The sequence below is a fragment of the Dermacentor variabilis genome, chromosome 8, assembly GCF_050947875.1.
Source record: "Dermacentor variabilis isolate Ectoservices chromosome 8, ASM5094787v1, whole genome shotgun sequence".
Lineage (NCBI taxonomy): Eukaryota > Metazoa > Arthropoda > Arachnida > Ixodida > Ixodidae > Dermacentor > Dermacentor variabilis.
The window spans coordinates 120,806,629-120,924,607 of NC_134575.1; the positions used below are offsets into that span (position 1 = coordinate 120,806,629).

The window sequence follows — 117,979 nt, forward strand, 5'->3', positions numbered from 1 at the left end:
AGGAGCTCAATCGACGCAGCTTCCACGTCCGGCAGTCTCGCATTTGCCCATACGCGGAAGGCAAAAGCCGCAAAATAGGCAATTCTTTCTTTAGTGCAATACATTCTTTAGTGCGTTTTCCCACTGCGTGTTCCCCTCTGACACGCTACTGGGAAAAGCCAGATGGGTTGCTTGCGCACTCGCTACGCGGATGTCTGAGGAAACGTTAGCTAACCATTCTGTTCACAAAAACATGATGGAATCGTCGAAAGTGAGATTAATATCACCAGCGAGATTTTTGAGAACGCTACAGAAAAAAAAAGTTATTCCGGAAGTCCCCGTCGAGAACATTAAAACCGGAAGGAATGTGTTGTAAAATGTGGTATCAAACCGCCGCATCATGTGCGCGCTGTCAATGCGCAGGCGCCACGTTATTTTTCTATGTTCACTCCTCATTTCTCCTTTCCCCTTTTTGCTTTATATATACGTGCATTAAACTCTTGTGCGTTGTTCTCGGCTAACCACTGGGTCGTCAACGTCTCCCTTCTTACATGACGGCAGCAACGCTACCGCTGCTATGTTACAGAATGTCAGAGATTAGACTGTAGAAACAATAAATGAGGAGGTCCTCAGCGACGGGAGGGAAACCGGCAGAGAGCGTTAAGAGCGTTGGACGAATAGGCTGTACGCAGTTCATAAGTCAGCCCAACGTTGGCTCGAGCCTGGTTCACAAAGCAACCGCGAAGCCTCACAGCAGGCCGCTTCGAACTTGCTCCGCTGCCCGCTGTCGGCGTCAAAACTTTCTGGAAGGACAAAAAGAGCAGCGAGCAAATGTGTGGACTACTTTTCTTTCTGTAAGTTGTCCTTCGCCCATTATGTGGCTCTCGCTGTATCATAGTAACACGTCAGCTTATGGTGACAGGCAGAATAGATTTTAAATGACCATTTTAATGGTTCGATACGCCTGAATGAAGATGAACGAGTGAAAAAATCGACATTACCTGAACTGTAGCAACTATAGCGCGAAACAATAACAAGACGCTCACGCAGCATTCCCACAAATACACATTCAACGCTGAAGTAAAATTTGCCCTTCTGCGAAGATCGAGCACAACACCAACGCCTTCAAGCTCTGTCGCTTGGCAAGCAGCAAACCAACATATCAGGAAACCGGGAGCCTAGCATATTTCAAGGAGATGCTGAATTGATGGGCAACCCGAAGGCTCAAGACACCGAATACGGCGAATCAACCCTGCGAAAGCGCGCAAGGGAAAGGAAGCTTTAGAAAAGGGAACGAATCACCGAAGCAAAAATCTGGTTTCCTATTTAATCCGTGTTACAGTAAACGTGGTCGTCAATTTTGCTCGTTCCCCGAAAATTGCAGCACCCGCTTATGGTTCGTAATATGCGTAGCTTGTGGATAAGTATGGGTATCTACCAGTACAGTCTAACCACGTCGAGAGTTTCCGGAAAATATAATAAGAAAGTTTTCTTGAAAACTAGCGAAAAAATATTTTCTGGAACACTTCTCAGTAAGGTTCATGAATACAAGGGAAGAAAAGTAATCGTGAGCACAAATAGTGATGTTTTACCTTTATGGGTGGGGAGTGTTTCAGTTCATATAACTGGAACCTTACCGTAGTGGTAGTTATCAGTGACCGACATCGGTTTTAAATTTATAAAAAAGAAAAAGGGCTCAGTAATGAACGTAACCGTAATCAGACCCGGCTGATTGGCTTCTCGCAGAGTGGTAGATGGTCACGCCAACAGCGTATCACGAGGTGGACGGTTGAGTAAGGGTACTTTGATGTATTCGAGCCTCAGGTCTCGCATCACGACTAACACGCAATCCTCCTTCCGGCTGTCCAATTGCAGACGGAAATCCTCGCGAGAGTGGCAGACGACGCGGGGCGTAACGACGTCGGCCATTTGCATGAAGGCGTCCATGTCTCGAAAGCTCCTGACAGCGTTTCGAATCATGGCGGCTGCCTCGGCCGCACTGACCGACGACTGTCGGGCAACCTGCTACTGGAGTCTGCTGTGACGCTGAACAAGTTCCAGTGCTTGAACCGAGGACCAGCAGCAAGGCGGCCATGGTTCGTGAAATCAATATCGGCATATATATTCGACATCAGTTGTGCTATATTGAAACGTTGGGCTTTCCTTGCGCGAGACTACCCGACCGGTTCCTACATGTCGCTAGTCTACTCGATGGAAGTTGTTTCGGCGCTCTTGTCCTCAGCGTTGCCGATTGAGGAGGCAGAGTGAGTGCGCCATTGAAAAATACTTTAACATTAACCATCGCAGCTGATTGTGGACATCAAGCGACAAAATCCCGGTATACCTGCAGAGAGACAGAGATAACCACGTTTAATAGTTAGCATTATATGTTAAGAGGAAGCTTTAGCTCAAGTGCTCCTATCTAAATACATGTAAAAGGAGAATTTGTTTTTCTCGGCAACCACTGCACCAAATTTGACGAGGTTTGTTGCATTTAAAAGACAAACTTAAAATCTAGTGACTGTTGGTTTCGGATTTTTGAGCTAGATTGTCAATTTTTTATTAAAAATTGGCAAAAATCGAAAATTTTCAAAAAACGAAACTATCAAGTTTACAACTCTGTAACTTTAACACATAAATGATAATAGAATTATGTGAATTGCATCTAATAGTACATCTAAAGCGGACAAAATTGATATGTTACACATGAATATAAAAAAAATTAATAATAGAGAAATACAACTTTTGCAAAACTGTTGTAACCAACGTAACAAATTCACGTAAGATGTAAAATGACATATTGAATTTGTCCGCTTTGAATGGTCTAATGGATGCCGTTTATAGAACCGCGATATCGGTTCTTGATGCAGAGCTATGAATTTATAAACTTCGTGCTTCTATATTTTTCAAACGGTCAAATGTTTGAAAATCGTTTTAAGAAAATTCAAACCCTAAATCGAAATTCCGCTTCCAACAGTCACTAGAATTTAACTTTCTCTTTCAAATGCGACAAATTTCATCAAAATTGGTCCGGGGGTTATCTCATAAAAACGTTTTTGCGTTTTACATGTATTTGAATAGGCCGCGTCGGAGTTGGGCCCGAGCTAAAGCTTCCTCTTAAGAGGAAGCTTTAGCTCGGGCCCAACTCCGACGCGGCCTATTCAAATACATGTAAAACGCAAAAACGTTTTTGTGAGATAACCCCTGGACCGATTTTGATGAAATTTGTTGCATTTGAAAGAGAAAGTTAAATTCTAGTGACTGTTGGAAGCGGAATTTCGATTTAGGGCTTGAATTTTCTTAAAACGATTTTCAAATATTTGACCGTTTGAAAAAAATAGAAGCACAAAGTTTATAAATTCATAGCTCTGCATCAAGAACCGATATCGCGGTTCTATAAACGGCATCCATTAGACCATTCAAAGCGGACAAATTCAATATGTCATTTTACATCTTACGTGAATTTGTTACGTTGGTTACAACAGTTTTGCAAAAGTTGTATTTCTCTATTATTAATTTTTTTTATATTCATGTGTAACATATCAATTTTGTCCGCTATGGATGTACTTTTAGATGCAATTCACAGAATTGTATTATCATTCTTAGTGGTTGAGTTACAGAGTTGTAAACGTGATAGTTTCGTTTTTTGAAAATTTTTGATTTTCGCCAATTTTTAATAAAAGATTGACGACCTAACTCAAAAATTTGAAACCAACAGTCACTAGATTTTAAGTTTTTCTTTTAAATGCAACGAACCTCGTCAAATTTGGTGCAGTGGTTGCCGAGAAAAACGAATTCTCCTTTTACATGTATTTAGATAGGAGCACTCGAGCTAAAGCTTCCTCTTAAGTCGTGTGGTTGCTGTGACGTTTCAGTGAATCCATGATTTGGCGCGATGCAAATTACGTTAATTCCTTTACAGTGCATAAGGATCGGTTCACCTAGTCACAATCTATGACTGCAGTGTTTCCGAACTGAACCTACTTTACTCAGCCAGATTACTGAGCTGAGGTAAAGTTGGGAGACCCGCCGTAGTTGCTCAGTGGCTATGGTGTTAGGCTGCTGAGCATGAGGTCGCGGGATCGAATCCCGGCCACGGCGGCCACATTTCGATGGGGGCGAAATGCGAAAACACCCGTGCGCTTAGATTTAGGTGCACGTTAAAGAACCGCATGTGGTCGAAATTTCCGGAGTCCTCCACTACGGCGTGCCTCCTAATCAGAAAGTGGTTTTGGCACGTCAAACTCCACAATTTAATGTTAAAGTTGGGAGAAAGCAAAGAGCAAAAAAAGAAGGTTCGCTTACGATATAGGCCTTCAGACTCGCATAATCCAGCCTTGTGGAGATGCCTGTCACTGGGCCGAATGCACCTCTGCTATTCGATTTCAATTCAGTGAGAAGAGCCTCCGTAGGCGGGACATGAAACGAGGTGTCCTTCCATCAAACGCAAGAGGTCATTCACCTCAGTTTAGCTCGCGCGTAATTCCGATTACGCCAATTCTAATTACTTCTAAAGCTCAGAAATGCTTTTCTGAGAAAACCCCTTGGCTGATTTTAACTACTTTCGGTGTTTTTCCGAGTGAACATTACGTTATAGCGACTGTCGAAGCGGGTGCATTACTTAGAGCCTCATTTTTTTAAATGCGGGAAATTGTTAATTAAAAAAAAAATTTCTTTACCAGAACAACCAGAACAGATATCGCTGTTGGGTAAAATGCTTCCGATACAACAACCAAAGCGCACATATCTAATGCATTATTCTATATGTTACGTAATTTGCTACGCAGTTTGCAAAGTTTTTGCAATATTCCTACTAACTTAATAGCGGTGCATGTAAGAGCCATGAAGAATGCATGAAATTTGTCCGTTTTATATGTACTGTTAGTGGCAGTTTACAGAATTCTGATGTTATTTTTCTTGCTGAGGTAACGTTGTAAAGTTAATGATTTCAGTTTATGAAAATTTACGATTTTCAACAATCTCCAATAAAAGAATTGACACCCTAACTTAAAAATTCGCTACTAACAGTCACTAGATGTTTGCTTTTTGTTTTAATTGAAACAAACCTCATCAAATATGGTGCCGTGGCTACCAAAAAAAAAACCATTTCTCCTTTGCCATGTATTTAGATAGGAACCCCCGAGCTAAAGCCTCCTTTTAAGGAGCGCAGAGTTCTACACAGACGCATCGAAGTCGCATGCCGGGATGTCCTCTGCAGCCATCGGCCCATCCTTGTCAGAATCTGATGTACTGCGTCCGGAAACAAGTGTCGTTACGGCTGAGGCCTCTGCCCTATTGTCGGCTCTGAAGCAAATAAGGAAATCAAAGCTGCAAAAAGCAATTATACATACAGGCTCCCTAAGCGCTGCTGAAGCCTTGACATCAGTCTGTAAGCACAAGAATCCCGTCTTAATGAGCTGTATTCCGTTCTTGTGTAAAGCGCACATATCTAACCAGCATGTAATTTCATGCTGGGTGCCTGGCCATAGGGGCATCGAGGGTAATGTTCTAGCGCACCAGATGGCCAGGCCAATTGCATCGCAAGCAGTTAATCCTACTGCTGCTGTCCTTGTCACAGGTCTGAGACCTTTCTTACGAAGGAAACTGCGAAACCATTGGTAACCCTTGTGGGACGCGGAAACAAATGATAAGCTGCAACAAAATCCGCAACAAAATCACGCCGTACAGATGTCATATTCTGTCGTTTCAGAATAGGGCACGCATTCGGCACCCATCATTTTCTGCTTGCTTGAAATGAAGCTCGGACCTAAGGCAGATGTGGTTAGAGGCTGACCTTCCTCCACGTTCTGCTGGAGTGCCGGGAAGCTGAAACTGAAGAAATAATCATTTTCCTCTTGCCTAGCGCTATTACGTCCCTCTTCGCTCGGCTATCTTAGCAAAGAACCGCTTTTTAACCCCAAAGCTGTCCTCGGTTTCTTGAATGATATTGTACTACATGTTATTAGTCCCACACATTCGTAGCGCTTCCTCTCTCGATAGATGCCACTGCGATAGCAATAATTATAGCAGATGCCTCCAGGCCGTTGTATTTTAAGAGGTCTGGCGAGGTATCAGTGCTATAGCCAATCATTGCATCTTACAGGTTTTGTAATTAAGAGGCACGTACGAAATCGGGCTTCAGTAAGGAAAGCGCGACAAACTGATGTGTTCTATCGACTGAGAATAGGACACGCATACCGTCCTCATTCTTACCTGCTGACTGGTAGTGAACCTTCAGTCTGTTGTAGGTGGGGGGAGAGGCTGACCATTCTCCATGTCTTGGTGGAGTGTTGGGAAGCAGAACCTGAACGAAAGAACGTACTTTCCTATAAGCATACCGACGCCACATTTCTCTTTATCCAGTAATGTTTCTTCGAGGGGAACTAATCTTTGATACTAAATCTGTTTTAAATTTTTTTACGAGAGGTGAACTTATTGCTTGTTATAAGCCCACGATATTTGTAGAACATCCACTCGCGAAGGGCCGATGCTGCTATAGTAGCGACGTATATGGCGCATGCCTCCGGGCTCTTGTGCTTAAAGGCATTGGTGAGGCAGTACTGCTACTTGTGCGACGTACTTTAGTATATCACTTAGCACAGCACTTCTGCATAGCACATGTCATGTATCATTGTCTAGTTTTATTAAGAATATACTTACACACTTAACAAAACTATTTTAGGCCTCTCTGCCGCCGTATTTCCTTTACTTCTCGATGATCTTTATTCAGCAATGACAGTTTCTTATAATAGCCTTGGCACACTTTGGCCCCTTGTGGCCCCTGCGACAATAAATGCCACTAACATAAAGATCCAGATCATACTGCAAATGGGCCTGAACATAAGTAGCACCTCTTCATTACGACAAGATTAACTACCTTCCGAATTACTCTGGCATAAAGACAGTTTGGTACAAAGTATTTTTAGGACGAAAGAATGTTTAGGGAGCGATATGAACTGCCGTGAAACACATTGTACTCGACCGAGACCTTGTAATCTAATGCACTCACAACAACGGCATAAAAAAAGGAAATGATCAGATAAGTATCAATGCTGAGGACGGTAACGACGACGTGTCTGGCTCCCCAAGTGATTCCATGAAAAATGATCGCGGACAAGTTCTCTTGGCCTTGAAGTGAAAGCCACGGAGGCAAAGCGCACTCAAGTTAGAGTGCTTCTGAAGAGAGCCCGCTTTTAATCCACGTTAGCTCAGGCTGGAGAAAAGAAAACATAATCTCGTTATTAGCAACAGTTAAATAAGGCAGAACACACAAAAGAGGTTAAACGCTTGCTTATTTTGTCACGTCCGGCAAACGCGAAACCGGCGCACGTGGAATCTGCGTCGATTCAGCTTCTCTTCCAAGCAACCAAAAGCACGGTCGACGCTGCCGGACTATTTGGTGCGGTAACACATGTGCAGGAGCTCCGCCCCCGTAGCTTACCCTTAATTGCCACAGAAAGTTGTGCGCGTGTATGTTTGGTCAGAAATTTTCGCTTTGTGCTCGCTGAAAGCGGAATGGCAGCTTGAAAAGGGCTTATTATTGCGATAGCAATTATGCAGATACTCCAGGCGAATTTCTGCCGCCGCCGTCGCCGTGAGGTTCCATATGAGTGAAAGCGTGTAAGGATAAGGTGGCGAAGCCAAACCAATCTCGCTTGCTCGAGCGAGAAACGGGGCCCGGATGCGTGCCCTCTCCTCTGGCACGCAAAGTGGGCAGTGAGGCGAGGGAGGAGGGGCGCTCTTCTCTGGCAGCTGCTACGGTGCCTCGATTAAAGCCTCGATGTGCTCGTCGGCCACCGCTCCGTACAGAGTGGAGACGACCACGGCATCTACTAAAGCGTTGGCCACGCGAATCGCGGACGCCGTGATAGACAGACGCCTTTGGCGGAAGCCGTAGGAACACCGTTGCCGGCGCTGCTGTTTCTTGAAAGCGGTCGGCGACGTGGCTGTGCTGCGCGCCCGCGCACGCCTCCTCGTCAAAGCTATCTGCAATATTTGCAGAGTGCGCGTAGTGTTGGTAGCTACGCATGCGCTGTGCTTTTTACGTTTCGTACGCGTTGAAGCGATATGTGCACGGACGTCGATTGCGCGGTTCCTGACTCCAGCGTTTTAACAGGCAGTTTCCGTTGTCATCGAGCGACGAGTGTTCATGCTTACCTGTGTGCGCATGACACCATGCTGGTTAATTTACTTAAAACACGTTGATGGGCTAGTTAGTTTGAATCGATGACAAAATGTGCAAGCGCCACTGAACAAGGACGTAGAAAGAAGCAGACAAACAAAGACAGTGCTGTCTCCGTGTGACTGTTTCTTTCCATGACCTCGTTGAGTCACGCTTACGCATCATATTATTGTTGATTTAGTTAGTAAGCGAATATTTACATGTTTATAGGCCTGATAACACTAATATCCTTAGTTTGTACAGCTATCTACTAATTCGCAATCGCAATCAGTGCTTCGCCCTTCCAGCGTAAATGCGCATTTTTTCCCCTCAACGGTACATCCAAACACGAACATCGAGTTTTGCCCTTTCATTAATGGGGCCGAGCTTTACTACCAGTCTCTTATTTACATCACCATTAGGAAGCTTCGAAATTACTCTGGCGATAAAGGCAGTTCTTTACCAAATATTTCAAGAATAGAACAATGTTACGGGAGTCGTACAAACGGTCATGAAATGCTTTATATTCGTCAAATTTTTCTTAATCGAATGTGCTTTACAACCTGGACCGAAAAAGTATCGAGGCTATGATGGGAGATGCCGACGTTCATGGTTGCTCAAATGATTAGATGAATAAATGCTGATTGCGCGTCTCTATTCTGTCCCTTTTCGAAGTTTATAATTAACCTAATTCACGTTTTAATCGTATCTGATTCCCAGCGCAGCTCCCGTGCACCCCATCGAGTTGCGGCGGCCGTCGGTCAAGGTAGGACATGTCCATTCTATTGTTGAGAAGTGTCGACAGCCACGCATCCGCGTTGGCCAACTGTCTTTCATTATCAACGACAAGCGTTGCTGGACGTCTTGTTGCTCCTTGTAGGCACGATACGAAACACACATATGGACCAGACGGCCAACAATTTTACTTAACAGCTCCTTGTGAGACAGGCTTCGCGAACTTCTGCCGTCTTCTTGTCGTGGCTGGCGCGTGCTTCTTGGATTAACACGAGTCGGCACCTTCATGATGATAGTGATCTAAAGAAAGGAATGACGCTTGCCCCGAGAAAGCACACAGCCTCGGCGCGCTTGCGTTTCCTGTCTTCACCGTCGACATCTGTTCACCGACGCGGTCGCATGTTGCCGTTACGAATCCCCACCCACCGAGAGGCCGCTCTGTTCTAGTGTTTGCCCGAGGCCGGTGCGCCGATTTTGTCACGAGAGCTTGTTTCTCGCGTTTTCCCGACAGGGAAACGTCCCCACAGATAAATGTGGGGACCTTCTGGTGGGGAATTTAATGCCTGTGGGCACTTCATATTGGTGATAATACCCTCTCTTACCCTAGAAATCTTGGCTTTGCATAGGTACTAAGGAGGGACGGTGTGCTTTGCTTCGCCGGCCACATTTATTAGTCTTGCTTAGACACGTTTTCATGCAAGCAGTGCTTGTACAAACGAGGCAAAGGATCCGAGAAACTTTGCAGAGAATTCTATAAAGTCTCGTGGTCATGAGCGCATGAGGAAACACTTGACCCAAATGCAAGCTGATAAACCGTTTAGAAAGAAACCCCAGAGAAGCCAAATGACAAAACAAACAAAGTTCAAAGGCTACTCAAATGATATTTGCTATTGAGAGATATTGCAATTACGTAAACTTGCGCCCCACTTGTTCATTTCTCAGCGCTCCAAACAAATTCCGCCTTCTTTCTATATTTAAGTGTTTCCCTCGGCGCTTTGCCGAAGAGAATTTCACGAAGCCCCAAACACGCTGTAGAAGCAACAGCAGTTACTGCATGCACACTGCCAACTCCAAAACGCAAACGATGCACCGCTGGACCTAAACACAATGAAAGACCTGAACACAAGCAGTATCTTTCACGACGGCACATAATCAGCGACGATCGGTCTGTATCACTGCGTGCAGACAATGGACACTGTAAAAGTAAGACAACCTTGCGCACACTTGAGCGAGCCCGGGAGATTAATGTGGTGAGCCACGTGACCCCTCTCAAGGTAATTACGCCGCGCGCTTCGCTCAAGTTGCCGACAGACCGGGATATAGGTGGCAGCGCGTTCGTCCCTAGAGTGTGGATGCACTGTCGGCTGCACACATTGAAATGTACATGGCCGCGCTTCGCTGTGGCTAATTTCAGCAGATTTGTTTTTTTTTATGAAACACATGTAGTCCAATGCTACATTTTTGCACTAAACACATGGGAAACTGCTACTATACGTGAACGGAGCGCAAAACGCAGCTTGTTTGGTACATCCATGGTATACTTTATTTTCGTGATCGGCTTGCATTCTGACCATACTCTTCTCAACGCACTGGTTATAAAAATGCCTGCATTTCTCTAAAATGGCTGACGAATGAGCAATTTTTTGCGACTCTACTTCCCCACATGTAGGCATACAAAATTGCCTTTTGCACTCGTCGTGGTTGCTTAGTGGCTATGGTGTTAGGCTGCTAAGAACGTGGCCGCAAGATCGAAGCCAAGCCACGGCGACCGCATTTTTATGGTGGTGAAATGCGAAAACACCCGTCTACGTAGATTGAGGTACTCCTAACATAAGGGTCTCCCGACTACGGTATCCCTCGTAATCAGACGGTGGTTTTGCCACGTAAAATCCAACTTTACTTTACTTTTACTTGTTCTTTTCTCTGCCAAGCACAAAGTATTAAGTTAGTGCTACACTGTGCAAAATTATCAGGCTGATTGTGATGTGGCACGATCACCATGAGGCTATACAAACATTTTTATTTATTTATTTTTTACGCGGTAGCATTAGATACGGTGTGTTTTATCATCAAGGATGTTTTTGAATAATCATTACGTACATGAGAATGATGCGAGAACTTTTTTATTATTTCAGGTGGCGACTATAATGCGTTGTTTGATTTGTTTGCTAAAAAAATATCCCTGACCTTCGGTGAAGCTAACAACACCGCGCGGAAGTGTTCATTATATTAGCCTCATGTAATTCAATTTTACGACGTCCTCTATCTCGTGACTGCAACATAATGCATAATGATCTTTGTAAAGCTCCATTTACGTTTGTCTTTGGTAGTATATAAAGTACCAACCCTTGAAAATTCACTTCTAAAGCATTATTATTTCTGCGTCACGGAATATAGAGATCGTAAAAGGACATCGTGCGGAACAGTTAAGTTTCGTACCGTAACCACTTAGCGAAGGTCATGCGATCATGTGCCTCCCAGCAATACGATCCTGCAAGATCATATCAGCGCTTAACATTTTATTTCCTACTGCTTTGTGATCTGACGTCTCCGTGTTCATGTTTCATGATATCACAAAGATTGTGGCATCAGCACGTTGCGGCAAGGAATCTCTAAATCAGTATGTTTAGTTATTACAGCAACTTGATTTATTTAAAACGACGTTAAGCATTTTTTTCTCAGAAGTCCTTAAATAACGATGTGGCTGTAAAATTTTAATGATTGTGGCGAATAGAGGGCGCAGCGACAAACCGGATTGCTGGAACGTGCTGCGGTTGTACTTATTTTCCTCGATGAAGATACATGAAACTGTTTGGTATTCGGCGCCCGGTTTGTCTATAATTCCTATTCTGCTGTCAAAGGAAGAGAACTTGCCCATTGAAGTTATGGTGTGCATGGAGCCAAATCTACTACCGCCAGCTCTTCATCCCGACACAATTAACAACCTTCGAAATTACTCTGGCGGGAGAAGCATTTCTTTGGGATAGTTTTGAAGACAGAAACAGTGTTCCGGCACTAGCACTAAAAATCATGAAAACGTTTTCACTTAGCACAGTTCTTTTATTCTAACGTATTTTACCACGACCGGAAAAAAAAATGTGTAAACCAAGAGTCATCGCTGAGGACGATAAAATCGACTTGCATGGTTGGTTAAATGATTCTAAACAAACAGCGCTGTGTTTGTGTGTAGGCGTATTTCCACGTCCTTGTTCGGTCGCGCCTACAGATTCTATCATATATCGAAACCAACTAGGCCACCAACTTGTTTTAACTAAATTACCCAGCACAGTGTCAAGCGCGCACAGGTAAACACGAACACATTTCGATCGAGATTCGATGTCAATATTCTGGAGTGAGGAATAGTGGCCTCAGCAGCGAATTCACCTTGACCTATCTCTCGCTTCTACGCGACTAAAACGTCGAAAGCACAGCGCATACGAAGCTGCCGACACTACGCGCACTCTGCAAACATCGCAGATCGCTGTGATGATGGGGCCCGCGCGGGCGCTCTTTGGGCACGTCGCTGATCGCTTTCAAGACACACGAGTGCCGGCAACGCGTCCCTACGGCGCAAAGGCGTCTACTACGGCGTCCGCGATTCGCGTAGCCAAGGCCGTAGTAAACGCCGCGGTGGTCTCCACTGTGTACGGAGCGGCTTGCGAGGAGGACATCAAGGCACCCTGGCAGCCCCTTCCTCGCACCCGACAGGAGAGAGAGCGCATTCGGGCCGCGTTCCTCGCTCGCGCACGCGAGATTGAATCGCGTTTGCCGGCTTACTCACACCCCTTCATGTTCATGGCGCCCTTCTATGGACGCCGTGACCTGCACAGCGACCACCGCAGTGGCCACGCACGAACAGCGAAGGCGCTCGCTAACGCTACATTGATCTGGACAGCGGGACGCTTTGTTTTGGTGGTGGTGCTAGTGTGACGTCAGCAATAACTTCGCTGTACATCCAGTTTCACACGGTGGAATGGAAGATGAATTTCTTCATGCTTATTCTTCACTTCATTCGTATTTTTACTCATATCGTATTCCACACGGAATTACGATGGCCCCCTTTTGCAGGACGACCCCCGCGGCCGTCCTGCAACGTAGGACACGCTCGTTCTATTCACGAGTAGATTCGGTGGCCACGGATCCGCGTTGGGCCACCCTCTTTTGTCATGAACCCCCAACGTTTGTCGAGGTACTTCGGCTTTTGTTGGCTCGCACGACGCGAATCGCGCAGTAGGACGAGACGGCAAGGAATTTTATTTTAAGCCTCCTCGCGAGACTAACCTCGCGAGCTGCGGCCGTGATCTTGTCATGGCTGGAGCGTAATTGTTGGATTAACGCGCGACTCTACTCTCATTTGCCAGAAGAAAGCACGCAGCCGTAGGAGCACTTGCGTTTTTCTCTCTTCAGTTTCGACAGGTATCTTCCGAAGGGGCGGCATCTTGGCTTTGCAAATTCCCGCACACTGCAATACATACCGAGCCAGGGGTTCGTCGAGGGCAGCGAATAGGTAAAAAAATCCGAGAGGCCGGCTCAGCGCTTTCGCCACGAGAGCTTCTTCCTCGCGTTAGTCCCTTCGAAAAAAAAAAAAAATTCCCAGAGCGAAATGTGGAACTTTCTGTGTTGCAATTTTACGTCTGCGGGGACTTTTTCTTGGGGATTGTTACCTCCGTTAACCTTCAAAATGTGGCTTTGGCTAGATGCTGGTGATGGCAGTGCGGTTTGTTTCCTACGCTGGTTTTATGGCTATTGCTTAGACAACTTTTTGCAAGCATTTCTCGTTCAAATGAGCCAAACGATCTTAACAATTGTGCGGAGAAATCTGTAATATCTTGTCGTTACGAGCGCAGGTGGAAATACTTGACCCACATGCAGTCTGCTAAATTGTTTGACAGGAGACCTCAGAGAAACCGTCCGACATAAGAAAGCAGATGGAAAGGCCACGCAACTGGTATTAGCTATACAGAGATATTGCAGTTACAAAAAACATGCGACCCGATTATTGATTTACGAGCACAGCAAAAGAAATTCTGCCATCCATCTATATTTATTTGTCGATGTCTGCGCTTTGTCGAAGAGAATTTCACGAAGCCCCAGTCACGCTGCAGAAGCAACAGCCGTTACTGGATGCACAATATCAATTCCAAAACGCAACCAGTGCACCGCTGGGCCTGAACGCAATGAATGAACTCAGCACGAGCTGCATCTCTGACGACGTCACACCATCGCCGACGATCTGTCTGTATCAGTGCGCGCTGCCTATACACACAGTGTAGAAGTAAGGCAACCGTGCCTGCAGTAGAGTGAGCGCGAGAGATTACTGTGGTGAGCCACGTGAGCGTTCTTTTTTTTTCTTTATTGCCCGATTTTCAGTACACAACTATTTACAAGAGGAAACAATCACCGAAACAAAAAACAAAATACAACATACATTTGCTGTTGGGCACGTATTCAACCAGTATCGTACTGGCTGAGTCTAATCAAAATTCGCGCAAATTAACCAACGGCTCTACTCTTGGGAGCCACTCAGGTGGTTCCTCTGTCGCCTTATGGAGAGCGACAAACCAGTGCATCTGTTCCCTGAAATACATTCGTGCAGGCCGCGCATCTTTATCAACATGGTATCCCGCCATTCTCGCGCGCCAAATACAGTGGAGGCCCAAGAGCATAATTAGGTCAAAAGGCACCCCGTCCTCGTTATCTATGCTTAAGTAACGAATGCCATACGCGTCTAGTGGAAATTCTTTCTTTAGTGCCCTCTGCAATACATCCCAGAGGAACACGCCTCCCCAACAGTTTAAAAAAACATGATCTATTGTCTCTGGCTGCTTGCAAATTAAACAGTGTGTTCCCCACGGTAAATACACTCCCTTTGCCTCCAAAAACTTCTTAACTGGTAATGTTCCCGTGTGTAATTTAAAGAAGAAGGTCTTTGTTCCTGGCGGGACCTGCATTTTCTTTACTCTTTTTAAAACATCGCTGCTTGGGCCTCCACCGTACAAGGACCTGTACAGTGGCACTGGGAAAAGGACGTCGCACAAAGCACAATACAGTTTCTTTTTGTTCACAACGGAAAGGAAATCATTCGAGAAGCGCACTGAAAGAAATCAAACACTCGATACAACTTCTCTGTAAAAACCTCGAATCCCTCCCGAAAACTCTGCGGTTGAAACCACATACTCTGGTATTTGTCTACTCAGCCTTATTTGACATACCGTGCGCAAGAAAGGGTCGGTTGAGTCCCTAAAGAACAAGAACCGGTTTACCAGCTGCCGCACAAAGAGGTGGCCCAATCCCAGCCCCCCGTCTTTTACCCTCCGGAACAAGTTGGTCCGGCTACAGCGCTCCCATCCCGACGCCCAGACAAAGACGGCAAAAATCCTGTGTAGCTTCTGAACGTTGGACCGTGAACAGTGCAATACCTGCATTACGTACCAAAGCTTGCTGATAAAGAAAAGGTTACAAACGGTGGCTTTGGCAAAAATAGAAAGGTTAGTGCCTTTCCACTTCTCAGCTCTCTCCCGTGTGTCTTTGACCTGCCCTTTCCAGTACTGCTCGCTATCACGATAGGCATCGAGCGGGACGCCCAAGTACTTGCCTGGGGTCGTCACCCAATGCACGTTGGCAAAATGATCTGGCTTCGTTGGCCATGATCCATGCCAGAGCCCAAGGCACTTCGACCAGTTAACTCCACTACCAGTGACATGGCTAAATTTACGGACACATTTGACAGCCTCAATTATGCTCCCCTGATCCTCCGCAAAAACAGCGACATCATCTGCATAAGCCAGCAGCTTCACTTCAACTGCTTGAAGCTTAAATCCCGTAATTCTATTGTTTTCAATCAATCTCATACACAGGGTTTCAATGTAGATCGAAAACAACAGAGGGCTGAGGGGGCAGCCCTGACGCACAGAACGTTGCAGGCTGATGGGAGCCCCTAAACTCTTATTCACGATCAATCTGGTCGTGCAGTTACGGTACGCCAGGGCGACCCCCTCGCAGATTACAGATCCGAGATTGGCATAGTCTAAAACGGCAAACAGGATTTAATGAGCCACGCAATCAAAAGCCTTCTCGAGGTCAATCTGTAAAATGGCAATCCGACTATTACAATCATCACAGCACTCAAGTACACTGCCCGCTTTGTGAATATTGGTAACAATAGTCCGGCCTTTAATCCCACATGTCTGGTGAGGCCCGACGATGTCCTGTATCACTGTCTGCAATCTTCGCGCCAATATCTTCATAAAGATTTTATACTCGATATTGGTGAGTGCTATGGGACGATACGCCGTAACATATCTTAATTTCGCTGCATCATCAGTTTTAGGAATGAGTACTGTGTGTGACGACCCATAAGACGGAGGCAATGTGTTCCATTTGTAAGCTTCGTTAAAGATTACATTCAATACAGGGCCAATTACGCTGCGCGTTTCGCTGAAGTGGCCGCCAGATTATAGGTGGCAGCACCATCGCAGCGTTAGCGTGGATGGACCGTCGGCTGCATGCATTGAAATGTAAATGGCGGTTCTTGGCTGTGGGCGATTCGGCCATGGTTCTTTTTTTCGTATCAAACGCTCTGACATCAATCTAATGATGACGTATTGCAGTCCTATGCCACATTTTTTGCAGGAAACGCACCGAAAATTCCTGCTATCTGTAAACTGAGCTCAAAGCGCAGGCGGTTCTGGTAAATCCATGGTACTCTTTGTTCGAGTTCGGCTTGCGTTCTGCTAAATCGTTTCGCGCTTTCGTAATGAAAATTTTTGCTCTTCTCGGAATGATTATAAAAATGCGTGTTTATCTGTACGATGGAGTTAAATTTGAAAATTATGTGACTCTGCATCACCCCTTTATCGCTTGCATAAAACTGCCTTCTACTTTTTATTTTGGTCTGTTAAATACAAGACATTAACTAAGTTTAGCTCTACAAGGTTCGTCATTATGGCGCTGATTGTGTTGGGCAGAATCAACATGTGGCTTCAAAAGTTTTTTTTTCGCGATATTACATGAAAACACAACACATTAGCATGGATGGTGTTTTTGAATCATTACGTAGATGAGGATGATAGGAATAAGTTTCAAACATTTTATGCGGCCACCTAAGTATGTCGTTCTCATTATCTGTGAAGATAGTGGCCGTTATCTTACCTAAAGCTAACAACACCACACTAAAGAGTTCATTACTTTAGCCTCAAGCAACTCAGTTTTACGACGTCCTGAGCGTAGCAACTGGGATGCTACACATAATCCTCTCGTACACATGATCCTCTTGTGTGATCTCGCGCCACCTTGCTCATGTTTCGTGGCATCAGAAAGATTGCGGAATAATCAAGACATTGCTCGAAGGAATATGTAAAACATTATGTGAGGTAGTCTGGCACCATCTCATTCATTTTTAACGATGCCAAGTATTTTTACTCGAAGCGCTCAAAGCAGAATGCGGCAAAAAAACAGAAATGATTGTGACGAACGGAGAGTGTGGGCGACACGCATCACGTGTCCGAAATGTGCAGTGACTAATTTTATTGCAGCGCAAAAGGCTACAGCGCAAAGAAGAATGAGTCTCCACTTCGTAAAAAATGCATACCATCATTTAGGACTGAGATACAACCACGAAACCAGCAGACTTTCACGGATATGTGCTCCGAACGCGCACATGCAAACGAGTAGCGACTCGCAGCCAACGAGACGCGGCATGCACACCGATTCACACTATTCGGGTCCAGCCTGTGTCTGCCAGGCGGCTGCTCTGCTCGACCTTGCGTCCAATAAACGTAAGAGACGTTGTCCTATCTGTCACGGTTTCTGCAACAATGACCGCGTGTTGAACTTCATGTCGAAGCGGTTCACATACTCTGGTTCTGCCTGCGCTAGCAAATAATTTCAGATGGTTGGATTGAAACAAAACATTTACAGCTGTGTCCGTCACACTCAAAGACAGCACACCACATGGCTAGCATGTACTCTCCATGTACGGCTTAGGGTAGACTGTTCTTGTTTACAGTAGACTGCCTGGACTCCCGCCCATTTTGAGACAAGATATTGGACACACAGATATGGGTTTGTGATACGCAACCCGCAACAATATCCCTGCGAAAGATTTGAAGACAAGGACTTCATAGCTGAGTTCACACCGTGTATCTGGGTATCTTGCAACTTGTTCTGAAAAAAAAAAACTGTTTTTTCGCGCCTCCAGGGGCCGTAACGAGTCGCGAGTATCAAAACGAAGGTCTCAAAAAGAAAAGCGAGTAAATCGCAGAGTAGGTAAATGCAACGGTATTGCTGTAATTTGCGCGAATGTAGTCGAAAATTAACCACATTGGGCCAGAGGCAACGCATTCTCCGGGATGGTTCTACCTCGCCTCGTGATCAAAAACCAGTCAGCCGAATCTCGACACAAATGATCAGGGTAGGCTCAATTGTGCTAGAAATACAATAAAAAGAAGATACGAAAGGAGCAAACAATGGCCATAAAGAATAAGCCGAAAGTTACAGAATATACAGAAATAATCCACATTTCATCATAAAATAATTTGAAATGTCCTGTACGTCGACCCTGTGTTTAGTGTCGACGTTCGATTGACCCTTTTGGTTTTTATGTGAGACTGGCTTAGATGGTGGTCTTGAGAACATTTGTGGGATAAATGACATTGCGCTCTCTTTCCACGAGAAGTGTGAGGACGTGTTAATTTCCGCATAGTGCATGTATAATTAACAACCTGAGTATTGGACAATGTGTGCATAGTTCACTGTACTTTACTATAGTCAACTGGCCTCTTTACTTTTCTCAACCCACTGCGACTTTCGAGCCACGCATTACCCAGACGTCCAACCTAGCGCCGTCGAGCTCAGTGCCCCCTACACCCCCCCCCCCCCAAGAGTAAAAGAAAGGGTGTGGGGGCGAGAATCCTTGCGTCACGAGCTGTGATGCTTTTCTCATATCCTTTACTAAACTTATTTTTTATTACTAGATTTCAAGGTCGTCACGTGAGGCTTCATCGCAAATATATTTTTCCTCTGTCGCATGGCAGCAGTTACGAACTAGGACGTATCCAAATCCGGCCCTCTTGCACATCATATATCCGGACATATATCAAACGGACAAATGCAACACATGCCAATCCAGAGCCACTCTGGAGCATATATTATGGGAATGCCGAGGGATACATAAAAATAACGAGAAAGCGGACTCTAGCAACAGCCTTCGCACGCGCTGGGAAGCCGCGCTTCTCAGCCCCGCCCTCGAGGATCAACTATATGGGCCGTCCAGCGGGCCGAGCATGCCACCAGGACCCACGAACTCCTGGCCGTCACCTAGGCGGGGCGTCTGGCCCTCCACACCAACTTGCAGGGCACGCAATAAAGTTATTTCCTCCTCCTCCTCCAAGCACAGCAGCCACTTTCTCGTCACTGTACCGCTGATGGCGCTGCAAGCCGCCTTTTGCTCGTCCTGACGGCGCATACGCCCTGCCCTACCGGACTAGCTGCGAAATCCTTTTGAAAAAAAATAAAGGCATTCGGACGCGCCCTACTGCAAGGAATTGAGCCGTGTACCAAGTTGGAACTGCACTGCTTGCTCGACGTCCGTTCGGTGCCGAAAACAAGCGTAGCGTAATACTGCAACTCCAATTTCGAACGAAATGCGACTGGGATTTAGTCCGGACCACTGACGGTACCATGACCCGCCTAGTTTCCGCCTTTAATTGATGGCTAGGAGATTTAACGAAAAACCCGTGTGTTACACTTAGGTGACACTTCAAAAAGATGACCTTGCTGACGAAGTCTTCTAGCAGCGTGAGCACTATCTCGCTGGTAGCGGCAACGTGTGCCTGACTTCACGTACTCGTTTAAAGCGCGGTAATACTGGGTGGATACGAGACCGACAAGATGGTCACGCCAACGATTGGCCGACTACTCAGCACAGTATGTCGCTGAGACCATTTTATGATACGAGGCTGACAACGATGCAACCGACGCGCGCGAGTAGTAGGCCGAAGGAATTTCTCGTCGACGGCGCCGGCAAAATCCGCGTGCCGACTATCTTTCGACAGAACTGCGCGCAATCGGCCGTCGAACCGACAACTTGATAGCCGCGACGCCATCGCTTGTAGCTTTAATAATTGGTGCTCAAAATGCGTCGACCCGATGCCTACCAAGTTCAAATGCAGAACCTTCAACCCTCTCAAGCCATGCACATGAAATCTGAGTTCCTGTCCAGCGAAGATTAGGCCTGGCGCCGTCGAGTTCGTGCACCCGTTACCGGCGGTCCTGAATTGAAAAGTAAGCAAGTAAGGACGTAGAAAACTGCTCTTATGGTTCAGGTCTGGCCTTCGCGATTTGAAATCAGCTACTCTTCAGTTCGCACGGTACGTACACAATAAGCGGTAAGCGGCCACACTGCGCTGTGCGAACATCTGTGCGGCAGCGTTCCCGTAGGTTGCCGGTCGCAATCTCTACGTAGAAGGGTGGGTCCGTACATGTCATGCTGACATATTTTTTAACTCCGGAGATGCACTCTTTACCTCTGCGTCAAACGCTTAACAAGACACGAGGCATTCTCTACAGCTGCATAAACAACCGCCTGGATAAGATACACCAATGGCGCCCGCGATGGCATCCGATTTTGTGAGCGCTCATAGGGGCACAGGTTTTTGTAATCACGCCCTATGTCTCGGGCGTATTGTACATATGGTGAACCTAAAGAAAGGAGCGAATGAAAAGTAAGGTAACCGACCTTAATATCTGTATCTGGATCACAGATGCAGTTGTTTAAGTGGCTCGGCTGCTCACATTGATGCCTGTCATGGTGGAACAATGCTGCTCATATGCGGAGATATGTGTTTTTTCGAATTTTTGACATTATTTCATAAGAACCCAACTGTGTACCTTTTCCCCAATATTTGGAGCTAGGAACGATCCGTTGCAGTAGTTCGCTGTTCAACAAGTGCACCGGCTTCCTAAATCCTACGCCGAAGGCTGCCCTCGAGGACTTCTTCAATATGCAATATGGTAAAAGAATATGTAACAAAAATAGGAAAAAGCGTGCGCACCTTGCACTAGTGCTGCAAGGCTGGAGTCAACAGTGGAGCTTGGGATCACCTAGCTTCTACGCGGCCTACCTAAGTTCTTTGTAGGCTTCGCGAGGTTATGCTAGGTTTTGCTAAGTTGTTTGTAGGCTTGGCTAAGTCGTTTCTAGGTTTGTGAGGTTATCGTAGGCTTGTCGAAGTTGTTTCTAGGTTTTGCGGGGTTATGCTAGGCATTGGCCATGTTGTTTTGGTGGGCTTGACGCTGGAAGTTTTCGAGCAGTCGTAGACCGCGATCGCTTTTCCGGCGACATTGAGCGTTCAGGCGCTGACTCTCGCGTGCTCTGGACTGAACCTCGGGATCCTCGACTCCTCGTCGCCTCATCTCAGCCGCAGCCTCGGCTCGGTGCTCCGGATCAGCTCGGCTGTCGTACGGCGCTCTTCCTGGCAAGGCTCTTCTTATTCGGGCGTCCGCACTTTCTTCGGTCATGGCAGCAGCACCTACGCGCGGAGTAGAGGAGTCGAGATGTGTGTTGCCAGGCCGGCTGCTCCGAGCTTTTACCCGTCTGTGACGTCGCGACTCCGCCCTACACTCGTGGCGTGCGAGGCGCTTTCATGTCGCGCTGCTCTCGCAGGTCGTTGCTAGGCAACGCGAGTCGGTGCAGAGCTGTGCTGAATTTTCTCGTAACGCTCCACCGCGGAACTCAAGCTTAAGAGGAAGCTTTAGCTCGGGCCCAACTCCGTCGCGGCCTATTCAAATACATGTAAAACGCAAAAACGTTTTTCTTAAGTAACCCCCGGACCGATTTTAATGAAATTTGTTGGATGTGAGAAATAAAGGTTAATAGTAGTGACTCTTGGACGCGAAATTTCGATTTAGGGCTTGAATGTTTTTAAAAAAATTTGAAATATCCGACAGTTCGAAAAAAAATTTCAGCACGAAGTTTACAAATTCATAGCTCTAAATCAAGAACCGATGTCGCGGTTCAGTAAACGGCAATCATTACATAATTCAAAACGGACAAACCCGATATGTAATTTTATGTCTTACATGAATTTGATACGTTGTCTACAAGTGTTCTGCAAAAGCTGTATTTCGATATTACCAAATTTTTTATATTCATTTGTAACATAACAATTTTGTTCGCTTTAGATGTACTATTAGATGCAATTAACAGAATTGTATTATCTTTTTTGTTGTTGAGTTACGGAGTTGTAAACTTGATAGTTTCGTTTTTTGATATTTTTTGATATTTGCCAATTTTTAATAAAACATTGACGACCAAACTAAAAAAATCGAAACGAATAGCCACTAGATTGTAATTCTTTTTGCTAAATGCAACAGGCCTCGTCAAATTTGGTGCAGCGGTTGCCGAGAAAAACGATTTCTCCTTTTACATGTATCTAGATAGGAGCCCCCGAGCTAAAGCTTCCTCTTATAAAGCTCCGCTGTTAAATTCTAGGTGCAAGTGCCGGAATCAGCGAAAACTAACTCCAAGGCAGCCGCGTCGGCAAATGTGACTTCTTGAGCCTTTATCGTTTGCACATTTAAGAGGAAGCTTTAGCTCGGGTGCTCCTAACTAAATACATCTAAAAGGAGATTTCGTTTTTCGCGGCAACCACGACACCAAACTTGACCAGCTTTGTTGAGTTCAACAGAAAAACTTAAAACCTAGTGACTGATGGTTTCGAATTTCTGATTTAGGTCGTCAATTTTTTAATAAAAAATTGACAAGAAACGCAAATTATGAGAGAACTCAACTATCAAGTTTGCAACTGTGCAACTCAGCGATGAAAAACGATACCACAATTGAGTGAATTGCATCTAATAGCACATCTAAAGTTTAAAAAATTGATAGGTTACACATCAATCTAAAAAAATGAGTAAAAGGGAAATAAAGCTTTAGCCGAACCCTTGTGCACAACGTAACAAATTCACGTAAGATGCAAATTCACACATCCAATTTGTACGCTTTGAATTGTATAATGTATGCCCTTTGCAGAACCGCGATATATGCCGTTGATGCAGAGCGATTAACTTGTAAACTTCGTGCTTCCACTTTTCCCAACTCTAGTTTTTCGAAAATCCTCTTAAAAAAGTTCTGAATACAAACCAAAATACCGCTCCCAGTAGTCACTATAATTCAACTTTTTCTCTCTAAATGCAACCAACTTTCATTAAAATTCGCCCAGGGGTTATCTGACAAAAGCGTTTCTGCGTTTTACATGTATTACAATAGGCCGCATGGAGTTGTGCCCGAGCTAAAGCTTCCTCTTAACGCCGCACCGCGCTCAGGCCCGCTCACCCAGTAGTCGGCGAGTACCACACGGCTTCCAGGAACGACATGCTGTCCCGGAGGAACCATTAAGATTCGTTACTCGTCATCTACGAAACGCACAACCGACGCGCACTCAACATGGATGCGGGTTCACAAATCGACCGGTGAAAGTCCCAGCACTCTTCCAGCACGTTTCCAGCTGCGATCGGCAGAAGGCAGCACCGGAAAAATAAAAAAAAGACGGATTGTCACGCACTGCCCGCGAAGAACACTCCTTTTTCTAAAACAAAAAAGAAGGTTGCGCCCGACTTATTAAAACTAGAAAATTTAACCAAATGCCCGCTAAATATAAGAGCGTGTGCTGTTGAAAGCGTCGCAAGTTGGAAACAAAGCGGCGGTCGAGCACTGAAACAAGCTGAGTCCATGCGTGTTCGTGAAAGGTATCACTGTACTCTCGCCTTGTCCGGCTTGGTGCCCGTTTCTTTCATGACGACTTGGATGAGAAGTTGCGGCAGATGGCAATGGCTCGTGCTTCGAGAGGTTTACAAGAGGAAGGCGTGAGTTCACCTTTATTGGGCCCTTCCGTGCCTCTCGTTCAAAAGTGTAGCGTGTCATTTTCTTTTAGTTATTAGCCTATTTCCGCATTCAAGTAAAGTTAAACAATCGCAAGCAATTGCGACAGTTTAAATGCTTTTGAAAAGCCTGTACAGGCGTGCGGACGCTTTTCGTATTTGCCGGCAAGCAGCCGTCTTTGTCTCATTGCGATGCTTTCAATTTTTCACAGTCACATTTAATTAGCAGTGCTGAAAATCAGAGGAAATTCTCCTATCCGACTAAAGCTTGATTTCCTCGGTGGTAATCAATACCATAGTGCAAAAGAAATCCATCTCGAGTTTTGAAAGAATACCATAGTAATATGAGGAGAATTGTGATAATTCGCATCTATCCCTAAGTTAACTTTTTGTAGCATACTACTATTAGAGCGGATCATCAAGCATAAATATACAGCCATGCTACTTCCTTTGCCCAAATTTATTTCCGAGATCCCGTGTTGGAGCCTTGAATGATGCAGCCGGTATTTGTGCTGAAATGTCGTGTACTGAGATCTGACACACGTGCATTCATGGTGTGTAAAGGCAGGATTGCAAGAATAACGAGGTGTACAATCACATATGCCGTTTTTCTTTGTTGTCCTCGTTCTACATACGTCCCTGTTTGCACACTTCCCCGCAGGGGCGTCTGCGTCAGCAGGCGTTTGGTGTGTTGCCACACCACGTACCCGAGCACACGAGGGTTGGACCCTCCCGCGTGTAGCCGTGCGCGGCTTAGCCGTGTCTGGGGAAAAGGGGATCCTGGGGGTTGAGCCGATGCTGGGTGTTTGGACCTTTAAGGCCCCCCGGCGGAGGCAACACACCTCTTCGGCCTCGGCTTCACATAGACGGCACCCCCGGACTGACCCACCCGGGGGAAATCGGTAGTTGCCTTTTCCTGTATCTCTCTCCCTCTAGCCTTCGTCTTTCCCTTACTTTCCACCTTTCCTGTCTCCTTCTCTCTTCTATTTACTTCCTTCTTCTTGGCGGCAAGGGTTAACCCTGTGTGGCTATCCAACCTTGGGTACACCATATTTGGTTATAGTGGCGGCGTACGACTGGCATGCAAGCTCTGCCGCGTCCCCTTCGTTGGGCTCCATGGTGGGCGGTCGGCGCTGTTGCCGAATTTATTATGCCTATTCATGGAAAATTCTTTTCCCCCATTTCCTGATCGCCCCCCAAAACGAGGGCGCACTGAAGTCTTTCAGTTTTCGGGCAACCGAACATGTAACTTTCCCCGCTTTCACGTCGTCCACTCTGATCAATCTGGAAAGACGGTGAGAATGATCTCACCTTTTCTGGTATCGAAAACCCTGACTGAAGTCTTTGGACCTGGCTACAAAGCGTCGAAAATAGCAAGCGGCGATCTCCTACTGGAGCTTCGTGATGAGAAACAACATGAAAAACTACCTAAAGTAGTGTCCTTTGGCGATGTTCCGGTTACAGTTACCCCACACCGTACCATGAATACCACGCGCGGCGTCGTTTCCGATGCTGAATTGCTAGAGCTATCTGAAACTGAATTCCTGGAGGGCTGGAGTGATCAGAACGTCGTCAGTGTCAAACGAATTAAGATTAGGCGGGAAGGAAAAGAAATTCAGACTAAACACCCAATACTTACTTTCGGCTCTAGTGTTCTGCCCGACACCATCGAGGCCGGGTACCTCAAGATTCGTGTTAGGCCATATGTGCTAAATCCCCTGAGATGCTTCAAGTGTCAAAGGTTCGGCCACAGCTCACAGAACTGTCGAGGCCGGATGACTTGTGCCAAGTGTAGTGAACACGAACACTCCTCTGAAACATGCCAGAATACCCCACACTGTGTCAACTGTGATGGCGAGCATGCCGCGTACTCGCGGTCCTGCCCGTCTTGGAAAAAAGAAAAAGAAATAGTAACCATAAAAGTAAAAGAAAATATCACTTTCAAAGAGGCACGCAGGCGGGTTTCATACCTGCCCAAGAAAAGCTTTGGCGATGTGACGCGCCAGGGGGAAGCGACACAAAGGCTTCCAGCGGCTGTCCGACCCACAGTCAGTGAGTCGGCAGTTACGCAATCTGCCCCCGCGGCGGTTGCAGCTAGGGCTGCTCCGTCAACCGAGGAGAAGGGATCATCGACCCCGAAGGTGGGCGCAGCCGAGGCTGCCTCAACCTCCCAGGTCCCTACCATGTCGACCACTGATTGAGTGTATAAATATTTCTTCATTTAGAGCTAGGTTAGGCCAATGCATAATTTATAGTGAGGAATTGATGGGAAAAATAAAAAAAAACAATGAAATGTAAAGTAGGTTAAAGTATATGTTATACTTCATATGTGTGATCTAGTAAGCGCACAAGTTCTCGCTTTTTTTTTAGGCATCATGATTATTCTAGTTTGGCATTTCGTCCATGCAGTGCCATGGCCGCACCGTCAATGGAGCCACTTTTACGTAGATCAGCTCGCCCATGCCACGTTACGCAACCTTCACAATTAATATGGCTACGTGGGTCGTTTTCGAATAAATATTTTGAGAACATAGGAAACTTTTAAGATCTAATGCAACAGTCTTGATAAGGTTTTTTTATCAGCGCATGCCTTTTAATTTGCTGTAAGCATCAGCAAAGAAACGTAACTGTGCCATTAGCATCGGCCACATATATCTAGTACGCGTAGAGATTGCTAATGCGGCTGTGCCCTGCTTGACATCCTTTCGGTCTTTTCCAGCCGGGCTTAGAAACACTGAGGCAGCTCTGGTTGTGTCAGCACATCCTAGAGGGTTCGACGCCTTTACGGCGTTTCCCACTCGCAGGCCACATGAAGCAGCGCTACGGGTTGTCTGTGCACTTATCTGTCGGGAGGCTGTGGTGATTTTAACTACCCGATGCAAAATAATGTTTCTCTGCACGTAACCCATAAGCGATCGTCTAAAATGACAAGAAAATCTGCAGCGAAAGGACGAACAATACGTTTGCAAAAAAAAAAAAATCAAAAGGTCCCCAACAAAAAAATTCCACCCGGCTGATGAGGCACGTGTGTCCAAGTGTTTATGAAAGTGATCTGTGTTGTGTGTGCCGAAAGGAAAGAGCCACTGCAGCTCACATCCTTTGGGACTGTGCTAAGAATCCGCACGAAGCTGCGACGATGACAATGATCCCGCCGCGGCTCGAGGCCGCAACGAGGTGCTATGACCAAGATGTCCAAACCCAGGCCGTCCAGCAGATCTCGGCGGCCCTCGAAAGGCAACGACCGAGCGAAACCGGAGGGAGGCTGCCACTCCAAAAGAGGGGCAGGCGCGGTCGACCAAAGGGAGTAGTGCGGCCGCGGCCGAAGTAGAGGCGCCACACGCCGCGAAGACGTCATGGCTGCGTCACGGTAACGCTTCCCTAACAGGGTAAGGCTAACCGTTCTGCAGGCATTCACAAATAAGTTTCTTCACTCACTCACTCACACCCGGCTGAGATATGAGAAATTCCGCTATAAAAATTGGCAGTGGTTTAGCTCGACTATGCCAGGATATACGTAGCGAAAGCTAAGGCATAGCATGGTTAACCTTGGTTAATCTTGATTGCAAGTCCAGGTTAGTCTGGTTGTCTAGCTATGTTGCGGCGTTTAGCCAGTAGTACGGCGCGTTGTTCATCTGTTTCCTGGGCTATTCGTTTTCTCTTCATCTCGTTGCGATGTCGATTCCAGGCCTTCTCCTGCTTATCAGAATTGTCGCCGTCCATTCTGCCGCCTCAACTGTGCTTGCAGCGCACGCGAGCTCTCCTTTTCAATCCTCCCACATGTTATCAGGCATGCGACGCAGCTGGTGAAGCGAGCGGAGGTGAGCGCCACGACGAGGATCGCGCGGTGAAGCCATGTCCCTCCTCGGAGCACCGCCACGGCGAAATCGCAAGTTCGCGGCCAGTAAAGATTTCGCTTTAAAACAATAAATGAGGAGCTCCTGAGTCAAGGCATGGAAACCGACAGGACAAATCACAAGCGTTCGGCCGAGGAGCAATACGCAGTTCATATATCAGCCCGACCTTGGCTCGAGCCTGTACATTGTAGTGACTCACAAAGCAACTATGATGCCTCACAGTTTTCCGTTTCCAACTTGCTCCAGCGGAGTCAACTTGACCAGCGTCAAATCCTTCTGGAATTATACAACTCAAGAACGAGAACGTATATATAGGCTATCTTTTTTTCGCATGCCATCCTTCGCCTTTATGTAGTTTTCGTTGCAGCAAGGCAAAGCATCAGCTTATGGCGAAATTTAGAACATATTGTAAACGACAATTTTACCGGTCGAGGGCTTCTGAATGAAGCGAACTCTCGATACACTTAGATTGGGCAGCTTTTCTATATCAAACGCCGCCAAATGGCAAGTCAGTTCTGAGGAATCGCCCAAACATGTGGAATTTCGTCAAAGGTAAAAAAAGTGGCACTGCAGGGACTGTAGCGGAAAACTACTAAAAAAATATCTAAACACCCACGAGGCTTTGTCCAAAAGAAACCTTAAAGTTGAAGGAAATTTTGCCCTGGTCTTGAGCACATAGTCGCGACCAACGCCTTTCCGCATTGGTCGCTCTACCATCTCATCTTCCCCTTGCATAATGCAAGGGGAAGCTGTAATAATGGGCAAACCGAAGCTTCAAGACACTGAATACGACAACTCAATTCCGCAAAAGCACGAAAAGTGACGAAAGTTTCAGAAAAGGGAACGAAACTGCAAAGGAAACTATTGGTTTCCTCTTTAGCTTCGTGTTACAGTAAAGGCGGCTGTTAATTTGCGTATTTCTCCAAATATTGCCGAGCCCGCTGAAAGACCGTAAGATAGGTGGCTTGGGGAAATGTACGGCTGTTTACCACTTCAGTCTAGCGCGTCGTGACTTTCCAGTACAGAGTTTAGCCAAGTAAGGCTTTCTAGAAAAAAAATGAAGAAATCTTTTTACAAACAGCTATCGATAAGTTTCATGCATTTACGCCAAGGGGCATAATCGTAAGGACATATATAGGCATTGCAGCATCATGGATCAAGAATGTTTCAGTCCATAATACCAGAACCTTTCCGTAGTGGTAGTTATAGGTGACCGACACGGGTTTTAGAAAAATAACGAAAAAAAAAACTCTAAATGCACGCACCGATGACAAGAAACGAAGCCGTAGTCGCTATCGGCTGGTTGGCTTTATTGCTGCGTGGAAGATGGCCAGGCAAGCAGCCTCTCACGGGGTGGATGGTTGACTAATGGTTTCCTCTATGTATTCGAGCATCAGGTACCGCATCATCAGGAACCAGTAATCCTCGGCCAGGCCATCCAGTTGCATACGGGAATCCTTACGAGAATAGCAGACGACCCGGCGTCTGACGATGCAGGACATCTGCTTGAAGGCATCGGTGCATCGAAAGCTCCTGACAGCGTCTCCAGTCATGGCGGCTGCCTCGGCTGCACTCACAGACGACAGCGGAGAACGTGGTCCGGGTGTGTGCTGTGACGCTGGACGCGTTCCAGCGTTTTGGACCTGTCCATCGGATCTGTCCATAGAGTCGCAGTTTCTACCCCCGTGGTTGCTTAGTGGATATGGTGCTGGGCGGCTAAGCACGAGGTCTCGGGATGGAATCGCGGCCACAGTGGCCGTATTTCGAAGGGGAACAAATGCGGAAACACGTGTACTTATATTTAGGTGGACGCTAAAGAACTTTTGACGATATGATGTACGATGTTTTTTGAAGAGAACATTATAGATGTAGCATACGCGAAAAGGACGAATCACTAAAACGTTATTACCAGGAAGAACGCTCGCAATCAATCTCAAATATTGACTCCCTTTCAGACTCTATTCGTTTGTGTTAAAGAGCACGATAAGGAAGTTTTTTTAGGATGGTTCCTATTTAATATTACTATTAATAATAGCAATATCGTCGACGTCAATCAAACCTGTTATGGCGTCCTGTAAGCAGACGATACCAGTATGAATTCTTAACGGGTAAATCAGTTGACGATCTAATTGATGCAGAAAACCTACTGTTAAGAAAATTCTCTGAATGATCGCAACGCAGTAGCCTTCATAGTAATGTTGGCAATGGAATAACGATGGCATTTTGATCCCAAATCAAGAGCATATCTAGCAAAAGACATTCCTAATAACAAGGCACATTGTCAATGTCCCTTACTTCAAGACGTTAGGTGGTGTACTTAAAAAAGAAACATGTCATGGGATGTCCCCTCAAAATATCAATTACTGACCTAGATGGCACAAAATTTCGTTGTTATTAACCGTAATTGCCACATACTACCTTCTAGCATTGTGATAATGTTCAACACCTTCTTTCATTATAGAATTCAGAATTGTCAGAAAGTTTGGGCAAACAACAGGCATGAAAATTTACGTATAATAAATCAGTTGTGAAAATGATGCCTTAGGTCAGCTTAAGACGTGCCTCGGTGTTATCCCACGAATATCGTATTCATCAAAAATAATGTATTACTGGTGACACACTTGGTCAATTATTTTTTTCTAAAGCTTTTAGAATCGACAGTGCGAACACACCAACATTTTTTACATTGCTAAGCTTTTTGCAAGAATACGTACGCTACAAATGATCAGACACATAGCTCAGAACTGTCGCAAGCTTAATATTTTAGAAACAAAGTTAATAAGCAATGTGCAATATTTACAAAGAAAATTAAATAGTTTAAATAATGAGACATACATATAGAAAACGTGACATCAAGGGAACTTTATGGCTCGTTCGCAGTGTGGTTTATTTATTAGAATTTTTTTATTAGTTTTGCTATCCCCACTTGCAGTACAGTGTTTTCGCGTGTCGTGTTACCATTTCGTTTACTCTACTGGTATCTGTTGTGAAGTTAAGTACTGATCCGCTTATTATGGCCAAGCGCTTTCGCAGGTTGAATAGTGGCGCCGACTGGTGCGATCTTCCCGACTTAAAGCGAGAGCGTCACGTTGTTATTAATTCCGTTCGATTCTCCTGGACTACTGCGAACCACTTCACGGAAGTTCACGAGAAGTTCGCACATTGCGTAAGTCGGTTTCTTCGGTGCAGGCACAGCGTGGCCCTCGAAACGAATGTCGATTTGCTGCCGCGGTGCAATTGTTTCGTTTTTTCCGCGTTGTGTAGACAAAGTGCGTAAGGTTGAGAAGTCCAGGACTGCTGTTATGAGGACGCACATGAGGTTGGTAAAAACGGCAATTGTGGCATGTGTGCGTGTCGTCTGCTGCGTCACTGTTTCGCACCTCTACGTCTGCACCAATTCCGTACGGACAGTAGAGAGGGTGCAGCAAAATCGTGAACACACCGTGCACCATTCTTGTACCTTTTGAAGCGAACGGCGTGGTTCAGAGGGCAGTATTGCTGCACCGCTGAAATGAATGGTAGTGTGCAGCACCTTGTGATGAACTGGTTGATGTGTAGCAGGCGAATCGTACGTACTTGTCTTCGGACCTAGCCTCTTTCTGCCTGCTTTCGCCCTCTCTCCAAAGCTCAAAGAGGAAATGTTTATTTCTCGAAAAGAATGCGAGCAGCGCGGTGGGCCACCTTTCGCGGCGATCTTGGCGTCGTTCGTGCTTCTGGAAATGAAATATCCCTTCACCTCAGAATTAAATGCTCGCCAGATCGCTCCTCGACGCCACAGTCACACATGTTACTGCATTGGTGCTCAACACGTGCATTCGCCATTTCTCTCTTTCCGCGTAGAATCGCAAAATATACAGTATAAACATTTCGGCGAGTTCCTTCTTTCGTATCTAGAATAGTTACACGACCTAACTGTGTGTGGAACATTGATTGACTCGTAGCTGCTACTGAAGGTGGCCACTGGCTTCCCTTGTCGTTTCCGTCAGATCGAAATACCGCCCTTGAAATGGGGGGAGAAGGCAAAACCAGACACGAAAGGGCGATATATGCTCGAAGCGAAAACAGCACAGCAATTACTCACCCTTCAAACCTTGAACACGGCCCACCCCTCTGCGTAAGTATCCAACTCGGGAGAGCAGTTTTCCACGCGCTCTTTCGTTGTAACCAGCCTGAGCATGATAGTACCACGCAATCTGGAATCTCATGTGTGATTGGCAAGGACTGATCGTTTTATTGCTATAGTAATTATATGGACATTCCAGGCACATTTCTGCCGTCTGCATTGCCATCGCCGTGAGGTTGCGTACAGAGTCGGCAATAAAATCGTCGCCGTGTGGCGTTTGCTGTATCTGCGAGCGAATGAGTGCGAGGGCGAGCCGGCGATCGCGGCTAACTCTCACGCAGGCAATGGCGGAAATCGGGCAGGAAGCGCCAGATCTCCCCCTCTCAGCCGCCCTCCATAGCGCGCAAGGCTAGGGAAGAGGGGGAACGGGCGTATTCTACTCCGCGAGGGCCGCACGCGCCCGAACCGACCGCTGTACTTTGAAAGCGACCTGCGACGGGTGCAGAGCTCGCGCTGCGTTGTCTTTTCGCGGCATACCTCGCGTTGGTGCGAGCGGCTGCACGAACCTCGATTCGCTCGCTGCATCTACCGCGTTTCCTCACCGCAGCGTTCTGACAGTGAGTTTCCGCGGTGATCGAGTGAGATATGTTCATGTAGGCTTGTGCGTGCGTTACACTATGCTTGATAATTTGTTTAGGATGCCTATGTTTATAAGGTTATACGGCCGATCAGACTGCTATCCTTATTTTGTGCAACTCTCCACTAATTTTCTATCGCAATTAATACTTCGCCTTTCGGGCAAAACTGGGGATTTTAGCTACGCATTACGTACCGCCTGCCGATGGACTTGCCGCAGTGGAGGAGGACTACACACGAATATAGAGAGAAGAATGCAGAGAAGTCGGCCTGACCTAGCGCGCTCCAGCCTGCTACTGTGCACAGAGAAAGGGGGAATCGGGACATAGAGGTGTAATGAGCGATGATGATGGCCCGCAAAAACGAATGCATAACGGTAATACCAAGTTCAACATTCTCTTCATGAACATATAGAAATTTCATTAATGAAACCACGGCCTCGTTCCATATCTTGTCTCCTAGGCGCTATTTCAAATCAACTTTCAGATAAAGGCGCTGCCACGAAGATGGCATGTGCGCCTCTCGTGCATGAGCACCAGACGCGCCAAGCAAACGCTCTGCAGCATGTAAAGAGCTACGGTAAGCGACTCCAGTATGGTGAGCATCTGCAGGGCACTTTCAGCGGCTGGACCCCGCAGACGATAGAGTCTCGCAAATTGACTCTAGCAGGCTCTTCATCATATTCTAAACGCTTTCCTTCTCATTGTGTCCATTTCCTTGCTTGTCCGTCATGTCACCGGTTTCATTGGCTCTATCAGTCTGCTGTGTTCAAGGCGCAGAGGACCACTTGGGCCCGCTGTCATGGCCTTGGGTCTAGATGGCGGCAAATGCCATTCAGTGTCTGTATCAGCTGGTTGAGGCGAATATTTTCCGCCTGCTCTCACCAACCTTGAATTTCCTATAGGTGTGAATGCTGTCCTCTATGCATACAGAGTCAGATGTGGTCGTGGCGCCTCTGCATGACTATGCAGTTCTTCTGAAATGGCTTTGTGGCCCTTCTTTCACGATCATTGATCACTCTGGCGAACAGATTGAGAAACCCTTTTACGGGAAGATTGACCTCTGGCGATTTTTCGAAGAATAGAATTTTCTTGTTGTTTCGTGAGAGCCAGTACAGTTGGGACGTTTAAATGAAGACGCATCACAGTGCGCGATATTGTGCTGCGTGCCGCATAGCGAGCAGGTGACTTTACTTCTGTAACCAGCGCTCACGTCTCCTATCTTTAGACATTTCTGGCACTGGACAAGTCTGGGAATGAATGGTCGTACATGCTGTATCACGTAGCCACCTTTTACAGACGCTCGTAATGTCGAATAAGCAAATATTAACTTGATGCACAGAGAGTTCCCAAGCGCTGTATATAAACAATGCGCAGCGATGACGTGAAAAGGGTATAGAGGTCTGCATATAGGTAATATTTTATATACCATGTCGGAAATCACGCCAGTCGCTCTCACCTTCCTCGTAAGTAATAAAGGAGCGGTCGAGGATTGCGCTTAACTGCAAAATAGTTTTTGACTTCTGCAGCGTTGCTGAATTTTTCGCATATTTCGTCAGAATGTTCTTGCAAGCGTTTATTCCGATCTCGTTGATTCGGCAAGTAATTGCATACAGAGGAAGTTCATGCTGGCTGACGTCGAGAGTGGCACGTAAGAAACCATGAAGGATTCGTACTCACACTACAGGCCATGCTCAGTGACATCAACGAAAAGGTCTCGAAACCACCACTGCCTGAAGCAGCAGCCATGCGGCCAGAAAAGGGGCACTTTCTCAGCATGGCTTGTCTACCTCGCAATAGGCAGCTGACCTGACACATGGAAAGCCGCGGTCAGCGTGTTCTGTACTGAACTGAACATGCTTCTAGGCATTATAACACGAACCGCTTCAATGCAGACGCCGGCAGGTCAAACTATGGAGCGACCACAGAATTTTAAAGCCAACAATATCAGTTGTGTCTATTAAAGGAGCGATAAGTGACCCTGACAAAGGATAGATTCATGCCTCAGCGAACGCCTTACAACATCTTCCATTCCTCCCTCCTGCGACAACTTCCATAATTTTCGCTGACTCCTTGGAGGTGATCAGGCGTCCGCAAAATAACAAGTTGCCAGCTTCCATGGCCTCAGTCATCACGGAGTGCATACCATATCTCACAGAGATAACACGAATACTTGGCACCGCTGCACTGCCAAGTTATGACAGAGCTGACCAGCATGACCCATTATACTCTTCACCGGACGCGTGGCATTGGGGCCTGCACATGCAACAGAATGTCCGCATTGATCCCCCGACCTTGAGTACAGCCCCAAGTGTCATAATTTCACTCCTCTCAAGCCATCGCTCACGAGACGACATGAAATACACATCCGACAGGCTCAAGCAAGCACGTTGCTTAATACTGGGTGGCGCCATACAGTAAATGGAGCAGCGCAGCCATCTCCAGAATTTGCACACTGCGGAGTTCACCGTAATGCAGCCCACATACTCAGCAGCGGTCAATTTATTTTACCTCCACTTTCTCATTCACCCCTTTGACACTTTCCGCTCCTTGCCTTATCTGTCAGCTACTATCTGTCAGCTATTATTATCACCTTGGCTTATCTATCAGCTTAGAAGTCAGCTACTGCTGGAAGGCGCTGTTGAAGCGCTTTCGAACAGCTTGACCGTGGAAATACGAAATGTTAGCCTTTTGTTCAACTGGTATAACTGATGCCATGGCCTTGCACAAAGCCGAGATTCCACAAGGTGCCATAGAAGCCCTGGATTGAGGGACACTGCTCTGTAATCTATCGGAAATTCAAGTTGGAAGAAATCTTGCTCTGGCTCTCTCCATGAATTGTCAAAAATTGTACTTGGCTGCCCTTTTCGCTGCGTACGAAGCCTTAGACAGTGCAATACTGTTAAAGGTGGGTACTTGTTTGTGGGTTCTTTCGTAAAAAGAGAGCCATGTGAACTGTTCATCGCTATCCTTGGCTACATATTCTATAGATGAATTATTTAGTCGCGTTGAGCGCCCTCAGTAGAACGAAACGACGAACCCGACGAAGCGAAGCTTGTCCGGCGTCACTTGGTCTTCATCGCGTATGAACCGACGGGTAACGTGGGCGGATTGCTTCCATTTGCCGCTCCCTCAGCTCGGGAACTTCTTGCTGTTCGATTGTTTGGGCTCGGGCGACTGTAATAGCTGGATCGGCGCGCCGAAAGTGAGCCCTTTCACGAGCGAGTTCACGCCGTCGCCCGTCGAAGGGTGCCAGTTCTTGGGTGAACGCATAACGTGTGGCCGTCCCATCATTTTCCGAGGCTGAACTGCACGAAAACGAAGCGGACGCAGCACGCCCGAAACCCTTTCCTGTCCTTTCACTCCCCGGCGGAAGCGAATCGGCTCTGTTATGTTGCGCGCATGGCGTGAGCGCGCGCCTATGCAGCTGGAATCCATACTTATAACACCTGGTCCGGCGCCGTCGCTGCTGTCATCTCGTCAAACCGCCCTTTCCGGCACCTGCCCTGGTGTAGGAGCAATATCTTTATTTTTCGCGGGATGAAATCGCCACCACAACTCATGAGCAAATACAAGTTGAGCTTCAAAAACGCGAATTGAACTATACGACCATATAGCATTAGCTCCACTTGCGCGCTTCATGCTGGAATCTGCCCCGGGTGATTTTCTTCATTCTTGGCGGTATGCGGAATCGTAGGGTGTTCGGGACCAGGTTGCCTGTGATTGATTTTCTGCTCTGCAATCGACAGAATGTTCTTGACATTATCTACTGCGAATGGAACATAAGTTAGGTAGCACATCTTAATTACGACACAATCGTTAGCTCCCCTTATGGTTGTCACAATAGCCGGAATTCTAGGACATTTGACAACCAGTGGGATGCGACTGATGTTCTGCTGTACCTTGAACAGAACTTACTGGCATTCCGCCTATTCAATGCGAATGGACGTAGAGTGAGGTAGCACCTCTTCATTACGACGCAATAAACAACCTTCCAAATTATTCCCCGCAGGGGTGTCGGCGTCAGGACGCGTTTGGTGTGTTGCGACACCACGACCCGAGCACACGAGGGTTGGACCTTCCCGCGTGTAGCCGTGCGGGGCTTAGCCGTGTCTGGGGAAAGAGGGATACTGGAGGTTGAGCCGATGCTAGGTGTTTGGACCTTTAGGGCGCCCCGCCGGAAGCAACAGGTTCAATGGTTCAGCCAGACTATCTTACGTCCGACGACTTGAACCAGTTCATAACCTAGGACTACGACTGGCATGTGGTGCTTACAGAACATCACCTATCCAGAGCTTCCACTTAGAATGTAATGAGCCTCGCAGAGCGCAACGAACTTCTTCCTACATACTCGGAATCCGATCCTCACCAGAACACATATGCTACAACATCGTCACACAGTGAAGCTCAATCGTGCATTATACAAATAAACCAAACATAATTAGGCCGCTTATCCTGCGATACGAGGAATACTGTGGGGATTATTACATCCCTCAGGAAGTCCTCCAGGTTGCCAGAAAGCCAGAACGTTTTCCCCCGTGGTGTGATTTCACACCATTAGGTGCCTCGACACTAACACATTTAAGGAAAAGAGACACACCACATGAACACATCATACAAGAATTCCGCGCTCTTCAAGACGAGTATAAAAATTACATGGAATTTTATACTGATGGCTCTAAAAGGAAAAAGAACACGTGGGTGTGGGAGCCGTAACAGAAAATTGGGAAAGTGTTCGACTACCTCAGCATGCCTCTGTCTACACAGCCGAAGTGTGCGCAATATGGACGGTAGTTCAAAAGATCATTGCTGACAAACTTGAAAACATTGTCATATACACAGATTCATTAAGCGTACTGAAGGCTCTACACATCACATCCCAAAGTGAACCCTTGTTAGGCGATATTTTGAACGCATAATCGTCAAACAAATATGGCAGATCAATTAGGTTTTGCTGGGTACCAAGCCATGTTGGGATACTGGGTAACGAATCAGCGCATAGATGCGCATCAATGGCAGCTTACAAAAACATTGAAAATACAGCACTTCCATATAAAGACAGTGTCAATGCGATTCGGAAAGGCTTGACGTCAAAATGGCAACGCGATTGGGACAATTGTTTAAGCAACAAGCTTATACAGACAGAAACGAGTGGAAATCATGCAGTCACCAGCAACGGTTCTACGAGGTGATCTTGTGTCGACTTCGAATTGGACACACACATCTGACGCACAATTTCCTTCTCCGAAAAGAAAACCCACCGACTTGCGAAAAATGCAATGAAGCTCTTACAATCATGCACATCCTAATAACATGTCCACACATCGACACACTGAGATGGAGGTTTTTACACAGCCTGTATAATTTGCACACTCCATTACACCCTGCCTTATTATTAGCAGTTGACCCCCTTGTGCCATTTACTATCATGTTCGACTTTTTAGAGAAAACTGGTCATTTACACCAACTATAATGTTGTTCAGGTTTACCTGCTCTAATGTTCCGGTTTATTTTGTCTTGTGACTGGCGCAGCAGGGCCTTAGTTGCCTTTGTGCCATTAAACCCAAACTAACTAACTTCCAAATTACTCTCGCGAAAGAAGAAGTTTACGAACTGCCTTACACGAACAGAACTAGTTTTGGAATCAGTATGGTGACGGTGTTGAAAAACTTTGCATTCAACTACAATCACTTAATGTAGCATATTTGACGACAACGTCTTATAAAAGGTAAGTGTCAACCACGTGTCGACTCCGGATGGCTAGGTCGACGTGCATTTTTTATCCATGGCTGAAGAGGACCCAAGCTTCAAGAATGAAGACTTCGGCCTCGACCCGCTAAAACCTTAAAAAAGTCAATAAAGTTTTCCATTCCATTCCATTAGCTCAAATGATTCGATGAATTAATGCTGATTGTGTGTCTGTCTTTTGCCCCTTCATTCACAGCGATGTTGTTATCCTCTAGTTGGGGGCGGGGGATTTTCGCTCTGAACTAACCGGAAATGAAATAGCAGCCGGGAAACTGCTTCAAGTGAAGCTGTTCATGCGGGCCTTTCGCCGTTGTCGTCGGCGTTCGCTAAAGCTATCATCGTCAGAAATGGCTCGAGCGTCGTCGTCTTCTTCTGTAGCGCTACCTAACGAACGCGCCCATGCCACTGCTCCGGAGTTCTTCGCCGCTCGTCCTCGTTCTTGTTTCCTACTGAAATGGCGCAACCCTTGGGGATCGGCCATGAATTGGGTAACGAAGGAAATGTTATCATTTTAAACAATTAAATTAGGGTAAAATGAAAGAAGTATCATGCGAATGGCATTTAATGTGTCTACTTCTCCGCGTATGAATAATCAATGATCTAGATGTGTTGTGGATTTTATGAGCATAAAAATTTACAAGAATTCTAACGCGCAATTTGTTTTGTCTCACGCTGAAAGAAGCAGATGGCTTCACAAACGTTCCTGTGGTAGTAACCCAGTGTGGTAGCCCCAAAGGAAAGAATTACGGGTTCTTGTAATAATATTTTCCGTTGAGTAATGAAAGTGTGACAAGCCAAAAAGTGTTTCAGAGATTCACTCTAATTGCACAAATGGCACAAAGCCGACATAATGAGACCGTCCATGTGGAAGTAACCGTTCAATGGGGGGACTCGGCAAAGTAGCCTTGTAACTATCGCTTCAATTTTTCTAGAGGAGTGCCATTTCTTGTTCCAAAGCCATTACAGCGTGGGATGGCTCTTCTGGTGACTTCTTAGAATGATGATGTTTGCTGCACTTCCACACACCTGCGTGTGCGCGTGATCAACGCATGCTCACCATGCATCTGTTTTTTATGCGTGGACGCTCTCCCCGTTGCATATGTCACACAGCTTGTGTTGCTCACCTTGATCGACATCACGGCAGACACTGGTAAAAAATTACGGTGGCCTTACACTTCATGAACGCTGGTTACGTACAAGTGTACGGAGGCCGCGAGCATGCAAAGCAAGCACCTCGGCACCGAAGCACAAATGGAGAGGGCACGAACGCAGTCGCTGTCGCTGCGCAGATCTCGATGGTGCGAAGCCTTGTGGTCGTTGCCCTTGTGTAACGTCGGCAACAGCTTTGCTGTACATCTACTTTCACAGGATGGGATGGGGGCCGAATGTTTTCATCTTTATATTTACCTCAACTCACATTTTAATCTTCCCGTGTTCCACGCACAATTACGGTGGGCCCCATTAGGTCTCCGAGGCCATGATGCAGCGTAGGATAGCCTCGCTGTCTTCTGAAAAGTTTCGGCAGCCACGCATATTCTTTGGACGACTCTCCTTGGTCATTTATGGTCATTTCATTTCCATCAACGTCTCGCAACACACTCTGGCCAGTCGTCAGTCCCTTTAAGTAACCACTAGAGTGTACTAACAGCCATCGATGAAGAACGTGCCCCTCCTCCCGTCCTTCGCCTCACCCCAGGGCGCGCTTCCGGCCAGCCTTCCTCGCACAGGTGAGATAAAGCCGCGTCCGATGGCTGGCTCTCTTACGCTTTCACTCGGACCTACAGCATACGGCGCGCGGCGATAATTTTATCGCCCTCACGACGTTGGAATCGGCAGAATTGCGCCTGGAGTGTCCATATAATTGCTATCGCAATAAACGAAACAGCAGGGACGTCAGGCAGTCATTCTTCGCAAAGCAACCACGACTAACGCTGTTGGCTGAATGCAACCTGTAATCAAATGCGCACACCAAACTTTTAATCCTGGGGACAGCACGCCGTACGTGACGCCGGACGTTGCTCGGTTCTTGGTGTCGGTTTCAATAGCGCTCGCCGCTGCAGTTGACGCCTCATTCGAGACCCGTAGCTCTCCACATTTCCACCTGGAGGCATTGACGCTGATGGGACGGCAACATTTCTCTCTGCTGAGCGCTGACGCCTTCGGCGCCGCGCTACAATTTACGAGCGGATCATTATATAAAACTGCAGCCTCTCGCCGTGGCGCTTTCTATCACCTCTCTCCCCCATCCCAAAACAAAGGGGGAGGGAGACCGACGAAACGTTGATCGTTGCAACCTTCCGTTTGTCCCTTTGCAAGGTGTACATTCTTTTTTCATTTTCTTTGCTTTAGTAATTTGGCTTTTCCTGCATTTGATTAAAAAATTTAAATACATTAACAAGCAACTGCGGTAATTTAATTTCTTTTGCAAAACTTAGAGAAGCACGCGGATGCTTTTTTGCGCTTGCCCATATGCAATCATGATTGTCTCATGACCAGCCTTCGAATTCCTCGCCGTCACTTCGAGTTGCCGGAGCTGAAACTCGGCAGAAATTCCTTTTTTTTTCTTTTCGAGTAACACTTGGTTTCTCTGGTGGTAATCAATACGTTACTGTGAAGTAAGTTCACCTCTAGTTTTCAAGGAATGCGGTACAGATATGTACATTAATGGGTATTAGCATCTGTCCATCCGTTAACTTTCGTATCGTAGGTCCATTGGCTCGTGACATGAAGAAAAAATATCCAGTCATGCTGCTTCCATCGGGCAAACTTATTTTTGAAATGATGTTGGAGCCATAAAAGGGGGATATTAGGGCGCTTTGAGGACATGCAGTTTTGCAGGAATGTTGTGTAGTAGAAAATATAACTTGCTTGTAATAATGGGGCGTATTGGGATGCATGAAAGAAAACTTAGCCAGACAACTCAAACGCCGTTTTCCTCCTTGTACTCGCTCTATTTAGGTCCCTGTTTGCACACCTGCCACAACACTTTCTCATTCCAGGTATATTTATTCTTGTAAGTCTACTCGTTGCTTTACAGACATCATCTTTTCTACTCTTGCATTTTTCTGAAACCGCCAAGAACTTTTGGACTGTGCATGGAGGCAACTTGGAATAGATCGGCTCGCACATGTCACTATACATGACATTCAAAGTGTATATTACTACATCCGCTTTTTACAAATAATAATTTTATGAACATAATAATACTGTGAAAATTACTGCAACTTTTATTATAGGCTTCCTTATCAGCACATGCCTTTTAATCTACTTTCTGCAATTACGAAGCACCTTAAGCGCGCCATTACTTTTCGCCAAATTTATCTACTCAACGTATCACTCGCTAATGCGGCTATCCTGGCTAGGCAGCCTTTCGGTGTTTGCCTGCTGTGCTTACAGTAGCGGACAATTCTCTGTGGCAGTGTTACCGTGTTACTGTGTTACCGCGCCAAGTAGTCCGCCAGCGTTTGACAGTGCTTTTGATTGCTCGGAACAGACGCTGAATGGACGCAGCTTCCACGTGTTGCGGTTTGGCGTTTGCCCATACGCGGAAGGGAAAACCTGTAAAATAAGCAAGCGTTTCCATTCTTCTGTGTGTTTTGACCTACTTAAGTGCTGCTAATAAGGTGTTTACGTGTTCTTTTCCCGAGCTTAAGCTAACGTGAATGAAAACACCACTCTCTTTTCAGAAGCACACTCTCTCGTTCCGCCTTTGCCTCCATTGCCTTCCCTTCATTGCAATAGAAAGTTGTCCGCGAGCTGAGGCAGCCTGGATTGGGTAAGCACCGTCTAGAGGGTTAGCCGCCTTTGCGTCGTGCCCCACTCAAACGCTATTGGGACAAGCCGGGTCGGCTGCTTGCGCACTGGTTTGGCATTAGCTACACGATTAGCAAATAACAATTCTTTGCACAAAAAATGTTATGAAATTGTCGAAAATGAGGCGAAAATCTGCAATAATGTTTCTCACAACGTTATAGAACAAAAATTTTTGCGGAGGTCCCAGCCATGAACATAAATGAGGAAGTCCTCAGTGACGGGATGGAAGCCGGCAGAGGACGTTACGAGCGTTGGACCGATTGGCAGTTCATAAGTCAGCTCAACCTTGACTCCAGCCTGTGTGATAAAGCAACCGCGATGCCTCACAGTTGGCCGCTTCCAATTTTCTCCACTGCCGATTATCAGCGCCAAATCCTTTTCGGAGGACAAAACGCTGCAACAGGGAATGCATAGACTACTTTTCTTTTGGTAAGGTATCCTTCCCTCATTATGTGGTTCTCGTTGTATCCTAGCAACGCATCAGCTTATGGCGACTGATAGAAAGCATTTTAAAAGCCAAGTTTACACGCTGAATACGTCTGAATGAAGCGAACTCACGAGATACCTAAGTGTGGACCGCACGAAGCTTCTGGCGAAATATCTGATTTCACACCTCGTGAAATGGCAAGGCAATGCTGCGGGAACCCGTAAACAGTAGACATTTCAATCGAAGGGGCAAGAGCGGCATTATCTGAACTGCAGCAACTGTAGCGGGAAACAAAACCTACAAAACGCTCCCACACCATTCCCATAAAGAAGCCTGCAACGTTGAAGGAAAATGTGGTCTCGTGCGAAGATCGAACACAGGACTAACGGCTTTAAATCGGTCGCTCAGCAACCAGCAAACCAGCATATCAGCAAACCAGGAGCCTTGCAGAGTTTAAGGGGAGGCCGTGTTGATGGTCAACCCGAAGCAATTGATAAGGTGTTGGAATCGTTTTGTTCGGCAATGTAAACCTCAACTCGTGATCTTAAAGGATTAAATATCCCTATGTCGTTAGTGCCCTTTTTGCGGCGATGAGCAGTATGGACATCGCGCAGCATAGCTTGTTTGAACGAGCGTTCAATGTAGAACCCAAGGTAAGCAACGCTTCACTAAGCATATCGGTGTCAAAGCCCAGGAGTGTGTAAAGTTGTACGACATAGTCCACTACCTGGAGCGAATGATGTGTCGCGGGATAGATTTAAATCATTGTAATTGTGAGTGTTTATCAGATATTGTATCCATATGGTTTAAGCAGGCTAAACCACTTTGAAGAAGTTTCCCAATTCTATTCATTGCATTTATCGGTAAACCATTTGAGGGACTTTCGACACAACGACTGCAGCCATGTATTATTATTAAAGAAAACGCAATTGTGAAGACAGCACACTGTGCGTGCATGGCGAGCCTTGGTGAGGCCATTCTCACATACGCGCAGTTCTTTTTTATTTGGAGGCAGCAGCTTCATTTCTAGAGAGCCAGTCCCGTACAGACAAGACAAATAAATGGTTGCCAACATATATGAGCAATATGGCCTCTGCACTAATTGCTGAGATTCTTGTAGATGGGCTGCCTTCCCGACCAGTGTAAAAAATATTGAAGTGCATACTGCAGTGCTCTCACTCACAAAGGGTTATTGCGAGGACTTCGTTCCGTTGTCTCAGAAGTATTCTACAACTGTTCTTGGGGAGCTGACCCGTGACAAACCAGCAACATGGGACAACATAAAGAGGAGCGCCAGATGTTTGCGCAAGCGTTCACTGTAGGACTGAAGGTAAGCAACACGCTGCTTTTGACATCATGTAAACGTAAAAGCTTGGTGCACTTAACGAGCTGTAGCATAGTGGTACTCTTACGATGGCGTAGTAGTATGCAATTTTGGTGCGCCTGAGGCGTGAAAGCCGCATTTTCAAAAAGAGTACAGTTTACTGGTCAGTTAAGGTTTCCCTAAGGCGCGTAAGGAGCATGGAATTCATGCATTCTATCAGGCAGTATTTTGCTAAAGTACTTATCTTTTAAATCTTGGTATAAGGGCTTGTGCCTATTAGGTAAAGGGTAGAATGACAAAGTACTTGTATTTTCCATGTCAGTGGTCAACGTGAGTGATGCCAGTTCAGAAACTTCTTTGCAACACGTTCACTGTTTGAGTGGCCTCTGTTTTGAACATGCAGGTATGTCAGGCTGTAGAGGCAACAATAAGGGAGCAGTCAGCATCTTCTGTTTGGTTTGCATTCCGAGCAGGAAGGGTGACGTCATCTACCATGCATGCAGGCTGCCGAACACGCCCCTACAAGCTGTCTATAAGCCCCATCAAGAGGATGTGCCCTCCCGAAGAGGAGTTCCTTTCAACGGCAACCGGCAACCGATTGGGAGAAACAAAAAGTAGTAGTAGCCAGGAAGGCTTACATCGCTGCAAAAACTAGGAAGCATGAGAAATTTGTGTGTCATAGCTATGGCCAAGACATTTCTGCAGAAGTACGCTACCTAGCCGCCATCCAAGATGGCTTGATTTCATGTGAGTGCTGTCACTATGGCGTGCTAGAAATTAAGTGTCCTTATTCATTAGTTTTTGTGGGCGATGTGATGAAGCAGAAAGGTGGCTATGTGATGACAGTGAACGACTGAAGAGAAGCCATGCGTACTTCTAGCAAGCACAACTGCAACTCTACATGTGTCAGCGGCAGTACTGCAATTTCGTCCTATGAACACCATCAGACATTCTGATAGAACGCATCGCTGTTGATTTGTCTTTCTACAACGAAATGGCGCAGAAGTCCAAAGCATTCTTTGAACAGGTTTCCTCCCGCAGCTTTTATTTAAACACTGGGCTAGCTTACCAGAGCAAGAAACAATGCTTACATGTAATGAAAGTTCAGCAGACAGTGAATGCTACTGTTACTGCGGTGGTGAGGAATACAGTGAAATGATTAAGTGCAGTGGGCGACAGTGTCCTGGTAAATGGCTCCATTTTGCATATTCAAATCTGAAACGTCCTCCAAAGACCAAGGCATGGTTCTGCCTAGCAAGGAAAAGCAGCAGCCTTGATCAGGGTACATTAATCAATCGGCAAGGGTGCACACAGGATGACTTGGAAGCACGTCACACACACACAGGTATGATGTCCAACTTGTCTGTACTTTTCTGCAATTCGAGCACTCGTAGAGGGAAAAAACTCTTCCAAACCAAGACTATTTGTTGAATTACAGTAATGACCGCATATGCTGAACACTGAAACGGCACAACCGAGTTGTAGAGATTAGTCAAGGCAGAACATACTGTCACAATTTTGTCCAGTTGTGCTACCGTGTCTCCAGTTACTAACACAAGCTCGATTGCGATAATCTAGGACAAAATTGCATACTTCCGACGCAACAGCCCAATGACTCTCTCTACATGTAAGTCCATTGGCTATCTTTCGTGTCTCCTCCACCTCCCAGGGCGTGAGCTGTTGCTCACCTTTTGTGAACGCTGGCACTTTGGATCCTGCACAATGGACCGCTACAGCATCGGCAATAGTGATACCTCGATCCGCAAGCGGGGTGTCTCCTGCTAAAAGGTTGTTTAGAATACCACAACGCTCGGTAAGGAGCTTGTCGCTTGTACGCCCGCCCCGTCCTTTAGAGATGTAGGTGATGGAACCCTGAGGTGCAATTCTGATGAGATAGCTTACAGTATTATCATGGTTGTATCGTGATCACATCTGACAACGTGGAAGAACTGAAGACGACAGTTCTAGAAACACTGCGAAGCAGTCAATTATTACATACACTCTAGTTCCAAATGCTGTGCGAAAGCACATGGGCATGGTTAGTTGCAGCTCCTCGCGATCTCGCCACCCCACAAGCTGGTTCAAGCGTATGTGCATGGCATCAAGCCAGCGTTCCAAGATCCTTGTCACTGTGTCTTGGCAGCCCTAGAGAAAAAAATGCAAGAGTGCTCACAGCTGGAGGTGTCATGTTACATCGTTAGATCTTTTACATCTTTTCAAATACTGTTTTATACAATGCAGTGCATAACAATGAGTATTTTCCTGCAAAATATTGTCGCATACTGTCTACTAGCGCCATCACGTCGTGGCCGTCAATGGACACAGTAACATCGGCGCTCACAATCTCGTCTGTCGTTGAATCATCCGGCTGTACCGGCTTCTCGTTCGACGGCAATGAGGGTAAGCTACAATTGTGGCTACCTCGTGCATTCCTTTTGCTAACGCACCCGTCTTGATAAGATTAATGCGTGTCAAACTTCATTTAGACGTCGCAAGTATGTACTTTTATCACAGCAGCTAAATAATCACAAGAAAAAAAATTCATTTATGGTAACCATCCCACAATGTTTATAGTGCATTTCTGGCCTTGCTAAAAACTTGCAGCGATGCATAATGCGCAAACATTATCGCGAGAGCAATGGTTAGTTGTTGCTCGAGGTGTAGGAGCAAGCAAAAGCGAGCAAAACGGGCATGCCATACGTGCCCTCTGGAAGATCTGTCGGGTTTGTTGCGTACCCTAACTGAAGACTTGGCGCCTAGTCTGGGTTTGTCTCGTCCATCAAATAAGATGGCTTTCCTGGACGAAGATGTCAAGGTCACAGAGAAAAGTCCAAGCGACAGCTTTTTACAAAAAGACGTCATAAGCGAGCTGAAACAATTCAGCCGCGACCGCGCGCGACGGCAGTGTACATACATTAAGGTCGCCTACGTCAATAAAAAAGCGGTAGTGTAAGCGTATACACATGAGTACCAAAACTTTAACAGCCCTTTTCCAAGCTGCTTGGTGACGCGACAACAAACACACTCGTGCTCAAGCATAAAATACGCTTAATGGCAACGTTTAGAATGTAAACTGGCACTTACCAGAAATGCAATGAACACCGCACACTTCGTAGTTGGGTAATTTTTGTCGATGTCAGCGCGACGAATGCGGCGAAACCACTCGGCACAACGCCTTTCCGACAATTCTTGCGTCCTGCTGCATTGGTTGTAGATGACTGAAGGCATTCCATAGAAGATGACCTAGTTTCTGTTTTCGCTGTTTTTTCGCCATGACCTATTGCTGCATCCATAAACCGCGCAATGTACCATGATTGCTGCGGCTCACTGCTACGGCACTACAGGTCAGCTGCTTATCCGAGAACCGGCGAGCTTCGCAAAGTGGCCAAAATCATGGCGCACCGGAAGCGGAGCCAGCTCGCCCCCTTCCCATCAGCCCGTGCGGCAGCGTGGGCGTGTCGTCAGTGAATACAACCTACTGGGGACGAAGAGTTACGGAGTCGCCATCTATCGGAAGCGCCTCCCTTGACTAGCATGACCCGCCGTGGTTGCTCAGTGGCTATGGTGTTAGGCTGATGAGCACAAGGTCGCGGGATCGAATACCGGCCACGGCGGCCGTATTTCGATGGGGGCGAAATGGAAAAACACCCGTGTACTTAGATTTAAGCGCATTAAAGAAACCCAGGTGGTCAAAATTTCCGCAGTCCTCCACTACGGCGCGCCTCATAATCTGAAAGTGGTTTTGGCACGTAAAACCCCATTATTCAATTTTTAATTTTTGCCTAGTATGAGGGATCACGCGGCGCGCTCCTCATAGCTTTTACTTACGGTGCTCAATAAAATACCACGCGGCAGCCCTCTTGTACATTTTTTGTAGGTACTTTTAAAACGAAGGCACTTTCTGACTGTTGATATAAAAACCCTGTCACACGGACGCGGCTAAAGTCCTTTTAACTCCATTCAACCAAGGACGTCTTTATCTCGAGGGATATGCGCGCCGTGTCACACGGCAGCTCTTTAGCAAGGGAAGTTTAAGGAAGTTCCTAGCGAAAGGAGATGGAAGATGTCCCTTGCAGACTGAAGGGAGTACTCTTGTTCCCAGGGTGCTTGAATTTCTAGTCAAGAAATCACCCTCATTTTTATTAATTTTACTTTTACCAGCAATTATAACTGTTTTTATTGCATATATATAGCATTGCATATTATGTAGTATAATAAGATATTTGAGTTGAGCAGCTACATTCGACTCTCGAACCGGGCGTTCTCGGAATGGCTGCTGCGTTCGCCCTGACTGCGCCATTTTTTGTTGTTTTCGTCAACGCGATCGCCCGACTCGCGCATGCGGAATGAGTGATTCAAGTCTTTCCCAAGACTTTTTAGCAATATATAACGTGTTTCTTTCATGACTGCGTACGAGGTGAGCAGCGCCTAATGGGCCCCCAGCGGCAGCTTTCAAAAACTCGCTTATAGGCCGTGTGACACGGAGCTAACTTCTTTGAGGTGAAGCTCCCTTGCGGTCCTTTAAGGGAAGGAAGTTTGAAGGAGATCCGAGTTGCTCGTGTGACACGGGTATAATATGCCTTGGGCAAACTGAAAGCACAGAATCGTGTACAGAAAGCACAGAATCTTTACAGAATCGTTTACATAATATTTTTATCGAATACGTACAGTGAATGCCACTGCCCGCGGTCGCCGTGATGGAGTTTCCCGAAACGGCTTCTTGCGTGAATGGTAGGCAAACGCTGAGTGTGGGCTATGTGAAATATGTTCTCATAGTGGGTGGTCTGTATAACCAAATGGGGCATAACAGAGTGAAGCCTCAATGCAGCGACCACACGGGTTCGCAGCGACCGACTGCGCGTCTTCATGCATGTCCGCGCACAATGTTTTGCTTTCGCTGTGAGCGCGTTTTCGCACCGTGCCATGAGCTTTAGGCCGCAGCGTACGAGCATTTTACAGCACACTAGCAACCATGGTTGCGTGCACGCTATTAGAACTGTTCGAAACTAATTTCGGTATAGAGACTTGGACGCGCACGGCGACTGTGATGTGCCGCGGAGATGATTCAATCTTTCTTTGACTTCTAAATTCTTGGGCATTTCAATGCGACTTCTCAAGTTGCGTCGCACTGTATGTTTATCGGTGTTCTCAGCGTGTGATTTCCTACTGCTTCTTTTTCATAATGCAGTGCATTAATTCATAACACAAACATGACCATATGCCATGCTTTCTTTATGCGCTTCTTACCGCTCCCTTTCCATTCCAGTCAACTTGCCAGAATCTAGAATTAACAAGTTCATAGACCTAATAAAGCGTCATGACTTTACCCAGGCAGCGGACAAGGGCGAGCGGCTCAGTGCGCGTTTTCTGCTACTCAACGAACAACGCGCAGTCCCGGCGCCGTAGCAGAAATCTTACTCGCGTCTGTGCTTGCTGCATACCCGAGTTGTAGCCGATGGCTGTCTGCCGGTTCTAAGTTTCGCCAGCCAAGCCTCATGCAACACCTAGCCCTGCGGCTACATGTGAATAAAGCTGACACCGGGCTCCGTTGCGTACGTCCGGCACCGCGGCACCGAGCAGCAGCCTACGTTGTTGCACAACTACAAAGGCAGCCCCTACCTATTATAGTGCTTTTAAATGTTGTCAAGCAGACAGCCAAGGCGGTAAAGCCTGACCACTTAATCAGAACAGCGGCGCAGGAGGGACTTTAAACTTCCGTTTTCGACTCGCTTCGGCGCTTCCGGAGCAGCCGATGCGTCCGCTGTGTCCACTGGATCCTTCATGCCAAGTCAGGCCTACAGTGGCGCCAGCTTTTCGAGTGGTGGAGCTCGCCCCCAATATTTTCGATGCCAGTGAAATTGCTCACTCCCCAGTGAGAACCGTTGGTGCGCCTATAAGTTCAGTGAGTTGCCGCCATGCGACGCTACCCAGATGGTACGAATAATTTAGCTACGCTTGCTTGCGTAACGCGGGCCTCTGAGCGCGCACCGCTGCCGTTATCCATGAGAAGTGCTAGACGTTCCGTCCGTCAATCTGTCAGGTGTCGGATTATTACGCATCTGTCAGTCTACCTGCGACTTTCGTTGGGAGGAGCCACGCCCGATGGTACTCTCCTCCACGACCGTAAAGCAGGAGCGAACGCTTGCCAGCTGGGGAGAGTAGGAAGGGAAGGTAGGTAAGGGGGGCGAATGGTCAGATCGGCCTTACCTGGCTGGCATTGAAAGAAGAAAAATTGCAGTTCTGCCCGAAATACGAACCACCGATTGCTATAGAAAATTTGTAGAAAGCTGTACGAAGTAAGCATAGTAGTTTTATAGGCCTTATAAACTTCTAAACATTCGTTCACTAACTAAACTACCTATGAAAGAATATGCAAGTGTGAGTCAACGAGGACGTAGTAAGAAACAGACACACAGAGACAGCGCGGTCTTAGCGTGTCTGCTTCGTTCTACGTATTTGTTCAGTCCCAGTTACCCACTCTATCATGAGTTCAAACCAACTAGCCCGTCAACGTGTTTAAACTAAATTAACCAGCACGGCGTCACGCGCGCACAGGTAAACATAAACACACGTCTCTCGATGACAGCGCAAAGTGGCCCCGAAAACGCTTGAGATAGGAATCGCGGCCGCAGCCGCGAGCCAATTCACCTCCGTGCATAGGCCGCTTTAACGCATACGAAACGTCAAAAGCACAGCGCATAGAAAGCTACCGCCACTACGCGCACTCTGCAAACATCGCACATCGCTTTCGTACAGGTATATACATATTTCCTTACGCAATTTATTTTAATCCTCCTTGCGAGACTGACCTCGCGAGCTCCGGCAGTCATCTTGTCATGGCCGGAGCGTAATTGTCGGATTAACGCGCGCGGCACTCTCATTTGCCTGAAGAAAGCACGCAGCGTCGGCGCCTTTGCGTTTCTCTCTCTTCAGTTACGACAGCTATCGTCCGACGCGGCGGCATCTTGGCGTTGCAAATATCCCCACACTGCGATAGATACCGTGCTAGGCGTTGGTCGAGGGCAGCGAAGAAGTAAAAAAATCTCAGACGCCACTCCCCGCTTTCACCCCGAGAGGTTCTTCCTTGCGTTGGCCCCTTCGACAAAAAAAAAAAAAAATCCCAGAGACAAAAGTGGAATTTTTTGCGGGGCAATTCTACCTCTGTGGGTACTTTTCGTTGAGGATTATTGCCTCTCTTACCCCTCAAAAATTGGCTTTGCCTAGATGCTGATGAGGGCAGTGCGCTGTGCTTCGTCGACTGGTATTTGTTTTCAGATTGCTTAGATACAAATTTCTGCAAGCAGTGCACGTTCATACCAACCAAACAATCTTAAAAAAAAGGTGTAGAAAATTCTGTAATGCCTTGTGGTTCTGAGCGCAGGTGGAAATACTTAATATGAAGATAATTGTTATAAATCGCATCTATCTCTAAATTAACTTTTTCTACCATGCTAATATTGTAGCGGATTATCAAGCATAAGTATACAGCCATGCTGCTTCATTTGACCAAATATATTTCCAAAATCGCGTGTTGGAGCCCTGAATGAAGCAGCTGGTTTATTCTAGCGAGCTGGTGGCACGCATTTGTGCTGGAATGTTGTGCAATGAGGAGATCTGACATACGTGTATTCGTGATGCGTAGCGTCGTGATTGTAAGAATAACGAGGTGCACCATCGCAAACGCCGATGTTCTTTGTTGTCCTCGTTTTGCATACGTCCTTGTTTGCACACCTGCCTTTGCATACATTGAATCCCTACCACGTTACCCAGTCATTGAGTGTATAAATCATTTGTCATTTAGAGCAACATTATGCCGATGCATAATTTGTAGTGCGGAATGGATGGGGACAATAAAAAACAATGAAAAGTACACTAGGTTAAAGCACAAATTATGCTTCATGCGTGTGATCTTGGAAGCCAAGACGTTTTTGCTTTTCGTTTCTATTGAGTGATCATTATTATTCAACTTTCGCCTTTTCATGCACTATGTGGATCGGCAGGGGAACTTTGCAACTGCGTCGATGGAGCCACCTTTACGCAGATCGGCTCGCCCACGCCACATTACGAAACCTCCAAAGTGTAAATGGCTAATTGCGCAGTTTTCGAGCAAATATCTTACGAACATAGCAAATTTTTATGATATAGTGCAACAGACCTGGTAAGTTCCTCAGCAGCGTATGACTTTTAATCTGCTGTCAGCATCAGTGGAAGGACGTGAGTGCGCTAGTAGTATTGGCCACATATTTCATTTCATTTTATTACCTTAAAGACCCCATTCGGGGTATTACATAAAGGGTGGTTAACATGTGAACATAGGAAAAGGCAGGTGTTACATTGAAATACAAGTTTCAACAGTTTCTAGAAATTGTGAATGACATGTGATGGCAGCGACATTAATGGGTAGGTCGTTCCAGTCCTTGGCAGCTCGAGGAAGCTCTAGTAAGCGAAGAGCTCACTAATGTGGCTGTCCCGGCTTGGCACTCTTTTGGTTATTTTCCAGCCGAGCTTAGAAACACTGAGACAGCCCGGGTTGTGTCAGCACCTCCTCGAGGGTGGTGGTGGTGGTGAAAACTTTTAATTGCTGCAAGAGAGTTTGGGAGCCACAGAGTGGCCCCGCTACATGGTCGGCGTCCCTAGTCCGGGACATCGCATGACAATGCCCCGTCTCTCGCCCGTTTCACCAGAGCCCTTTGGGACTCAAGCGAGGAGCAGTTGAGGAGGGCAGTCTCCCATGCCTCTCTGGAAGGGGTAGGGGAAGGGGGGAGGTGGGGATTTTGAGTACATGCCCACACCATGTGGAAGATATCACAGGTCTCCCCACAGTGCGGGCATCGCCCATCCGTGATAGGATCGTAATGCTTTAAGATTGCAGGACAGAGCAGAGTACCTGTCTGCAGGTGCCTTAAAGTTCGCTCCTCCGTCTTACTCAGCCCCTTGGCAGGGGCTGGGAAGAGGCGGTGGTTGTCGCTATAATGCGTTATTATTTCCCTGAATCGCAGCAGCGGCTGGTTAGTCTCCGAGCCAGAAGAGCTGGGATGAGGAGCCCGGTAAATAAGCGCTCGGGCAGCCGCGTCAGCGGCCTCATTACCTCGTATGCCCTGATGGCCAGGAGCCCAAATGATTCTTTTCGGTGTTGGATCAGTGGCAGTCCGTCTTAGAATGCAAGCAGCTAAGGGGGAGATCTCCCCAGCCAAGTAATGATCACATGCTTTTCGGGAGTCCGTAATGATAATTCTCGAATTGGCGTGGGCGGCAGCAAGCGCTATCGCTACTTCCTCGGCTCGCATTGAATTCGGGGCTCGAAAAGAGAGTCCATCGACGTGCATTTCCTGGTGAACAACAGCGGCCGTGTAAAATCCCGTGGGCGACGGCCCTGCTACGTCTACATAATATACACCGGGTCGGGAGCCGTGTTGTCTCTCAAGAGCCCGAGCCCGCGCTTGTCGTCTGTTTTCGTGCATGTCGGTGTCCATGTTACGGGGGAGTGGGGAGACACAGAGCATGTGGCGCCACAGTACTGGGATACGCTCCGTCTCCTCTGGAGTGCAGTCGTGTTGGATGTGTAAGCGGTGTAGCAGGCGGCGCCCAGGGGCCGTCTGCATGAGCCGCGTGTATTGGTTCACGAGGTGGGCCTCCCGCAGCTCCTGGTAGGAGTTGAGCACCCCCAATGCCTTCAGTTTGGCATTAGAGGTAGCCACCGGGAGATCCAGGGCTCGCTTAGTTGCCTTGCGGATGATGGCGTCTATTCGCGCCTCGTCTTGCTTAGTAGTGCGGAGATATGGCACGGCGTAGAGGATCCGGCTGGTCACGAAGGCATAGACGAGCCGAAGCGCGTCCCTGCCCCGCAGACCGCCCCGCTTGTTGGAAACGCGGCGGATCATACGCCCTACCTGTTCGCCTACTCTCTTGAGTTTCACAATGGTGGAGTCCGGTCTGAGTCTGTGGTGAATGAAAAGGCCCAGAATACGGAGCTCCTTCACCTCTCTAATAGGACCTCCTGACAGAGAGATGTTAATTGCTGTCCTATCCTTTGGGTTCGCTCTGACATGCAGAAGCTCTGATTTCGCTGGAGCACATTGGAGCCCACAGTCCATAGCATACGCATCGACTATGGAAGCGGCCTGCTGAAGGCGGGCCTCCATGTCCCCCACGCTCCCCTCAGTGGTCCAAATTGTAATGTCATCTGCATAGAACGCGTGTTGAATGCCTTCCACCCGGGCCAGTTGGCTTGGGAGGCGCATCATAGCTATGTTGAACAGGAGCGGCGATAACACCGCTCCCTGAGGGGTACCCCGTGTTCCCATCATGTAAGGGCCGTATTCCTCGCCCTCAATCCGAAGGAAGGCCAGGCGATTACTCAAGAAATCTCTTACATACGCGTGGACCCTAGCCCCACAATCGGTAGAACTCAAGTTGGCCAGGATGCTTCCGTGTTTAACATTGTCGAAAGCCCCTTTCAGATCAAGGGCGAGGATGGCTTTGTCATTGTGTTGCATAGTTGTGGGTCGTATTACATCCCTGTGCAGCTGGAGAAGGACATCCTGTGCAGACATGTGGGGGCGAAACCCGAACAGGGTGACTGCAAAGAAGCCCTTACTCTCCAGGTATGGAGAGAGGCGATCCCGAACCATCGTCTCCATAAGCTTGCCCGCACATGAGGTCAATGATATGGGCCTCAGGTTGTCCGTATTCACGGCCTTACCTGTTTTAGGGATAAACGTCACAAGTGACGTTTTCCACTCGGGAGGGAGTGGACGCCCGTCCCAGATCTGGTTGATGTATTCTAATAAATGGAGGTAGGCTGGGTCCGGTAGGTTCGCCAATATGTTCACTGTTATGTGATCCCGTCCCGGAGCCGTACCCCGGCGCATTTTTGCTAAGGCCGCCTTAAGGTCGTGCAACTCAAAAGGGGCATCAAGTGTTTCATTAGGCCTGCCAGAGTATATGTACTCAGGCCCAGGCGGGTCCTCCGTACGACAGAGATATCTGTCGCACAGAGTGTCCGCAAGTTGCGCCGTCGTACCTTGATACCCTTGCAGAGCCCGCCGGAGCTGCTTTTGCGTCTCCCCTCTCGTTTGGGAGGGGTCGATTAGACTGCGAAAGAGACGCCACGTCCCCTTCGAGCTCATCTGATGAGCTGCGGCGTCGCAGTGTGCTATCCAATTTGAATCTGAGAGTTCGGCAGCATACGCTGCAGCCTGCTCTGTGAGTTTGGCTATGCGGTCGCGTAATTTGCGATTAGTTTTCTGCTTTTTCCACCGTTTAGTTAAGCTCCGGCGCGCCTCCCACAAATGCAGGAGGTGGGTGTCCACTGCGGGGATCTCTTCGGTGGTTTGTAGTGTTGTGACGTGTTGTTTCTGAATGTTGTATATGTGGTTAGCCCACTCCGCGTATCCGCCGGAAAATAGTACGGGAGGGATAGTGTGATTTCGGAATTTGTGCCAATCGGTCAGCTTGGCCTGACCCCATTTTTTGCGCGCTGCCTTCGCCATGAGTGTAATCCGGAGAAGGAGGTGATCGCTGCCTAGAGAATCTCCCAAGTTCTCCCAAGCAGCCGCTCTAGCATTTTTAACGAGAAAGGTCGGGACACGTGTCGCGGGTTACCGAATTCCCGACTCGGGTGGGATACGCCGGGTCCGTGAGCAACGTGAGGCTGAGAGTCGAGATGAGCTCCGCCAGCTTACGTCCTCTGGCCTGTTCGAAGTGGTAGCCCCAATGAAGGCTGGGAGCATTGAAGTCTCCAACGATCACTAGAGGCTCTTTGGCTGCCATTTTTATCGCGCGAAGGAAGATTTCATTAAACGTTACGCGCGGCTTATGCGGAGGGCAGTATATGTTGAGGACATGTATTGACGGGTCGCGGCGTCTGAGAGGCAGTACTCGGACCATTGTATATTCTTGCTCGGTACTCAAGTCTAAGTCGACCTGAACCACGGTGTAAGCTTTATTCACCAAGATGCACGTAGAGGCGCCCCCCTGAAAGGGGCTGTAGCCTGATAATTTAGCATCTATGCCGGGCTCCTGCAGGGCAATGAGTGCCGGCATGTCTCCTAGGGACTGCAGGTAGAGCTGGAGGTGTGACCGTTTTTTCCAAGCTCTGAAACCCCTGCAGTTCCATTGGATGATCTGAAATTTTTCAAGGTTTTTATCATTCCTATTAGATCCGCTAGCCATCTTGTTCTATTTATTTACGGGCGAGCGGACTAGCTCTGGCCGGGAGCCAGCGCAACCCCAGCGAGGGGCCGCACCGACCCACCAGCTGCAGAGCCTGAACCATGTTCCTCCGCTGCCTGGCGGGAGGCTGTCTTACGTTTGAGGTGAGGAGATTCGCAGCTAGTGGCGTTCTTAATTTGGGTGCTGACCCAGGGCTGCACGGCTTTAAGGACCAAGTCAGTGACCTGGGCCATAAGGTCGGGAAGTGCTTGCGTTAAAGCTGCCTTGAACATGTCCTGGAAGGACTCGCGGACTGCTGACATGATTTGATTCGGGAGGGCCGCCACCTGCTCCTCCAGTTGCTCGGTTTGGCGCTGCAGTGCCTCTAGGCCGGCGACGCTACCAGCAGATCCAACTACCGTGTCCCCGCACTGCCGCGAGACGCTAGTGAGGCAAGATGTTACGGATGATCCGTCATCCTCGCCATCTGGCTCAGCTTCTTGCATTGGTTCGGATGACGCGGCCTGTTTGGCCTTTAATTCTTGAATTTTGCGCGCTAGAATTTGGTTTTGGCGCCTGAGCTCCTCTACCTGCTGCTGTAGGGCGGTTTCGGTAGGGGAGGGACGGGTAGGGGGCCCGGAGACTGCCCTACTCCAACTGCTCACCTGTGGTTGGACGGGTGCCAAGGGCGGGAAGTCCCTGGCGTTGAGGACCGGGGGCACCGCCTGGGTCGCGGACCTGACAGGTTTCGATGTGCCGGGTTTGGCCTTGGTTTCCTGATCGGCTGGCGCTTTCTTGGCCTTGGGCGGAGGAGCCTGCTTGGGCCCCGTCTTTTTCTTCGGTTTGGATCCGGATGGGGAGCTCGGTTTGATGGCTTTCCGGAACCGCCCGGCACAGCCAGGAGCTCCGGTAGGGTGGCCGCCTCCGCAGATGAGGCAGCTCGGAACACAATCATGTCCTGCCGGGCCGTCAGGAGTGGCAGCGGGAACCTGGACTCCGCAGCGTTTGCAGCGTCCCGGCTGCGGTCGCGGGCACGCATCGGCCCGATGGCCCACTGTGCCACAGCGGTGGCACGCTGGCACTGTTTTCTTGTACAGGCGAACAGGGAGCCGTTCGTAGCTGTACAACACCGTCCGTGGCACCTTGGTCCCCGCGAAGGTGATCACCGCAACCGGGGTTCCCCCTAGCTTGCGCACAGACACCACATTTTGTTCCGCACTGAGTTTTCGTTTAACGCTTTCAGACGTTTCGTCTGGCGAAACAGTCACGACGCCTCGACAGAAAGCTCCGGAGAGTTTAGGGTGTCCCCGGAACGGTAGCTCGCGTTCCCCTACCGGCAGCACAATATCCCGGAGTAGCTTCTCCGCGGCGTCGACAGATTTCAGTGCACATACAAGGACGTTTTGGTCCCAAACGGGCCACACCTGAAGTCCAGCATTTGCGTCGTCCCCGAGGATGCTGCGGACTGCAGCGCCGGCTCGTCCAGGACCAAAAGTTGCCTTGAGGTCGACCGTGTTTCTTGGTTTCAGCACCACGACGATGTCATCTTTTTCAATGCGCGGCGTGTTCTGCGGCCGCCACCGGAGTTGCTTGGAGCTCGTCGAGGCTGCGTTCAGCGCACTCCCGCCCTGCGTATGCGCAGAGCTAGCCGGCGCCTGTTGCTGGGTGGCACCAGCACCAGCGTCCCTCGATGCCGCCGCCGCGCTCTTCTTTCCACGCCAGACGCGGACCATATCTTGGAGGTAATCGTCCTCGGTTGGTAGAGGATCCTCGCCTTGAGTCGTTTCCTCGGATTGATGGTTATCCATTGTTACGATCCGCAAGGACTGCGGGTCGTATCCGGTGACTTGATTTGGAGCCGCCAGAGCCGAGGAATCCCCGACCGGGGCCATCGCAGGCCCCGGCGCCGTTAGGCTTAGCACCACCGCGGCGTGACGAAAGCTTCAAATGACCGAAAAGTGGTCAAAAATTGGCCCCACCTTAACAAACGTGGTATAGACGGGTACCGCTGAGGTTCCTGGAGACGATGATACCAGGCTTGCAGGGGGAAAAGTTGGTGTATCGCAATTGATTGCGATCTGTCACGGAGCCGACGCGGTATGCGACCGTTCCCGTCACCCACCGTAGGGAAGCGTTGCAGGCGCTCCCACACAAGAGGCACTTCATCCAAAAGACGGGTCCCCTGATGGAATGATGATTGTAGAGAGGCGCGGAAGAGACAAAATAAAGCATGGAGCAAACTACGTGAATGTCCTACAGCGGAAAATCTTATAGAATTTAAACAGGTTAAATCACACGGAAGAAGGACGCGACGACTGGAAAAGAGGGCAAGGTGGCAGAGGTTTCTCTCTGGTATAAATTCGTATACTCAAGAATCTAAAGTATGGGATGGGCTGAAAAGGCTTTAGGGGAAGAAATTCATCCGTTGCCCCTAGTAAACGGTGAAGCAAACTGCTTGGAAGACCAAGCTGACGCCCTTGGCGAACACTTCCAATACGTTTCCAGTTCTAACCATTGCTCCAAGGCGTTTCTAAAACACAAACAAGTAGCAGCGCACAACGCTGTCGACCGCAAATGCAGGCAGAACGAACCCTTCAACGCGCCTTTTAACATCGCCGAGTTGAGAGCCTCCCTGACTGCATGTCAGAGCTCCAAAGCTGGACCGGACAGGATCATGTACGACATGATTAAACACCTCCCCAGTGATACTCAAATTACTCTGCAAGCAATTTTTACCGCAATATGGGCAGCGGGATACCTCCCTACCACATGGAAAGAAGCGTTGGTCGTTCCGATTCTTAAACAGGGCAAAGACCCCACAGTACTAACAAGTTATCGCCCGATTCCCCTCACAAGTTGTATATGCAAACTTTTTGAAGAAATGATAAACCGTCGGCTTTTACACTTCCTTGAATTAAATAAATTTCTTCAACCGTATCAGTGTGCTTTTAGAGTAGGACGATCTACAACCGACCGTTAAGTGCGCATGGAAGCAAGCATTCGCGACGCCTTCACGCATAAACAGTCCTCCTTATCCGTGTTTCTCGACATGGAAGAGGCGTACGATACAACATGGCGCTACGATATCCTGCGTGACCTATCGACGCTGGGCATACGCGGCACTATGTTAAACATTATAGAAAGCTACCTGCAAAACCGTACATTCCGGGTGAAAATAGGTAATGTGATGTCGCGTGCATCCATACAGGAAACTGGGGTACCCCAGGGAGGCGTACTGAGCTGCACGCTCTTTGTAGTTAAAATGAACACGCTTCGTAAAACATTACCCCCATCTATTTTTTATTCCGTCTACGTAGACGACATACAAGTAGGTTACCAACCCTACAGCCTAACAGTCTGTGAGAGACAAGTACAACAGTGCTTGAACAGAGTTTCCAAGTGGGCAGACGAAAACGGGTTCAATGTCAACCCCAACAAAAGTTCTTGCGTTCTTTTCATCAGGAAAAAAGGGCTTGCTGCAGATCCCACCGTTGAAATATATGGACAACGAATACCTGTAAACAATGACCACAAATTCCTAGGTGTTATACTTGACTCCAGGCTTACGTTCATCCCACACATGAAATATCTTAAAGCAAAATGTCTTAAAACAATGAACTTACTTAAAATCCTATCCCACAAGACATGGGGTAGCGACAGAAAGTGTTTATTGAATCTTTACAGGAGCCTAGTTCGATCACGACTGGACTATGGTGCCATGGTTTACCACTCTGCCGCCCCGAGCGCGCTAAAAATGTTAGACCCCGTCCACCACCTGGGTATCCGCCTGGCCACTGGCGCCTTTAGAACAAACCCTGTCGAAAGCCTATACGTAGAGTCAGATGACTGGTCACTCCATTTTCAGAGAACATCCATCAGCTTCACCTACTTTCTTAAAGTGCGTTCTAATAAGGAACATCCGTGTTTCACGACAGTAAACGACTTGACGTGTGAAACACTTTTCCGTAACAGACCCTCCATGATACCTCCTTTGTCACTGCGTGTAAGAGAACTTAGTGAAGAAATGGATGTCCCGATACTCGAACATCGCCTAATAGCTTCAGCTAATCTATTACCGCCCTGGGAGTGGCAGGTGATAGAATGTGACATATCCTTTGTAGAGGTCTCGAAGCACGCTTCTGAGCTTGAAATTGCTATGCATTTCTGAGAGCTTCAATCGAAGTACTACTGCTACGAATTTTACACAGAAGCGTCCAAATCCCATGCTGGCGTATCCTACGCTGCTGCTGGTGCCTCTCTTTCTGAATCTGACGTTTTGAACCCCCTAACAAGTATCATCACTGCAGAAGCCTCTGCAGTACTGTCTGCAGTAAAACATATAAAGACACTGAAACTTGACAGAGCAATAATATTCACAGACTCGTTAAGTCTTGTAAACGCACTTATTTCTTTACAAAAGCATACAAATCCTGTCTTCAATGAACTCTACACACACTTATGTAACATCTACTTATCACATAAACATGTAGTAATATGCTGGGTTCCTGGCCATAGAGGAATCGAGGGACACATGCTTGCTGACGAGATCGCCAAATCAATGGCATCGCAGGGTACTCGTTCTGCTGCAGTCCCTGCCACAGACATGAAGCCTTTCCTCAGAAAAACTGCGAAGCCACTGGTAATGCTTGTGGGACACAGAAACGAGTAATAAGCTTCACGTCATTAAGCCTATGTTAGGCTCCTGGCACCCAACAACGAAAACACGAAGAACAGACGTCCTGTTCACTAGACTAAGAATAGGACACACGTTCGGCACTCATAACTTTCTCCTGACCGGTAACGAGCCGCTAGCCCGCGGTAGACGCGGCGACAGGCTTTCCGTCCTCCACGTCTTCCTGGAGTGCCGGGAAGCCGAAAGAGACAGGAGGAAACACTTTCCTTTTGCACACAGCCATCACGTCCCTCTGACCGGCCAAGTTTCTTGGTATACAACCGCTTTTTAAGACCAAAGCAGTCTTCGCTTACTTGAAAGATGTGCTATAGGTGACAAGCCCAATTATTCCGTAGTGCATCCTCTTTCCAGAGGATACATCTACGATAGTGTTCTTTGTATAGCACATGCTCTAGGTTCTTGGCTTTCAAGGGCTCTGGTGAGGCAGAAGTGCTCCAAACATTTTACCATCTCACGTATTTTATATATTGCATCATTCTTTCTTAATGCCTTCTAATGTTCATAGTACACGTCAGTAGTCATTTCCATATTTTTATTACTCCTACATTTTATGGTATTTGGATGAACTCTTTTAGGCCCCTTTACAGCCACGGCACATTAAGATCACAAAACCCATCAGTCCACTGCGAACTCATTAACATTAGCATGGCGCTATTTGGCCACACCTGGCCCTTGCGCTATTAAACGTCAAACATCATCATCAAATGCACCCGGAGGGTCCCTATAATTGATATTGCAATAAAATCTACATAGTAGGGAAGTCAGCCAGTCATCTTTCGCAAAGAAGCCACGACTAGCGCTGTTGGGTGCATGCATTCGGTAGCCAAATGCGCGTACCAGACTTTGAATCCTGAGCACAGCATGCCGCACGTGATTCCCCATGCTGCTTGGTTTGAGGTATCGTTTTCAATGGCGCTCGCTGCTGTAGTTGGCACCGCATTCTCCGGCTTATGGCGCTTGCTTCCTGCTCGCCACACGTGAGACCTTTAGCTCTCCGCATTTGTATCTAGAGGCATTGACGCTGCTGCGACGGCAACATTTATCTCCGAGCGTTGGCGCGGTCGGCCCCGCGCTGCAACTTACGAGAGTAGCATTATGTAGAAGTGCAACCTATCGCCGGGGCTCTCGTATCATCTTCCTCCTCCTCCCAAAAGAGGGGAGGGAAGTAGGTGAAACGTTGATCGCTTCAAAATTCCCTTCCTCTCCTTGCAAGGTGTAATTTTTTCACTTTCACTGAATTACCAAATTGGCCTTTTCTGCATTTGATTTTAAAAAATTGAACACTTCAACGAGCAACCGCAGCAATCTAAATTATTTTGCAAAGCTTAGACTGCCGCGCGGATGCTTCTCGCGCTTGCACAGCAGCAGCTTTGATGGTCACATGAGGAGACTGAATTCCTCGCCGTCACTTCGAGTTGCCACAGCTGAAACTCGGCAGAAAGTCTCTTTCTCCTTTCGAGTAAAATTTGATTTCTGCAATGGTAATCGAAATGTTAGTGTAAAGTATAAGTTCATCTCGAGTTTTCAAGAAATGCGGTGCTGATATGAAATATTAATGGGTATTATTAGCATGTGTCCATCTGTTAACTTTCATAGCATAGGCCCATTGGCTCGTGACATCAAGAATAAATATCCAGCCATGCTACTTCCATTGGGCAAATTTATTTTCGAGGTGAGCATCTTGGAGCCACGAAACTGGGATATTAGGGTGCTCTGATGACATGCAGTTTTGCTGAAATGTTGTGTAGTGAGGAAATGTAACATGCTTGTACTCATGGCGCGAAATTGCATGCATGAAGGAGAATGCGCCGGACAACACGAATGCCGTTGTCCTCGGTCTATATACGTCCCTGTTTGCCCATCTGCCGTTACAGAGAGAATAAACATTTTTATTGGGTGAATGCAGCTTTGGAGAGGCGTCCTCATTCCAGGATGCCTTGAGCTCGGGCCGCGTCCTGGTCCCTCGCAATCAGCCGTTGCTGATCCTCGAGGTCGGAGGTGGCCAAGGCCCTCTAACAAAGCTCGTTATTCTCTCTCTGCCCACCTGCCGTTACAGACAACGAATCCCTGCCACATCGCTTTCTCATTTTAGGTATATTTATTTCTGTGTTAAATGTTACGTAATGGCCAATAAAGTATAGTGGAGAATAGCCAGAAACAATAAAGAACAATGAAATGTGCAGTACGGAAAAACTCATTAATACGAATGATCTGTAAGCCTACACGTTATTCTGAAGTCCTCAGTTGTTTTCTACTGGTCCAGCATATGGGGGTTGATGGATTGTCGATGAAGCCACATCAAATAGATCGGCTGGCTAATGTAACTATACACGACCCACAAAGTGTGTATAGCTAGATCCGTATTTCTCGAATTATAATTTTTTGAACATAACAGTCTTTTGAAAACTACTGCATGGATAGTGATAAGCTTTCTTGTCAGCACACGCCTTTTAATGTAATGTCTGTAGCAACGAAGGAACTTAAGCGGGCCATTAGCATTGACCACATTTATGTGGCTCTTCCGGCTTGGCACCCTTTGGGTGTTTGCCTGCCATGCTTACATTTGTTTGCAACTCCGTGTGGCAGTTAAGGGAAAGCTATGGGGGCGCAGCTTCTGCACACGTGTTACCGCGCCAAGTAGTCCGCCAGCGTTTGACAGTGCTTTTGGTTGCTCTGGACAGACGCTGAATCGACGCCACTTCCACTTGCGGCGGTTTCGCGTTTGCCGAGACGCGGAAGGGAAAAGTCGCAAAATAAGTAAACATTTACATTCAGTGATGTCTTTTGTCCTATATAACTGCTCCTAATCCGATGTCTACGTTTTCTTTTCCGTTGCTTAAACTAACGTGATCCAAAACACGGGACACTTTTCAGAAGTTCTCCCTCCTGTGCGCGCTTTCACTCCGTAGCTTTCCCTTCATTAGACAGCTTTAGTTTAGCGTACGCTATACGATTGCGTACGCTACAAAATAGCGGGTCGTCACTGCGCATGCGTCATTGCGTGGTTTGCAGAGTTTGCGTGAAACATCGCGGTGGTCCTGGCTGCCCGCTTCGAATTGAATTTCGCGTTGCTTTTGTAAAATGCGCTTCGTTCGTACAAATGACTGGCTTTCGCTTAGTCTCAGGCCGCTACGACGACATAGCATTATGGATAACCTTGTGGTGTTTTCGAGTTCGCTTCTAGTTTCGCACGAATCGAAGCCTAACGAAAGAAATAGATGTATGGATGGATTTTATGCGCGTCTTCTTTGGAGCGGGTCGGTGGGTTGCGCCACCAAGCTCTTGCTATTATACTGCTTGATGTCCTACCTCGATATTCGAGAAACATTCGAGATGTCATCGCCACCTATTGCTACAGTCGGGAGATAGCCGCAACGAAAGCATATGGCCTCTGAGGTCCGAAGATCTCGCTCACCAACTAGAGCTGTAAAAAACGTGCGCTGCTTAGTGTGCGCTATACTATAGCATGTAGTGTACCCTATAGTTGCGTATGCTAAACTAAATCTGTCTATTCTTACAGAATTTTGTCCACCAGCACAGAAACACTGAGACTGCCCGGGTTGAGTCAACACGTTCTAGAGGGTTGGCCGCCCTTGCGTCGATTCGCCACTCACGCGCCACTCGGACAAACCAGGTGGGCTGCTTGCGCACTGGTTAGGTGCATGTCTGAGGCAACGTCAGCTACTTGACGAGCACATAACTATTCTGTGCACAAAAACCTTATCGAATCGTCGAAAATCAGATGAAAATCACAGGGAAATTTCTGACACCACTATAGAAAAAAAAGGGTATGCGCAGGTCTCCATGAAGAACATTGAAACCGAAAGGAACGTCAGAGATTACACTCTACACACAATAAATGAAGAGATTCTCAATGACGTGATGGAAACCACCAGACGGCGTTACGAGCGGTGGATTGATGAGCTATACGGATTTCGTATATCAGCCCAACGTTGGCTCGAGCCTGTTTCATAAAGCAACCGCGATGCCTCACAGTTTCCCGCTTCCAACTTACTCCGCTGCCCACTGTCAGCTTCAAATCATTCTCGAAGGACAAAACGGTGCAACAGAGAATGCATGGACTACTTCTCTTTTCGTAAGTTGTCCTTCGCCAATTAAGTGGTTCTCGTTGTATTATATTCCGTTGTCTACAAGTCTGGCCGCCTGCATCAAGACGCTGACAGCTTGTCGCGTAACCCTGTTGACGACCCTGACTCCTCCAATATTACCAGTGCTGCTTGTGTATTCTCTGCGCTGCAGGTGCTTCATTTCACCGACGAGCAACGTCGTGACGCCTACATCAGGGCACTTATCTACCGTTTTGAACACTCTCCGGCCGACGCCACACTACGCCTCTTCGTCCTCCGCGACGGTACTCTGTACCGTCGTAACCTTCATCCGCAGGGCTCTAAGTTCCTACTTGTGATACCGCTCAACTGTTCTGGAAAGCTTCACGACACACCAACGGCAGGACACCTCGGCGTATCTCGAACCTATGACCGTGTACGTCGCCGTTTTTTCTGGCCGGGCCTTGCCCGTTCCGTACGACGTTACGTCGCCGTTTGTGAACTTTGCCAACGACGCAAGAAGCCTTCCCAGCTCCCCGCTGGTTACCTGCAGCCGCTCGGCATCCCTGCCGAGCCCTTCCATCGTGTCGGCTTAGACCTTCTCGGCCCATTTCCGGAATCTACATCAGGAAACAAGTGGGTTACAGTCGTAGCGGACTACGCGACCCGCTACGCCGTAACCCGCGCTCTGCCAACCAGTTGCGCAACTGATATTGCGGACTTCCTCCTGCATGATGTCATTTTGATGCATGGTGCTCCGCGTCAATTGCTAACAGACCGTTGCCGTACGTTCTTAGCCAAAGTCATTGACGACATCATGCGTGCCTGTTCAATACAGCATAAATTTACCACCTACTACCACCCTCAAACGAACGGCCTCATTAAGCGTTTCAGCCGCACCCTTACAGACATGCTATCCAAATACGTTTCAGACGACCTCCGTGACTGGGACCAGGCTTTACCTTACATCACCTTTGCGTACGACTCTTCCCGTCTCGACACTGCTGGCTTTTCTCCTTTTTACCTCTTATATGGCGGTGAACCGACGCTACCACTGGACACTGTGCTTCCGTCCACCACAGCATCTACTAGCGCTAATGCCCGTGATGCTATCGCCCATGCTGACCATGCTCGCCAACTTGCGCGCGCTCGTCTACAAGTCGCTCAAGACAAACAAAAGCAGCGCTATGACCTCCGTCACCGTGATCTCAATTTTGTGCCCGGCACCCTCGTGTTACTTTGGTCACCATCGCGTAAAATTGGCCTTTGTGAAAAACTGCTTTCCTGCTACACGGGCCCATATCGCATGCTTCACCAAGTAACCGATGTCACCTACGAAATCGCTGTAGCCACGCCCACTACGTCCTCTGCTGTGACAACCATTGACATTGTCCACGTCGCCCGACTTAAACCCTACAACCCTACACGCCCCTTGGATATTTAACAGCACCGTGACGGCGCTTTTGCCGCCTGGGGGGGGGGGGGAGGTAGTATTACGATATCATCGAGCGATGCTCCAGGGACGAGCCGCCGCGAGAACGACGACGAAGTGGGTCTGTGCCCTTGGCGCGAGTGAATGTCGGCCTGGTGCTCTGGCTCCAGTCCAATGTAAAAATAGCCTGTAAATAGCCTGTTTCGTCTGTGTCTTTCTACACGTGACAATATCAACGCATCAGCTTATGGTGACAGTCAGAACAGATTTTAAACGCCAATTTTACTGGCTGAATGCGTATGAATGCTGCGAACTCACGAGACACTTTAGAGTGAAGCGCACGGAGCTTTTGGAGAAGCCTTTTGATATCATACGTCGCAAACTGAAAGGTAATGCTGTGAAAACCCGTCAAGAGTTGAATGTTACATCAAAGGGAAGAAAAGCGGCATTACCTGAACTGTAGCGACTATGGCGCGATATAACAAGAACAAAACGCCCACGCGGCATTCGAACAAGGAAACCTTGAACGTTGAAGGAAAATTTAGCCTCGTGCGAAGATCGAACCCAGGACCAACGCCTTTAACTTGGCCGCTCAACAACCAGCAAACAAGCATATCAGCAAACCAGGAGCCTAGCAGATTGCAAGAGGAGGTCGGGTCGATGGGCTACCCGAAGCATCAAGACACTGAATACTACAAATCACTTCTGCGAAAGCACGCATGGGAAAGGAAGTTGTGAAAAGGGAATAAAACTGAAGCTGAATTATTCTGGTTTCCTATTCAGCTGCCTATTACAGTAAAAGCGGATGTCAATTTTTCCCATTCTGCGAATATTGCAGCACCCGCTTGTGGTTCGTAAGCTCCGTGGCTTGTGGATGAGCATGGATGCCTGCCACTTGAGTCTAACCACGTCACGAGTTTCCAGTAGGAATAATAACAAATAAAGGTTTCCAGAAAACTAGCGAAGAAAACTTTTTCGAAACCGCTTTTGCTTAGTTTATGGATACCTCCGGAGGAACTTAATCGTAAATCCAAATGTTTGTGCAGTAGCAGCTTGGATCAGGAGTGTTTCAGTCCATATTACTGGAACCTTTGCGTTGTGGTAGTTATGGGTGAGCAGCCCCAGCTTTAGAAAAAACTAACGCACTAAGCTGTATGCACACATGGGAAGAAACGAAAGCACAGGCGTCGTCGGATCATTGTAGTAATTGTAAATTGATAGATGGTCCGGCACAGCTCCGTTTAATGAGGTACATGGCTCAGTAAGAAAGGAGAAGAAAAGGGGTTAACCGAGGGGCCCGATTTATGATATAGCTCAGTAAGGGTATCCCTGATGTACTCGAGCATCAGGTATCGCTTGACCAGGTACGAGCAGTGCTAATTCAGGCTTTCCAGTTGCAGACGGGAATCCTCGAGAGAATGGCAGACGACGCGACGCGTGACGACGCCGGCCGTTTGCATGAAGGCGCCCATGTTTCGAAAGCTCCTGACGGCGGGTCCAATCATGGCGTCTGGCTCGGCCGCACGTGCAGACGACAGCCGGACAACCTGCTGCGGGAGCGCGCTGTGACGCTGGGCTTGCTTGGGCCAGCACTTTGGTCGATGACCTGCAGCAAGGCTGCGAAAGTTTATGAAATCAATATCAGCATAAATTTATGACATCGATTTTGCTATACTGAAGCGTCTTGCCTTCATTCCACGTGACGGTTCGACCGATTCCTGCATGTCACTCGTCTACTCGATGGACGCTTTTTCATCGCCTTTTTTTCAGTGCCCTCACACGACCGCGTCATCGGCGTTGTCAAATGGCGAGGCAGTGTGAGGGCAACAATGAAAATACATGGACATGAACCATCGAAACTGAGTGTGAATATCCAGCTATTGCATCTCGTTTTACTTGCGGTGATACAGTGCTAAGGACGCTTAATAGTTAGCATTATTTGTTAAGGGCGTGAGTCGTGTGGTTGCAGTGACATTGCAGTAATTCGAGGATTTGGCACATTGCTAATTACGTTAACTCCTTTTCAATTCATGTGTCGTGCGTTGCTGCGTGAGGATCGCTTCACCAAGTCACGATCCATGATTGCACTGTTTCCGAACTGAACCTACTTTACTCGACCAGATTGCTCAGCCAAGTAAATTAGGCAGAAAGCAAGCAGAAAAAAAAGAGGTTCGCTTGCAAAATACGCCTTCACACTCGTTTCATCCAGCCTTATGGAGATGCTTGTCACTGGGCCGAATGCACCTTTACTGTTCGATTGCCCTTCAGCGAGAAGAGCATCCGTTTCCGGCGCATGAAACAAGGTGTCCTTACATAAGACACAAGCAGTCCTTCAGCTATATTTAGTTGGGCGTAACTCCGATTCCGCCTATTCAATTACTTCTAAAACGCAGACATCCTTTTCTGAGGAAAACCCTTGGCCGATTTTACCTGTTTTAGGTGCATTTCGTAGAGACGGGTACATTCTAGCGACATTCAAAGTGGATGCATTACTTAGAGCCTGTTTTTCTTTAATCGCGGAAATTCGGTAAGTAGTAAAGAACACAGATAAACGAAGTTTTCAAATCCTTAACTCTGCACCAGAACAGATATTGGTGTGAGTTAAATCGCATCCCGTAGAACAACCACAGCGCACAATTTTAGTGAAATTATATATATTTTACGTAATTTGCTACACGGTTTACAAAGTTTTTGCAATATTCCTACTAACATAATAGTGTTGCATGTAAGAGCCGTTAATAATACGGCAATTTTGTCCGTTTTAGACGCCCTGTTAGGGGTGATTTACAGAATTGAGATCCTGTTTTTCTGGCTGAGGTAGAGTTGAAAACTTAATCATTTTGATTTATGGAATATTTGCGTTCTTCAAGAATCTAATAAAAAATATATCATAATTCAAAAATTTGCTACTAACAGTCACTAGACTTTAGCCTTTTCTTCTAAGTGAAACGAACCTCATCAAATCTGGCGTCGTGGCTAGCGAGAAAAACCATTTCTCCTTTGCCATGTATTTATAAAGGAACCCCCGAGCTAAAGCTTCCTTATCAGGAGCACTTCAAGTATAAAAATCAACACACAGCGAATCTGACCCATTTTCTCACAAATGAAAATCTTGCGAATCTTCCTGAGGCAATCGCGAATACACCGTGGAACACCGTCCGGATGCGTGACTACCACGAGAGAGATTGCAATCATATTTCAAGTGTCAGCAAGTCAACTTGTGATGCTGGTTTTCTATTTAAACGCATAATACTAAAGGAAAAAAATTTCTAATCCCGTGTTAAAAGTGGCACTATCCACAGGAATGTGAAAAAATCCATTGATTGTGAGACAAATTTTAAAGACGTGGAACAAAGGAATGTTTGAATCGTATACAAAACTTTCAATTGTGTAAATACGGCTTTGGAAAAAGCTAGGCGCAAGCACTTCCCCTATACATTTACTACCGCTGTGGGTTCTTCAGAAACAATGTGGAGAAGGTTAACCGCCTTGCTAAATAGTAAAATACCTACGGGGAAAAATACGATCATTACGGACAGCTGGCACTGAACTGAATAAAAACGCAAGAACAGATGCTTGTAACAAGCACTTTGTTAATAAAATCTTTATATCCACTTCTGCGACAAACCTTGGATCCATGTAAACAAATCATAATAGTTTGTTTATATGTATATATATACCGCGCATAAACATAGGAAAATTAGTGTTATTTACAATAACAAGAATAACAACGACAGAGATATTTATGGCATCCAAGATCGCATCATCACGGGAACGCCGGTAGCTGCAAAACTTATCAGCGCAAGCTCAATAATAACGCCGCGACACGACAATCATGGACTGCCTTTTTATCTGACGTGGTGCGGCTTTTCAGTAGATAGTCGTTTCAGTTTCACTCCTTGTTGTGCGTTTCCTTGTAAGTACGTCCGTTTACGCCCTCGCCTACATTTTTCTATGACACTGAACCGTTCTGGTAAAAAAAAAAAAAAGCGTGCAATAATATTGACCTGGGACACTATCGGCCAAGCTCTATGCTACCTGGTATCTTTTTTTAAAGGATAATTGAAAAAAAAGGTTATTTTTGAATGAGATCAGCATAAAAGTATTCCGGTATAGAAGTCTCAACATAGATTCCGCAAAGGCCCCAGTACTAAGCACGCATTGCTCTATGAGGAATGACGAAGATTTTAGACCTGTCAAAAGCATTTATATTATTTCGGATTTTTTCTTAAGAGAACTTTCACGATGTGGCGTACGCGACAAGGACACATCTGTACAACGTGATTACCAGAAAGAAAGCATGGAAAGACGTTCAATAATTGAATCCCTTTCGACTCTCTTGCTTTATCCTTAATCAAACTTTTTGGACAGTTTATATTTAATATGAATATTTAACATTAAGATATAGTCAGTAAATACAACGTCCAAATTCATCTTGTAGGCAGACGATACCGGTATGAATATTTACCAAGCAAATCATTTGACAATGCAATCGATTCAGGAAACTTACTCTTAAGAAAATTACATGGCTTATCTCAATGTAATAGCCTTCATAATAATGTTGGTAACAACACCGTCTTCCTCACCACCTTCTTTAATTATAGTGTGTTATAGAGTGTTACTATTGAGTTGAGAATAGTCGGAGTGTTCTGGCAACTGCAATGCATGAAAATTAACATATCATAAATCAATTCCATCAATCATGCCTTAGGACAGTTGAAGACGTGCCTCTGTATTATTACATGAACTGCCTATTGATGACGTATAATGTATTACCTGGGACACACTTGTTTGATTATATTTTTTGTAGAACAATTAAGATGGAAAGAGTGAAGACGGAAGCATTTCTTAACAATGCTCAGCTATGTACCAACACACGCATACGTTGCAAATCGTAAGGCACCTAACACATAACTATCGAAAATTAGAACGTTAAAGAAAAGTTAAGGTTCACAAATAACGCGCAATAGGGTACCAAGAATAATATTAGCTTCTGTGATAAAACATACATATAGAGAACACGACATCAAGAGAACTTTGAAGTGAAAGCGCTTTCGCAGGTTGAATAGTGGTGCCGACTACTGCGGTGTTCCCGACTTAAAGGGAGAAGGTCCAGCTCTTGTTGGATTTGCCTGAACCACGTGATCCGTTCACGGCGGCACACGAGAAGTTCGGAAATTGCGCAACACATTTTCTTCGGTGCAGGCACAGCGGGACACTCGAAACAAATGTCGACTTGCAGACGCCGGGCAATCATTTTGTTTTCGTGTTTTTCGGACCAGAGGGAACGGAGTGCGTGAGTTTGAGAAGCCGGGAACTTCTGTTAAGAGGACGCACGTGAGCTGGGTTAAAACGGCGTTTACTCATATGTGTTGGGTCGTCTGTGCACCGCTGTTTTGCCCCTGTACGTCTGCAACAAGTCGGTACGGACAGTAGAGAGGGTGCAGCAATATCGTGAACCAAGCCTGCACCATTACTGTACCTTTTGAAGCGAACGGCGTGGTTCGCAGGGCAGTATTGCTGCACCGCTGAAACGAACGGCAGTGTGCAGCACCTTGCGATGAACTCGTTCATGTGGAGCGGACGAATCGAACGTACCTATTGTTTCGGACGTAGCCCCTTTGTGCCTGCTTTCGCTCCTCTCCAAAGCTCAAAGAAGAAATGTGTATTTCTCGAAAATAATCCGAACAATGTGATGGGCCATCTCTGGCGGCGATGTTGGTGTCCTTCGTTCTTCTGGAAATAAAATATGCCGTCACCTCAGAATTTTAAGCTCGCCTTATCTCTCCTCGATGCGACGATCAGACATGTTACTGCATAGGTGCTCAATGCAGCAACATTTCTCTCTTTCCGCGCGATATTTCAATATATGCAACGGCGGACTCTTTGTCTCGCATCTGAAATAATTACCTGGTGGAAAATTGATTGACGCATAGGTGCCATTGAAGGTGGCCACAGGCTACCCTTATCGTATTCGCGGGATTGAAATACCGCACATAAAACTGGGGGAGAGGGCCAAACCTGGAACGAAGAGGTGATACATATTCATAGCGAAAGAAGCACAACAGTTACTCTACCCCGAAATCTCGAACACGACCGATCTGGAACACGACACTCATTGCAATGACGGTAACGGTGCAAACTTGCCTCGCCATTGCAATAAATGTGGTTGTTACCGTTTGTTCAGCAATGTAACGATTCTTGGTAGGGGCAAGGGCAACGAACGAGAAATCCTGGAAGCGTACTACATCAGTTTATTAGGTGAAGACTGCGTTAGTACAACCTCGGTGCGCTTGCTTGAAAAAAAAATTGCATCTCTAGGTCGGTCACGATAGAAGCGATTCTTGTCTTTTCATGCTCTGTGATTAGCGATGATGCGGTTGCGCATGCTCTGCTGGCCTTGCTGGGACTACACCGATTCTAATAAAGCTCATTTGATAGTCCAGTCTTTGTGGTGCGAACCTCGCCTCTTGTCCTTTGTGTTCTTTTACTGGTATTTTCCCCGTTATTTTCGCTACATGATTCGCGTTGCTGCGAGCGGCGGCACAAACCTTGATTCGCTCGCTGCAACTGCCGCGTTTCCTCATCGCAGCTTTCTAACAATGTGTTTCCGCTGTGATCGAGTGAGTTATGTTCATGTTGGCTTGAGTGTGTGGCACTATGCTTTTCAATTTATTTAGTATGCCTCGGTTCATATAGTTGTACGGCCGATAAGACTACTATCTCTATTTTGAACAACTCTGCACTAATTTTCTATTGCAACTAATGCTTCGCCTTTCGGGCGAGACTGCAGATCTTAGTTACGGATTACGTACCGCTTGCCGACGGACTTGCCGTAGTGGAGGAGGACTATAGGCGAATATATATATAGAGAATGTATCTGAAAGAAGGCAGAGAGGTCGGCCTGATCTAGCGCGCACCAGCCTGTTACTCTGCACAGGAGGCGGAGAAACGGGGGCAACGAGGTGTGATGAGTGATGATGATGACCCAGAAAAAGGGATGCACAACGTTGATAACAAGTTCAACATTCTCTTGATGAACATAAAGAAATTTCCTTATTGAAACCACTGCCGGGTTCCATACCTCATGTCCTAGGCGCTAGTTCAAATCAACATTCATATAAAGGCGCTGGGACAAAGATGGTTTGTGGGCGTCTCGAGCGTCAGCAGCACAGGCGCCAAAGAAAAGCTCTACAGCATGTAAAGAACTGCGGTAAGGGACTCCAGTACGGCGAAGACCTGCAGGGCAATTTTAGCCGAAGGACCCGAGACGACTGACAGTCACGCGCATCGACTCTCCCAGGTGCTTCATCATTTTCTAAACGCTTTCCTTCTCATTGAGTCGATGTGCTTGCTTGTCCGTCGTGTCGCCGGTTTCATTGGCTCTATCAGTCTTTTATGTTCACGGTGCAGAGGACAATGAAGGCCTGCTGTCATGGCCGTGGGTCTAGATGGCTGCAAAGGCAATTCAGTGTCTGCATCAGCCGATTGAGGCGAATATTTGCCGCCTGCTCTCACTGAGCTTGAATTCCCTGTATGTGTGAATGCTTTCCGCGATCCACACACAGGCAGATGTGGTCGTGGCGCCTCTGCATTGTTATGCAGTTCTTCTGAAACGGATTTGCGGCGCTTGTTTCACGATCATTGATTGCTTTGGCGAACAGATTGAGCTGCCTCTTTAAGGGAAGGTTGTTCTCTGGCCATTTTGTGAAGAATACGAGCTTCCTGTGGTTTCGCGGGAGCTAGAACGTTTGCGACATTTAAAAGAAGACACATCACAGTAGGTGGTTTTAGGCAGTCCGTCGCATAGCGAGCAGGTGACTTTACTTATGTAAGCAGCGCTCACGTGTCTATCTTTAGACATTTCTGGCACTGAACAAGTCACGGAATGAATGGTCGTACATGCTGTATCACGTAGCCAACTTTAACAGACGCTGGTAATGTCGAATAAGCAAATATTAACTTGATGCACAGGGAGTTCCCAAGCGTGTATATAAACAATGCGCCCCGGTGACATGAAAAGGCTCTTGAGTTCTGCATATTTTATTTCATGGACCATGTTGCAAATCACACCAGCTGTTCTTACCTTCCCGTAAGTAATAAAGGAGCGGACGAGTATTGCGCTTAACTGTGATATATTCTTTGACTTCTCCAGCATTGCTAAATTTTTCGCATATTTGGTCAGAGTATTCTTTCCAGCGTTGAATCCGATCTCGTTGATTTGGTAAGAAATTGCCTGCTGCGGAAGTTCATGCTGGTTGACGTCCAGAGTGGCCCGTAAGAAATCATGAAGGATTCCTGCCCACACTACAGGCCTAACTCTGCGACATCAACAAACAGGTCACAGAACTACCGCTGCCAGAAGTAGCTCCCATGCGGACACAGAAGTGGCATTCCTTCCGCATGGGTCGTCTACCTCGCAAGAGGCAGCCGACTTGACACATTGAAAACCGCTGTAAGCGTGTTATCTACTGCACAAAACATGCTCTCAGTCATTATAACTCGCCCCGCTTCAATGCAGATGCCAGCAGATAAAGAAATGGAGGGACCACAGCATTTTAAAACCAATAATATCAATTGTGACTATCAAAGAAATGATAAGTGACACTGACTACGCAGAGATTCAGGCGTCGGCGAACGCCTCACAACAACTTCCATCCCTCCCTCCTGCGACCCCTCCCATAATTTTCGCTGACTCCGTGGCGGTGATCAGGCGTCCTCAAAATGACAACTTGCCAGCTTGTGTGGCCTCAGTCATCACGGATTGTGTATTAGATCCCACAGAGATAACACAAATGCCAGGCAACGCTGCACTACCAAGTCATGACAGAGCTGATCAGCTTAGCCCGTTATACTCTTCACCGGACGCGTGGCATTGGGGCATGGACCTGCAACAGAATGTCTGAATTGATCCCCACACTTGAGTTACACCACCAAGCGTCATCGGTTCACTCCTTTCAAGTCATCGCTCACGAGACGACATGAAATACTTATCCGACAGGCTCAAACAAGCACGTTGCTTACTACGGCGCGGCGCCATAGAATCTATGGAGACGCGCTGCCATCTCCGGAACGTGCACACTGCGGAGTTCACACTAATACAACCCACAAACTCAGCAATGGTCAATTTCTTTTACCTGCTCTGTCCCATTCACCCCCTCTGACACCTTCCGCACCTTGGCTTAGCTGTGCCTCATCGGCAGAAGTCAGCTATGGCTGGCAGCCGCTGTTGAAGCGGCTCTCGAACACCTTGACAGTGTAAATAAGCAAGACCAGCCTTTTGCTCAACTGGACTCACTGATGTCTTTGCCTTGCACAAAGCCCAGATTCCAGAAGGTGCCATAGAGGCCCTGGACGGAGGGACACCGCTCTGAAAGATATCGGGAATTCGCGCTAGAAAACGTGTTGCTGTCTCTCCCTCTCTCTCTACGAATTGTCAAAAATTATCCTTGGCTGCCCTTGTCGCTGCATACACAGGCCTCCTTGGCTCGTATCACCACCCTAGGCAAGTGCAAGACTAAAAGTTGGGTACCCTGTTTGTCAGGGTGCTGGTTTTGTGAAAAAAATCCATGTGAACTGTTCGTCACCATAATTGGCTACACATTTTAGAGATGAAATAGTTAGCCGCGTTGAGCGCCATCAGCAGGAAAAAATGACGAACCCTTCCCCTACCGGAAAATGTTGGTAAGCGAAGTTTTTCCTCCATGCACTTGACCTTCGTCACGTAGTAACCCACAGGTAACGGTTGCGGATTGCTTTCATCTTTCTCTCCCTCAGCTCGGGAAGTTCTTGTCACTGTTGAACTGCCTGGGCTCGCGCGGCTCTAGCCGCTGGATCGGCGCGGTGACAGCGAGCCCTTTCACGAATGAGTTCTCGCCGTCGTCTGTCGAAGGCCGACAGTTCCTGGGGGAACTCAAAATGTGTGGCCATCCCATAAGTTTTCCGAGGTTGAACGGAACGAAAACGAAGCCAACGCCATGCGCGCCATACCCTTCCCTGTATTTCCCTCCCCGCCAGAAACAAATCAACTCTGATTGGTTGCGCGGATTGCGTGATCGCGCCTATGCAGCTGCAATATTTGCTAATGACTCCCACTCCGGCGCCATCCCTGCTGTCATCTCGTCAAACCGCCCTTTGCCACAGGTGCTCTGCTCTAGGAGCAACAGTGCTTTTTCTTTTGCGCGACCAAAACAACACCGAAACTCGAAAGCAAGCACAAGCTGAGCTTGAAAAATACGAATCAAGTATTCGATCATATAGCATTAGCCCCACCTACACGCTTCGTGGTGGAATGCGCTACGGGTGATTTTTCCCCCTGCGATGATAGCCGGATTTGTAGGTTGTTCGGGGCCCGGTTTGCTGTGATTCCTTTTCTGCTCTGCACTAGACGGAATGTTGGTCGCATAATCTACTGCGAATGGAGCCAATGATAAGTAGCACATCTTAATTACGACACAATCGTTAGCTCCACTTTTGCGCTTCATGCTGAAACGTGCCGCAGGTTATTTTCTTTCTTCCGTTTCGGAGAATAAACAGAATTGTAGGGTATTTGGGGCCCTGTGATTGATGTTCTGCTGTAGTGCGAATTGAAGATAACCGTCACCGCAACGGGATTTGGAGATGGAGCCAGAGGGAATTCGCACCTCTACATTACGACACAATGAACAACCATAGAAAGCACTCTGGCGGGAGAGGATGACCTTTAGGATATTTTTTGCGAACAGAAAAAGCTTTGAAGTACCTATTGCGGCAGTCATGAAACACTTCGTCTTCAACTAAAATCTTTTAATCTAGCGTGTTTGACTACAACGACAGTCAAAGTGTAAACCAAGTGTAAAGAACGTGAGACGCAGACGAGGATAAGATCGACGTGCATGGTTGCTCGAATGATTCGGTAAGTGGTGCTTGTGTGTCTGCCTTGTGGCCCTCTATTCACAGCGAAGTTGATAGCCTCTAGTTGGTGGGAAACTTTCGCTCTGTGCTTACTGGAAATGAAATAGCAGCCGGAAAAGTACTTCTTCGAGTGAAGCGGTTTATGCGGACTCTGTACGGTCGCTTTCGGCGTTCGCTAAAACTATCATCATCAACAATGGCTCGAGCGTCGTCGTCTTCTTCAACAGCTGGCTCCATTGCCACTCGTCCTTGTTCTTGTTCCCCGCCGAAATGGCGCACGCCACTCCGGAGGATCGGCCATGTATCGGGCAATTAAGGAACAGTTAGCTTTTAAAAAAATTAGGGTAAAGGACTCAGTAGAACTCTATTCGGAACGATAATGAACAGGGTACAGAAACTCCTCCTAAACTAGACATGAGGTTAGAAACTCCTTGCAGGACATGAAACGGTTAAAAGGGGCTGGAGGAGATGGAATAACAGTCGATTGAATCAAAGATGGAGCAGCTATAATGCTCAAAAATCTGGCGGCTTTCTATACAAAATCTCTATCAACTGTTATGATCCCAGAAAACTGGCAGGATGCAAACATAGCAATTCACAAAAAGTGAGACATAAAAGAACTGAAAAGTTATAGGGTCATAGGCTTACTCCTAGAATTATATAAAATATTGTCACGTGGTAGTGACGGTGAAGAAAGAAGTAGTACGGTGGAATACAAAACTAGCTTTTATTGGGCGAACCTGTGCCCACAAAACAGGCTACACTTATAGCACAACGATAGCGGCGAACACGGTCGGCGATCGTCGGAAATCTGATCAGCGGGTCAAGCGCGTCGGCTTTTATAGAGCAGTTGTCGAATGTTCCAGACTAATCGTTCGGACCCGCGTGCCTTCCACAATGTTCTGCACCATTCGCGTTACGCGATGGAATCAGATAACACAAGGTTCGGCGACAACAGACAGCCGGGTAGAAGCATCGATAACTTTCCAGAAACGTCGGATACATGCAGGCGCGTCCCTCGCTGTGCGATTACATTTGTTAAGCGGCGAAACGGGGTCGCCCGATAAAGATAAGTACGCGTGTCAATACCCCCCTCTTAAAGAGCATCGACCCGATGCTGCAAACAAACGAAGGTAATAAACAAAAGCACTCGTAGCAAACAAAAGAACAAAAATGGCGAAGTTCGTTAGCGTCCGTAAAAGGGTTTAAGGCGCACTACGTGGACCACTTCAGATCGTGCGCGGCGCCGCTGTGAATGCGAAATGCCGTCTGGCACGACCGGCGTGGCACGACCGGCACGACCGACTTCGTTTAGGCCATTCCAATCCTAAAAATCGGAAGGTGTTCAGAGCCGCATGGAAATGTGAGCGAGTTCTTGCTCTTAGCCGCCGGAGAAGCGCCGTGCCTGCGCGTGACTCGCCCAGCCTTAATAGCTGCGTCAGCGAGGTCTGAGATGCCAAGAGGCGGAGTGGAAGAGACTCTGCCTCATTAGTGACTTTCTTGCTTGAAGCCGCCGTTGGAACTCCCATCGGCAAGCGAAGTCCCTTTCTGTGCACTGCCTCCAAGCGATCGAATTGACATTTGTGTATCTCGCGCATCAACGCGAACGAAACCTAGAGAACACAGCGTATACGAAGCTACCGGCACTACGGGCACTCTGCAAACATCGCAGATCCCTTTCAAAATGAATTCCGCGCGGGCGTTCACTTCGGCCACGTCGCAGACGCTCGCAAGCTATGGGTCTTGCACTGCCACGCAGTGGGCTGCCGCCGACGCAGAACGCCCCGCCCCCCCCCCCCCCCCTTTCGTCCTCTACTCAACTCCGTGCCGAGATTGAGCCATGTTCGACGGCTAACTCTCGCATGCTTTCACTCTCACCTACAGCATACTGGGCGCGCCGCCGATTTTATCGGCCTTGAAATTTATACGGAACCTCACGGCGTCGGCGACGGCAGAAATACACCCGGAGGGTCCATATAATATATAATGCAATATAAGAAATGTAGTGAGTACGTCAGGCAGTCATCGTTTGCAAAGCAGCCACGACTACCGCTGTTGGCTGCATGCATTATGTAGCCAAATGCGCGCACCAGACTTTGAATCTTGGGGACAGCACGCCGTACGTGATTCCCCATGTTGCTTGGCTTGTAGCATCGTTTTCAAAGGCGCTCGCCGCTGTAATTGGCGCCGCATTGTCCGGTTTATGGCGCTCGCTTTCTGCTCGCCGCATATGAGACCTTCAGCTCCCCGCATTTGTACCTGGAGGCATTGACGCTGCTGCAAGGGCACCATTTATCTCCGAGCGATGGCGCGGTCGGCCGCGCCCTACAACTTACGAGCGGTACATTATATAGAAGTACAACCTATCGCCTGGGCGCTTTGTATCACCTCCCTCCCCCTCTCAAAAGAAAAGGGCGGGAGGCAGATGAAACCTTGATCGTTGCAAAATTCCGTTCCTCTCCTTGCAAGGGGTAGATTTTTTTACTTTCGTTGCTTTAGTAAATTGGACCTTTCTGCATCTGATTAAAAAATTTAAAAACTTCGACGAGCAACCGCGGCAATTTAAATTTTTTGCGAAGCTTGGACTGGCGCGCGGATGCTTTTTGCTCCAGCGCACCAGCAGCTATGATTGTCTCATGACGAGACTTTGAATTCCTCACCATCACTTTGAGTTACCAGAGCTGAAACTCGGCAGACATTCTCTTTTTCTTTTTGAGTAAGAGATGACTTCTTCGGTAAGAATCAATATTTTAGTGTAAAGTTAGTTCATATCGTGTTTTCATGGAATGCGGTACAGATAAGAACGTTATTGAATATTATTAGCATCTGTCCATCCATTCACTTTTATAGCGTTGGTGCATTGGTTCGTGGCATCAAGTTAAAATATCCAGCCATACTGCTTCCGTAGGGCAAATTTCTTTTTTGCGATGAGGATCTTGGACCCCTGAAACTCGTTTGTTAGGGCACGCTCATCACATGCAGTTTTGGTGAAATGTGGTGTAGTGAGGAAATGTAACATTCGTGTATTCATGGCGCGTAATGGCATGCAGGGAAGAAAAATGAGCTGGACAACACAAGCGGCGTTGTCCTAGCTCTAGTTACTTCCCTGTTTGCACACTTGCCTTTACACAAAAGAAATTGCTGCCACATCGCTTTCTTATTCCAGGTTTGTTTATTCCTGTGTTTAGTGTTGCATAATGGCCAATGAAATTTATTGGGGAATATCTGTGAACAATGTACAACAATGAAATGTGCAGTAGGGTAAAACTTCCATGTTTTATTCTTTATAAGTCTGATCAAGTCGGCCCATATGTGCGTTCTTTCTTTTTGGAGGCATAATTGTATTTGTCAAGTCCTCCATTTTCTCATTACAGAAAACCAGGTCCTGCATTGTTCATGGAGTCAGCTTCGGATAGATGGGATCGCACATGCCACTATACATGACCTTCAAAGCGTATACGGCTGCATCTGTTATTTTCACATAATTGTTTGATGAATACAACAATCGTTTAAAAATTGCTAGAAATATTTTGATAAGCTTCCTTGTCAGCGCATGCCTTTTAATTTACTGTAGGCAACAACAAAGAACTTAAGCGCACCTTTAGCTTTCGCCTCATTTGGCTAGTAAATGTACTGCTCGCCAATGCAGCTGTTCCGGCTTGGCACCCTTTCGGTGTTTGCCTGCCGTACCTACACCTGCGAACAACTAACTCCCTGTGGAACTGAAGGGAAAGCTACGGGGGCGGAGCTTCTGGACACGTGTTACCGCGTCAAGTAGTCTGCCAGCGTATGACAGTGCTTTTGGTTGCTCGGGACAGACGCTGAATTGGCGCACGTTCCACGTCCGGCGCTTTCGCGTTTGCCCAGACACGGAAGAGAAAAGCCGCAAAATAAGGGAACTTTTACATTCAATGGTGTTTTGTATTATATACCTGCTGCTAATCAGGTGTTTATGTTTTCTCTTCCCGTGCTTAAAGTAACGTGGATGAAAACACGTGACTCTTCTCAGAAGCGCTCCCTCCAGTACGCGCTTTGACTCCCTAGCTTGCCCTCGTGCGAGGATCCAACCCAGGATCCACGCCTTTAAATCGGTCACTCGGAAACCAGCACATCAGCAAACCAGGAGCCTAGCAGATTGCAAGGTTGGAAGCGGAGTCGATGGGCAACCCGAAGCATCAAGACACTGAATACGGCAAATCCTTTCTGCGAAAGCACGCAAGGGAAAGGAAGTTGTGAAAAGGAAACGCAACTGCAGGTCAAATGTTCTGGTTTCCTATTCAGCTTCGTATTGCAGTAAAGAGATGTCAATTTTTCTCATTCTGCGTATATTGCAGCACCCGCTTAAGGTTCGTAATATCCGTGGCTTGCGGATGAATACGGCTGCCTGCCACTTGAGTCTAACCGCGTCGCGAGTTTCCAGTAGGAATAATAACAAATAAAGGTTTCCAGAAAACTAGCGAAGAAAACTTTTTCGAAACTCTTTTTGCAAACTTTCATGCATGCCTCCGAAGGAATCTAATCGTAAATGCAAATATTAGTGCAGTAGCAGCGTGGATCAGGAGTGTTTCAGTCCATATTACTGGAACATTTGCGTAGTTGTGCTTATGGGTGACCAACCGTAGTTTTAGAAAAAGACAAAAACGACGCGCTAAGTTGCGTGCACACATGGGAAGAAACGAAAGCACAGGCGTAGTCGGTTCAGTGTCTTAATTCTAAGGGTAAGGGTAATTGTAAGGGTAAGGGTAATATGATGTACACAGCTCAGTAAGGGTATCCTTGATGTATTCGAGCATCAGGTATCGCTTCACCAAGTACCAGCAATCCTGGTTCAGGCTGTCCAGTTGCAGACGGGAATCCCCGCGAGTATAGCAGATGACGCAGCGCGTGACGACGCCTGCCATTCGCATGAAGGCGTCCATGTTTCGAACGCTCCTCGTACAATCATGGCGGCTGCCGCGCTGACAGACGACAGCCGGGCAAGCTGCTCCGGGAGCGCGCTGTGACGCTGGCCTCGTTCAAGCGCTTGGGCCGACGACCTGCAGCAAGGTTTCCAAAGTTCATAAAATCAATATCAACCTAAATGTATGACATTTGCTACATTTTATGATTATAAATGTAGGATTTTTCTACACTGAAGCGTTGTGCCTTCGTTGGATGTGAGGGTTCGGCCGATTCCTGTATGTCGCTCGCCTACTCGATGGAAGTTTTTTCGGCGGCGTTTTTTGGCGCCCTTGCATGACCTCGTCATCAGCGTTGCCGATTGACGAGGCAGCGCGTGTGCAATATTGAAAGAACATGGACATAAACCATCGAAGCTGACTATGGATATTCGGCTATTGGATTTCGTTGTACTTACTGCGCTACAGTACTAAAGAGATCAATCAATCAATCAATCAATCAATCAATCAATCAATCAATCAATCAATATTTATTTTTGACAAAATCAAATACAAGATGGGTACAAGTACACATTCGGAGGTCCCGAAGTAACAACTGTCGGGGGGACCTCCTAACAAAACATGAAAAGGGGATAGTAGGATCGTGGCAAACAGTGAGTCATGTCATATATTATAGAATTTCTACATCGGAAATAAACGATAAGAGAGAAAAAAGTCTGTTAAAAGTATGACAAGTATATTCAGAGAGTTAAAAAGACGAAAAATAATTGAAGAAATCTTAAAAATAATATGCAACAATTCAAACGAAGATAAATGGCACGTAAAGCTAACAACGAGGAGAAGTATCAATAAGGCAAAATTTAGTATTTCGGTAATTGAAAAGTAGATTCCGTAATGGTAACGTGAATAAAATCTAATTAATTCTAGGTTCGTTAAATTATGCAACGCGTCAGATAAAGTGTCCATGAAATGCTCCTTCGTTCTACGCTTGAATGATAATAATGTAGATGTCTTCATATCAGATGCTATTGAATTCCAAACAGAAATGCCTGAAAACGCGAGGCGAATTTCCCATAGTTCTTGCTTTTGGAAGGGAAGATTGAGTTGTGCTGAAAATCTTGTGTTGTTATAATTGATGAGGCTAGAGCGACTAAAACCTGGAATATTAAACTCGGTATTTATCAGACGAAACATAAGTAGCGACCGCTTATGATTGAATAACATGCTTAAAGGTAAAACATTTAGGGAACGGAATATGGGAGCAGAGGGAGATGTATATGATTGGAATGCAATTAATCATAATGCCCGCTTTTGCAAAACTTCTAACTGATGAAGATGCGTGGTATATGTATTACCCCAAGATGACAGGCCGTATGAGAGATGACTGTGTATATACGCGTAATATAAAGACATGAGAATGGTTTTCTGAAAAAAAGAGCGAGTTTTTGTTATGATGTGAATACCAAATGAGATATTTGAATAAGTGATTGAATATGGCCCTGGAACTTTAGGTTCTCATCTAGTACTACACCAAGAAATTTAGTAGACGCCGATCTTGCAAATACATTATTATTTAGAGACACTACAATAGAGTCAATGTGCGAAGTTTTTGAAGAATGGAATACCATAAATGTTGCCTTAGATGGGTTAATGGTTAGCTTGTTTTTTACACACCATGAATGAACATTCGTTAGGTCAGCGTTAAGTTTATCCCGCAATGCAAATAAATTTTTATGAGATGCGAAAATAGTGGTGTCATCAGCGTAAAGAAGGCAGTGCGCATGTGCTAATATTTCTGGCAAGTCATTAATGAATATGAGAAATAAACATGACCCAAGTATTGATTCCTGACGGAGACCTGTGTTTACAGTTTTTCATGAGGAGAAGACACCATTAACTTCGACTATATATTGTCGGTCAATTAGATAGTTGCGAAGTATTTGTAAAGGCGGCCCAGAAATGCCATATGATTCAAGTTTACTTAAAAGAATACGATGATTAATTGTATCAAACGCCTTTGTGAAATCAATAAAGAGAGCACCAACTAAGAGGCCTTGATCGATGGCTAATTTAACCCTCTCAGTAAAAGTAATAAGCGCTATAATTCAGTTGAAAAATTGTCACGAAAACCAAATTGATCAGGAGTTAAAAGATTAAATTTGGATAAGTATTTAGTTAAGCGATTACGTTTTTCGATGACCTTACTAAGGAAAGACAAAATGCAGATAGGACGATAATTACTCGTGCACTTATGGTTACCTTTTTTAAATACTGGGATTATTTTACCTGTCTTGAGGCGATTAGGAAAGATGCCATCTATAAACAGTCTATTTGCTATATGTGCTAACGCAGGTGAGATTTCGTTAGACACAAGCTTAATGCTAGAGGGGCGTATCAAGTCGAGGCCCGGACCGGTGGTTTTAAGAGAATTGATAATGTTACATACTTCTAGCGATGTTGTGGGGAACAGGTAAAATGAATGAGAACAGCGCGGAAAACTAAGCAACGTTGAATCAGGCTGACTACCGTCTGCAATACTAAAATGGTTACTGAAAACATTAGCTATGTCTTGAGGGTCAGTAATATTAGCAGAATCGTGGTTCAAACACGATATGTGATTTTTAGTTGTACTGATGTTTAAGAATTCTTTAATAACCTTCAAGTTTCGTCTGCTATCACTTCCAGTTTTTCTAATTTTATTTTTGTAGTAATTACGCTTGGCATTTATTAAAGTGGCTGTTAGAACATTTGAATATGTGTGGAAGTGCAATCGCAACGCATTATTGAATGGCTGGACTTTAAGTTCCTTTCGAAGATTATCTCTTTTTTTAATGGACCGTAATAATGAATCACTAATCCAAGGCATTCTTGGCGAGCTAAACTACCGCGTCACCATAGTGTTACTTGTACATGAGTTAGAGCATTCGGATATTTTTGCAAAAAAAGATTCAAAAGCCCTTTCGCCACATTGCTCTTCAAGCACGTCAGCCCAGTCAATTGCAGGAATCATACCAGTGAATTTATTAGAATCAAAGGAAGTCCTGATATATTTTGCTGCTTGAGAAGGCTAACGGAACCTATGCAAAAACGCTTAACGGAACCTATGCAAAACTCTTAAAGACGCTTAATATTTGGCATTATTTGTTAAGGCTGTGAGTCGTGTGGTTCCGTTGACGTTGCAGTGATTTCAGGATTTGGCGCATGGCAAATTACGCTAACTCCTTTCCAGTACATGTGTCGTGCGTTGTGTACGAGCATCGGTTCACCAAGTCACGATCTATGATTGCAGTGTTTACGAAATGAACCTATTTTACACAGCCAGATTACTCAGCCAAATTAAAGTCGGGAGAAAGAAAGCAGAAAACAGAAAAAAAGGAAGTTAGTTTTCAAAATATGCATTCAGAGTCGCGTCATCCAGCGTTGTGGAGATGCTTAATTATTGTCACTGGGCGGAATGCACCTCTGCTGTTCGATTTCACTTGAGTGAGAAGCGGCTCCGTTGGCGCGGCGTAAAACTGAGGTGACCTTACGTCAAACGCTAGCGGTCATTTACCAATAAGTAGCTCAGGCGTAACTACGATTCCGCCTATTCAAAAATTTCTACAAGGCACAAATGATTTCCTGAGAAAACCCATTGGCCGATTTTTACCACCCTGGGTGCATTTCAGAGAGAACGTTACGTTCTAGACACTGTCGAACGGATGCATTACTGAGAGCTTTTTTTTTTAATTGAGGGAAATGGGCAAGTTTTAAAGGAAATAGAAGCAAGAAGTTTGCAAATCCTTAACTCTGTACCAGAACCGGCATCGCTGTTGGGTAAATTGCATCTGGTAGAACAACCAAAGCGCACACATTTAATGCAATATTATATGTTTTACTTAATTTGGTGCCCTGTTGGCAAAGTTTTTGGAAAATTCCTACTAACATAATAGTTGTGCATGTAACAGCCATGCATAATACACTAATTTGGTCCTTTTTTACGCAGTGTTAGGGGCAATTTACAGAATTGTGAAGTTATATTTCTTGCTTAGTTAGAGTTGTAAACGTAATGACTTCGGCTTATGAAAATTTGCGAGTGTCAACAATTCCAATGAAAGAATTGACACACTAATTGAAAGATTCGCTACTAACAGTCACTAGATTTTAGCTTTTTCTTTAAGCGAAACAAACCTCATCAACTATGGTGCCATGATTACCCAAAAAAACCATTTCTCCTTTGCCATGTATTTATATAGGAACCACAGAGCTAAAGCTTCTTTTTAAGGAGCACAGAGTTGTACACAGACGCATCGAAATCACATGCCGGCGTGTCCTATGCAGCCATCGGCCCATCCTTCTCAGAATCTGATGTACTGCATCTGGAAACAAATATCTTAAAGGCTGAGGCCTATGCGCTATTGTCGGCTCTGAAGCAAATAAGGAACTCAAAACTCCAAAAAGCAATTATGCATACATACTCCCTAAGTGTCGCTCTAGCCTTGATGTCACTCTGTCAGCACAAAATTACCGTACTTAATGAGCTCTATTCCGCCAGCCCGTAATCTTATGCTGGGTGCGTGGCCATAGGGGCATCAAGGGTAATGTTCTGGTGCATCAGATGGCCACGTCAATTGCATCTCAAGCAGTTAATCCTACCGCTGCTGTCCCTGTCACAGATCTGAGGCCTTTCCTACGAAGGAAACTGCGGAACCGCTGGCAACACCTGTGGGACGCGGGAACAACTCTTAAGCTGCCCGTACTCAAGCCAAAATTAGGTTTCTGGCCCTCCGCAAGAAAATCACGCCGAACAGATGTGCTGTTCTGTCGTTCCAGAATAGGACACGCATGTGGCACCCATAATTTTCTACTTCGTCGAAATGAAGCTCCGACCTGTGGTAGATGTGGTGAGAGGCTGACCGTCCTCCACGTTATCCTGGAGTGTCGGGAAGACGAAGCTTAAGAAACATTTTTCTCTTGCTTAAATGATATTGCGCGACATAAAAAACGACACGGACGTGAAAGAAGACGACACACCAAGCGCAAACTTTCAACTAAGTTTATTGTGCCACTGCGTCATTTTATACATGGCAGGCAACGTAGATCGCGCATGCGCTTACACGGAAATGAAGTGCGAAGTCATGTAACATGGTTACGTGTCATGTGACGCCGCGTCCAAGTAACGTAATTCTTTTTCTGTGAGAGCCAGAGACGGGAAGCTAACACACGCATCACCCAATTTCGCGATCATCTGCGCTTCAGATATCTCACGGATGAGCTGCGTTCTGCCACGGGAAACAATCGTGCATTGATCCTCAAGAGGCTTGCACCCATGATCGCGACAGTGGATCGCCAAGAAACCACCTGAGCCGTTTTTTACATTGTTGCTGTGTTCGCGGAGCCGATCATTGAGGCAACGCCCAGTTTGTCCGATATATTTCTTCCCACATGAAAGCGGGAGGTTGTACACCACCCGGTGTACACACTCGACAAACTTTTTTCGGTGATGCTTTCTGCACTTATCGGAAGGGACGGCATTTGGATCAGTCAGCCTGCAAAGCTTGCCGAGCTTGTCGGGAGCAGAAAAAACAACTCTTACGTTCGCCCTTTGGGCAATCTTTTCCAAGTTGTGGGATATCCCGGGCATGTATGGTATGACACTTACTTTAGGGCGTATGCCAGGAGGGGCATCGGCAACGTCTCTAACGCTTTCTTACTTTCCAGAATGAAGGCATCAGAAGAGCAGTCAAGGAAAATTAAAAAGTCATCAACGTATCTAAATGTTTTAAAAACTGTAGTGCCTTGCACTTGTAAAGAAATGTCACGGTCTAAACAGGATAAAAACAAGTCACTAAGATTGTATTGGCTCTTGCATTGCTCCCATTCTTAGTGACTTGTTTTTATCCTGTTTAGACCGTGACATTTCTTTACAAGTGCAAGGCACTGCAGTTTTTAAAACATTTAGATACGTTGATGACTTTTTAATTTTCCTTGACTGCTCTTCTGATGCCTTCATTCTGGAAAGTAAGAAAGCGTTAGAGACGTTTCAGAAGTGCTTAGCCCCCCTTCAAACTACTCATGAGATGCCGGTTGATAGGTCTCTTCGTTTTCTTGATCTTCGCCTGAACTTTCAGGACAGCCACACGTGTTGGTGGTATGAGCCGCGAGCCAACAAACCACTTCTGCCGTATACGTCCGCACATTCTAAGCTTGTTAAGCGGGCTATTATCAGTTTGTGCTTCAAGAATGCCCTTAGCAAGTCTTGCTGTCATGTTGTGGACGCAAGCTTAACAGCGCAAACTTTACGGTTGTCCCTGGCTGGATATCCTAGGGTGGTGCTAGTGTCTGTCGCGGAACGCATCTTAAGAGAAACGCGATCCAGCACGCAGAAGTCAGTTGCCGATGCCCCTCCTGGCATACGCCCTAAAGTAAGTGTCATACCATACATGCACGGGATATCCCACAACTTGAAAAAGATTGCCCAAAGGGCGAACGTAAGAGTTGTTTTTTCTGCTCCCGACAAGCTCGGCAAGCTTTGCAGGCTGACTGATCCAAATGCCGTCCCTTCCGATAAGTGCAGAAAGCATCACCGAAAAAAGTTTGTCGAGTGTGTACACCGGGTGGTGTACAACCTCCCGCTTTCATGTGGGAAGAAATATATCGGACAAACTGGGCGTTGCCTCAATGATCGGCTCCGCGAACACAGCAACAATGTAAAAAACGGCTCAGGTGGTTTCTTGGCGATCCACTGTCGCGATCATGGGTGCAAGCCTCTTGAGGATCAATGCACGATTGTTTCCCGTGGCAGAACGCAGCTCATCCGTGAGATATCTGAAGCGCAGATGATCGCGAAATTGGGTGATGCGTGTGTTAGCTTCCCGTCTCTGGCTCTCACAGAAAAAGAATTACGTTACTTGGACGCGGCGTCACATGACACGTAACCATGTTACATGACTTCGCACTTCATTTCCGTGTAAGCGCATGCGCGATCTACGTTGCCTGCCATGTATAAAATGACGCAGTGGCACAATAAACTTAGTTGAAAGTTTGCGCTTGGTGTGTCGTCTTCTTTCACGTCCGTGTCGTTTTTTATGTCGCGCAATATCATTTAAGCAATGGATTACCAACTTGCCCGGAATGCTGCTCTCATTTTCCTCTTACTAACCGCTATTTTGTCTCTCTTCACCTGGTTATGTTTCTTGATAAAGAGCCGCTGTTTAGCACGAAAGCAGTCCTCGGTTTCTCGAATGATGTTGTCCTACATGTTATTAGTTCCATACGTTCTTAGCGCTTCCTCTCTTGAAGAGATGCCGCTGCGATAGCAATATTGTATATAGCCCATGCCTCCAGGCCCTTGTATTTCAAAGGCTCTGGTGAGGAATCAGTGCTGTAGCCAATCTTTGCATCTGACATGTTTCGGGATTACGCCGCGCATACGATATCGAGGTTCCGAAGCAAAACCGCGACAAGTTGATGTCATGTTCTGTCGACTGAGAATGGGACACTCAAAGGGTACTTAGTCTTACCTGCTGGCTGGTAGTGAACCACATTTCTGTGGTAGGTGTGGGGAGAGGCTGAGCATTCTCGATGTCTTGGTGGAGTGTTGGGAAGCAGAACCTGAAGGAGAAAGAGCACTTTCCTATAGCATACCGATGCCACATTGGTCTTCATCCAGTAATGTTTCTTGGAGGAGAACGAATGTTTGGCCGTAAATGCGTTTTAAATTTTTTACAAGAGGTCACTTTATTGCGCGTTATAAGCCCCCGATAGTCGTAGCACATCCACTCACGAATGCCTGATGCTGCGATAGTAGCAACGTGTATAGCACATGTCTCCTGGCCCTTGTACTTAAGGACATTGGTGAGGCAGTAGTGCTACTTGTAGCGACATATTTTACTACATAATTTCTTCATAGAACAGCGTTTTTGCATAGCCTATGTCATGCCTCCTTGTCTACTTTCATTTGGAATAACGCACTTTCCAAAGAAAAGCTTTTACGCTTCTCTACAGCCGCGTCTCATTCGCTTCTGCGTGATCATTATTCAGCAATGGCCGCTTCTTATAACAGCCCTGGCGCCAATAAACACCTAGCATCGTCAGCAACATAATAATACTGTGAATGGACCCCAAATTAACTAGCAACTCTTAGGTGTGACACAATTAACTACCTTCCAAATTACACTGGCGATACAGGCAGTTCGTTAAAAAATATATTTAGAATGGAAGAATCTTTAGGCATCGGTATGAACACCTGTGAAACACTTTGTATTCGACGGAGTTCTTCCATTCTAATGTATATACAACGACGGCATAAAGAAGGAAATTGTCAGAATTGAAATTGAAATTGAATTGAAGGAAATTGTCAGAATGGAAATTGAGACTTAGGGCGGTAAAGTCGACATGCATGATTACCCAAATGATTTGGTGAATAAATGCTGATATACTGGTGGGCAACTTTCTGTGGCTATGAAGAGAAAACTACGTAGGCAAAGCGCGCTCAAGTGAGAGCGCTTCTGAAAAGAGTCCCGTGTTTTAATCCACGTTCGGCTAGGCTGGAGAAGATAAAACATAACCTCCTTATTAGCAACAGTTAAAAACGACAGAACTCACAAAAGATTGTAAACGTTTGCTTCTTTCGTGGCATTCCCTTTCCACGTCTGGGCAAACACGAAACCATCGCACGTGGAAGCTGCATCGATTCAGCTTCTCTTCCGAGCTGGCAAAACCACTGTCAACACTGCCGGACTACTTGGTGCGGTAACACCTGTGCAGAAGCTCCGCCCCCATAGCTTTCCCTTCATTGCCACATAAAGTTCTGTGCGTGAATACTTGGTCGAAAGTTTTCGGTTTGGTTTTGCTGAAAGTGGAATGGTAGCTGGAAAAGGCTTATTATTACAATATCAATTATATTGACACTCCAGGCAAATTCCTGCCGTCGCCATCGCCGTGAGGTTCCGTACGAATAAAAGCGTCCGAGAGGTAGTTGAAGGCATTGAAGACACTTTACAGTTTCTGAGCCAACAGTAAGATGAACTGCAACAACGAACGGAGCGAAATGAAAATGAGATCAGGGATCTAAAACGCATAACCGAAAGACTTGAAGCAAACGAGAGCCACGTCAATCAGCTTCACGCTGAAATTGACCAACTTGAATAGAGGAGCCGCCGCTTAAACCTGGAATTTCATGGGATTCAACACTCTGAAAAAGAAAACCTGCTCGAAAAACTAAACGAAGTAGGCGTGCAGCTAGAACTTCCACAGCTCCCAGAAAATGATGTTGTTTCAGTTTACCGGCTGCCGTCAAAGTAAGAAAAGATACCGGGTATAATCTGTCGCTTCGCGAAACAAGCCGGTAGGGATCGCTGGTGGAAAAGCAGAAAGAAGTTGCGTGAATCGAAGGACGATGTATTCCTGCTTGAAAATGTCACGGAAAGGACCCGTGATTTGCTTTTTAGACAAAGATATGGGCGAAGCGAGCCAACTACAAATATGTGTGGCACAGCAGCGGCCGCGTTCTTGTACGAAAAGCCGATAGTGAACGCGCAGTAGCTGTTTCTACCGAGAGGCATCTTGATAAACTCGCTTAAAAAGGGTTCTTGATAACGATGGCTTGTGCAAGTGGGGAGACTTATATATTGCCACAAGTATTCAGTCAGCATTTAGGCAAAAAATTTCAGCAATCCTTTAAATGCTTTCATCTAAACATCCGTTCAGTTTCTAATAAGAAAAACAGCCTCCGCTTGTTTTTTGAACAGCTAGAGCAATCATTTGATACGATACTGTTAACAGAAACATGGTAAATGAAGGTTGAGGATATTTTCCGTATCCCAAATTATAGTACCTATACTACTTAAATCGGTCATACTCTCGCGGAGGCGGAGTTTGCATCCTGGTAAAGGAATTATTCGAGTGTGACGTACTGCCCGAACTTTCCACAACAACAACTGACTATGAAATTCTAGCAATAAAAATGCATAATACCATTATTATAGTGTGTTATCGCCCTCCCAATGGCAGCGTTAGCATTTTTTTTTTTGATAAATTAGAAGAAATCTTTGAGTTTGTTATTAAAATACGGCTTAGTTTATTTTTCGGTGGGCACATCAATATTAATATGATGGAAAACGATTCCCAAACTTTACAATTAAATATTTTTACTGAAAATGAATGGTTTAGTGGATGTAATAGACTTGCCCACTAGAGTTACTGAAAATTCATCATCTTTAACTGATATTTTTTTTACAGATATAATCCCTGAAAAAGTTAAGGTGCGTGTAGTTGCCTATGACCTCAGTAACCACTTGCCTATATTTATTTGCGGCAAAGGGCATGTTCGGGAGAAGGTAACGCAGCCAATGCACCAGATGCAAAAAATAACGCCACGCAATTTGTCTATATTTCGGGAACAAATAGAAAATTCCTGTTGGGAAAACGTATATAAATCCAACGAAGCAAATGAGGCCTATGAAAAATTTCTTCGCATTGTCAAATCGATATATGAATCTAGCTTTCCCTCAGTGCGCGTTAAGCCAAGCAAAAAAATTCGGAAACCATGGATTAACTCTGAGCTTCTCAGACGAATCGCGCATAAAAATGTTCTCTACGGCAAGTTTATTTCAACTAAAGCTATCGAATTATTCCGCCAATTAAAAGTGTGCCGTAATCGCCTCAATAAGGATATAAAAAAGCTAGGCGAGAATATTTTGCAAATTTCTTTGCAGCAGCTGCTGGATGCTCTGAGATTATATGGGAAAGGCTCAGCTCTGTAATAAGGCATTATCCGCCTATCAGTAAAGTTCTTAAATTAAATAATAATGGTATAGAATTATCTGGGAAGCGGCTTGTAGATACATTTAATACATATTTCGCAAGTGAAGGTAATACGCCTATGCTACCAAATGATCTTAGTAATATTGTGGTTATTAGCAACACTATTTTCCCTAAACCTGTTGATGAAAACCAAGTAAGCCACATAATTAAAAATCTAAACAGCAGCAGTGCGAAAGATATTGACGGGTTATAGATAAAACCGTTAAAATACGTTGTTGATATTCTGGCTCCATGCATTGCATATATTTTCAACCTTTGTCTCAGTCAAGCTATTTTTCCCAGTAAAATGCAAGAAGCACGCATTAGTGTCCTATATAAAAAAGGTGACAAAAATGCCATGAGCAACTATCGTCCAATATCAATTCTCCATATGTTCTCGAAGGTACATGAAAAAATAATTTTAAATCGGCTCATGGATTTTGAGCAAAAACATAAACTTCTAAATGAATGCCAATTTGGCTTTCGCAAAGGCCTCAGCACGGAGTGTGTCTTACTTGCTCAGAAAGAGTTAATTTCAAGAGATATTCAATCAATCAATCAATCAATCAATATTTATTTTTGACAAAACAAATACAAGATGGGTATAAGTACACATTCGGAGGTCCCGAAGTAACAACTGTCGGGGGGACCTCCTAACAAAACATGAAAAGGGGATAGTAAGATGGTGGCAAACAGTGAGTCAATGTCATATATTATACAGTTTCTACATCGGAAATAAACGATAAGATAGAAAAAAAATTTGTTAACAATATCACAGGTATATTCACAGAGTTAAAAGACGAAAAATAATTGAAGAAATCTTAAAAATAACATGCAACAATTCAAACGAGGATAAATGGCAGGTAAAGCTAACAACGAGGAGAAGTATCAATTAGGGCAAAATTTAGTAACTCGGTAATTGAAAAGTACATTGCGTAATCTTAAAGTGAACAACATACTAATTAATTCAAGGTTTGTTAAGTTATGCTACGCGTCAGTTAAAGTGTTCATGAAATGCTCCTTCGTTCTACGCTTGAATGATAATAATGTAGATGTCTTCATGTCAGATGGTATAGAATTGCAAACAGAAATGCCTGAAAACGCGACGGTAAATTTCCCATAGTTAGTTCTTGCTTTTGGAAGTACAAGATTGAGTTGAGCTGAAAATCTTGTGTTGTTATAATTGATGAGGCTAGAGCGATTAAAACCTGGAATATTAAACTCGGTATTTATAAGACGAAACATAAGTAGCGACAGCTGGTGATTGAATAACATGCGTAAAGGTAAAACATTTAGGGAACGGAATATTGGAGCATAGGGAGATGTCTGCGATAGGAATGCAATTAATCGTAATGCCTGCTTTTGCAAAGCTTCTAACTGATGAAGATGTGTGGTATATGTATTACCCCGAGATGACAGGCAGTATGAGAGATGACTGTGTATATACGCGTAATATAAAGACATGAGAATGGTTTGCTGGAAAAAAGAGCGAGTTTTTATTATGATGTGAATACCAAATGAGATTTTTTGAATAAGTGATTGAATATGGCACTGGAACTTTAGGTTTTCATCTAGTACTACACCAAGAAATTTAGTAGACGTGGATCCTGCAAATACATTATTATTTAGAGACACTACAATAGAGTCAATGTGCAAAGATTTTGAAGAATGGAATACCATAAATGTTGGAATACCATAAATGTTACCATATATTGATGAGGGAAAACCGGTTCTCGGGTTGTTTGTAGATTTTACAAAAGCATTTGATTGTGTCAATCATTCACTTCTTATTAGGAAACTCCTTCCTTATGTCTACCGCGGGAAGGCTGCATCCCTCATCACATGTTATCTAGAACACCACAAGCAAAGGGTCGGTATTAATAATGAACTCTCTAGTCCACTGCCCGTTTCTTGTGGTGTGCCACAAGGCAGTATTTTGGGCCCTTTCCTCTTTAATTTATATATTAATGGTATCATTAGTATCAGTATCAAGGCAAACTATATAGTTTACGCCGATGATACTAGCATATTCCTGATAAGAAAGTCGGCGGATGAATTAGTTGAGGAAGCAAACTTAATTTCCGTATCCAAAGCAAACTTTCAAAGAGTGCATGAATGGACACGTAAAAATTGTCTTAAAATAAACACAAACAAAACAAAAGGAATAATTTTTTGAAGCAAAAATAAAAGCGTAATAATTAATTCGCCTATATTGCTAAATTCAACGCCTATCGATATAGTTCCGTACTTTAAAACTTTAGGTGTTATCTTTCAAGAAAACTTATCTTGGGATATGCAAGTAAACTCCTTGGCGACAAAATTATCTCAAACAATCGGGCTTGTTTACCGTAACCGTCATGTGCTGCCAACAAAAATAATGATGCTGATTTTCAACACACTTTTTCTTTCTAGTCTAAACTACTGGCACTTAGTTCGGGCTACTACCACACAGGGAAATTTAGAAAAACTTTATGTACTGGAAAAAAAATTCCTACGAGTCGTAGAAAATGTTCCAAAATATGTTCATACACGTGAATTTTTTATAGTATGCAATGTAATGCCAATTGCCAGTATGTACGATTATCGACTCTGTAGAGCGTACAAACAAGAAATAAAAAATGGAGCCAGCTTTCTAAGAACACTAGCGGATTTAAAAATCATCATTACAGCATATACGACAAGGTACAGAGAGTTTTGGAAAGTAGAAACCGTCAGAACGACATACGGACAACAAACTATTCGTAACAACCTGCCAAGATTACTGAATAAATTACACAACGAAACCACCGGATTTGAAAAATACCTCTTTTAAAGCTCTGTATAGTTATTTCTGCCTGCACTAGATTGTTTCCCTGGCGATCGCAAATTTTTCCTTATCGAAACCAAATAATTCCCTTTGTATAGCTTATATTCTTGCTTTTTCATTTGTTTAGTTTTATGAGAAATGTTATTGATGCAGCTTGTGTTATGATTATATCTTTCTCACCCTCGTTTTTTTTTTTCGAACAGTTGCGATACCGTTGTGCCTAGCATTGTTTTTTTATCCTTATTGGTTAGAGATGTTTTTTACTATGACCTGTTAGAGGAGATCTCTTTTTTTCTTCATTTGGTTAGCGATGCTCAATTTTGTGTAAAGGACATTTGTAAACAATGATGTACTACCTTTGTGCTCGCTAACGCCGCGCAAACGCCAATGCGGGGGCCTGCGGCTTCGTCAAGCTGTCCATGTGGCAGCTTTTTCTGCATGCCCCTCGCGTCATGTACTGATTCAAATAAACGTCATTGTCATTGTCAATCCGCGAACGCGTTTCAATCTACGCGTGCGCACGCGGGGAACGCGGCCCGGATGCGTGCCCTCTCCTGTGGCAAGCGCGGCTGGGAGCTGAGGCGAAGGAGGAGGGGAGTTCGTCTAAGGCGGCTGCTATACAGAGTGGACACAATCTCGGCGTCTATTAAGGCGTTGGCCACGCGAATCGCGGACGCCGTAGTGGACGCCTTTGGCGGATCCCGTACGGACACGTTCCCGGCGCTCCTGTTTCTTGAAAGCAGCCTGCGAAGTGGCTATATTGCGCGCTCGCGCATGCCTCATCTTCAAGCTATCTGCAATGTTTGCAGAATGCGCGTAGTGTCGGTAGCATCGTACGCGCTCTGCTTTCGGCGTTTCGTACGCGCTGAAGCGACATATGCATGGCGGTTAAATGGCTCGCGGCTGCTGCCCCGATTCCTAATTCCAGCGTTTTCACAGACTGTTTTCGCTGCCATCGAGCGACGTGTGTTCATCCTTACCTGTGCGCACATGACACCGTGCTGGTTAATTCAGTTGAAACACGTTGACGGGCTAGTTGGCTTCAATCCATGATAGAATGTGTAAGCGCCACTGCATGTATCAGTTTCTTTCTACGTCCTCGTTGAATGGCGCTTGCGCAATCTATCATTGTTAATTTAGTTGGTAAGCGAATGTTTACAAGTTTATACGGCCGATAAAACTACTATGCTTACTTTGTACAGGTATCTACTAATTCGCTATGGCAGTCAGTGCTTCACCTTTCTGGCGGAATTGCGAATTTTCGCCTCTCAACGGTACATCCAAGCACCAAAGTCGACGTCAGTATGTTAGCTTTACTAGCAATTCCTCATTTGCGACAGGAAAAAAGGTAACCTTCCAACTTACTCTGGCGATAGAGGCAGTTCTTTGCAAAATATTTTGAGAAGAGAACACTGTAGCTTAACTGGTACAAATAGTCATGAAATGCTTTATATTCATCAAAGTTCTCTTAATCTAATACACTTTACAACATGGACCGAAAAAGTGTCGACGATAAGGAGGGAGAGGTCGGCGTTCATGGTTGCTCAAATGATCGGATGAATAATGCTGATTGTGCGTCTCTATTCTGTCCCTTTTTCAAGTTTATAAATAACCTAATTCACATTTTATACCTGTCGTATTCTCCGCGCAATTACCATGGACCCCATCCAGTTCCAGCGGCCGTCGCGTAACGTAGGACGCGCCCGTTCCGTTCTGGAGAAGTGTCGAGAGCCATGCATCCGCGTTGGCCAACTCCCTTTCGGTGTGAACCACAAACGTAGTAGACGTCTTGCGGCTCCCATTGGGCACGTTGCGAAACACACAGATGGACCAGACGGCAAACAATTTTACTTAAAACTCATCGTGAGATAGGCCTCGCGAACTTCTGCCGTCGTCTTGTCGTGGCTGGCGCGTACTTGTTTCACTGACGGGTGTCGGCACTGTCATTTTCCCGTAGAAAGCACAGAGTCTCGGCGCACTTGCGTTTCCTCGCTTCACCGTCGACATCCGTTCATCGATGCGGTCGCATGTTGCTGTTACGAATCCCCACGTACTGAGACGCCGCTCTGCTCTATGGGCTTCGTCGAGGGCGTGCAATGAATAAACACATTCCCGAGGAAGGCCCGGCGCTTTCGTCACGAGAGCTTCTTTCTCGCGTTTTCCCGACGGGAAAACGTACCCTGAAATAAACGTGGGGACCATCTGGTGGGGAATTTTACTCCTGTTGTCATTTCTCATTGGTGATTTTTGCCTCTCTTGCCCTTCAAGATGCGCCTTTGGATAGGTACTAAGGCGGGCAGTGCGCTTTGCTTCGTCGGCCGCATTTATTGGCCTTACTTAAGCACATTTTCTTGAAAGCAGTGTTTATACAAACTATACAAATAATCTGAGAAACTGCGCAGAGAAGTCTATAAGGTCTAGTGCCTAAGAGCGCATGAGGAAATACTTGTCCGAAATGCAGTCCGATAAGTAGTTTAAAAATAAACATTAGAGAAAACATATGACACAACAAAGCAAGTTGAGAGGTTATTCAAATGATATTAGCTATTGAGAGAAATTGCAATTGCGTAAACTTGCGACCCGCTTATTAATTTCTCAACGCTCCCGAAAAATTCCGCCTTTCTACATTTAATTGTTGCCCTGTGCGCTTTGCCGAGGAGAATTTCACGAAGCCCCAATCACGCTCCACAAGCAACAGCAGTTAGTGGATGCACACTGCCAAATGCAAAACGCAACTGTGCACCGCTGGGCCTGAACACAATAACTGACCTTAATACAAGCAGTATCTTTCACGACGGCCCATAATCGGCGACGATCGGTCTGTATAACTGCGCGCTGACAATGGGCAGTGTAAAAGTAAGGCAACCTTGCGCACAGTTGAGTGAATCCGGGAGAATAATGGGGTGAGCCACGTGACCCTTCCCAACGTAATTACGCCGCGCGCTCAGCTGAAGTGGCCGCCAGACCGGGATATAGGTGGCAGCACGATCGTCGCCACAGTGTGGATGCGCTGTGGGCTGCACGCATTGAAATGTACACGGCGGCGCTTCGCTGTCGGCAATTTGAGCTGACTTTATTGGTTATTAAACGCACTGACTTGAGTCAAGGTGTAATACATTGGAGTCCAATGTTACATTTTTCACGAAACGCACGGAAAACTCTTGCTATACGTGAACGGAACACAAAACGTAGTTTGTTCTGGTACATCCATGATGCTTTCTGTTCGTGTTCGGCTTGCGTTCTGCCCATTCTCTTCTCAACTTTCTTTCTCTTATTCTCGCACTGGTTATAAAAATGCCCTTATTCCTCTACAACGGGGTCGAGTTAGCAGGTTCTTGCGACTCCACTTCACTACTCGTAGGCATACAAAACTGCCAATTACATCCGTCGTTGTTTCATAGTGGCGATAGTGTTGGGCTGATAATCACGAGGTCGCGGGATTGAAGCCCGGCCACGGCGGCCGCATTTCTATGGGGCGAAGTGCTAGAAAACCTGTCTACTAAGATTTAGGTTTTGGATAGAAAACACCAGTTTGCCAAAATTTAAAGGTCTCCCCACTATGGCGCCCCTCATAACCAGATGGTGGTTTTGGCACGTAAAAGTATTAATAGAAAGCTGCCTTTTACTTGTTCTTTTCTCAAGCCTTCGTCGTGTCTCGAATAACTTACGCCATTCCATACGCACTACTCAACGAGACGGAACTCAAGAAAATCAACACAATGATCAGAAAGGCATATAAGCAGGCGATGGGCCGGCCAATCAGTACGTCCACAGAACGCCTACTACAACTAGTTGTGCACAACACGGCCGAGGAGCTGATCGAGGCACATTTATCCAGTGAGCGAACAAGGCTGGCGGTTACGGAAGCAGGGAGGTCCATTCTCTTACGCCTGGGTCTCTGTGCCCCTCTGAGCCATCCGCCACCTCAGCCTGTGAGCTTACCCCATGCTATCCGGAGAAACATCACCGTACGTCCTCCACCTCGCAATATGCACCCAGTGCACCACGCAGAGCGAAGGGAGCTAGCCCGCGCCCTGGCCATACAGAAGCGATACGAGACTTTACCCTCTACAGCCTACACGGACGCGGCTTCTTACTCCAGACGCGCAGCCACAACAGCCACCGTAGTCGTCAACACAGAACATCGGAGCAGCATTTCGCTCACACGAAACAATCCCCTCCAAGCCGAGCAAGCGGCCATAGCCCTCGTGCTCTCCCAAACAGAGGTTGAAGTCATAGTGACCGACTCCCAACACGCATGCCGCAACTTTGCTAGCGGCGAAATTCATACCATTACGCTCCGGATCATCAATCAAAAGCCGCCAACAAGGTCAGTCATGATCATCTGGGCGCCAGCTCATCAAGGCACTCCTGGCATCGAGGTCGCCAACCACGTGGCTCGAGATCTGACCCACCGAGCCGACGCCGAGGAATCTGAACCCGAGCGCATGCACCCTCTGGTCTCTTACCAAGACATCACACAACACTACAAGCTAACCCGCAGAACATATGCACCCCCACACAAGTCACTACCTAGAGAGCAGGAGCGATTTCTCCGAGCTCTACAGGTTAATACATTCCCCCACCCAACCAGAAATCACCTCATAGACCCTACACAATTCTCTCCGCAATGTCGCTTCTGCGCAGAGCCCAGGTCCCTCAGGCACTTAGTAACGGGTTGCAGAGCGGCACCATTAAATGCTCCGAACCCTTACCCCACTAACGAGCTTTGGGAGAGAGCCTTGGCCAGCTCCGACCTCGAGGATCAGCAACGGCCGATTGCGAGGGCCCAGAACGCGGCCCGAGCTCAAGGCATTCTGGAATGAGGACGCCTCTCCAAAGCTGCATTCACCCAATAAAAATGTTTATTCTCTCTCTCTCTCTTGTTCTTTTCTCTGCCTAGCAGAAAATATGCTCAACTGCTACAATGTGCGAAATTGTGAAACTAATTGTGCTGTGGCGGGATTGCTATGGGGCTGCACAAACGTTTTTATTTATTTATTTATTTATTTATTTATTTATATTGCGCAGTCGCATTAAAAACACCATATTTTAGCATGAAGGATGTTTTTCAATTATTACTATGTACATGAGAATGATGCAAAAGCTCCTTTTTATTTTAGTAGGCGACTTTATTACATTGTTTTCGTTATCTGCGAAAACAGCGGCCCCCGACATTCGATCACGCCAACAACACTACGCTGAGGTGTTCATTATACTAGCCTCATGCAACCCAATCTTACGACGTCCTCTCTCTCGTGACTGCGATGTTACGCATGATGACCTTGCAACGCTCTATTTCCGTTTGTCCTTTGTAGCAGATAAAGTAAGAAATTGTGATAATTCTCTTGCAAGGCAAAATTATTTCGGCGCAGTGGAATATTCAGATCATAACAGGGCATCGTGGGGAACACTTAAAGATGGTCCCGTGACCACTTAGTGAACGTCACGCAATCATGTGCCTCACATCAATTCTATCCTGCAATATCATATCAGCGCTTAAGGTTTTCTTTCCTAGTACTGTGTGATCTCATGCCACCTTGTTCATGCTTCAAGGTATAAGAAAGATTGTGGAGTAATCAACGCGTCGCTACAAGGAATTTCTAAGGTGTGTTCCGGTATTCCGGCAACAACTTGATTTATTTAAACGACGCCAAGTATTTTTTTCTCTAAAATCCTTAAATAACAATGCGACTGTAAAATTTAAATGATTGTGCGAACACAGAGAGCACCGACACTCATCGAGTGCTCGGCTGCAGCGCAGAGACTACAGCGCAAAGAAAGATGAGTCTCCACATCGTGAAACAATGCATCACACCATTTAAGACATTCATACAATCACGGAACATGCAGAGTTTAAAGGAAAGGTACGCCGTATGCGCACATGTAAAGCAGTGGCGAGTAGCAGCCAAAGCGACACTGCATCCGCACCGATCAACACTATCGTAGTGCAGTCAGTGCCCGCGAGGCGGCAACTCCGCTAGATCTCGCGGCCAATAGAAGCACGAGAAGTCGTACGATCTGATACGATTGCTCAGACGTTTACTGAAACGGTTACTCAAAAAGGTTCTCGTTCGGTTTCTCCTCCAACATGACCGAAAGATATTCCGCTGCTGTCTGCACTAACAAATAATTTCACAAGACTAGATTGAAACAAAAGATTGCCAGCTGCGTCTGTCACATTCAACTTACAGTCTAGAACACACAACTGAATTAACCAGCACGGTGTCACGCGCGCACAGGTTAACATGAACTCATCTCCCTCGATAACAGCGGAAGCCGTCTGTGAAAACGCCTGGAGTTGGGAAACGCGGCAGAAGCAGCGAGAAAATTGTCCTTCGCGTATCTCTCTCTTCAACGCGAACGAAACCTCGAGAGCACAGCGTATACGAAGCTACCGGCAACACGCGCACTCTGCAAACATCGCAGATCGCTTTTAAGATTAGGCCCGCGCGGGCATGCACCTTGGCCACGACACACATGTTTCAAGATACGGTACCTGCACGGTACCTGCAGGCGCCGACGGAGAAGAACGCCCCCCCCCCCCCACCTCTCCTTTCCTAAACTCAACCCCTTGCCGAGAGTGAGCCATGTTCGACGGCTGCCTCTCGCACGCTTTCCCTCTCACCTACAGCATACCGCGCGCGCCGATGGTTTTATCCATAGAGTTTCTCACTATAACACCTAGAGGGAAATCTGGCACCACCGTCTATGGGAGTTTCTTAAGGGGCGCTGTGCCGTCATGGGAATGACGGTATGTGTGTCTGCGAGGCTCGTGTTGGCTGGTGTTGTAAGAGGCTTCGTCTAGAACGTGGATTTGGCTACACAAATAACGCGTTCTTAAAGTAAAATCTTCATGAAATGTTTCAATTCACACATATTACATCCTTACTGACCTACAATGCATGTCCGAGCGAGGAAAAGCACGAACAAACGACAAACAGTTTCAAAGCGAGCGCGAATCTCGTCGTCCGTCCTCCAACTTTAGCGGCCCGCTGATGCTTCTTACGTTTCTATATAATTGTACATGCAATAACGAGTTCTAATAGTTAAACAAAACATGTTTTGTGTAATAATAAGGCTAAAACAGCTTTTTACGTGCAGTTTTAGTAGAAAATGAATCATTGTGACAGACGGAACGGCGCTTGTCTGGCTCTCCGAGGACGATGCCAATCCGAAGTCACAATATACCGGCATTCCCATGCATACCACAGCGCAGCAGCGCCAGATTTCCCTCTAGGTAATATGGTGAGAAACTCTATGGTTTTATCGGCCTTAGAATTTATACGGAACCTGACGGCGTCTGCGACGGCAGAAATGCACCAGGAGGGTTCATAGAATTGATGTCGCAATAAAAGAAAGTAGGCTCGTGAAGCAGTCATCCTTAGAAAGCTGCCTCGACTAACGCTGTTGGCGGCATGCTTCCGTAGCAAAATGGACGCACCAGACTTTAAATCCTGGAGACAGCACGCCGTCGTGACGTTGCTTGGTTTGTGGTATCGTTTTCAATGGCGCTCGCCGCTGTAGCTGGTGCCGCATTCTCCGGCTCATGGAGTTCGCTTCCTGCTCGCCACATTTGAGACCGTTAGCTCTCCGCATTTGTACCAGGAGACATTGACGCCGCTGATGGAAACATTTATCTCGGAGAGTTGACGCGGTCAGCCCCGCGCTACAACTTACGAGCGGAGCATTACATAGAAGTGCAACCTATCGCCGTGACGCTTTGTGTCACCTCCCCACTCCCAAAATGAAGGTGGGAGGGAGGCAGATAAAATGTTCATCGTTGCAAAACTCCGTTGCTCTCCCTGCAAGGTGCAGTTTTTTCACTTCTTTTGCTTTCGTAACTTGGCCTTTCCTGCATTTAATTAAAAAAGATTAACAACTTAAACGAGCAACTGCAGCAATTTAAATTATCTTGCAAAGCTTAGACAGGCGCGCGGATGCTTTTTGCGCTTGCCCATAAGCAGCTTTGATTCATTAAAAAAAAAAACACTTTTTGTGCGCAAGCAAACAGGGACGAAGAATACTGAGAAAGCCCGGGTGGGGTCCACACCCTCTAGAGAGTTTTCCGCCCCTGCGCCTTTCACCACTCACACGCTACTGGGACACGCCGGATGGGTTGCTTGCACACTGGTAAGGCCGCCGCCTGATCTAACACATCACAGCTACTCGATGAGCAAATAACCATTCATTGCACAAAAAAAGTTATGGAATCATCGAAAATCAGATGAAGATCAGCAGGGAAATTTCTGACACCACTATAGCAAAAAAGGGTTATCGCAGGCCTACGTCAAGAACATTGAAGCCGGAAGGAACGTCAGAGATTGTGCTATGCAAACAATAAATGAGGAGGTCGTCAGCGACGGGATGGAAACTGGCAGAGAGCGTTGGGTGCGTTCGACTGGTAAGCCGGGGCGCTATTCTGGACATTCCGCCGTTTTCTTCGATGCATGACGTGGACGCGACGCGAATAAAAGGCGCTGGTGGCCCCGTTTTGCTTTCGTAACGTGGCACCGACTTCACCTTTGGCCTAAGAAACTGAAATGAAGGCACCTAACGTAAGGTTCTCGGTAAAGCAAAACAGTTTTCCTCGGCAGTACAAATAAAGCAGCTAGCTCAAAACACATGATTATTCCGTCGAAACGCTTCTCGCTTCCGTCGTCTGTTGCGTACAAGCCGTCGTCTGCTTCATTAGCTAATTCTTGTGTCCCCGGGAAATGGAATGAGTCATCGTAAGTTGGCGCCAACGCTCTTGATTTCTTCTTTGAGACAACGTACGTGACCTACCAGTGGTAATGCGCGCACGTTATAGGCCGCGTTATCACTATCTCGTGAAACGTAAGTGACTCAGCCCGACTCGGCTGGCTGAGAAAGGCCGAATATCACCGAACGCGCTGCTCGCGCCAGAGATATCTGCTAGGGCGACGCAAGCGCCAGCGCTGCCACCTTTTGTTCACTTCGCTGGTTACTCGCACCGAGGGAGTAAACTTCAAGGCGCCGCCTTACGTACATTTCTTTTGATAAATTAGAAAGAAGCCGTTGTCCTTTGATTGTGCGAAAAGGCATTAATCTTGATTACAATACAAACACAGCAGGGTAAAGTGGACAACGTTGCAGAAAGTTTGCTACGTTCAGCCAATATTACTTCGTATGAACGCGTTCTTTTAAAAAATGATGGCCCAAAACACAAATACCAACGCCACCCGAGAGCAATGCAAATACTATGACCATGCTTTATGAACAAAAGTTTTTACGACGCCAAACGGTGTGGAAAATGTGGCGATACGCATTCCTCTCGCCCGCCATTGCATATCGCTGCTCATTAGCATAATTCGCATGTCTCATCCAATCCCAAATTATGGCAGAAAAACTGTGATATAGCGGCCAAGCGCAACGTCACGCAACGTCAAATTGACGTTACGTAACGGCCCTTCCTGTGACGCTCCCTACAGCATATCCCTTCAGCCAATCAGCAAGCTGGCATGGCGCATATCTTGGATCGCCACCACATATTCGCTGAATTGCAGATGCATTGCACCGGTACGCTACCGTTAACTTTCTTTTTGAAGCGCTAACGTAGCAATATAGCTGCCAAGGACCCAAAAAATCTTTTAGTCGATAAAATTTGCAGCGCCACGTGATGTTTCGTAATCTTGATGAAAACGCAAAATTGCATTTTGCAAAACTTCTTATCGGCGCAAATTTCAAGGCACGCGAGCTCTGGACAGTCAATCAGAGAGTAAACATGGCGAATAATGGCGACCGTGCAGCCGCCATGCATCTCGAGAATAGCGCTTGAAGTTGAAACTCCACTGGTTGTTCTACGTCCATGCGGTGCCGAAAACATGCGTAGCGTAACACTGCAACTGCAATTTAAAACACAAAGCAACAGGGGCTTCGTACGGACCACTGACTGCGCCATGACCCACGTATTGCCGGCTTTTATTGATGGCTAGGAAATTTAACGAAAAGCTCGTGCGTTACACTTAGGCGACACTTCGAAAACATGGCGATGGGGACGAAGTTTTCTTGCACCATCGGTCCTCTCTCACTGGTCCCGGTAGCGTGTGCCTGACGTCACGTTCTAGATCCAGCGCTGTAGCACTGGATCGATCAGAGGCCGACCAGACGGCCACGCCAACGATTGGGCGACTTATCAGCACAGTGTGTCGCTGAGACCATCTTATGAAACGAGGCCGACAAAGAAGCAACCAATGGGCGCGAGCTGTAGGGCGAAGGGCTTTCTCGCCGACGGCGGCGGCAAAATCAGCGTGCCGATCATCTTTCGTTAGAACCCCGCGCGATCAGCCGTCGAAGCGACAACGTGATAGCCACAACGCCATCGTTTGCATATACAGTAAAAGCTCGTTAATTCGAATTTCACGGGGACACTTAACGAGTTTGAATTAACCGAAATTCGAACTAACGAAAGTGATTGAAGAAAAGGCCACATTTGATGACAAAAAAAAAAAATACAGCAACTCTGGGTACTTTTATTTGGAAAAAAAGTCCGTAATGGTTTTTTGCTTTTTTCCTCTGAAAGCGATCGCTGTCGCTTTATCTTCCAGAGCTCGAATGAGCCGAAAAGCATCGTCTTCGCCTTCTTCGAAACTGAAGAAAAGCCGGGCGTGATTCAGTCCGTCCACACCTGTGCCAACGAAGGTCGTACCGGTGTTTCACCAACATCATCATCTTCATCATTCGCGTCGTCATCGTCCACGGCCGGTTCTTCGTCTTCGCCGATGACTTGGGCGATGATTTCATCATCGGTCACGGCACCGCAGACCGCGGCGCAGCTGTCGACATTCACGTAGTCGCTGAAGTCCGTATCGCAGAGCACCTCCCGTACATGAAGCGGAGCGCGGACGTCCTCTTCAACTTCATTAGCGTCTGCGTTAAGGGCCCCGAAACCACAGTGGCGGAAACAATTTGCAATGGTTTCTGTGGTTACCTGATTCCAGGCACGCACAAGCATGTGCAGGGCTGTGAGCAGAGTCACGGTATAGCTTTTCTCATTATCGGAGCACAGGAGCAACTTCTCAAGAATGTGACGTCTATAAAAACTTTTCAAATTCTTTATAACGCCCTGGTCCATAGGCTGAAGAGCTGCGGTGGTGTTAGCCGGAAGAAAAACGAGCTCAATGGCTCTCAATTCTATTTCCACCTTGTGCGCCGAGCAGTTGTCGACGAGGAGAATCTGCCTCTTGGCAAGCTCAAATTTTCGGTCGAGTTTCCTCAGCCACTGCTTGAAAAGCTCGCCCGTCATCCAGGCCTCCTTATTTGCTGCGTAGTCGGCCGGCAGCGTGCGGATGTTCTTAAAACATCGAGGTTTCTGCGACTTCCCTATCACAAACAGGGGGAGCTTCTCTGTTCCAGTCATGTTCGCCCCGAGCAACACCGTCACGCGCTCTTTGCTGCGCTTGCCGCCTGCGCACACGTCCCCCTTGTACGTGATCGTTTTGTCCGGTAAGAGCTTAAAAAACAAGGCGGTCTCGTCGGCATTGAAAATATCGGATGGTGCGTACCTGTTCAGGTGGTCTAGTAGCGCACCATTCCGCCACACGGTGCAGGTTTCTGCGTCTATGGCTTTGGCTTCGCCGCACACACTGCGGAAAACGAGGTCATGCCTGTCTCTGAAGCGGTGAAACCATCCGTCCGAAGCGGCGAAGTCGGAGACGTTCAGACGTTGCGCGAAATCAGCCGCTTTCGCTACGATGATGGGGCCACTCAATGGGATATCCTGGCTCCGTTTTTCCTTGATCCATGTGAGCAACGCTGCCTCCAGGTCCGGGTGCTTAGCTGTCCGAAGCCTTTTCCGATCCTTGCCGAAAGTTTCAGCCTCGTAGGAGTCCTCAATCGTCCTCTTATTCCGGATGTATGTCGACAGCGTGCTTTTCGGTATATCGTGCTTCTTTGCAATTTCGTTCTTGCTCAGTTTCCCTGCATCAACTTCCCGCAGAATTTCTAATTTATCCTTCAACGTTTTGGCACGATACTTTCCACGTGACGACATCGCGGCACGCGAGCAGTGTCAGTCTGCGACGAACGCGTACAGAACAAAAGCGAGCAACGGCGCACTTTTAGGCTTCGACGTTCTGATCGCATAGGCGACGGAGAGAATGGCCGGTCTCGCGGTTGTCGCCGAACGCACTGCGTATCCTGCTGTCCATGACGATGCGGCAGAGCATTTGCGAATAAACGCAAGTGCTGCCCCCTAAAAACACGCGATGATGACAGTGTATGTCGCGCCATCTGTCGCTTAACAGCAGAGACTGCAAGCTGGCTACGGCGGCGCGCAGTTCGAATTATCCGTGGCGGACCGGATTAGCATTCGAATTAACGAGCTTTTCAATACATGGGGCTCTATGGAGCATGGCCGGACCGTGCCAATTAGTTCGAATTATTCGAAAATTCGAATTAACGAGGTGCGAATTAACGAGCTTTTACTGTATAATTATTGGTGCTCAATATGAGTAAAAACACGCTTACTAAATTTAAATGCACAAGCTTCAACCATCTCAAGCCGTGCTCAAGAAGTTCGAGTCAGAGTTGATATTCTGTTCAGCTAACATTAGGCCTGGCGCCGATGGGTTCGTGCACCCGCTACCGGCTGACCCGAATTGAAAAGTAAGCAAGTAAGGAGATTGAACCTGCTTTTATAGATAATTTTTGGCGTTAGCGATTTCAAATCAACTGCCTTGCACTTCGCACGACGCGTCCACAATCGAGCGCATCGAGGATGAACGCGGTGAGACGTCATACCAAACTGCGTATACGGAAAGCCTATACCGTAGGCGGCGGCGGGGGGGGGGTGGGGGGGGTGGAGGGAGGGGTCCGAGCTGTGCGCCTATTGGCTCTCCTCACAGGCCACTTCCGCTAGCATGGCGGTACCCAGTTATGCGGTCTCCAACGTTGCCTCCCAGATTTAAGTTTGTTTACGCTCTGATGCTGGGCTGCCGCCGCGGTGAACGCGATGCAGCGGTGATGCCCATTTGGTGACTGGAGCCCGCATCACTTGCATTGTGACGTATCCCAGGCACGGGAAGCAACTTGAAATACTTTAAGAAACTCCTGTGCAACATTGCGCAATGATTGCGTGCAGACCTTTAACAGCGCCACGCCCCGCTGCCGAAAGCCGCGTGGCTCTGTTTTTCAACGACAGAAGCATTCATGCGGAAAGTGGACACGCGCGACATCGAAAAGGAAGAAGACGGCGGCGGAATGATCGTGAAGCGATTTCTGAGGCCAGCGCGATAACGACGACACGATAAGTTTTTGTTGCAGTTCATAGTGCATATTTCCGAGAACGCTAGTGCGATAAGGTAAGACTTAACGCCGCAAACGTTACGCGGAGCACACACATGTCCAAAATAATTCGACGCCGCACAGAGTGACTGAAACATGCCACGCAGAATGAGAAGCGCGCATACATATGGAGGTGTGCGCCCATAAATAAGCCTTCAAAGCGTGCTTCAAACCATAAGCACTTTCCTGCTGCGGCGCGTGCGGCTTAGCTCTGACGCTCGATTCTTCGTGGGATATCTCTTTATACACGCTATGCATGAAGAAAAAACACGTGGTCAACACGTAATTGTCTGGCCTCTTACTTGAATAAAGCGTAGATTAAGGGGCAAACTTTAAAACAGCGAGCTTGCTGCGATTCTTCAGTTATGAAAAAAAGAAAAATGGAAAACGGTAATTTACAATGGCTTCAGCGCACGGAACTTTTGTAATGCGGTGAAGCATTTAGTGTATTGCAGTGAAGCGAGTGTGAATTTTCGCGCATACGCAGTGTAATGAAGACTGCAACCAAGCAAGTGGGCGCGACACGAAATGAGGTGTCTTTACATCAAATGCAAGCAGTCATTCACCAATATTTCTGTGCATTATGACAAAGGGTTAGCTCGGGCGTCATTGCGATCCCGCGTATTCAAATACTTGTTATACGCCGAAATGCTTTTCTCAAAAAATCCCTTCCCCCATTTTATCTAGATTCGGTGAATTTGAAAGCGAAAGTTAACTTTCGGTGACTGTTGCAACGGATGCTTTATTTAGAGCCTGATTTTACATTGCGGAAAATTTGTAAGTTAGAAAAATAAAATAGAATCCCGAAGTTTTTAAATATCTAATTATTTACCAGAAAAGATATCGCCGTTCTGCCAATGGCGTCCGTCAGAACGTCCTAAGGGGACAATGTTTAGTAACAAATCATATCTTACCTATTTTGTGACACTGTTTACCAAGCATTTGCAAAGGTCCTACTCAGATAATAGTGGTGCACGTAAGCGCCGTTTATATTACACCAATTTTATCTGTTCTAGATGCACTGTTAGTGCAATTTATGCAATTGTGATCTCATTTACATTGGTGAGCTACAGAGCTTTAAACTTCACCGTTTCTGTTTGGGAAAATTCGCGACTATCAACAATTTTTAATAAAGACTTGAAGCAGTAATTCGAATATGTGCTACCAACGGTGACTAGATTTTAAATTTTTTTCTCAATTGAATTGAATTCTGGGGTTTTACGTAACGAAACCACGACTTGATCGTGAGGCAGGCCGTAGTGACAGACTGCGAATCAAGTTTCACCACCAGAGGACCTTTAACGTGCCCCATCGCATTGTGGCCAACGCGGCCGGGATTCGATGTCGCGACCTCGTGCTTAGCATTGCAACTCCATATCCGCTAAGCCATGGCGGCGGGTAAACGTTTTCTTTTAGATCCAACAAGAAACCTCATAAAATGTTGTGCAGTGGTTTCCCAGAAACACGATTTCTCTTCCCCCTTGTGTTTAAATGCGAGATGCTGAGCTAGAACTTCCTCTCAATGAACACTTCAGATATAAGCATCAACAGACAACGTTCAGTAAAGTGGAAAGTTGGGCTAGTTGGTGAGTGATCATCATACCTTGCTGGTGAAGTAGCGCACTGACACGGACACAGTGAAGACAAACAGGAAGTGTCGTCTTTTCCTGTTTGTATTCACTGTGTCCGTGTCAGTGCGCTGCTTCACCAGCAAGGTATGATGAACAGACAGCGTATATGGCGCATTTATTCACAGATGAGAATCTTGCCAAATTTTCTGACAAACTCGTGCGAACATCTTGGGACGCAGTCCTTATGAGTGATGATGTGGACAGAGCTTACGATTATTTTTGAAGTGTTGCCAGATCGCGATGCGAGTTTTTCATTTAAACGTACAATAATACGGAGAAAAATTTCTAATGCCTTGGTAAAAGTGTTATATCCTAAAAAATACGCGAAATAATGCCTTGAATTACACGTAACTTACAGAAACCAAGGGCCAAGTAATATTTGCGTCGTTTAGAAACTTTGCAATTGTTTACTCAGATGTGAAAAATACAAACCATAAATATTTCGCTAGTACATTCACTTCCGCTTGTGGGTCTACAGAAACAGTGTGGAGAAGGTAAACCTCCTTGCTAAATAATAAAATAGCGGTGGTGAAGAATATGGTCCTTGCAGATAGGTGGCAGTGAACTGAAAAGAACGGCAAGAGCAGGTGCTTTCAACAAGTACTTCGTTATTAAAGCCTGTGAAACCACATCCACTAATAACCTTGAATCAATATCAACAAATGAAATTTGTTTGCTTATACAAACAAATATCAAACCTGAGCCATACCTGAACCAAAATATTAAAAAAGAAAGGAGCATCGGAAGCGAATTGAACCAAGCGTATGCGGTGTGCACTGGGGCTATAGTAACTCAAGCAATGTTTTGTTTTCCCCATAACTCACTAATCTATCAAGTTGAAAAACTGATATCTTTAATTATGGGCTGAGGCATACTTGTAGAGCAACTTCAGAAATCACCAGTCGAGTTGTTTCCTGCGCGATATGCCTCAGGTAATCATACTTTCGGGGTTGCAAAGAACGCCCGGGAAATACTGAAAATAAAGCGAATTGACGGAGCGCTTGCGCAGCGGTATCGTGCTGCTCTGAAGCGTGTGTTCGGTGAACAAATTCGGCTGCATCGTGGATGGCGACGGGGAAGCGGCTGACGTACTTTATCTCCCCGGAAGCGCTCGACCAGAAGCATGCATTTGCGCCGTCATTCGACGGGAGCCGTCGGCCGCAGCTGCCTACAATCATCATAGCACGTGGGCCTGCCGCTTCCCCGTCGCCACTCACGATGCAGCTGACCTTGTTCACCAAAGGCACGCGTGAGAGCACTTTTCAAAACGCAGAAGACTCGGGAAAAATAAATTATTTAAATTAAATTATTGGGGCTTCACGTGTCAAAACCACAATATTATTGCGGGGAACACCACACTAGAAAACTCAGGATCAATTTCGACCACCTAGGGTTAATTAACGTGCACCCAATAAACTAAAATGCCGGGAATTAGTCCCACTGCTTCGGGCGTAGCACCTAGAGCACTCTGCAAACATGTATGATCAGTGCTGGTTGCAGCGATTCCGGCTATCGAGGCCTCCTTGGCCAAATGGAAACGCGTCAAGCCAGGTCAAGCAACTCAGAGTCACCGGCTTGCCCCAGGAAATTCTTCAAAATATTTTATTCTCCCACTTGACGCCTGTGTCCCTGGCGTAGAATGCTTACAATTTGGGGATTCTGTCGTAGAGCTCCTCTGATCCAGTGTTGTCGTCTCGAAATTTTATTTATGTTTATTCAATTATAGCAAAATATTTATTTAAGATGATTAGCATACGAAGTCACAAAGCCGTTCGAAGCCTTAAGGGCGAATTTTAGGGAAATCATGGCACTAAATTTATTTATTTATTTATCTATTTATTTACTTATTACAGAACCCACAGCGCCAGTGTGGCATTACAGTGAGCATTCAGGGTTACAATTATGGACATTCTAGTGAAATTCCACCGTATTGTTAAATTCTATAATGCTTGCATTTTTGAGAGCCAAGCAAAGAAGCCTTAGATGGGCTCAGCGCCAGTCAGAGCTGATCAGAACGCAAATTTGGCAATACGGCGGGATTCCACATTGACAAGTACCTCTGGCTGAACGGCCCGGTTTCTATAGAAACTAGCGCCAGAACTCCTTCTAGTAATTTAAAATTGGGGTTATTGCATGTAAAATGCAAGAATTCAATTAAATTCAGCTCTTGAAATTATTTTACAAAGCTTTTGCAATTGAGAGGGCACACCCTTCCGGAAAATTTTAGGAAAGTTCACCATCGTTCAGACGCAAGCGCCCTCTAGAATTTAATCAGCCCTGCTCATCCCTCCTGCCGTGGCCTATGACGTCACTCAGTAATGATCCACACCTCCCGTCGCTCGGACGTGTCCCCAGGTACGGCCAGGCCGTTCGAGAGACCGGGTTTGCTAAGCGTGACGAGCCCTTGGAGCGGCGTGCTGGCATTTCTGTTGGCTACCGGGCAGGACGTGTTTTCGGCATCTCTGAACTGCGAATGGCCACGTTAGTGTGCCCCTACAAACTCTCTCAGTGGGGCGATGCCGCGTGCCACAGTGTCCCGGCAACTATGACAAGGCACCGAATGTTCGAGTGTTCGCGTTTCCAATGGACGACTGAAAAGTGACGTGGAAGCTTGCCCTTTGTCGAGCTGACATCGGTATTCACGTTCTGTCCTAGATAGGAAGGTATGTGCACGTCTTCGCAGTTAAGTCGTTGAAGTTAACTCATTGCAGTTAAGTCGTTCTAGAAAGTACTGTGTTCAACACGGGCTCTGTTTTTGCTCTAAAACTACAATTGCGTATTTGCATTTGACTTACTATATTCTAAGCCTTGATATTGCGTCGTGGGTTTATTTCTGGTTTGGATCAATCACTTTCACTGCACCGCATTGTTGTCGCTTTTCGGTTGTCGCGTGGAGATGGCAATATCGATATAAGATCGCGCGCGTGTCTTGACTGCTGTCATTCTTTTTGTAGAACCGCTTGGACGCTTTGTCAGTTCGCGCGCACGCTCGTAGTAATATGTACGGTGTTCTCGAATGTATTTGCTGACAAGTGCTTCGTCCTGGAAGTTCGATGACACAAGTACGAAGACGTATTTCTCGCCGATTTCTGGCTGCGCCGTCGGCGAGTTATTTGTTCTTCGTTTGTTTATGGGCGCAAGTTTCAGCATTAAACTTGTAAGCGCTCGTTCGACGAGTTCGCTTTCTTGCGTCGAGCCATAACATTTAACATTTGTTTACTGGAGAAAAGCGGTCAGTGGAGAAAAATAAACGAGTACACGCGCCCACATGCAGGGTGTTTCAGCGAACACTTTCAAAAATCTTTGTGTTGCCTGCGGCAGATATACCAATACTACTTCATGAGCTGGTCTACTCGAAGCGGCGCACAATACTTGGCAGAAAAAATTGAGATGCAAAATCAACGAACTAATAAAAATTCACTAAGTAAGTTTTTAGCTAAATACACTATGGCTCATCTTGCAATTTACAAATTCTAGCCGTTGAGTTTACAAGGCTGGTGCACTTGAAAAGAGCTTTTAACATGACACCAGTTTCGGGATATAAATTCCCGAACATGGCGGAGAAATGCATTATCTTTCCAGTTAATTTGTTAACGAAACGTCATTTCATGCACTGAATCACACAAGTAACTGCTAGAATTCGTAAATTGCAATGGTTTGTAAGCTAATTAGGTAAAAAGTAAATAATTCTTGTTAATTCGTCGATGTTGCATTTCAATTCTCTGTGCAAGTGGTGTCCGCCGCTTCGACTAGACCCCAAACACTGCATAAAATTATTTCCTATTGGCGTAATGTTGAGACACCGATGATTGGCTGGTACATCACGCTCCAAGGATGGACCGATGACCTTCATGACAAGAGCGAAACGTATAGAAGTTGCACCACACACAGCTGAGCCTGCTGTTGACTTTCCCGTCATTCACATTTGGGAAGCGTGGTATGGGATTCTCCGTATCTGGTGCAAGATGCAACATGTCGCTTCCGAAACTCATCTCGCAATTGAATGACATCATTGCACAATATTCTGACCATTGAACGTGTGAGAAATGCCATTTCGTATGTGACGATCAGATGAATGAACGCCTTAGAACTTTTCAAAACGTGCCACGTATTTCGTGCACTGATTCACCCCTCAGAATCTTGGACTGCCACTACTGCGGAATTCAGCAGCAAGATCCTGTAATAGTATGCGTCCTATACGGAACGTTTTGATGCGCTTTGTAACACACATGTCGCAGCCGTAGACACTTGTATTCCGATTATGTTGGGGCCTGTGCGACGCATCTAGACGGCGATATCGCGCTTGCAGAGCTCAATCAGGCAATTGCCGCTGCCAGAACAAACACAGCCTCTGGCCAAGACCATGTCACCATCACATGCCTCCAGACTCCCTCTGAATCTGACTAGCAGCACTAGCTGCGCATCATGAACGAGACGCACAGCTCCAGAAAAATGCCAGACACCTGCATATCGGCCCTGCTCACGTTCATTCCCTAGCACAGGAAACCATATGACATTGATAAACTACGGCCTATTTCTCTCACATCAGACGCGCACAAGCTCCTAGAACACATATTGTTTAGTGGATTTAACCACAATCTCCAGCAATTCGACCAGCTATGCTAACTAGTATTTGGCTATTGGCGACGCATCTCCGACTCAAGATGTGCTACTCTAAATTTCCGAAGAAACTGAGAATTCCTGTCCGCCGAACTTAGAGTCACACTCGCTTCTTATCTGAAAAGGGCATTGCAATTTACAACCAACGACAACGTGCAGGACAAACTACAACGGGACACGTAGCTACAATAATATCCGTGACATGGTTCGTGCTCCGGCTACGAGCATTGTCGGCGCTAATCCCCCCCCCCCCCTTTTCATCGTTCTAAGACTGGATTACCTCACGGCTCTGTATTGCACCATAAATATTTATTTTTGCCGCGTGTAAGTTGCATTCGACACTGCAGTTGACTAAGCAATTTGTGCCCATGCTATTACGATGTGGGTAAGCGCATTGGGATAGGTACCACTGCCAGACTCTACTTTTATATTTTAAAGCTGCCCATGCCCAGATGAGATTAGGTATGTATGGGAACAAAATTATGCAGTTTCTCCCGTAATCTAGAGTAGATGTAAGTGTGAGACGACTACCGGCAAAGCAGATTGGTTGCAGTAATTACGACGATTGCTCTCAACCACCTCCCAACCATCCGCGGTGCGCCGTACGCTGCCGGCTTGGCCACTTCGCGTGGCGCCATTTCTCGAAGGAGGCGGCTTGGTACTCGCTCCCGCGGATCTCATGGACCGCTGGCTTTGAAAAGAGCACAGGCAACCCTGTCTCAGCACCAGAAGATGACAATTAAGTGTATGGTGCACTGCATCTGACTTTTGAACGTCGCTATTGGATATGAAAAATTGAGCCTTAGTGTACAAGAAGTGCCAGCATCAGTGATATTGTGAACAAACATTAAGAAATCGGGAGCAATATTTTGCTTCCAATCTGGAGTTATTGTGTCCCTTTCTTTTAGAGCAATGACAAAGTTGTAGTTTGTAATTTAAAACAGAACAGCACTTCATACAAAGCGATAGCTGGAATTCAAAATTGGTCGCGGCCCTGTTCTTGTCTAATTTTTTTTTACTCTCAACGTAACATGAATGACCTGATACCTGAACAGAAGCAGTATCTTTCACGACGGGGTGTCATCGGCGACGATCTGTCTGTGTCATTGCTCCAGAACTATACACACAGTGTACAAGTAAGGCAACCTTGTGTACGGTTGAGTGAACCCGGGAGATTACTGTGCTGAGCCACGTGGCCGTTCTTGTGCTAATTACGCCGCGCTCCTCGCTGAAGTGGCCGCCACATCGGGCTATAGGTGGCAGCACCATCGCCGTCATACTGTGGACAGACGGCCAGCGGTGCACATTGAAATGTACATACACGGTGGTGCCTCGCTGTGCGTGACTTGAGCTCTTGTTTTTTTGCTTCTTTTTTGAGACGCGCTGACCGCAATCAAGGTATATTGTATTGCACTACAATGCCACATTTTTCCACGAAACACGCAGGAAATACCTACTATGCGAGAATGGAGCGAAAAACGAAGTTTATTCTGGTACATCCACGGCACTTTTTGTTCGAGTTCGGCTTGTGTATTGCCCATTCTGTTTTCGCTACCGTCACACAATGAAATTTCTGCTAGTCTGTCACCGGTTATGAAAATGCCCGTATTCCTGCGCGATGGTGTTAACTTATCAAGTTCTTGCGGCTCGACTTCACCATTTGTATGTCACATAACTGCCTTTTACTGCGATTTCATTCTTTATCAGATCCGTAATTACGGGACTGAGTGCGCTATCGAAGGATCACCACGTGGCTTCACAATTTTTTTTTTGCGCGGTAGCTATAGAAAGATGGCACTTTAGCAGCAAGGTTGTTTTCAATAATTACATGAGAATTATGTGAACAATATTCAATAATTTTAAATGGAAGCCTTATTCCATTGTTTTCTTTATTTGTGAAAATAATGGCCATTATCTTACGTCAAGCTAACAACACCACGCTAAAGAGCTCATGATATTAGCCTTAAGCAACTTAGTTTTAAGAGGACCTATGGCTTGCGACTGAAATATTACGCAGGATCCTCTTGTTATACTCTATTTACGATTCCCTTTTGTAACACCAGAACGGGAAAATGCACTTGCGAAGCAAGCTATTTCTCCGTAGTGGAATAGTCACATAATAAAAGGGCACCCTCTGAAACAACAAAGGATTATCGTATAACCACTAAAAAAATGTCGTGCAATGATATGTCTAAGATCAATCCTATCCTGCAAAATCAAAACGGCCACCTAAGATTTTCTTTTCAACTGCTGTGTTGCCTCAGGCCACCTTCTTCACGTTTCATGGTATAGTAAAGATTGCAGGATAATCAGCACAATACTACAAGGAATCTCTAAGGCATTGTGTTCAGGCATTCTAGCAGCATTTCAATGTTATACCATGAATCCGGGTATTTTTTGTGAAGCGCCGAAAGCCTCATGCGGCAATAACATTTAAATGATTTTGACGAAAAGCGTAGACAGTTGTGAGCATGCTTTTTGCTCTTGCCTGTCAGAACCCGACATTGCCTCATGACGAGACTTCCGATTCCTAACCGTCAGTTACCAGAGCTGAAACTCGGAAGAAATTCACTTTCTTTCGCGTAAGACTTCATTTCCTTGGTGGTAATTATTATAAAACCCATCTCGAGTTTTCAAAAGATAAGGTGCCATTGAGAGCGTGTATGGGAATCAGTCACACCTGCGCATAGATTAACTTTCTGTAGCAAAGGTGTATTTGTGCGTGACATCAAGAATAATATCCAGCCTTGGTACTTCCTTTGCTAAATTGTTTTGTTCATCATTTGGCCTTGGAGCCATGAAAGAAGCCGCACAGGTATAAGGGCTGTCTGATGGCATGCAGGTATGCTGAGATGTCGTACAATTAGTAACTGTAACATACGTGTGTTCGTGACACTTAAGGGCAGGTTCCAAAACGTGGCAAAAGAAGAAGGACAACGCAAATTCCTTTGTCCTGGTTGTTCTCGTTCGTCTTCTGTCACTGTTGGCAGAGCTGCCTTACAAGGAGTGCCTGCGACATTGCTCAATCATTCACGGTACATTTATTTTTCGTAGGTTAACACATATACTAAATTTGTGTG

At 46.4% G+C, this 117,979-nt stretch overlaps 1 protein-coding gene and 1 pseudogene across 1 annotated transcript; one reads left to right on the forward strand and one right to left on the reverse strand.

Annotated features, from left to right (window-relative positions):
• Window positions 1–52,175: 52,175 nt before the first annotated feature.
• LOC142591548 (uncharacterized) lies at window positions 52,176–54,247 on the reverse strand. Its single transcript, XM_075703865.1, has one exon. The coding sequence runs from the start codon at window positions 54,245–54,247 to the stop codon at window positions 52,250–52,252; it is 1,998 nt and encodes a 665-aa protein (XP_075559980.1). The 3' UTR covers window positions 52,176–52,249.
• A 22,588-nt stretch (window positions 54,248–76,835) lies between these two features.
• On the forward strand, window positions 76,836–91,315 carry LOC142591549 (uncharacterized; annotated as a pseudogene).
• The last annotated feature ends 26,664 nt before the right edge of the window (window positions 91,316–117,979 follow it).

Bases quoted from the DNA above. Each gene is read 5' to 3' on its own strand.
- LOC142591548 (XM_075703865.1), bottom strand. From the start codon at position 54,247: ATGGTTCGGGATCGCCTCTCTCCATACCTGGAGAGTAAGGGCTTCTTT.